The sequence below is a fragment of the Vicugna pacos genome, chromosome 22, assembly GCF_048564905.1.
Source record: "Vicugna pacos chromosome 22, VicPac4, whole genome shotgun sequence".
NCBI lineage: Eukaryota > Metazoa > Chordata > Mammalia > Artiodactyla > Camelidae > Vicugna > Vicugna pacos.
The window spans coordinates 27,948,953-28,090,143 of NC_133008.1; the positions used below are offsets into that span (position 1 = coordinate 27,948,953).

General features: G+C 48.3%; 2 protein-coding genes, 1 long non-coding RNA gene, 1 other non-coding gene and 1 pseudogene across 5 annotated transcripts; 3 read left to right on the forward strand and 2 right to left on the reverse strand.

Moving 5' to 3' along the window:
* The first annotated feature begins 1,262 nt into the window (after positions 1 to 1,262).
* INSR (insulin receptor) lies at positions 1,263 to 113,949 on the forward strand. Of its 2 annotated transcripts, none has more exons than XM_031689832.2 (22): positions 1,263 to 1,834; positions 17,344 to 17,895; positions 69,239 to 69,560; positions 74,989 to 75,137; positions 75,792 to 75,936; positions 77,984 to 78,198; positions 79,174 to 79,300; positions 80,204 to 80,454; positions 81,603 to 81,770; positions 86,165 to 86,366; positions 88,032 to 88,067; positions 92,451 to 92,725; positions 93,622 to 93,761; positions 97,282 to 97,441; positions 100,866 to 100,968; positions 102,123 to 102,190; positions 104,797 to 105,041; positions 106,067 to 106,177; positions 106,266 to 106,425; positions 107,801 to 107,930; positions 108,225 to 108,359; positions 108,993 to 113,949. In XM_031689832.2, exons 1-22 carry the CDS (start codon positions 1,735 to 1,737, stop codon positions 109,345 to 109,347), a joined length of 4,149 nt encoding a protein of 1,382 aa, XP_031545692.1. In that variant the 5' UTR covers positions 1,263 to 1,734; the 3' UTR covers positions 109,348 to 113,949. The 2 variants fall into 2 exon arrangements, with proteins under 2 accessions (XP_031545692.1, XP_031545693.1); XM_031689833.2 differs by having other exon boundaries at positions 100,869 to 100,968.
* A 2,354-nt stretch (positions 113,950 to 116,303) lies between these two features.
* Positions 116,304 to 116,376, reverse strand: TRNAA-CGC (transfer RNA alanine (anticodon CGC)). Its single transcript has one exon. It is a non-coding gene; the product is annotated as a tRNA-Ala (tRNA).
* Positions 116,377 to 121,993: 5,617 nt separating this feature from the next.
* On the reverse strand, positions 121,994 to 125,185 carry LOC140688474 (uncharacterized). The gene is made up of 3 exons (XR_012063205.1): positions 125,110 to 125,185; positions 124,252 to 124,343; positions 121,994 to 122,362 (listed from the first exon to the last, which is right to left on the reverse strand). It is a non-coding gene; the product is annotated as an uncharacterized lncRNA (long non-coding RNA).
* A 1,478-nt stretch (positions 125,186 to 126,663) lies between these two features.
* On the forward strand, positions 126,664 to 129,784 carry LOC102528370 (methyl-CpG-binding domain protein 3-like 2B). Its single transcript, XM_006206524.3, has 2 exons — positions 126,664 to 126,705; positions 129,185 to 129,784. Exons 1-2 carry the CDS (start codon positions 126,664 to 126,666, stop codon positions 129,782 to 129,784), a joined length of 642 nt encoding a protein of 213 aa, XP_006206586.3.
* A 7,174-nt stretch (positions 129,785 to 136,958) lies between these two features.
* On the forward strand, positions 136,959 to 138,277 carry LOC107033714 (heterogeneous nuclear ribonucleoproteins A2/B1 pseudogene; annotated as a pseudogene).
* Positions 138,278 to 141,191: the final 2,914 nt, after the last annotated feature.

The following is a 141,191-nucleotide window of genomic DNA, read 5'->3' on the forward strand; positions in this document are numbered from 1 at the left end:
GACTGACAAGATTTCTGCCTTCCTGGGAAGGGACAAAGACACACACAAAATAACTCCAAATTTCAGATAGAGACACTGGCGTGATGTAGAAACAGGGACTGGCACCAAGGAAGGAGGGGACGGGGAGCATTTGCAAAGGGTGGTCAGGGGTGGCTTATTGGAACAGAGAGGTGGAGCCAGGCGCTGGAAAGATGGCCTGGGGGAACAGCCCAGGGAAAGGCCAGGAGGCAGGGATAGGTTTGGGTCGGAAGAACAGTGGGCCCAGCTCCAGGCCAACAAACCTTTGTTTAATAGAGGAGGAATGAATGCCTTCAGCCAGACTTGTGCTGGGTGCTTTCTCAGGCTTTATTTCCCCTGCAGCTCCCCCAGATCCCGCACGCAGGTGTTATTAGCATCACACGGGTGAGGCCAACCCAGCGACAGTAAAAGTACTCCTTCAAGGTCACCCAGGAAGTGAAGGGTGAAGGAACCAGTTTCCCACTGGGTTCTGGCTTTCCTGTCCTTGAGGCCCCTCGTCCTTCTTCAGCAAGGCCGGTTGACCATTGTCATGTCCTATCCGTGAATGGCATTTGCTGGACACTCTAACACACGTGGACTCTGGGGCTGCGGGTTGAAACCTGGCTGTGCCCACCTGCGCTGTACCCCAGCGTCCCCTGCGCCTGGTGTGCATTCTCCCCAGTGTCGTTTCTCTAACCTGAGCCGAGCGGAGGGGCCCCGGCCACGGAGAACGCCGAGCGCGCGGGGCGCGCGTGCACGTGGCTGTCCCCAGGGGCCTGGCGCTGGGCAGGGCGCGCTCGGGGCCGGACCTCTGGGGCGCCCGCGCGCTCCAGGACGACACTCGCTGGCAGGACTGGGACGAGGGTGAGGCGAGATCAACATTTAAGGGAGTATCAAAAAGCCGAGCAACCAAGATAAGCAGTATTTTAACGCAATATTAAAAAAAATAAAAACGAATCCTCCGAAGTCCTCTAGGAACGAAATAACAAAACGTTAAAGACGGGCTCCGTCTTGCTGGCGCGGGCATCTGGGCCCCCCTCCCCTCCCCCCAGGCTCGGAGACGGGAGGCGCTGGGGCCGGGCAGGGATCTGGGGCGCCGGGGGGCCTCCAGCGCGGGGCCCGGGGTGGGGAGGCCGGCGGGCGGGGCGGGGCGGGGCGGCGCCTCCCCCTCTGCCGGCCCTCCCTCCGCCCCTCTCGGGCCTCTCCCGGGCGCCGAGTCCCTTCCGAGTCGGGATCCGCGCCGCCTTTTCCCGCGGCCCGCACGGGGCCCAGCTGACGGGCCGCGTTGTTTACGGGCCGAGCAGCCCTCGCTCCCGCCGCCCGCCAGGCCAGGTGCCCGCCCGCCTGGCCGCACGTCCGTTTATCCGCGCGTCCGTGTGTTCGCCCGTCCGACGCCCGCGGCCCCCGAGCGCTCGGGGCCGAGAGCCGGGAGACAGGGGCTCAGCGCGGGGCTCCGGGCCCTGCTGAGATCGCGGGACGGGGCCCGGGCCTCAGTGGCTCGGAGTCGGGGCCGCCTCCCCGCGGCCGCGCCGCCCGATCTGTAGCGGCCGAGGCCGCGCGCCCCTCCCGAGGCTGCTCCAAGGGCTCTCCCGGGCGGAGGCTGCGGCCCGCGGGCCGCCGGCGTGGACGAGAAGGACGCGCGGCCCCCAGCGCCTCCCGGGCGGCCGCCGTGGAGCATGTCCCCAGCGGGCCGGCGCCGCGCGCTCTGATCCTCCGGGGCCCCGCGCTCCCGCAGCCATGGGCGCCGGGGGCGGGCGGGGGGCGGCGGCCGTGCCGCTGCTGGTGGCCGTTGCCGCGCTGCTGGTGGGCGCCGCGGGCCACCTGTACCCTGGAGAGGGTGAGTCTGGGGGCGCGGGAGTGGGCGGGGAACAGCGCGGTGGGGAGGGGACCGCTTGCCAAAATGGAACCCCCGCCGTGGACTGAGAACCCTCCTCGGTGGGGGTTGGGGGGCGGGGGGCGGGTGACCGGGACGGTCGCTCCAGCCCCGCGGGGGGGCGGGAAGCCGCTGACCTTGGCCTTTGCCCGCCTGGGCTCGCGGCTCCACGCCCCGCGTGCGGGCCCCGGGCTGGAGGAACCTTGCCCCAGTGCCCGCCTCACGGCGGGCGCCTCTCCCGAGCGCGCCTCGGACCCGTGCCTGGACCTCTCCCAGCCCAGCTGGCTCCGGAGACGCGACACGCGTCCTCTTTGGGTCGTCTCCGAGAAGCGGGGTCACTGGACAGCCTCGGACAGCCAAATGCCTGAGGTGCACACAGTTTGGAGCCAGAGTCGAGGGAGACGGACTGGAGGTCGCCTGGGGGGTCCCAGCTGGTGGGTGTCGCAGCCCGGGGCGGGGAACTGTAGACTCCGCCCCTCCCCTCCTGGTATCTAGCCCCTTGGCTGCTTCTGACTTCAGGTCCGTGTTTACACTTTTGGGTTCTGTTTCCAGATGTCCAGAGGCAAACTCTAGCGCCTTGGCGACAGCACAGTTGTAGCGGTAGTAACTGCGGGCTTTAGGTTGAATCCTCCGAAGTCCACGATGAACAAAATAGCAAAACGTTAAAGACGGGCTTCGTCTTGCTGGCGCGGGCATCTGGGGCTCCCCCCCGCCCCACCCCAGGCTACAGGCTAGTCAGTCTTATTTCTCCGTACCTTTGCAGCGGCGCCTGGAGGCGGATACCGTTGTTCATCCATTTCATAGAGGAGTAAACTGAGGCTCAGGGAGGATACGTAACTCACTTGCCCCAAAGTCAGTGCCGCAGGGAGGACTTGAACCTCTCTGTGTGTGGCGCGGGCTCGAGGCTCTGGACTGCTGCCCACACCCCATGTCTCCTTGATAACCTCCCTGCTCCATTCCGCAGTTTCACCTGTCAGCCCCCAGGGGTCTCCAGCCCGTGGTCAGCCTCTCCCAGCCCCTAGCCCTGGTGGGGCCTCCCTCTTGGGCGTCTCTGCACTGGCAGCAGACCCAGGCAAACCCTAGCATCCTTCTTGGGGTTGACAGCACGTCTTTCTGGCTGTGGGTCAGGGACTGAAGAATCGTTTAAGGGAATGTAGTTGGGGTTTCCCACCATGATGGCTGAGACCCTACTTAAAAAATACCTGTTGGGTGACTTCAGATTTCTCCATAAAAGGAAATCAGTTGTGATGAGGAATGGGTCAGGGAGGGAAAGAAAAGTTCCTGAGTTTGCTGATGGTGATTGAGGTGTGTGAGAAAGTACACAGAGGGTTGTGAGTTGACAAACTGGGTTTGCTGAGCATCTCTGCCAGCTAGGCAATGTCTCCAGGTGCCTGGTATACAATGGGTGCTCCGTGAAGGCAGGGTGGCAGTTGGTTGAGGTTCTTAAGAATACCCCAGACCAGTTGTTAGACCTATGTCATGCTTTGCCTCTGTGTGTGCGCACACCCATGTGTACGTGTGGTTCCCTGCTCATCTGTTCCTTGCAGCTTTGGTAATTAATTGTGGATTTGTGCCTGGGCTTTTGGGGGTCAGTAGATGGATTTACAACTTCATACATGTTTACAGTTTCCACAAGGGTGGAGGCTTATGTTTCTTTCTTTCACTGCTACATTTCCAGAATCTAGAACAGTGACTGACACCTACTAGGTGTTTGATAAATATTTGTTCTTAAGTCAACACCTATCCTTCCTGTTCTCACTAGTTCACCAAGCCACGGATCCTTTATTCTCAAGATAATTCCTAAGTAACCAGAGGGGTATATGGCTCAATGGTAGAGCACTTGCTTAGCATGCATGAGGTCCTAGGTTCAGTCCCCAGCACCTCCACGAAATAAATGTGTAAATAAATAAGTAGACCTAGTCGCCCTGCCCCCAATAAACAAACAAAATAAGAGCGAGCACTCAGCAGGCGCTGTTCTACACACTGTGCGTAGATGACCTCAGTTAATCCTCATCACAGCACTCTGAGGTGAAGTTTATCATCCCTTTCGAAGGTGAGGAAATTCAGCGAGGCAGCAGAGCTGAGATTAGGACCTCAGTTTGGCTGTGGAGCACCGGTTTCTTAATAAAAGGATCTTCTTTTGGACCCGAGCCTCCCCCACCCCAGCCCTGTGGGAAAGGTTAAGAAAATACTACCCAACGAATAACACGTGATGCCTCTGGGGCTCTGGGGAGGGGTGAGAAACTCTACACACCGTTCATCTCCAGTAGCAAGCAGTTCGGCATTTTGCGCTGGGCAGGGGTGGGGGACAGGGGATGGAGGGAAATCAGTGGGAAGTTTTAAGGAATGAGGACTCTCTCGGAGATGTCGTGTGGATGGGCCGCCCGGCTTCATCCTCCCGTGGGGGATCTGTTGCTTTGCTGACCTGGGCAATGGCTTCCTCCTCCGCTCCTGCTCCGGTCGACTGCCTCTGGCCGGAGACTCCCCGGGGCATTGCAGAGAATGAAGGCAAAGTGGGGATTAAGTAAAGTGAAAACTGACCGGGCTTTGGCGGGGGCCATCCAGTGTGTTGGTTAGTTGAGGTGTGAGATGTTCCCAGACCCCCCCTCATTTCTCGAGGTTGGCACGAGAACCGGGACCCTCAGGGCACAGCTTCCGCTCGCTCGGTCACCTCCCTGGGGTTAGTCCAGTCCTTGTCTTTGCTTCTGTACTGGAGACCTGCCTCTCATCCCTGCCCCACTCACTCATAAAGGTCACTGGGGTGAGTCCCCCTGGGGTCCCCTCCTCACCCCACTCCATCAGTGACTTCCATTCTTACTTGGTTAGGGCAGAACCTCTCCGCTTCTGTGTCCTTGCCATTTGGGGTTGGTTAGTTCTTGGTGGCGGGAAGCAGGGGGTGGCGGAGAGCGGTCCTGTGTATTGTGGGATGTTGAGCACCATCCCTGGTCTCTGCTCACTAGATGCCACCTCCCCGTTCCAAATCATCATAACCTAAAGTGTCTTCAGACCTTGCCAACCATCTTGACTTGAGAACCACTGCATTTGGGGAGATAACTATTTCCTTGTCTAGGACACTTACCCACCCGGATCCCCTGCTCTCTCCCCTCTGTTTGTTCAGGGATCTCCATCCACCCAGGAGCCTTATTCTTTTCAGCCCATAAATACTCAATACTCCCCTGAACCTATTATTCACTACCTACCTCTCGCTGTCCCCTGCCAAGCCTGCCCCCGGCCTCCAAGGCCCCCACCACCCTTGCTCTGGCACCTTTTACCCGCTGCTCTGCCCACAGCATCTGGCTTGTGTCTCCATCACTTCCCTGATGGCTCTAGAGAAGCCATCCCTCACCTCCCAGTTGCAGCCTCGCCCCAGTTGACTTCTCTGGGTTTGCCACTCCCCATGGCCTCCCACTGGGAGGGGAGCCTCCCGGTGTGTTGTCCCCTGCGCCTGGCTTTCCCCAGCCTCTCTCTTCTGTTCCTCTGCTCCTTTCCTGGGCTAAGATATTCGCCCCCTCCGCATAGAGGGCCATTCCCTCCTCTGATTCTCTCTCACTTCCTTTTTAATTGATATGCAGCCAACCGTCTTTATCTAGAACAGGGGCCCAGTCCTGCCCGCCCACACCTGTTTTTGTAAATAAAGTTTTGCTGGCACACAGCCATGCCCTACCATTCATGCATCCTCTGTGGCGGCTTTTGTGCCTGATGGCAGAGCTGAAGAGTTGCGATTGTGTGGCTCCCAACAATATTGACACTTGGGCCCTTTCCAGAGAAGGTCTGCCGACTTCTGGTTCAGAACAAACTCCTTGAGGGTCATGATGACGTGCCTAATGGCCCATGTAGTCCTGTACAACTTCGAATGAACCGAGTTGAAGGAACGGCCCAGGGATGCTGTGTCTTCCCCTTACAGAGCGAGCTGCAGCACGTGCCGTGCTGAACATATGGGCTCCGATGGTGAGAAGGTAACAGTGATGCTCCCTCCCTAGGTGTGTGTGCGTGTGTGTATGCGTGTGTGTGTGTGTGATCGTAGTTAAACCATCCTCTTGGCATTGAATGAGGATTCCGTGCTATCGGCTCTGCCTCTGGTACCAAAAGAAAGTGGTGTCTGCTATGAAATGCTCTCCTGAGACCCCTTATGTCAATTTCTGTTGAGAACCTGAGGGTGGCTTGGTTTCTGTTTTGCAGTCGGACTGTGTTTATGGCTTTTAAATTAAAAAAGAAAAAAAAAGGTAATGCACTCTCATTGCAAAAAATTTACAATAGTATAGAGAGGAAAAAAACCAAAAGTCCTCCTTCAACACTTTGTCCCTAAAACCATTACATTTCTGTCCTGGGAGGTGACTATGCTACCAGTTTGGTGTGTGTCTTTAAACTTTTTTTTTTCGAAAATGATCACACAGTAAAGTTGCCTTTTTTTGGGTGCACAGTTTTTGCATTTCAGCCCCCAGCAGAGTTGGGTGGTGGTCCCCACAGCCAGGATGCAGGAGAGTTCCCATCCATCACCACCCAAACTCCTTCCAGCCACCCCCTTATTATGACACCATCCCCACCTCGAACCCCGGCAACGCTGATCCTTGTCCATCCCTGTAGTTTGCTCTAGGCTTCAAGAAGTATCTTAGCATTGGATCAGTATTCTTAAAATTTAAAAAATGTAAATTTCAGTGCTCATACGTTTCTTATTATTCCCGGATTCCATGTTTGTGACTTCGCCTATTCGCTAAAATGTATTTGTAACTCCACCATCAGTATTCAGCGCTTTAGTGGTCATTCCTGGACATGCACCGAGTGGCAAAGACTTAGGATCACCTGACACACATGTTCCAGCTCAGATCAAATAAGGTGACACCCTGCCTTTCTGCTACAAGCAGGATTCATACGGTCTCCAATGTGGATTCATACCATCCCCAAGGATTAAAGCAAGTATCCTCTTTGGCAATGTATTTAGTGCCAGGTTTTGCATATTTTATATGCTTTCTGGTGTTGGTTTTGCCGTTTAGCATGGTCCCCACGCATAGTCAGATTTTCATCTGGGCACAAATACTTGGTTACTTTGTGGCAATTTCATGAGACGGCACAAAGTGCCTGGCCTGGCTTCAAGGAGGCGGTGGGTCTCCTGTGTTCTATTGACCCTGGTGCTGGAAAGTGCCCCATGGCTTTCAGGGCTTTTAGAAGCACATTTTGTTTCCAGTAGAGCAAGCTTTGGTGTTCTGTGTTGCCAAATGCAGACTGGATATGAGTTCCAGTTGGAGTTCAAGGCAGACTGGTGAGGATTAAAATCTGATTTCAAATCTGGGGTTTTCTTCCAATTCCATAAGGGTATGGTGTCACAGCAGGTTTATATGGTAGCTTCTGGTCTGTGTTTAGGAATAGCAGCCTGCTACCAGGAGCTTCTCGCTCCTCTGCTTTGCCTTTGCCGGAACGTGGAAAACATAGATACTTTCCAAAAAGCTGTGTTTGTTAATAGTGCAGAAGAAGGTGGTGGTTGGACACAAAGGCGTAAAGAGGGCAGAGCCCTACCTGTTTTCTGATGGCCTTTCTGTGATTTCTTGTTGTTCGTCTGTTTTCAAAGATGGATCCTGTTTCCTTGCAGAAGATTAGAAAAGGGATGAGTTCTCACGGACGATCCTTCCTCATTATATCCAGTTACATTGTATCAAAGACATTTGCTACTTTTTTTGACCTTGCAAGACCTCTCTTGGTTTTCTTTCCTGTGTCTTCTGTGGCGCTGTTCGTCCTTATCTGTAGCCATGAGGAGGTAGGATTCCTGAAATGGCATGGAAGCCTCTTAGGATCCTGTGGTTGGATGTGTGATATCCTTGGGACATTGACTGGAAGAATTAGCCTAGATGTTCCAGAACTTTTAGACAGGCTTGTAGAAGGTGTCGGTGTCAGGGTAGCTGTGCGTCTTTGGTCTTCTCTCTAGTTCCTTGTCCTGAAATATTGTGCTCTCCAGGCGCCCCCAACCCCTCCCCACCACCTTCCATCCTCTTCTCGTCTCAGTTGCCCTGGCCCCTCCTGGTTATATCACCCGCTGTCTTCACTTCTGTCAGCATCTGCCCCTCTTCCCAAGCTCCAGACCCACATCTTCCCAACGCCCGCTGGACCCACATCGGGAACATCGCAGAGCCTCCACGGACTCAGTGTGCCCCAAATTGAGCCTGTTGTCCTCGCCACCCTACACTGGTCCTACCTCGTCATCTCCAAGTCCGTTAGTGGTGGTCCCTCACTTCTCCCCCTGCTCCTCTACGTCCCTGGGGACCACATCCCGCGGATGCTCATTCCCTAGTATCTCTGTGGTCTCACCTGTTCTCTTGTGCCCACCCCCACGATAGGCCCCTAGACCACGCCGTAGAGGTGGTTCCAGTGGGTCCCATCCAGAACCTTCTCCTCCCTGCTGCCAGAGAGATTTTTCTATTTCCTGCTTCTGTCCTCCCGCAGCTGCCAGCTAAATCCACCCCACCCCCCAGCAGCTGAGCCCGGCCCCAGCGGTGGGGTGCGCATCTCACTTCCCCAAGCTCAGGGCTGCAGTTCCTTGGGCTTTCCTGTTCTTCGCGTGCTTGCTTTGGCTTCCTGTGCCCCAAGCACCCTTCTTCCCCCTTCTCACCCATGGACACCTGCTTCTTCCTCTCAGAACCAGGTCAGAGGCCTCCTTCCTCCCCTCTCTGCTCCATCGCCCATCCCATTCTCCTTCCCTGTCAGCACAGACCGCGAGTATCTGTCTGGGTCCCCGTAGACATCGGCCTGCCCGTTGGAGGTGTGTTCCAGGGAAACATGGATTGTGTGGATCAGCGAAACTGCACTCTAAGTGTGGGTCAGAGAAGGGCTTGACACATGTTTGTCCAAAGCAGGAAGCAAAGTCTAGCCCAGAGGGGCCAAGTCCTGGAGAGGATGGGATGGCTTGAAGTTACGAGCAGAAGGGTTTGGCTGGAAAAGAACTGCTGTGGTCTGAATTGCCACCTCCCTCCTCCCTATTCACGTATTGAAACCTTAACCCTCGTGTGTCACTATGTTTGGAGAGAGAGCTTTTAGGAGGTAGTGAAGGTTAAGCAAGATCATAAGAGGAGGGCCCTAAACTGATAGGACTGGCAGCATTAAAAGAAGAAGGAGAAGGAGAAAGCTCTCTCCCTTCGGCATGCACGCGCCAAGGAAAGGCCACACGAGGACACAGGGAGGTGGCCGCCTGCGAGCCGAGAAGGGAGCTCTCGGTAGAAACTGACCATGCTGCCTACCTTGATCTTGGGCGTCCAGCCTCAGAGCTGTAAGAAATAAACATCTGTTGCTGAAGCCAGCCACGGTATCTTGTTATATAGCGGCCCGAGCTGACCAGGACAAGAACTGAGGGCAGGAGTGGCTCTGAAGACACGGCTGCTGGGGGCTGAGGCAGGTAAAATGGGTGTGAGTCCAGCTTTTTTTGAAATTCGTGGAAGCCAGTCCGCCAGGCTTATGGGGTTCCCTCTAGTAACAATCAATAACCCCAAAGAAGGAATCTGACGACATTGGTCCTGGGGCAAAGAGCTCAGAGGAACAGAGGGGGCAGGAGAATGCGGGCCGGAGAGGTGGCCCAGGTCGGGTAGACCATATGTCTACTACCTGCTTGAGTCCCTTACACAGCCTCGGGGAACCTTGTGTAAAATGCAGATTCCTGGGCCTAGAGCTGGGCCTGGGAATCTGCCAGCCTCCCCACTCCAGGGAATTCTGATGCTGGTGGTCCACGGAGCACACTTTGAGAAATCCTGTGTGGTGACTAAGGGTGCCGGTGCTGGTGTCCTGGGGGCCTGTGTGTGACGGGCTGAGCTGTGTCCCCTCCCAGAATTCATGGGTTGAAGCCCTCACCCGAGCACCTCGGAATGTGACTGCCTTTGGAGAGAGGGTTTGTAGAGAGGTAATCAAGGTAAAATGAGACCTTTAAGGTGGGCCCTAATCCAGTAAGACTCATGCCCTCGTGAGAAGAGGAGATTAAGACTGAGACACGCACAGAGGGAAGCCCACGTGAGGACACAGGGAGAAGACGGCCGTCTGCAAGCCAGAGGGAGTGGCCCCAGCAGGATCCAAGCCTGCCAATCCCTTGATCTTGGACTTTGAGGCTCCAGAATTGGGAGAAAATAAATCTACCTTGCTTCAGCCACCTGGCCTGTGGCCCCTTGTTAGGGTGGCCTCAGGAGACTATTATCCTGGCCTCAAATCTCAGCTCTCTCTCGTCCTTGCTTTGTGACCTTGAGGGGGACGTGTTCCTCTCTCTGCCTTGATGCCTCTCCTCTTCCTAGACAAGCGGACAGCGTTCTGCGTGTCGGCCACAGCCCAGCCGGGCGCTGCCCGCCCCCTGCGCCCTCCCGGCGGTTCCCAGCGGAGCCCGTCCCGCGCCCCGGCTGGCCTTTCTTCCTGCTGTAGCTCTCGGGTGCTGCCCTTTCAAAGCCTGTTTTTCTGAGCTCGTCTCCCACAGCAGACCCACGGTCCATGGAATTTTCAGGTCTCCTCCGGCCTTGTGATGCCCCGGCCTTGTGAATGTCACGACTCGGGCACCTGCCTTTCCCACCCGAGGAGAGGGAACCCTATGGGGACCCCTGGGGTGCTATCTTTCCCCGGAACTTTCTTCCACTTCCACATCCCCCACAGCCCCTTGCTGGCTCTTCGTTTGTTCAAAAGGTGCTGTCGGTACCCAAGACTAGTGGCATCGGGAGAAGTCTGGATGGTGAAGGTCTCATTGTGGCCCTTTTTAATTTCTGGGCCACTGATGACACCATCCCCCCGACCCCTTCTCCATCTTTGATGGTCCATGGTTCTCATCTGCATCCCTCTGTTCCTTGGGGGCTCCCACCCTGCATGACTGGCCTCAGTGGTAGCAGAGGGACCCTCCTTTCTACTCGAGTCACATTCCTCCATCTGGGCTGAAGACCAGCCTCCTGAGATCTTCTCTCTGTGTACTGTTCCTTGCTTTTGCTGGGAATTTTTGTGAAAATACTGGGAAATGCTTCAGCTCCCGTCTTTGACCCATCCATAAATCTCCCTGAAGATGATGTCCCCACGAGTCACGCTGGCTCTTTCCTTTCACAAGATCCCTGGAAAGAATATCCTGCAGCCTCACTTCCTTACCTCTTATTCATTTATATTTCCTTTTAACCCTTTTCTGACTTTTTGGTTATATGATCCAGCTGCAGAGCCAAAATTCACAGGTATGAAGGGCATTGGCAGTGAAATTCTTTTTCCCTTCTTGTCACCTGGCTACTCCCTCCTTTTCCACAATCAGTGTTGCATTTGGGGGGGGAGGGTATGTTTACCATTCTAGAGCACAGTGCATATACAGTAATATGTATAATTATTTCCCTCCCCCCATTTTTCATAAGTGATAGCATATCACTCAGACTAATCATCTTGCCCTTTAGTATTGACAATTTATCCTGGAGATTTTTTTCCCCTAAGGAGCTTCTTTATTCCTTTTAACAGCTGCATAACATTCCATTGCATTGGATGGCAAGGAACTATGGCCCACGGGCCAAGTCTGGCCCATCACCTGCTCCTGAGTTGAGAATTGTTTTCATATTTTTAAGTGATTGAACAAAAATTCCAAGTATTACTTCATGAAACATGAAACTTATGGAATTTGAATTTCAGTATCTCTAGATAAAATTTTACTGGAGCACAACCACACCACGTTGTCATGGTTTAGTGCTACAAATAAGAAGTTAAGTAGTTGCTACCGAGACCACATCACCCACGAAACCGAACGTATTTACTGTCCGGCCCTTCATAGGAAAAGTTTGCTGGTCCCTACATTGTATCATTGCTTTTTTGCACCTGAGTGGGCATCAGAATCACCTAGAGGGCGTGGTGAGTGCAGGTTCCTGGCTCCTCCATCTGAGTTTCTAATCCAGGAGGTCTGGGGTTGAGCCTGAGAATCTGCCTGTCTAACAGGTTCTCCAGTGATGCTGATGCTGCCAGTCCAGGGACCTCACTTTGAGAACCACTGCAGAACGTGGATGGATTATGGTTGATTTAACTGATCCCCTTTTGATGGACAGCTATGTTTTGAGTCTTGGGCCGTTGTGGACAGTGCGGGGTTCAGTGACCTGGCATCAAGGTCATATTGCATGTGTGAACCTACCTGCAGCAGACTTCCAGAACAGGAGTCTCTGGGTGCTGGAAGGCACCTTATCCATCTTGATAGTCCCCATGCCCAGCAGGATGCCTGGCACACCAGGATACCCAGCCAACCTTTGTTTGTTGAATGAATAAAAGAGTGACTTACCTGTTCCAGACCCGGCTTTGGAATCTAGGTCTCCTGATGCTGCCACATGCCGCAGTTCCGCCATGTTCCCTTCTCTGTGGAAGTCTGTTCGGAGAGCCAGTCTTTCAGGCAGATGGACAATCTTAAGGGTATCTGATACCTCAGCATTCTAATTTCTGAAGGGAATAAGTCTGGGAGTTGGTGTCATGTCGCTTGGAGTGGAGAACTAATATGTGGATGTGGCCAGACCCCAGGTCTCACCACTTCTTCATACTTTTTATGATGTGATCACTATCCTTTACAGGTGAGGAAACTGAGGCACACAGACATCTGAGCATGTGGCCAGGATTATGTAGCTGGTAGGTGCCAGCGCTGGAGTGGGAAGCCAGACCCGTTGGGTTTCTAGTGTGACCTGAAACTGGCAGGGTGGTGGCCTGACACCTGAACCCAAGGCTTGCTGGCCAGGACTCCTGAACTTCAGAGGAAGCAATGTTAAGACTGGAAAGACTGCGGCGAGGAATGGGTGGCCCCAGAACTGGTCATCAGGGAGCCTTTAAAGAATGTTGAGACTAAGGAATCAGTCTAAGGAATCACTTTGAAAGCAGAAGGTCTGAAACTCTTAGCATTCTCAAGGAGTTTCAGAATCTTCTAGGTACCGCCTTCCCAGCTCAATACTTCTCCTTTGCTTCCTTCGTGGTGGAGAGAAAACCAGGGGAGAGGGGACACTTTCCAGTCTTATGTCAGTCTTCTCTCCTTCTGGAAAGTTCTCAGATGCCCCCAGCTGAGCGGGAAGTTCTGAACCAGCACTGCTGAAGAGAACATATTGCTTTGATGGAAATGGTCTATCGCTGTGTCATCCACTGTGGTGGCCACTGTCCACGTGGAGCGCTCAAAATTGTGGCCAGAGTGACTAAAACTGTACTTTTACTTAATTTTAATTCATTTAAATGTCAATGTAAAGTGTTATTTCACTTTAGTGGATTGAAATGTTAAAAAAAGAAAGCAAGACTTGATTCTGTTATTGGGAAGCTCTTTAATATGTTTGGAACAACTTGGGGACAGGAAGGACCCACATATTCAGTGATTCATTTTATGAAATCTGCATTTATGGATTGAGTATTTCTGATCAAAGTTTAGCAACTGAAGTGAGACATGGTGTAAGTGTGAAACAGTATTTGGAGGCGAGTCTGAAAATGATCCTGTAGAACATCATTTGAATAATTTTTTAGTATTGCTTTATGTGTTGAAGTGAAATTTTTAGATACATTGGATTAAATTAAGTGTCTTTAATGTCATCTGTCTCTTTTTACCTTTTTAGAGAAAATTTAAAATTTTATATATGGCTGACATTATATTTCTATCAGATTAGGCTCTAGACCCTTCACACCCAGGTGACTCACAGCAACAAGCTGTAGCTTGATTTTAGAATGAAGCAGGTAGAGCTGAATAATTCTTATTGCACTGTTTGTATAGGTTTTAGTCCTGGCATCACCTCCTCTGGGAAGCCCTCCTTGGTTGTCCCAGGCTGTGTCAAAGAGGAGTGATGGAAGGAAATTCTCTTTCACAAGCTTCCTCCAGGTTGCCACTACATGAAAATTATTTCATTGTTTCATTATTTTATTGTTTCCAAGTCACATTCACCTGCTTCTTCCTTAGGGATATTTTTTAGAGAACAAAAACAGTAAAACTGTAACATAGTTACAGCATACACTTTGCACTCGAATGCTTGGTTGAAACCCTAGCCTTACCACTTGAAACAGTCTGAGTGTCCATTTGCTCATCACAAAAATGGGTGTGAAGATGACACCTCCCCTGGGATTATTTTTAATTTTATTTTGGGGATTATTTTTAGAATTAATCCAGAGAACATGTCCTCCAGAACGTGGCCAAGTGCTTTACATAGTATGTGCCTTAGCTGTCACCAGGACCCCCCTCCTCCCCCTGCTCCATGTGGTCCTTCCCTACCTGTGTGTAGAGTGGCGATTAGCCAGGTGCCACTTGCTAAGAACCTGATGCATCTTTCAGTTCCCACCCCGAGGAATTAAAAGCCAGCAGAAGGCCTGACATCTATCGCTGGCACCATTTCTAACATCCTCTGAGTGTTTCCTGTCCCAGGAGTAAATTGCTCTATTGTCTTAGACTCATAGAGACACACATGGCTTAAATGAGTTGTTAAGAGTCATTGGAGATTTAAAAAAAAGCAATTCTTTGTTGTCCCATACAATTATAGTTGTTTAATTTTTTTTATAACAACTTTATTGAGATCTAATTCAGTGCCATACAATTCACTTTACAATTGTAAAGTTTACAGTTTGGCAGCTCTTAGCACACTGGTCCATTCACGGAGCTGTGCAGCCATCACGACAATCAATTTTAGAACCCTTTCATCACCCCCACAGATGTCCCATACTCTCTGGCTGTCACTTCCCATCCCCCCTCCTCCAGCCCCTTGAAACCACTAACCTGCTTTCTGTGTCTATGGGTTTTCTTCTTCTGGACGTTTCATGTAAAAGGAATCATGCCACATGTGGTCTTTTGTGTCTGGCTTCTTTCGCCAAGCGTGACATTTTCAAGGCTCCTCTGTGTCGCAGCCTGTGTCAGTGCTGCCTCCCGTGTTCCTGCCGAGTAGTCTCCCTGTGTATGGACACGCCACATTTTGTTTATTTATTTATCAGTTCCTGGACATCTGAGTTGTTCCCACTTTTTGGCTGCCATGAATAACGCTGCTGTGGAGTTGTATGCATGTTTCTGGGTGGACCTATGTTTTCATTTCTCTTGGGTCTCTACCTTGGAGTGGAGTTGCTGGGTCAGATGGTAACTCTTTGCTTAGCCTTTTGGGGAACTGCCAGATGGTTTTGTGTGGCAGCTGCACCATTTTCCATTCCCACCGGAAAAGTATGGGGGCTCTGATTTCTCCACATCCTTGTCAACACTTGCTATTGTCTGTCGTTTTAATTGTAGCCATCCCGGTGGGAGTGAAGTGGTATCTCATCATGATTTGTTTTTGCATTTCTCTGATGTCCAACAGCTGGTTAATCTTTGAATGCACGCACATTCATATCTGATTTTGGTCCTCCCACAGCTTGGGGAGAACGGTGGGCTTGTGTTCTTTGTATTTGCATCAATTTCACAATTTTGTGTGTTTGTGTGAAATACGGAGTGTGAGGCTCAGGCTTCAGAAGCCCAGACCTATGGCCGAGTTAAGCTGTATGTTGCCAGGTATAATATAGGGCACCAAGTTAATTTTATATAGAAAAATGAATAATTTTTAAGGATAAGTATGGCCCAAATATTGCATGGGATATACTTATCCTAAAAGTACTTGTTGCTTATCTGAAATTCAAATTTAACTGGGTGTCCTGCATTTTTATTTGCTAAATTTGGCAACCTTGACTGTCACTGGGGGGCCATATGTCCTTGAGTGTCCTTGGCTTTGCCTCTCAGAGGTCCAGTTTCCCCATCTGTGGGGTGCAGAGGGGGCCTGTTGGGGGGTGTCTGTGAAACAGTACCTGTCCAGACCTTTGTATGTGGGTGCTGTGGATGTGAGAAGCTGAGAGCCCCAGACCAGGCTTGAGTGGCATGTGTGTGTGGGGCTGGAACTGGCATCTCAGTCCCCTCAAAGCTTGCTCCTAATTTCTGAGTGAGTGAGTGTATGTGTGTGTGTGTTTGCAAGAAGCTGTCTAAAGAATCCAGTTCCATTGAAGGTTAACTCCAGTATTAGGAACACAGGATGAGGGAAAGATCCTAATAGGTATATGGAGGAAAGGAAATCAGAGAAGGCTGCCTGGAGGAGGTGGTGTCTGAACTGGATCTTGGAGGATGATGGTCTGGATTTAGAAATAGGCAGCTAAGGTATAAAGAACTTTGACAGCCCAAGGGAGTAGGGCTACCCTGTTCGGTACAGTAGCCACTAGGCACATGTATCTATTTCTTTCTAAATTAACTAGAGTAAAATCAAATCTCCAGTTCCTCAGTCTTAGCCACATTTCAAGTGCCTGACAGCCACAAATGGCAGCGGCTTCCACGGTGGCCATGCATACGGAGAACATTTCTATCTCTGTAGAAGATCTGTTGGACTGTGTTGGACTAGGGCAAGTGTCACCGAACTACAGTGGCAGGGCGAAACACCAGCCCACAGCCTGCTTTTATAAATAAAGTTTTATTGGAACACAGCCGCAGCCACTCATTGTCTCTGGCAGCTTTTGAGCTTGTAACGGCAGAGTCTGGATGGAGGCTGTCTGACCGCACAATTGAAAATATTTATTGTCTGCACCGTTATAGAAAATGTTTGCCCACCCCTGGTCCAGAGGAATGAAGGCGTATTCCCCTAGAGATGGCTGTGATATGTTCAGGAGAAACAAACAATGGCGAAACAAAACAGCTGACTCTAACAGAGCACCTACTATGTGCCAGCCACTGCGTGATTTCACTCACTCCTCTTCAGAGGTCACGTTACAGGGAGGGCACAGAATTGTGTGAGCGGTGGGCAGGCCTTGTCACATGGTGCAGATGCAGGTGCAGAACCTCCATGGCCCTGGGAGGAAAGTGCAGGGCCGTGGGGAGCCATGGAGGGGCCACCTGCGGGAGAATGAGCATGCAGGGTGTTTGTGCAGGGGAGATCAGACTCTCTGGCAAGCCCTTGCCACATCCAGGTAAAGGTAATTAGGCCTTGGCTGCCTGCCAGGGAGGCAGGTTGAGAAGGAGCGTCATCGAGGTGGGAAAGCTGACAAAACAGTGTCAGTTCTCCTTGTCCCGTTTCTGAGGCGGGCACCTTTACCCCCATAAATCTATTTCCTGAAGATTATCGCCACTGACTCACTGGGGATGGTTCTTCTTTCCCCTTTGGCACCTGCTGCATTACTCAGTCCCTTGTAATCCCAGTGTCTCCATTGCGTCATATTTGATGCAATGACTTTAAGGCTTCTCACAGGCACTGCCAAAGGAATTATTATTATTATTATTTTGCCCTTTGAGAGTAATTACTTAGGCATGGACACTTCACAGAGAAAGCCACCGATCAGGGCTGGCTAGAGAATTCGCAGAGCCCAGCGCAGAATGAAACCCTGGGGCCCCTCGCTCAGAAACGACTAAGGATTTCAAGGTGGAGGGAAGAGCCTTACGCCAAGCACAGGGCTCTTCTGAGCGGGTGCAGGACCCGGGCCCCGTGCCCGTGTAGCCGGCCCTGCCACTGATTCTTACAAACCATCCTTGGGGGCTTTGCTCACCTGTCCCGCTCTCTGCTTGTCTGCACTTGCAGTGTGCCCCGGCATGGACATCCGGAACAACCTCACCCGGCTGCACGAGCTGGCCAACTGCTCCGTCATCGAAGGACATCTGCAGATACTGCTGATGTTCAAAACGAGGCCTGAGGATTTCCGAGACCTCAGTTTCCCCAAACTCATCATGATCACCGATTACTTGCTGCTCTTCCGGGTCTACGGGCTGGAGAGCCTGAAGGACCTGTTCCCCAACCTCACGGTCATCCGGGGCTCCCGCCTCTTCTTCAACTACGCGCTGGTCATCTTCGAGATGGTTCATCTGAAGGAGCTTGGCCTCTACAATTTGATGAACATTACGCGGGGCTCGGTCCGCATCGAGAAGAACAATGAGCTCTGCTACCTGGCCACCATCGACTGGTCGCGCATCCTGGACTCCGTGGAGGATAATTACATCGTGCTGAACAAAGATGACAACGAGGAATGTGGGGACATTTGTCCAGGCACTGCCAAGGGCAAAACCAACTGCCCTGCCACCGTCATCAACGGGCAATTTGTCGAGCGGTGTTGGACGCACAGCCACTGTCAGAAAGGTACACCGGGGTCTGCGGGGGCCTAAGCCGTTTCTCATGGTTTGTTTGTTAGAAAGAAGCTGGAGGCATTCACGAGACCAGGTGGTGGCAAAGTTTCCTGCAAAGCCTCCGAAATTAAATATTTTAAGCCTTGCAGTCTGCACTGGTCTCCATGGCAACCACTCAGCCTCCCACTATTGGCGTGGGAAAGCAGCCACAGGCAACGCATAAGCAAGTGCTCGTGGCTGTGTTTCAATAAAACTTTATTTGCAAAACCAAGCAGGGGGCCGGATGTTGCCAAATCCTGGGCTAGACAGTTGAATGTTCCTCTTGCTTGAGCCAGCAGATGAGCATGGACTTTGTTGTAAAAAAAAAAATCCAAATTTATTTTCTATCTGATTATAGAAGTGAGATTGCAGATTGGAAAAGAGAACTGTGTAAAGCGAAAAAACCAAAACAGCCATCCGTATTCCACAATGATCGGGGGTCCTTCCTGCTAGTGTTTCTGTTCTGTCTTAACTAACTCTCCCTGTTTTGGGGGCATTTGGATGATTGTCAGTTTTCACAAAGAGGGGTGAACATTTGGGGCGGGTCAAAGCTTTATGGGACTCTTTTTCTTTTTCCCTTCACATCTTGCTTTTCCTGAAGTGTAATTTCTGGGTCAAAGTTTTTTGATACAGATTGCCAAATGGCTTTCCGGAAATGTTGTACCAGAGGGCACTCCTCTTCGCATTGGCCGAGAGGGAACACCTTGGCCAGCTTTGAGTGTTGTTTGAAAAGTCTTTCCTAACTTCCCGGAGGGAGGGGCTGAGGTGGTGTCATTGTTCTATTTGCGTTTCTTTGATTCCTATCAGGGTCGAACCTTTTAAAACATGTTTGTTTATCATTTGGGTTTTCTCTTCCTCCTGTTCGTAGCCTTTGTCCATTTATTTTTTAGTGCCTTAGTGGTTTTTGAAATATTAATCGGTGTGTGGTTTTCCTCCACGAAGACTGTTAACTCTTTGCCAATTACGTTTTCAGACGTTTTTGTTCAGTGGTGAAAGTACTCTGGGTGTCAGTTGCTCGAGAAGCTTAAAATGTTTATGGAGGTCAGAGCTGGATTTTCACATGCCTCTCGTATTATTTTATGCTGAGAAAGTTCCCTTCTATCCATAAAAATGAATGCTTTTTTTTCCCTCCAAGTTTTCTATTTTAATTTTAATTATTATCATTTAAAAAAACTGTCCTGGGTATGTGGGATTTGTTTGTGCTCATGATTCAAAAGGGTATCCGTTCCCCTCCCCACCCCAAAAACTAGTCAGAGTCTCAATGCCGTTTATTGAAGAAATTTACGCCTTTGTCATTGATTTGGGGTCTGTTTCTGGGTCTCTGTGAATACGCCTGCCTTTTCTCTCTCCGGGGCTGTTACTGTTCTAATCAGTGTTGTTTTGTAATGTTTTGGTTTCCAGGAAGACTAGTTCCACACACACACACACACACACACACACACTGTGTTACTTGTTGATTGTTTTATTGACTCTTTCACACGTTGCGGAATTCCCGGGGAAGAATTAGCGAATGTGAGACGGGACAAGAGAAAGTGAGTGGATGGTTTAAGGGTTGTATCACAAAAGATAAGGGAAGGGAGAAAGGAGGGGCTTCTTACCTGAGCTCAAATCTATGAGGAAGCCACACAGGGTGAGTCCTAAGTAGCATCCATGGACTCAGTAGGGAGGACTCCATTGACCTCCGGGGAGGGGCCCTTCCAGGTCTGGGATGCTGGACGGGAGGAAACAGGAGGTGAGAGTGGACACCACTCTTTAAGAGGTTGAGCGATGAAGGGAACGACAGCCTGGTGGTTTGTGGATGGGGAAGGAATGATGATCATTATACTGTGGGAAAGTCTTGAGAACGTCGGTAGGTCAGGGACACAGAGAAGCCAAGTGATGCCCAAGAGGAAGGATCGAAGCCGGGGCAAAGTCCTGGCGGAAGTAGAGGACCACCCGTGGACTTGGAATTTTGTATGAGAACAGGGAGACTTCTCAGCCAGGGGTGGGAGTCCGGGGGCGGGTGAATGAACTGGGTGGGAGAGATGATCTTGAAGAATCCGGAGGTGGGGGTGGGGAGGAGAGGCTGCCTAGGACCTCCTGTGTTATGCGGACACACAGCTGCAAGGGGAGCTCTGTTATCCTTGCTTTAGAGACCAGAGGGGTTACTTAATTTGCTAAGGCCACACAGCTAATAAAAGACAGTGAGGGTTTGTACCATGTCTGAGGCACAAACATAGCGTGTGTGTTTTGGAGGGGGAGTGGGGGGCGGTGGGGGCTGCCCCTTCTGTTTAGAGCTGCTTAAGCCACTTCTAGCTGGGGCACCAGGGAAAACAGCGAACGCTTTTTCATCCCAGTGCTCCGTCCTCCAAATTCACATTCTTGTTTGAAATGCTCCAGGCTCACACGTCTTGAGATATAATTTAAGACATTCCTCTGTGGATTTATTTCTGTACCGATTTTAGTCAAAACATCCAGGACGGTATTATCTGCAGAAATGTCCCTAATATTCTGAGCAGTGCTTTTTTTTTTTTTTTTTTAATCTTGTGCTTTTGAGAACAGGGCTTGCTTTTCCAGCACTGGCAGTTTCGCCACCAGGGAAGGTGTGGCTTTGCACGTATTCCTGCGGCTGAGACCTTCCAGGTACCGGATCCTGGCATCTGGCATTGATGTCAGCTGCTCCTGGTTTGTAATCAGTGATGGGGTCCCCTAGGCAAGGCATTGTCCTGTCCTGATAACAGATGTCAAGATATGATTTTTTTTTTTTTGAACAGACACTCTTGTCTATTGAGTACAACTCATCTCTGGCTTTTTTCCCCCTTCCATTTCTTTAATTGTGGTAAAATACACATAACATAAAATTTCCCGTCTTAGCCATCTTTAAGTGTGCAGCTCAGTGGCATTAAGCACATTTACACTGTTGTGCAGCCATCCCCACCATCCATTGCCTGAACTTTCTCATGTTCCCAAACTGAAACTCTGTCCCCATGAAACACTCACTCCCCGTCCCTCCCCCAGCCCCTGGCCCCCACCATCCCACTTTCTGTCTCTGTGGATTTGACTCCTCTAGGGACCTCAAATAAATGGAATCATACAGTATTTTTTTTTAAATCTGGCTTATTTCACTGAGTATAATGTCCTTAAGGTTCATTCATGTGGTAGCAGGTGTCAGAATTTCCTTCCTTTTTAGGGCTGAGTAATATTCCATCCTGTGGATGAACCACATTTTGCTTATCCATTTATCCATCAATAGACACTTGGGTTACCTCCACCTCTTGGCTATTGAATAAGGTTGCTCTGAACATGAGTGTACACCTCCAGCTTTTAAAATATTATTTTGTTACTGTGGCTTTAGAAGGCTTATACAACATGATGTGGGACATTTGAATGCAAAACAGACTGAAATGAGCTTTTGGAGAATACTCCCCTGTCTCAGGCAACAGACACAGACCTGTGAAAACTATCCATCAAGTCTTCCATTCTCCTAGAGGTCTCTTCAAGCCTTTTTCTTGCACAATGGCCAGGCTCTGGAAACATCAAAGGTCCGGTCAGCATTTGGCATGGATGCATTGGGTGGTCCTTGGACCCAGTTTAAGCCTTTTCTACAGTGTCCCCTCTTCCACCTGACCCCAACAATGATGCTTTTGGCAGAGGGAGAAAAAAAATTCACAATGGTTAAAGTAATTACAAGGAAAAAAAAGTCACTGTGTCGTGTGGCTTGAGATGCTCCCTCTCCATCACTGTCTGTGTATTCGGGGTGGAGGTGCCAGTAGAGGTCAAGTGCAAGGAGTCCTGGATGGGCAGGGTAGAGGCGGAGTCCATGTACACTGGGCCACAAAATGTGTTTATTGAGAGATGGCTACGTGCCAGGTACTGGGGTCCTCGGGGCCACAGGAGGGAACAGCCCCTGCCTCCTTGGAGAGGGCCTTCTGGTGACAAATACAGACCTTGAATATGTGGCTGAGCGCATTGTGGGGAAGGTTACAAGAGGGAGGTCTGTGGGCGAAAGCCTGGGGCAAAGCCCTAACTGGTCTCCAGGGTTGGAGAACGCCTCCCTGCCCCCCACCTTGGTGAGTCCTTAGGATCCAGAGGGCCGGCCTCGCTGGCCCCGCTTCCAGGTGGTCACGAGAATTGTTCCGAGTCTTGCTTTGCCATCTGCTGCTCACGAGCTGGACCACGCCTGCGTTTCCCGATCTGAAGAGCCACGATGATGATGGGACCTGCTTGTCAGGGCTGTGGTTTAGGGGTGGAATGAGATTCTACACAGGGTGCACTTAGCCCAGCCCCTGGCACTTTGTGAAGGTTCTGGAAGCTTCTCTCAGGCACTATAAGGCTACTACCCTTTCTGGGCAGACCAGCCGCTGGGGAAGTGTCTGCCAAAGCTTGGCTCCATTTCCGACTTCGGTCTTGGGGGCAGGCAGAGGGAAAGGCCCACCGTGTGACCTGCTGAGGAGGGCTGGGTGCTCGGACTCACGCTTACCTGGTGCTTGGCTCCCGACACTCTGGGGACCCCAAGCTCTGGGCTTTTGGGGAGGGGGGACCAGAAACCACGAGGCTTGCTTGACCAGCTGCTCTGGCCAAACCCACGGGCATTTTTTTCTGGGAGGCCACCCCAGCTGCTCGCTGCCAGTCAGAGGGGTGGGTGAAGCCGAGGCCTGCTGGGCGCCAGGGAACTGGTCAGTGATGCCGTCTCTGGAAATCAGCAAGAAAGCAGGAGCGGGGAGCAGAGGGAGGCCGGTCTCTCCTTCTTGACTTTGCCCTTCCATCCGTGTTTCAGGGCCTCTGGAAGGTGGGATGCGCTATTGCATTAAGGACCGCGTACTGATTGGTTGATTGATTGAAGTGTAGTCAGTTTACAATGTTGTCTCCATCTCTACCGTGAACACCAGGTATTTAAATGCATGCGCAGTCACCCTTGAAGGGTTTGTTCTTAGGCAAAGGTTTGTACTTCCTATTGAAATGTTCTTTTCCTTCTTCCATTTTTTTTTAAACTTTCCCTTTGATATCCTAATCATCAGAATCTTCTTGGCAGCAAACGCTAGTTTCGTGCCCGACGCGGTTCTGAGTGCTCTGCATCTGATGCTGCAACAATTCCTTCTCCCAGACGAGGCCCCGGAGGCCCCGGCAGGCTACGCCGCTGGCCCCGGGTCACGGGGGTAGTAAGCAGTAGAAATGGGATTCGAACCCAAAACCCAGGTGCTCTGGCTTACACTCCGAGCTCTTAAGCATTGTGCTTTCTTCTCCTGCACTCATTGTGGAAAGTTGCGGACTGCAGAGAACAAAGAAATCTGGGGTTGGGGGGGTCCCTTAGGATTTGCCCCCTGCCAGCGTTCTGGCTGCCTTCTCTTGCAGCCCCTCTCATCTCGTCTTCAGTTAGCTGCCTCCTCCTTCAGACTATGTTCTCTCGAATACAGGGACCAGGACGTTTATTGTTGTGTCCCGTAGATAAACAAGGCCATCTTTGACCACTCTTCACTAGCTAAGGCTTACTGAGCCCTTATTATGTGCTAAGTCCTGTGCCAAGAATGGGACAGGCTCTGCCTCCTGGAATCCTCACTGGAGCCTGTGAGAAGATGTTATTCCCATTTTGCAGAAGGGAACGCTGAGGCTCAGATAGTAATTAAGAAACTAGGAGACATTGCTGGGAAATGGTTTGATCTCAGACTTGTCTGGTGTAAAGCCCTTGACCAGAAATCAGCAAACTATGAGCCTCGGGTCATATGCAGCCCTCTGGCAGTTTTTGCATGGGCTGTGAGCTCAGAATGCTTTTTATACTTTAAAAATATTGACGAGGGGAAATATAAAGAATAGTATTTTGTGAGAGGTGAAAGTGATATGAAATGAACACTTCGGTGTCACTAAATGGAGTTCATTGGAGCCATGCTCGGTCATTTGCTCATTTACATCTTGCCTGGGGTTGCTGCAGTACTAAGAACAGTTACAACAGAGCTGATATGGCTCTTTACAGAAAATAAAGTGTGCCAACGTCCGTTCTTGGCTGTGCAGCTTGTGAAGGTGAGAGAGATCTTTAGGGGTAGAGGCTGTTTACGGTGGAAGTTGGGACCATCTCAGTAGCAGTCCAACACGGTCCCTCTGCCCCTTGCTGGCACCAAGGGAAGGGGCTACAAAGTAGGGGATGTCATCCTTGCCCCTCAGGAGCTCTCAGTGTGGCTGGGGAGTTGAAAGGCAGTAATGAATCAGCCACTCAAGGCAGCCCAGCCAGCAGGAGATGTCACAAGGCAAGACAGGAACCCCCCTGCCCCCGCCGCGTTCCCCTGCAAATGAGTCATGGGGCCAGTGGTTCTAGACACGTTTGGTGCCAGGGCACCTGGAAGTCATGATGTTCTCCAGATAACACTGCCGAATATTGATAAATTAAATTCCTTGGTGGCTATGTCACTGTAGTCCGTGCAGAAAGTGGAAAAGTCTTGAATGATACTAACAGCTAGACAAAAGACAGTAGATTGCATAGCACAGGGGGCAATCTGCGTGTTTCGTTCCTATTTATCCTTTGGGTTTTGTCAAAGATCTCTTTTTAAAAAAATCTAGGAGAGAACTGAAAGCAACATACTGAAAACACTTCCATGGTCTCTGTAATTTCTTTATCACTGAGACGATTAGAATTTGTAAAACGAACTTCTGACTCTGGTGATGACTGGATTTTGTGTAGCAGGAAAGAGCAAGAGCCCCAGAGAGTAATTTTCTGAGCCTCTCCTCCCTTCTCCAGGATTGATGACAAGTTGCTACTGGCATTTGGAGAAGGAGAGCGGTTGTTCCGGGTTGGAGTGGTCCGTCAGATGTGGTTTGGTTTGTGTGGCAAAGGATGCTCAGAAAGAGGGTGAGAGGGAAGGGTGTTCCAGATGCGTGGAAAGGTAGCAACCAAAGCACATGGTACCTGCGCGGGCCAGAGTGAGGAGGCTGCCTCATGCTGTGAAGAGAGGCTTGGCCCTCCAGTGCTCTGAATGCCGGAAGCTGTCCTGCAGGTGTGATGGAGAGCTCACGGAGGGTCCATCTGGGGCTCTATGTTCAGCATAGGTTGTTTCCACTGATATTGAACGGGCGGTTGTGCTGAGCCAGGCATGTTGCTGGGACCCCAATGTCCTTGCTGAGTCTGGGAGAAAGTCAAAGAAATAACTATAGGGAAATAAACTTAGGTAGGCAAGGAAGCATTTCCATAGGGAAATAAACTTAGGTAGGCAAGGAAGCATTTCCATAGGATGCACTGAAGACAGGTAGACCGGCTGTCCGCATAGTCACCTGGCATCTTGGGGACAGAACTGGCCGAGAATTTATTAGCGAAGATGCAGACTTATGGTTCTAACAAGTGCCCAGCTCCCCGGAGGGGGCTTTGGGACCCTATCCAGTTACCTTTTCACCTAGAGAAATAAATTGGCCTGATCCTTTGGCAGAAGTTGGGGTAGAGTTAAATACATAATTATGCAAAGGTCTGGTAACTTGGTAACTGGTCTGACGAGTTTTCCTTTTTCTCCCTCCTACTTGATGAAATTCATTGACCAGTCATCTCCCACCATGTCACCAGACCCTTTGTCAGCATTAAAATCTGTTCTTTGTGACTGAACACCTGAAATGCCCCAGGGAGGTCCTGGGGACCTCAGCTCCCGTCAGGCTGGGAGTCAGGTGCTCTCTGTGGTCAGTCCCTGTGTCTCCTTGCACCTGTGCCTGCCAGACCACTCCTTTTCCCAGTAAAAGAGAACTGATGTGGGTAGTGTGTTTCAAAATTGTATCCTTTATCTCCTCTCCTTCCTCTCCCTCCACTTCCCCCCAGTCTAACCTCCCACTTCCCCTTCTCTCTCTGCCTTCTCTTTGTCTTGGGCTTCGAGTCTGTTCTCGGCCTAAATGTCTGTCCACACTTAGAGATAAGTCATGTCAAGAGTAGGAAACAAACAGATGAAAAACTGCTTTCCTTTGGGTCCCCCTTTGTCCGTCATAGGTGGGTCACATGAATAGCAGCAGAGTGGGCTCTTTCTCTCCAATTCCAGGTTTGGGAAGTGGACTGAGCTCTCCCAACCTGGACTGAAGCCACAGGACACAGAGGCACAGAATGGAGTGTGGTCATCAAATTGGCTCTGGGCGGGGGGGGGGGGGGTGGTACCTGGTGGATAAAGTCCATCATTGTCAAGTGCCTGGAGGGTTTGGGAAAGACGATCACTTGACGTTTGTATTATAGGAGGTTTGTTTATTTGTTTGTTTGTTCATTTCGTGTTTTGCTCCATCAAAGAAGGTCTTGAATGAAGGCTGCAGTCCAGAAAGGGAGATTGATTGCCAGGCTTTACCTGTGGGGTGTTTCCAAGCGCTCACCTATGAAGGAAACTGCTCTCTTTGGAAGATCCGATAAGGACAGGGTTTCAGTCGAGCCCAGGCACTTACTCGCATTGGTACCAAGTGTGCCTAGCCCAACATTGTTTATTAACCAACCGCAGTGCTTGTCTGCAGGTGGATGGGACTCCCATCGCAGATACCTCGTTAGTGGTGACAAGTTGAAAGGTTTCCACATTAGCAAAGAAGTTGAGTAGCGTAACAGGAGATAGGCAGAGCATGCTTGAGCTGAAGCATTCAAGATTTCTTTTCTTTAGAAACAATGTTTTTCACTGTAGCAAAATGCACATAAGATTTACCGTTAGTGACGGTTGAGCATGTTCACAGTGCTGGGCAACCATTGTCACTGTCTTGTTCCAGAACTTGTCATCACCTCACAAAGAAACTCTGTGCCTGTTATCAGTCACTCCCCATTTCCTCTCCACCAGCCCCTGGCAACCATCAGTCTGCATCTGTCTCTGTGGACCTCCCTGTTGTAGATGTCCCATATAAATGGAATCACACAAGATGTGGCCTTTTATGTGTTGCTGCTTTCACTACGTGTGGTTTGGAGGTTGATCCCCATTGTCGCACACACCAGGACTTCATTCCTTTTTCTGGCTGAGTAATATTCCTTTGTATAGATACACTGTGTCTTGTTTATCCATTTACCAACTGGTGGGCATTTGAGTTATTTCCGCCTTTTGGTTATTATGAATAGTGCTGCCGCTGATGTTTGTGGGCACGTTTTTGTTTGGATACTTATTTTCAGTTCTCTTGGGGGGCTGTATCCAGGAGCAGAATTGCTGGGTCTGTGTTGCCAGTGCTATATTTGGTGTACACAGTACTAATTTGGTATTACTTTATTTAAGGATGTTCTATGTTTTTGTTTAGAGTCAAGAGTCAAGGGTTTTTGTTTTTGTTTTCTTGTTTTTGCTTTTGGTTTTATTTTTTAGAAGACATTTTATTATCAAAGAAAACACAGGTTCAGAAAAACCGCACAAGACAAATGTACAGCCTAATGCATTACTCTAAGGCAAACAACCTTATAACCTTCTCTCCATCCTCCCTGAGCCTGGTTGATCAATAGCACTTTGCCTGCTCCTGGAACCCTTCCAGGGCCCCCATCCCAGTCACAGCCCCCTTCTTCCTCCACAAATGGTCACTGTTCTCTTTTCTACTGGTCACTTCCTTCTGTATATTTTTATCACTCGAGTGTGAGTCTTTAGACAATATTGTTTAGTCTTGACCATTTAAAAAAAAATGGATATCTCTCTTTGGATCTACAGACGTGATTCTCAACTGGGGGTGATTTCACCTCCCAGTGGACATTTGGCAATGTCCTGAGACATTTTTGGGTGTCACAAGTTGTGGGGTGGGGGTACTCCTGGCATGGCATTGGGGGGAGGCCAGGGGTGCCGCTCAGCACCCTGCAATGCAGAGAAAACCTTTACCACCAAGAAGGATCCAGCCCCACTGTCAGTAGGGCTGAGGGTGAGAACCCCTAGCCTACAGGTTTCCCTCCATCCCTTTCTTTTCCTTATCCTCTCCCTGTCGGGGAACCGGGCTCTTCCACCCTGGGGCATGCCTCCAATCGGAGTGTTGCTGACTGCCCTCTCCCGGCGGAGTTAATCATGGTCCTCTGTCCTATGGACCCAGAGCCAGGGTCAAACATGGGTTCTGTTCCTTCAGTGGACTTTCTTTAACATCCACACCCCCAGCCCCAGCACTGTTTGCAACAGGCTGTGTTGAGAGGTGATCATACTGGCTTCTCTTCCCCTGAAACATGGCCATGGGTAGTGGTGTGCGCTTCCATTATAATTTTTTCTTTCTTTTTCACAAATCTGAAAATTTTTTTATACAGTCGGTACTCATTGGCCTCCCTTTTTTTAGTTTACGATAAACAAGGCACAGACTGAACTTCATAACAAAGCTCTGTGTTCTTTACCAAGGCAAGGTTTGCTAGGAAAATTATTTTTATAAGCGAGTGAGGTATGAGGGTTATTTGCAAAGGAATTTTACAAGGGCAAGAAAAAAAAGAACACAAGCAGTTGATCTTAGGAGTTGTGGTTGTACAGAAGGCAGCACGAATTCAAGACCTTGAGGCTCATGTCAGAGGGAAAACAGTAGGCAAATCAAGGAGGGAAAGATACCCCAAGCGGGGATGAGTTTGATGAGGAAAACGTTGGTGAATTGTCTTGAAGATGCCCATGTAGTTCAGATGAGGCTACACTTCTGCGTAGACGTGCACAGCTTTGAAAGGATGTCTTTGAGACCCACAAGCTTGATGCACTGCCTGGCTTGATCTGAGGACTACTGGCCTTTGAAGCGTTACGTTTACAAGTGTTTCCTGTTGGGGGTTGGAAATAACAGCAGTGGGCCTCTGGTGGAATGAATCACAGGAGTTGGAGGGACATAAGAAAATGAAGGACACATTGGCGTGTTGGCCTTGAGGTCTTGGAAGGAAGGCTGAAGGGAGCTAAAACAGACTCAGGTCAGATGAGTTACAAAGTCAGAATCAAAGAAGTCAGAAAATGACAAATTCTTTCCCCTTTGATGCAAAGTGAAAATGTTGCCTGCACAGCGGCAGTGGATGTCTGAGTTTTTCCCGGCTCCGTGAAGGAGACCTGGGGAGGGAGCTAGCCAGCCAGCTGGGCCAGTGGGAATCGGTTCTGCAGGACCTGTTCTTGTTCACGCCTTGCGTGCAACGTGACGTTGGTTGTCAGTTGGCTTTATTTCGGAGGACATTAGGGTATCTGTAGAGGGGCCTTCGTGGGCTTGGTTGTCACTGGCTTCCCTCAGGCTATTTCCCTCTTAACGTCTCATCCACTTTCAGCTGCCACCTCTCCCAGGTTTGTGGGTGGGATTCAGGGAAGGTAAGTTGGTTGAGGGTCCCAGCTTGAGTGGTGGCATGGAACCAACTTGGTGACATTCTAGAGCAGCGTTGTCCAAAAAGGTAACCCCACTAGCCACATGTAGCTGAGTTAAAATGAAAAAAAATGAAGCCTTGGTCCCCTGGTCGCATTCACCACATTTGGACAACACGGATGGAGGACATTTCCAGCCCCGCGGCGAGTTCTCCTGGGCAGCACTGCTCTAGGGCATTTCATTTGATGGTTAAGGGCAGCTCTGGAGCCACACGGGCCTGGTTTTGAATTGTGCGACCTTGGACAAATTGTCAAGCTCTTCTCAGCCTCTGTCTCCTCATCTGTAATGAGGAATTATAAGGGAACCGGCCTCAAAGTTTTTTTTTTCCTTGACTTTTAACTGATACATCTTCTTTTGATAAAAATAAAAATCTCATTCCTCTTCTCTGACTTTGAGTTTGATATTTTCCCCCTTAAACATAAAATATAACAATGAGTTTTTTTTTTTCAACCTTTGTAAGCCCTTGAGAGTCCCAGGAATAGAGGCAGGAGTGGCTTGAGAAAGTTGAGCACAACAAAGAGGCCATTATAGGTACATCTGTGGGAGAAGAGGAACAAGGAAGGGGAAAGGGTGTCGACCAGGGCTGAGAATGTTGACTGGGGCTGAGGGTGTCATCATGTCTATGGGTGGCCAAGATCGAGGAATGTGTCAGCTCCTTCCTGGCTTCTCCTCGCTCTCTGGGGAACAGAGAACAGAGTGCTTTGCAGCCTAAGCAGAATAGAATGAGTGTGGGCAGAGAGGAAATAGACTCAGGATGGGTAGGACACCGAGGGAGGCCTCAGCCTGAGCTTGTCTTCCTGGCTCGGCACTGAGCATCAAAGTCAACTCATGATTGCTGGTGATGGGAATCTACTCAGATTCACTTAAATCACAAGGGGGTGGTTTACTGGGAGGACATGAGGTCTTCTCTTGGAACTTGTATCAGCTAGCTCTTGCTGTGTAACAGACCTTCCCCCAAATATAATGGCTTTGCACAACTGTCATTTATTTTGCTCATGATTCTGCGAAGTAGGTTTTCTAAGTAGGTTTTCTGGGCTGGACATGCCCTCCCACACAGCTGACCACAGACACAGGCTTGCTTCTTCCCTGCATCTGGAATGAGCTGGTGGGATGGCTGGTAGCTGGATGGCCCAACATGGCCTCACTCATGTGACTGGTAGTTGATGCTGGCTGTCAGCTGGGATACTTTGGTTTTTCTCCACGTGGTCACTCATCCTGCAGGAGCCTAGCTAAGATTTGGATCATATGGTGGTCTCAAGGTTCCAAGATCAGCAAGAGATCAATCCCCAGTGCACAAGCACTTTTCAAATCTCCGTTTGCATGTGTGCTAATATCCCATTGGTCAAAGCCAGTCACATGGCCAAGGCAAGCTTGAAGGAAGAGTGTGGATATAGACACCACCTGTTGGTTGGAGAGGAAGCATTTGTGGCCGTCTTTGTCACCTACACAGAATCCCAGGACAGGAAACACAGTGGGACTCATGAAATATTTTAGCCAGGACTCAGAGCTTGATCAGACACCCAAGACTGTGTATGGTATAACTGAGGATCTAAAATGGTTTTCCACAGTAGCTATTTAATTTCCTGAATTTCAGTTATTGAATAATCAATTCCTTTCCCAAAGACTCTTGATGTTCTCTTTATCGTTTATTAAATTCAACCAAAACCCGAGATCTGCTTCAGGGACACCAATTCTGTTTCATGCATCTGTGTCTGTCCTTCCCCCAGAAACATACTGACTTCATTATTATAGATTTAGAACATGTTTTACTAATGATAGAGCCAGTGTTTTCCTTTACATTTTTTCAAAATGTTTATTCTTCTTATTGAACTTAAGAATCTCCAAATCAACGTCCTTTAGTACACATAAAAGTCATTGAGATTTTGATTAAAAATTGTACTTAATTGATAAATTAACGTAAGAAATTGATGCCTTAATGTTTTTCCTTTTCATGCAGGTATGTGATCAGTTTTTCTGTTTGTTCAAATCTTTTCATGCTGTGCTTTTAAAAATATTTATCCCATATATTTCTTACTATGATGATTCCTGATTCCTGTAATGTGGAGTTTTTGTGGTTAGTTGTTGTTCCTATGAATAAGCATACGTATCCTGAATCCAGAATCCAGATCCTTTAGTGAAATTGCTTAGTAGGTTTTTAATATTTTTATTCATTGTATACAATTTTGTCTGTTACAAATTTTTTTATTTTATTTTTTAATTTTAAGACTTTATTCTTTATATTTTTAAAATTTATTATTGTATTATTTCATTATTTCATTTTGGCAGCGGGGGTAGGTAATTAGGTTGATTTATTTTTAGAGGAGATACTGGGGATTGAACCCAGGACCTCATGCATGCTAAACGTGTGCTCTACCACTGAGCTGTATCCCCTCCTTTTTAAAAATTTTTAATCATGTCTAAATGTTGACCTCTCATTTACTTTAAATCTTATTCTATTGACAAGAACTTCAAGACTAATATTAAATATTTAACAGTGGTATCACCTGACAATCATGTTTAATAGATTTCATAATATAAAATCACCCCTGCTTTCCTGTGTAGTAAACCCTATGTGGTTGTGATGAGTTATTCTTTTAGTATAATGTTGAATTTGATTTGCTAGGTTTATTTTGTTTTTCTGGATTTTTACCATCTGAATTCATGAGTGAAATCATGTTATGTTTTTGGTGTGTTTTATTTTACAATCTCCATCAGGCTTTATTATCTGATATTCTAACCACATAAAGTGAACTAGGCAAGTTTCCATTTTCAATATTTTAGAATTATGACATTAGGACTAACGGTTCCTTGAAATTTGTTGGAAAAATCATATGGTGCAATAACTTTTTAAGGAAGTCATTCTTTAATAACTTAAAAAAATTCATGCTAGTTTATAGAATTCAGCTTAAAATTGTTTTCACCTCTGGTAAGATCTTCTGGAGTCAGCTTTTGTGATTTGTATTTTCTTAGGGATCATTTCATTGAAATTTTCGGATTTAATAGCATGCTGTCATATCTTGTTGATGTCTTCTTCTTTGTGTCTATTTAGATTTGCCAGTTTTGCTCTCTTTTTTTTTTCCTTCAGAAAAGCAGACCTTGGATTTATTATTCAATTATTTTTTCCCATTTTTTTCATTTTTAGATTATTCTGAGCCTTCCCCTTGGTGTGAAGTGTTTGGATAACTCACCAGACACTGAAATCCTTTAAAATCCAATAAATCCAATAAGTTGGGGAACAAATAAATAAATAAGTGAAGAATTTAATACCATAATTTTAATACAATTAAAGCCATGAATTCACCCCTGAACACAGCTTTGGCTGCCCTCACAGGTTTTGACTGAATAACATTCTTGTTTTCGAAAGAGTTTGTGAGTACAGTTTTGATTTGTTATTTTTGATAATTATTATCATGAAAGCTGCGATTGAGTGCCTATCATTTTTTAATCACTTTATATAGATTATCTCAATCAACCTTCATAGCCTCCCTAAGAACTATCCTTGTTTCACCCTGGTTTAATAGCTCCAGAAGAGGTAAAGCGACTGGCCCAAGGTCACACGGATAATGGGGTGGGGGCAGGGTAGGGCTGGAATTTAGTCCATGGTCTGTTTTGATTCTAAACCATGTGCCTTTTTGACTCTGCTACATTGCCTCTCCAGTTGAGTGAGTTTTAATCACTAGTAGTTAGGGTTTAAAAAAAAATTAACTGTTCATTTTAATGGGTTGTCTCAATTTCCGGTTGATGGGGTTTGAAAAAAAATTAACTTGTTGAGTTTCTGCCTTTTATAATTGCTTGTGGCTCCTTTGTAGCTGAGTAACTGTCCAATCTGGCTTCTGTAGATGTGTACAGAAGCTGGAAGAGCCCGTGAATTTAGAATCAGAGCTCAGAATCTACAGTTCCACACAGAAAAATTCCCCTGGGACCCACATATACGTGGACAGTGAAAATAAAGGCTTAATTTCACTGGCAAAGTACCTCTGCCCTCCCGGAGTTAGGAACTGTTTCTGGAGAGGTCGTACTCCATGCTGCCTGCTCTTCCAGCTGCCCTGCCACCCGAGACAGCTGGAACTAGTTTTCCCAAACACACTTTCTTTCTCCTTCCCTCATCACGTGCTTATAGTTTTGTGATGCTGGCTTAAAAGAGCGAGGGCTGGTCCAGGGCTGAACTTGACCTGTGGGCTGACCTGCTGCTTGGCCTTCGTGTCTATTTCTGGGTCTTGCTCTCAGCACGAGGATGCTGAAAGGCAGTGCGGCTTGCTGTGACGTAATGCAGCCAAACCTTTCCTTTAAAACGGCCTGTGATTCATCTTTATTTTTATGGGACTGCATCACGTTCGAAGTATTACAGTAGGAATGTTCATTTGAGATCTAATAAAGGTTTTTAATCTGCCATCTGGAATCTGTGCTCCTGACGCTTTTTTTTTTAATTGCTCATGACTAAGAGTGGTGTTGGGGCGGGCGGGCGGGTTTGGCGACATAGCCTTAACATCCACCCAGAGGCTCAGCTCTATCATCCAAAAAAAATCTCATTTTCTCTGTCTTGGCTGCAGCCAGAAACTGCGGGTGGGTTGCTGATCTTAAAGGAGTGTCCCCTTGTATTTATGTTCTTTTCCTCTTTATTTTCAGGCCAAAATCTCTTTTCACCCCAAATCTTTTATTTTCTAATAGTTCCTAAGACACACAACATGCAGTGTTTTCAGTGTTGTTTTTGCATCATGAATTTTGTCTTATTTAACATAAGATCATAGACAGGTTTAAACTTTAAAAATTAAAAAATTAAATATTGAACACAGCTGTAGTGAATAAAAGTCACCATTTTCCCCTCCACATCTTTCCCCTGAATTAACAATGTCAGACTTTTTAGTTTGGGTCCTAGTGGAGGGTGTGGGAAAGGAATATAGTGACCTTAACATGTGTTTTTGTTTGTTTGTTTGTTTTCATATTCTTTTTCATTAATTTCATTAATGAAATTACAAGGTATTGAACATAGTTCCCTGTGCTACACAGAAGAAACTTTAAACAAAATCTATTTTTATACATAGTGGCAAACATTTGTAGACCTCAAACTCCCAAATTTATCCCTTCCCACCCCCTTTCCCTGGTAACCATCAGATTGTTTACTATGTCTGTGAGTCTGTTTCTGTTTTGTAGATGAGTTCACAGTGTCCTTTTTTTCCTTTTTCTTTTTTAGATTCCACATATGAGTGATATCATATGATATTTTTCTTTCTCTTTCTGGCTTACTTCAGTTAGAATGACAGTCTCTGGGTCCATTCATGTTGCTGCAGATGGCATTATTTTATTCTTTTTTATAGCTAAGTAGTATTCCAGTGTATAAATATATCACAGCTTTATCCAGTTATCTGTGGATGGACATTTAGGTTGTGTCCATGTCTTGGCTATTGTATATAGTGCTGCTGTGAACATTAGGGTGCATTTAACATGTGTTCTCTTGGTCACAAAGTTGGTCCTATTCATATTGTCTCTTGTATTTTGTTTTTAAACTTAATGAGCTTAGGCAGAGTTTTTCAACCTCAACACTACTGCCATTTTGCAGTGTTGTGCGGGGCTGTCCTGTGCATCGTAGGATGGAGACCAGGATCCCTGGCTTCCGCCCACTATATGCTAGTAGCACCCGCCCCCCAAAGTGGTGACAATCAAAAACGTCCCCAGACATCGTTGCCAAATGTCCCTTGGTTGGGAACTACTGCTCTAGGGCAAATACCCTCGTTTCGTTTACCCGGTTCAAGAATTGGCCAGTTCCCATTTAACCCCCTGCATGGGCTATGGTGGGCTTAGGGCCTTTCACTCCTCCCATGGTAGCAGGTGTCCGGACGTAGGATGATCACTGCCTTGCACTTCTGTGTAGTTTTACCAGCCAGAGTGCATCCCTAGATTCTGTGCTTTTATCTTGCCCACTTAAAAGTTTGTATTATGTCTTTTTAGAAACATGTATTCTTTATTCCATAAGTTATCCATGTTTATTTTGGGAAAATATAGCTAAAAGGAAAAGCGTCAGGGCACCCTAACACCCACTGCCCCAGAGCTATGACTTCTTAATTTTGATGCAAAGTCTTCCATAATTGTGTCTGCAAACATCTATGCGTCAATTGGAATCCTACTGTGCATGGAAGGAAATGAGATGATGCAATGCCGTGTGGCACCCGTGTTGCAGGTCCCCGCCCACCTCCCCCGGGAGCTACCGACTCTTTCTGCGTGGATGTGGATCTCCATCCCACTTTAAATCCCGGCATTGGTGCACATCTTGAGGTTGCTTCCAGCTTGTCGTTGGCATGGAAGCCTACCACGCCCCAGATGTTTTTGTTCACTTTTCTGATTGGTTTCAACTTCTACTTTTCTAGCTTTATCGAGATGTAATTTACCAACAATAAAATGCACATATTTGAAGACTATGGCTCAACAAATTAAAAAAAATTCTTTTTATTGAAGTATGTTGATTTACAATGTTGTGTAAGTTTCTGGCGTACATCAAAATGATCCAGTTATACAGACATGCATATATTTAAAAGAAGGGATTAAAAAAACCTTGTTTTCGTGATTCGAAGATATGAAAGTGAGTGTTTTAAAATCTTATCCTTAGGTCCCGACAGTCTGAATTCTCAATTTTCTCACTTTCGTTTCCTTCTGATTCTATTTGTAGTTTGAAACATGCTGACAGGAAAGCGTGTAGAACATTTGTGCAGTTTAGCAAGTGATTATAAAGAACGCCAGGCTCAGGCGAAGTGTCGGAACACCCCAGGGCGCTTTGGAAGTTCCTCTGCACGTCCCTCCAGTCATAATCCCCTTTCTCTTCCCAGAGGTAACTGCGTCTTTAAATGGTTGCCAAGACTGTATTCTTAACAGCTAAATGTTGACCTATGCACAGTGCTGCGTGCATTTTGAGTGGGTCAAATTGCATCCTACTCACTGTGTAAAAAGTTTGCAACCCAACTGGATGAATTTTACTGTGTTTGTTCTTTTCATGTATCAGGGACTTGGGTCTTTACAAGGCTTCCATGTTGACCGTAACATAGTATCACATTTCAAACACAAAGCATGTAGACACATTAAAAAAGTTACCGTTGCTAAGTTCCAAACAAATTCTGAGCAAAGATGTAAAGTAATAAGCCCTGAATATTATATAAGTTTCAGGTGTACAACAGAGTGAGTCACAGGTTTTAAAGCGTATACTCCATTTAGAGTTATCATAAACTACTGGCTGTATTTGTAACGTCTCTTTATACGTAGTAGTCGGTACCTCTTAGTGCCCTATTCCTATCCTGTCCCTACCTCTTCTCTCTCCTCGTTGGTGACTGTTAGATTGTTCTCTATATCTGTGAGTCTGTTTTCTTTTTTGTAACATTTAACAGTTTGTTTTACTTTTTAGATTCCACATGTAAGTGATAGCATACAGTATTTGTCTTTCTCTGTCTGGCTTATTTCACTAAGCACAGTACCCTCCAAGTCCATCCATGTCGTTGCAGTGGCAACATTTCATTTTTTATGGCTGAGTAATATTCCATTTGAGACATATCTCTCTCTCTATCTATATCTATGTCACATCTTTATCCGTTCATCTATTGATGGACACTTACGTTGCTTCCATGTCTTGGCTTTTGCAATAATGCTGCTATGAACATTGGGGTGTATGTATCTTTTTGAATTAGTGTTTTCATTTTTTTTTTCAGATAAATGCCCAGGGGTGGAATTGCTGGATCACATGATAGTTCTATTTTTAGTCTTTTTGAGAAACCTCTGTTCTATTTTCCACAGTGGCTGCACCAGTTTACGTTCCCACCAGCAGTTGTAGGAGGGCTCCCTTTTCTCCACATCCTCGTGATTTGGAATTCTCCATGGTACCTCAGTTTCCTCATCTGTAAAATGGGAACACACCAGACCCCTTATCTGCCATTTCACGACCCATGGTTTCAGTTAATCATGTGGTCAACTGGGGTCGGAAAACAGTAAATGGAAATTTCCAGAAGTAAACAATTCATACATTTAAAATTGAGTGTCGTGCTGAGCTGTGTGATGAACCTTGTGCTGTCCTGCTCTGTCCCACCCACGACATAAATCATCCCTTTTCCCAGAGTACCCATCCTGTATACATGACCCGTTCGAGAGTCACCCAGTAGCCATCTCAGTTATCAGACCGACTGGTGTGGTATCGGGGGGCTCGCGTTCCAGTAACCCTTATTTTACTTAATAATGGCTCCAAAGCACAGGAGTAGGGGTGCTGGCAATCTGGATGTGCTTACGTGCCTAATTAATGGATTAAACATTATCATAGGTGTGTGTGTATAGGGAAAATATAGTATGTATATTCAGGGTTCCATAGTGTCCTTGGTTTCAGGCATCCACTGGGGGTCTTGGGACGTAGACCCAAGGGGCGACTGCTGTGGAAATATATCAAGGGCTGTGAGGATCAGATAAGATATTACAGGAATGATAGACATTGTAGTTACATTGTTACTATTATAATATATTTTAACTATACATTGTATTCATAATGTTGCTGTTGTGTAATTCCTTTTAGTTAGTTTAAATAGTTGCGACACTTCACATACAATAAAATGCACCAGACTTCAGTGTTCAGTGAGTTTTAACAAGCATATACACTCGTGTAACCACTGCCGCAAACAAGCTGCCATCTCCCCAGGAGTCTTCTCATATCCCTTTCCAATTAATTCCTTGTCACTCAGACCTCTCGTACCTCTCATGCAAAAAAAAAAAAAAAAGTGTATGAGACGTGGCCTCAGGAAAGTCTTGTTGGGAAAAGTCTGAGAGTTGTTGGCAGGCTGTAGTCGATGAAATTCACTGCCATGAACCATTAGGATTGGAAGACCCAGAATTTGGTGGTGGTCGGAGCGGGAAGGACATTTGGCAGGTTGCTGGGTGGCAGATAGACACCCGGGCACCCGATGACTTTGAACTTTATCCGGACAACGTGAAGCATCTGAACTCGCACAGGCAAGTTCAGGATCAGGAACTTTTATTTTCCTCTTTGCTGAATGGCCAGAATGTTCCACGGAGATTTTTTTTTTTTCTGTTTCCTCGGAGCAAGCTGTGCAGATTAACTGGGCAATTCTGAGTTTCTGCAATTCAGCAGGCTGGTGGCGCGGCTCGCGGCTCCTGGCTCCGGCTCCGGAGGCCGCCCGAGGGCTCGGGCCAGCCAAGGCCGTGAGTGCCCAAGCCAGGCGGGGAAGCTGGAGGCTTTTAAAGGCCATAGCCCCGGCTGTAGACACGTGTTCCTTTGGCATATGCTTGGTTGAAAACACATTCCCTAGATGGTTTCTCTTCTGCGCAGACCTCTGGGGTTCCTGGGCATGCTGGAGGGCCTCGCAGTGTGAGGAGCAGCCTGACTTCATCTCTCCTAGGGGAGGTTGTGAGCTGACACTGATGGGGAGCACTGTGCCAGACCCTTTGGGCAGCTTATCGCAGCAGCTCTTTGGTGATCCAATGAGGTGGACACCATTATCATCCCCAATTTACAGAGGAAGAAACTGAGGCTCAGAGAAAGATCAGGACCACACTCAGGGGGACCCAGCTGCTTCCAGCTCCCTCCGCACCCCAGGTAGCCTGACCCAGATCTTCTGGTCCAGAACCTTCCTCTTCCTAATCAGTATTGAAGACCGTCTTTGACTTCTAAGTGTCCTTCGAATCCGTCTTCCCAGCCCAAGCTGCTTCTTAGTTGGCCTTCACCTTCAATCCACCTACTAAGGGAGTTGCTGTTTTAGGCTCTGAGGGGGTGGCTGAGAACAACAAAGGTAAGAGTTCTTGCCCTTTTGAGGTTGACATTCCATCGGAGAAATGGTAGATGTTGTCGGTAAGCTGCAGGCCGGTGGGATACCACTGCAATCCACCCCCCCCCCCCAGGAAGGCTCCTATCAAAAAACATAGGAAATAACAAATGTGGGTGAGGACGTGGAGAAACTGGAGCCCTTGTGCGCTGTTGGTGGGTTACCTGGTGCAGCCGTTGTGGAAAACAGTACGGTGGTTCCTCAGAAAAATTAAACGTAGATTTACCAGATGATCCAGCAGTTTCACTTCTGAACATACACCCAAAACACTGGGCAGCAGAGACTCGGAGAGATGACTGGACACTCGTGTTCACAGCAGCATTGTTCACAATTGCCAAACGGTGGAGGCAGCACAGATGCCCATCGATGGATGAATAGTTAGGAGATGTGTGACGTATCCTCATGGTGGAATATTATCCAGCCTTGAAAAGGAAGGAAACTGGGACACAGACTACAACGTGGATGAAGTTTGAGGACTCCATTGCAATAAAGGACACAAATACTGTGTGATTCCACTTGTGGGAGGTTCCTTGAATTGTCACATTCATAGAGACAGAAAGTAGAATGGTAGGGGCCAGGGGCTTTGGGGAGGGGAGAATGGGGAGTTACTATTTGATGGGGGCAGATTTCAGTTTGGAAAGATGAGAAGGTTCTGGAGATGGACATGGTGATGTTTGTATGACATCGTACACGTACTTCATGCCACCAGACTGTGTGCTTAAAATGGGTAAAGATGGTAAATGTTATATTATTTATGTTTTAAGTCACAATTTAAAAAATAAACTAAAAAAGGAAGAAAGAAAAAAAAAAGCCATGGGCCACGGGGGAAAGCTGGGATGTTATTCCAGGTACCGCGAAGCCCCCGGCAGGCTAGGAAGCGTCTTGTCTCACTTGGAGGGCTGTGTGCCCTTTTCATCTTTGGTGGCTCCAGTATTTGCTTGGTGGCTGCAGTGTGGCAAGGAGCAGTGTCGCTCAGTGGACGGAGGCGTGAGGACTTTGGGCCCATCGGGGGAAAGAAGTGGGCATTAAGTGTGCCCGGGGGCGGGGGCGCTGTCAGACAGGAGAGCGGAGACTGGAGAGGCAGGTGCTTGGGTTCCGTTGCCGGTGGGCTTGCTGTGGTCCAGAAGTGGCGTGGGCCACATCTTGGGACCCCAGCCACCCCAGTGGGCTCTGTTATGGGTTGGATCGTGTGCCCCACAAGGAAGAAATGTTGGCGTCCCAGCCCCTAGGACATCAGAATGTGACCTTATTTGGAAATAGGTTCATTAGAGAGGCAGTCAAGTCAAAGTGAGGTCACCAGGGTGGCTCCAATCCAATGTGACTGGTGTCCTGATGAGAAGAGGAAATTTGGGCACAGAAACAAACATGCACAGGAAGGTGATGCGACAAGAGACAGAGGGAAGGCGGTCATCTCTAAGGGACCGACAGAGGTCAGAACAGGTCCTTTCCTCAAAGGGAACCAACCCTGCCGACACCTTGACTTCGGACTTCTGGCCTCCAGAGCTTTGAGGAGGACAAATTTCTAACGTCCTAGCTGCTCCTTCTGGGGCGCTTTGAAGGAGCAGGCTTAGCAAGCCGACCCAGGCTCCGTCTCTGAAAAGAAGTGGGTTGGAAGCCGCAATAGGGTTCATGTGGCCGGGGCCTGGAGTTTACACTCCTCTCTGCCTTTTTTTGTCCTTTTTCTTTTTCTTTTTTTTAAATGGAGGTACCGGGGATTGAACTCAGGTCCTGGGCATGCTAAGCACATGGTCTACCACTGAGCTCTACCCTACCTGCCCCTCCCACCCCATCTCTTGAGTCTCCTAAGTTTGGACCTGGGCTCCCGCCAGCCCTCAGATTTGTGATTCTACCATTGCTTCCATTCTGAGAAGTTCTGCTTGTACCGTGTGTGTGAAACATCTGGAGTTTACTACACCGTGGCACAGACTGAGACTGTGACGATCAAATTTGTACAGCAATGGTCCTTCTCATGGGCAGGCAAGCGGGTCACATTGGTTCTATTTATTTATTTGCTTTTTAGGGGCAGTGTACTTCCAGAGCAGAAATCTGCTTTTAGAGCCACATACTCTAAACCATCAATCTTCCCATTCCTCTTTGGCCTTCACATCACAATAAAAATGATCGTAAAAGGATCCTATAGGTAGCTTCCAGGTCATTCTTCCTTCCCATTTTTGAAATGCACCCTCACTTTGTTTATTCTTCTCAAAATGTAGAAAATGTAACCCAGTTCCAAGAAAGAAAAAGGAGAGAAAGCACAAGACAAAAAAAAAAAAAAAAAAAAAAAAGCAGACCCAGAGGCCCTTTGAGAGTTTTATTGTGGGATGTCAAGGCTGTAGGTTGATTTGGAGAGAAGTGACATCTGGACAATATTTTCTTGTACCTGTCTGTCTTCCCAAGGGTTCTTTTCTAGTCTTAGAAATGATTTATGATTTTTCTTCAGGCAGAATCTAATTCTTACGAGCATTTTTTGTAGGTTGGCTGGCTTTCTATCCATCCATCTGTCTGTCTACCCAGCTACTCATCCACATCCGTTCTTTCATCTAGCCGTCCATCTACCTACCTCTTTATCTATCTGTCTGTCTATCTACCTACCTACCTACCTACCTACCTATCTAATCTATTATCTATCTAATGTGAGAGAGATTTTTAAAAAGCATTGAATGAAACAATGCCATTTGCAGCAACATGGATAGACCTAGAGATTTTCATACTAAGTGAAACAAGTCAGGCAGAGAAAGACAAATATTGTATGATATCACCTGCGTGGACTCTAAAAAAAAAAAAGATACAAATGAACATATTTACAGAACAGAAACACTCGCAGGCATGTAAAACAAACCTATGATTACCAAAGGGGAAGTGGGGGCGTGGATAAATTGGGTGTTTGGGATGGACAGACACACACTACTATATATAAAACAGATAAACAGGAAGGAACTACTGTAGAGCACAGGGAACTATGTTCAATATCTTGTAATGGCCTGTAATGGAAAAGAGTCTGAAAAAGAATCTATGTGTATATATGTAACTGAATCACTTTGCTGTACATCTGAAACTAACGCAACATTGTAAATCAACTACACCTCAAAAAAATAAAAGCATTCAAAGTGGCAATTTTTCAGAATATGGGACAGGGATTGTGTATTCTCTGCTCTCTGCTACTTTATTAAGCGCTCACTAATTCTAAAAGCCGGGGAGTCGGTTCCCTTCAATTTTCCGTAATCCCAGCACATGCCGGTGACGATGATCTGCCGCCTTTTACCAGCGATTATGCCGTCATTGCTCTTAGCCGTGGCAGAGCGGGAGCTTTCAGAACCGTGTTAAATGGCAGAGTCAGCCGTGCTCAGCCCAGGCTCGCTTCTGACTGGGGTGGAATGCTGCGATTGTTTCACTGCGGAGGATAATTATATAATTGTTAAGGCTCTTGACCTTCCTGTTTTTAGCCTCGCTTAGTCAATGGGATGCAATCATGAACTCTTGACTGTCTCATATATCCAAGAGGTACAAATGGCATTTGTCCACTTTTAAGGACAGCAGATTTAATGCGTTAAGCTGTTAAGCTGTGAAAACAGCTTTTAAACCCCCCCACCCCAGTTCGTGAGCAGAGCGGAGTGTCGCTTTGTCGCCTCCTGCCGAGAAGCCACATCCATTCCGGAGCAGCTTTCTATGGTGGGGGTTGGAGGGCGTCTGGTGGGCTCCAGGCCTGGGAAATCTTGCAGCCCCATGTCCTCTGTAATGTGAGGATAGGTTTCAGGACTGCCCTGCATGGTGGTGGCCAGAGAAAAGCTGCCGTTGTGAGCAGGACCTACTGGGGCCCTTCAGGGCTGTTTCCTGTGCCCTGAGAGAGGCCCCGGGTTTGGGACAGTCTGGTCCAGTGTGCCAGCAGTTTTTCTAGGTGATGCCACCCTAATTCCTGGGTTGAAATAGGATCTTCGTGTGAAGGTACAGATCTCAGACTACCTTGTTCCAGGTATGTTAAGAAACAGGAAAGACACCTTTCAGAATGTTACGTTAAGTGTTGGTGATCCATGTTGGTTTTCAGGAAAAAAAACTGAACGAAACCAAAGCGATTAGGCTTCTGTTGTGGTTTTCATGGAGGCGGCTGCTTTTCTCATCCATAGCCCTGTGTGGCTCCGTGGAGAGATTGTTGTGCAACGTGCGAGAGAATGTGCAAGAACTGCCGGTCCTCTTGGTGAAAGGGGAGACCGGCGTCAGGAACTGTTCTGAGCTGGCTGGAATCGATACGCAGCTCTAATACGCTTTTGGAAACACAAGTGCCCCTTAGACCAGAATGCAAGTTTTCGCCCGATTCTGAAATGGTTATTGAACACGCAGCTCGCCTCGTCCCTGAGGGGCTGTCTAGCGGCCAACAGTGATTACAATCACTTTCTAATCTTCTCCATTGCTTGTTTCCTGGTCGTCTCATCTTTCACACTCAAGCCTCTTAAAAATAAAATGAAAAATACAGATGATGCAGAGCAAACTCATGCCATGTCTAGAAACATCTGTGTTTAGCACCTCAAGCGCAAAAGTCACGGAATGTCTGATGCTTAGCGTTGAGAGGAAAGGGTTCTGCCTGGCCCCGTGGCTGGCTCTCCTTGTTTCATGGGTTTCCAAGGTAAGATCTGAACTGTTTACTGAAGGAAATCAGCGTAATAAGTCTCCTCTGGCATATTTTTTCAGTGTCCAAGTGGAATTGCTCAAGAGCAGCAGGGGGTGCGGGGTGTGTGTGGATCACATCAGATTTAGGGGATTTTTTTTTAATCAGTGTTTTTGAAATTTGGAAACCTGTTTGGAGTAGGGGTAAAATTGGGCTGGTTTCTAGGATTTATTTCCTCTCTCAGGCATTTTTTTAAAAAAAAGTTTTGCAGCCAGCTGTTTGAAAGACATTTCTCCCCCTCAGCTTGTTTTGGTGTTGCAAATGATGAGATCTTGGCTGTGGTACCATTGAGACGGGGTCTTCTCACTCGGGGACAGGATTTCTCTACCTCGGCACTTAGGATAGTCAAGGTGGGATAGTCCTTCATGATGGAGACCGTCCTGTGCACTGTGAGGTGTTCAGAAGCATCTCTGGACCCCATTCTCTGATGCCAGGAGCATATACAAAATGAAGTTTCTTTGGGGAGCATCAGTGAAACCTTTTTCAAATTTAATGTACATGTGTATATAAGGTAGTATTCAGTGAATGCTGAAAAATGTACAAATTGTTCATCCTTCCCTGTGCAAGAGTTCTATTCTTCACAGCAGCACAGCTCAGTTAAATGCATCTGCAAGTAGGTTACTGTAAGGTGTCTAAGATAAAATTTCTTCTGGTCAGTCTTTCTCTTAGTATGAGTGCCTGTTTGACTTTACTTGTTACTTTTGTTAGATAAAGTTGTTATGTTGTATTTTAAAAAAAAACCCTCCCCCCAGTTGTAACAACCACAAATATCTCCAGACATCACCAGCGTCCCTTTGGAGGGCAGGCTCGCCCTGTTTGAGGACCACTGGACAAGGATGATGGAATCTGGGGCGGGGAGGGCCCTCTGCAGATGTTTTCTGCTGCTTTTCACGGCAAAATGGAAACCAGGAGCCAGTTGTCAGCCACGTGTGTGTAGAATCAGTGGTTTGGCATCACGATGCCACCTGCTGACAAAAACCACATCTCCACCCTTGGGAGACCGAGGAATCTGAGGAAATGCGGTTGCAGGCCAAGGCCAGTGGGTTTATGCGTTTCCCCGTGCCGCGCTGGGAGGCGGGGGCGCAGCAGCAGGGAGCGGAACAGGCAGGTAGGTCCCTGTGCTCTTGGAAGCCGTCCGCTCGCCACCCGGTCACTGACGCTGTAGACCGGGAGAGCCCAGGGGGCAGGTCCGGGTCGTTTGGTTCAGGGTGGGTGCTGGGAACTCGAGGAGTTTCTGGATCTGGAGGAAGAGTCAGGCAAAGGGACTTCCAGCATTTCCCCGTGAGTGCCTCACACACAGTAGGGTGGAATCGAAAGGACTCATCTTACACCCACGACAGCAGCTGGCTCAGGGCAACACGGATTGTGTGACTGTGGCTGGACCACTCACCAGCTGTGGGACCATGGGCAGTGACGGCACCTCTCTGGGCCTCTGTTTTCTCATCTGTAAGATGGAGAAGCGGTGCCTAAGGTTGTTGGGAGGAATAAATGGCTAACCGCTGGGGCAGGGCTGGGCCCACAGGCGTCCCTGAGCACAGGCAGCACGCGGACACGGGCTCCCCTTTCCCCTGCTGTCTTGATGGCGCTGACTTCTCCTTCCGCTGTCCTCTTCTGTCTCCTCTGTCAGCTGTGACCTCCCCACCCCCACTCCTGCCCCCTAACCTTGCCGTTTCTCCTCCTTTCCCCCCATCTCTGATGTAGTTTGGCTGCAGGCTTTTCTCAGCCAGCCAGCTGAGAGATAAGTGTCACCTAGACGTGTAACAGAGCTTAGAGTCTTCTGCACCATGCGCATGTCTCTGTGAAAAAGTGCCTGGTTTGTTTGCTCAAAAGCCCACCCACTGTTGGCCAGCCTGGACCATCTCCGCTTTCAAACACGAACTTCATCAAAACACTTGCAGCTCTATTTAACCACAGTGAGTCTGCCCGGGACGGCACGTCTCTCTGTCCCTCGCAGGGTGCTGCCTGAGACCTCCGTCCTCTGGCCATGACAGTGTCTTTCTTTGTGCATTCTGGCTCCTCTGGTCCAGATGTGGCTTGGTCGCCCGGAGTGGGGCCGTCGGCAAGTCTCCTCGGCTTCACGGAGGCTCCTTGTCCCCACGGCTGAAGACTCGGCTGCACCCCTGCGCTGCCCGACACCTTTGAGCTGCCCGTGAATGGTTTTTCAGAGCTTCTCTTGTTTACCTCGCTGCACGCCTCTCTGTGGGCTCTTGTGAAATCACTGGGAGAGGAAAAGCCAAGTGAAAAACAGCCCTGCTTGGTGTCAGGGCTCGAGGGCGATGGAGAAAGACTGAAATGGAGATTTGCATTAACTGGTTTGCACATGTGACAGGATTTTATCTTTTTTTTAATTGTGTGCTAGTCTGTTTGAGTTGTTCAGGGAAGGGAAGATGGGAACTCTGGGTCTAATGAAGGACAAGGACAGGTAGATACAGCAGATTAGGGACTCCGGAGCACCTGGGAACATCCACAAGCCAGTATTTATTAAGCACCATCCATCTACCAGGTACATGGCCCTCATGATGATCTTTCCATGTGCCTGGGATTTGAATCTAGAATCTGGCTCCAGATCCTCAGCTTTTCCTGCTGTACTCTGCCTTGTAGAGGAAGGGGACTTTTGCACTGGGTTTTGAAGGGTGAATAGGAGTTTGGTGAAGAAGCCATGCATCCTGTAATGACTTTGGACTCCTGCTCCTCCTTAAACTGACCAGAGGCCAATACCTAGAAACCAGAATTAGGTCACTAGGGTGACTGACTTGTCTTGGTTTGCCTAGAATTGTCTTAGTTTTAGTACTAAGAGCTCTGCTTCTTGGGAAACCAGTCAGTCCCTGGGAAACCAGAACAGGTGGTCATCCTAGGTCTCACTCAGCGGCAGACTCTTACACTGGAGCCTGGAGACGCGTTGGATTCTCTTTGCCTCACCCCGAACTCCGGTCATCCCAAACACCTCCTTGTAGCATTGTGCTTGACTTCTTTCTCTAGTCTGTTCCATGTCTTGGTTTGGGTGAGAATTAAATGAGGTATTTAGTGCTTTGATGGGTGAAGCAAAGCAAAGCATCTGGCACCTGGCAACCGGGGGCTTTAGTCGCTCTTGTCTGTCGACTTCCCTCCGTGCCCTGCGTGGGAGCCGGCACCCTTGTCCCTGGAGCAGGTGGGCCCCCTTGCAGCCTCTGCCAACAAAGCCTGACTCCTCCAGCCTGGCCCTCCTCGAGGACAGAGCTGTCTCCCCTCAAGAGCAAGGAGTGAGCAGAATCACCATCAGTGAGGGAAGCCGCCTGTGTTAAGTGTCAGGTCTTAGCAGAGTAAATAGGAAACAGGTTGAGGTTAGGATTCAGGGCCAAGACAGCTCAAGGTCATCAGAGGCCAGGGATCTGAGTGTGGCTGCAGCCCAAAGGGTCAAGCGGGGTCAGGGGCTGGTCAAGAACCCCCCTCCTCCCCAGCGCCGCTCAGCCGCGCTGCTGCTCTACCGAGGGTGTGCGCTCCGCGCGTCCTCCAGCCTTAACCCGCCTGGACTCTGATGCAGCCTCTCCCCATTGTGCAGAAGAGCTCTGGCCGTCCCCCTGACTGCTGCGCTTGCCGTGTGCTGGGCACACGGCTGTGTTTTCTTCCTCACCACTTTCCCCTCAAACGAGGCTGTGTGCCCCAAGAAATTGTTTCACTTTTCATCCAAATTCCCGAAGGAGCTGTGCCTCCTGGTGTGAACATGTCTTAGAAGGAAGATGGGGAAACAGAAGGGGGAGCCTCCTTGGCAAAGGAGGCTCGGGTTTTGTCCCGTTGCTCACTGACTGTTCCTGCAAAGCATCCCGCCTGAGAGTCTTTCTCTGCCTTTTGAGACACAGCAAAGTGGAACGGGGCCCCTTGGGTCTTGGTTGGAAGCTCCTGACATTCCGGGAGAAGCCTGGGCGTGCTCAGGCTGGCCGGTGCTCACGTTAACCTGCGTGGACAGGGGCCCTCGTCCTGGGCTCAAATCTAGGTTCCGCCACTTCTTTGCTGTGTGACCTCAGGACTGACTTAATGTCTCTGTTTCCTTTTCTACAAAATTGGGATAATAGTCACATCCACTGCAGATGTTTGTTGAGTGGATTTCATGAGCCGGCGTTTGAAAATCTCTAGCGGTGGTAGGTTTCAGCCCCCCCACCGTTTGCCCACCCGCAGAGAAAGTCGGGGTGGGGGGTGCATTTCCAACCTGGGTAAGCCCGGCAGAGAGGAACAAAGACCTCAGGCCAGGTTAGAGACCTGGCTCCGTGACCTTGGGGAGGTTTTTAACTTTTAACTTGAGTGCTAACGACTGGTTTCCTCCGGTCAGGCGGCTGGGCGACCCACCGTCTTGAGGTTTCTGCTGCTTCCAACCCATTGGTTTATTTGTCCAGGAAACATTTATGGAGGGAGGGCACAGGTGGAAATATGACCCAGGCCTGCTTTCTCAGGCACTGCCCGGACGTAAAGGAAAGGGCATTGGAAGAAATGAATTCAGGGGCCGGGAGGCAGGAGGTCACTGCTCCCTCCGGGGAGAAATGTTTCTGGTTCGCTTTATAGACTGAATTTCCCTCTTTGGATGAGTTTGTAGTTTAATGACAAAAAGAAAAGACTTTCCCCTGGTAGCCGTCCTGAAGAGGACTTGTTAATAGCCCACCTGCCTGGGTCTCAGGAAGTTCAAGTGCCTCTGTCCTGCACATCAGCCAATGTTTCCTCCAAAAACCTGTATTTACATGGCTCTCTTCTAGGATGACTTCTCAGACTCAGAGAATTCTGTCTCTTTACTCTGGGTCCTATTTGAGCTCGTAGGTTTTCTCCTGCGCATCCAGCTCCGTGTAAAATGTGAGGCTTGGAACAGATACTGAGGATGCCTCAAAGCATTAGAGGGCCCTGCAAGAACCCGCCCTCGATGGAGCGTGCAGGGGACTATTATTAAGCTTCCATTTTCCTTTTGCGCCTCTCACCGGGGATGCTCGGGGTGAATTCTCCTTTACGGCTTCTTCATTCATCAAGACAAGGAGCAGCTTGGAGAGGATGGTTTCAGAAGCAAAGGTTGCGAATCATCCGCCCACCTTTACGGTCGGATAATCCTTAGCCCGGTGCATGGGCTGTACAAATGACTCACGAAGAAAAAGGCCACCACTAACAACCCAGACCCGGGGGGAAGGCTTCCGAACAAAAAGGCAGTCCGAAGGGCTCTGTGCAAGACGAAGGAAGCAGGCGCTTTGAGGTCCGTGTTTGTTGGACGTTTCCGAACAATTTCACATGTCTTGTTTCGTCCCATTTCCCGAGGCCATTTTGCGAAATGGGTTGGGGTTTCTCGTCTCTCCCAGACAGACTTGACTGAGGCACACACAGCCAGAGGGTGGGAAGGCAGGGCTGTGTTCTGTACCTGCATGCGGTGGGAAACCCACTAGCTGCCCACTGCCTGTGCACACGTGTGCGGGATGTCAGTGCAAAGCTGGGCTTTAAAACCCAAGGGGCACCATCGACAGATGACTGGATAAACACGGTGTGGTCCATCCATACAATGGAATATTATTCAGCCTTAAAAAGGAAGGAGAAACTTCTCTCTGCCTCTGCCTGCCTGTGAGGCTGGAGCATCAGGAGGGCAGTGGTAAGAGGACACCCATGGCCTTGCACGTGGCCAGCTCGCTGCAAAATTCGGACAGGTGGATGGTGCCGTGGCTTCCATGCACGTGGGTAAGGTGGGAGCCGAGCTGGCATCGCAAGACTTGGGCTGTGGGGACGACTGGAAACTGTGGTGTGACTGCAGAGAAGCCTGGGGGAGGAGTGCTGGTGACTCCGAAGCTGGTACTCAGGGCTGGGTGGACAGACAGACGAGCTCAGCCAATTCAGCCCCATCCGCTTTGAGGATTTCCCTCCGTCTTTGCCACGGATCATGTGTGAAGGCAGTGGTTCTCACCCGAGGGTGATTCTGGCACATCTGGGGACATCTGTGGTTGTCACAACTGGGCGAGGGGGAGGGTCTGCTCTTGGCCTTGAGTGGGTGGGGCCAGGGAGGCTGCTCCACGCCCTACAGTGCCCGGGACGCCCCCCCACCCCCACCCCGAGAATGTTGAGAAGCTGTGCTCTAGGGCCACAGCCATGGAACTGACAGTCCTGGATCCTCCCCGGCCCGAGTCTGTGCCTTGGGAAAGTTCCCCGTGGTTGCCAGGTGTGGAACTGGCCAGGATACAGGACTGGGAGCCGGCAGGGGTCCCGTCCTGCCTCGCAGCCCGGGATCCCCTCCAGAGCCCTGTTTGGCAGATGTGTTTGTTGCCTCTTGTCCCCAGTCCCTGATAAGCTTTGTGGATTGTTCCAGTTCTGCGTCGACAGGGACAGCTTCCTTCCCCGCGGCCACCCACCCCGAAGCTGCCCGGCCTGTGGGAGAGGAGGCAGCTGCTCAGCGGTTAACACTCGGCCCCGAGTACATGTGCGTGGGCACGTTTTGGCTCAGAGGGTCGCTGGGTTGAGTGCTCTGCTTCTGTTGTTAGCTAATTTAATTTGTTACTAGTAATAAAACCCGGAACTTACCTGGCCCCGAAGCCTCCGGTCATCAAGAAAGCTGGGTGGCAGGCAGGTCCTTGCTTTGGGAAAAGCGGAGGATGGAGTAAAACCCTTCCCTGGAACAGGAGGGCTGGCCCCTCGATGGCAGGGTCGGCTCCTGAAATGCAATTAGCTTATTTGCTAAGGAAACCAACAACATGACCCCCAGGGGGCGATTTTTTCTTAAATTACCTGATTGTATCAAGGACAGTTTGACTGAGGTCTCTGGAGAGGGACCCCAGGGCATAAAATATTTGGTGGCATCAGAACAAACAAACCCTCAGTATTTCAGTGCATTGTTTTTACTGACAGTGAAATATCAGAAAAAGAGCGTCAAGAAACAATCCTTTTTAAGGTCATATCCAAAACAATAAAATACTTAGGAATAAGTCTGACCAAGGACGTGAAAGACATACAGGGAGAACTGCAAAACGCTGATGAAGGAAATTAAAGAAATGGGAGGATACCCCATGCTCTTGGGTTGGAGGAATCAATGTTGTTAAAATGGCCATCCTGCCCGAGGCAACCTTCACATTTAATGCCATCGCTATGAAATTGCCTAGGACATTTTTCACAGAACTGGAATAAATAACCCTAAAGTTTACATGGAATCACAAAAGACCTAGAGTTGCCAAAGCAATACTGATGAAAAAGAACGAAGCTGGAGGAATAACCCTCCCAGACTTCAGACACTGCTATAGAGCTACAGTCGTCAATGCAGTGTTTCAAAAAAATTTATTGAAGTATTGTTAATGTGCAGGATTATGTAAGTTACAGGTGTGCAATATCGTGAGTCACAATTTTAAAGGTAGTACTGCATTTATAGTTATGATAAAATATTGGCTACATTCCCCGGGTTGTGCAGTATATCCTTGGAGCTTATTTGATACACATTTCTTTGTACCTTTTAATCCCCTCCCCCATGTATTGCCCCTCCCTCTCCCTCCATTCAACTGCTTTCTTTTTTTCTCCCCTAATGGAAGTACCGGGGAGTGAACCCAGGATCTCTTGCATGCTAAGCATGCACTCTACTACTGAGCTATTTCCCTCCCCCCCAAATCCAACTGATTTTTAAAAAGAGTACTGTGCATGCAATGGTCAGAACCATTTTCAGGAGATTTACAAGGAAAAACAAGGCCTTTCCACGTCCGCCCTCTTCCTGGAGGCAAACACCCCTCTGAGTTCCCGGTTCACCACGGAGAGGAATTTTATGTGTACGTGTGTGGATGCCACACACGTCTGCCTGCCCCCCTTTTGCACAAATGCTCTTTGCTAGTTGCTCTGCGCCTCGACTTTCTCTCATAATAACATTTCTTGGAAATCGTTTAAATCTTTTTCTTTTGTGGCCATGTTCATTTGTAATGCATTTATCTAACCCACAATCAATGGACATTTCCAACCCTTTGTTATTGTAAGTGGGGAAGGAGCCGAGTGTCCTCACACTTGAAATGCACTGGAGTTTTGTTTGGGGAGGGGGGTGTAGGGGGGCGGGGATGCTGAAGACATCCTAGACCTTGCTCTGGGGCTGGAGGAGCGTGGCTGAATTAGTATGCAAAGATGCGGGCTGATGTAGAACGTCCTGTATTTTAACCTGCTAAGTTACTCACACATTATCTTTATGCTCAAACCCACACGAATCTGACAGAGTAAAACACATGACTTTATAGAGCTGATTTCCACCTTTGCATACATTTAAGAGCAGAAGCTGGAAATTCTAAAAAACATTTGGCCTCTGCAGGCTGCCGGCGCTGAGGTGTGTTACACATTCATTGCTCTGTGCAAGGCGTGTGCGGAAGAATTGGCCCTAATTGTTAAGGTGATGCCAGGCTCGTGTTGAGACCCACACCAGCCTCAGGTGGCTCATGCCTCCAAGCTCCAGGTGTGGGTCATTACCATCAACGCTCCCTCTGGCCTGAGTTGTTCCCAAGGTGGTACAGTCAGCCCTGCTGTCATGTTCCTTTTGAAGACTTGAATTTGTTCCAGCACCATGGTGACACGAGGGAAGAATCTGAGCATGGTGCAGATTTTGAGTTCGCTTTTGCACAACCCCATCTCTGAGAAACGCTGGGGGCACTGAACTCTGAAAGCTGCACTCAGCCAAGCCAAGCCACGTGGGCGTCCACAGAACATGGGCTCACATCTCAAACATCTCCTGGCCCCTCAGCGCCCCTCGTGGCTAACAAGCTGCCACCATCCACGTCGGAGGTTCCGACTTTGCATCTGATTTCAGAAAACCCTCCCTCTGTCTCTTCACAGCCCTCTGACACCCACTTCCGCACAAGCAAACTTCAGGCCCTTTCAAGGTCAAGTGTCAATGTTTTGTTGTAGTTGTGTATTTCTTAACCATGGAACACATGTAAAACTGTTACTCTTTAAAAAAAAATTAGATTCCCATTTAATTTTATTATGTGTCACCGATGATTTGTTTGACCTCGGTGGCCTTAACCTCGTTTTCCCCATAAATGTGATTTTTATATAAAAATGCTTACGTCACCCCGTCGCAGAATGAGCTGTACTTCATTGCTCAGATGGTAACAGGGAGGTTGAGACCTGGCCTGGGGTCCAGCTCATCCCCTGCGAGGCCTCAGTTTCGTCACCTCCAGGTCTGTGACTGGCCCCCGTGTTTACTGTGGGCCGGCAGACCTCTTACCCGCATGAGGATGTCATTAAAACAACGGCTACTGTGGGCAGCTCTCACTCTGTGGTGGTCTCTAGGGTCTGGTAGTGAATTAAAAACACAAGGGGCCTCGTCTCTGGCAGCCGATGCTTCCGTGGGCTTGGGGCCAGTAAACATGTCCAGAGACATGTGGACAAGATAATTCCAGATTGCTTTATGTCCTGAAAGGAAGTATGTCAGGGCGACAAGTCAGGCGAGGTGAGAGGGGTCTCCTTTAGATGAAAAGAGGCTGGGGAGTCCCTCTGAGGCTCATGCTTGAGCTGAGACCAGAGGATGCAGCGGAAGCTGCGGTGGGAGGCACAGGGGCAGCAGAGTGAGTTCTGGGTGGTCAGAACTGCATGTACAAAGGCCCTGAGGTCACCTGGTGGTTTTTTTTTTGGGGGGGGAGGCAATTCGGTTTGTTTATTTTAATGGAGGTACTGGGGATTGAATCCAGGACCTCATGCATGCTAAGCATGTGCTCTACCACTGAGCTATACCCTCTCCTGTGCCTGGTGATCCTGAAGGAAAAGATTTTTATTATTTGGTTATTCGGTGCCATGACCGAGGCACAGAATGAACGTCATAGCAACTCTACAAAGTGGGTGGCCTAGTGATCTTCCTTATACAACAGGGGAAATTGAGGCTGGAGGAGCTAAGACATTTGCCCAAGGGCCCAGAGTCAGGGAGTGGCAAGGTCCTCTTTGGCTCTTATTCCTCGGCTTTTGTTTCTAACCACTGGCACATCCTACCCTAAATCGAGTACTAAGTGGGGTGTAAAGACAGCACTGCTTCACATTTCTCCCCCCATTAGACTCCCCTCCCTCAGCTTCGCAGCTGCCTGCTCCCCCCATCCCCCCCAGGGCTGGCCGGCTGGCTCGGCACCGCTGGGTCTTGCCCCACCCCCGTTTCCATGGCTCTGACCATTGGTTTCTCACATACGTGAGAACTGTCCTCTGAAGCTGGTCAGTATGTGTGTGTGTGTGTGTGTGACCCCAATGCAATGCAAAGTTTCTATTTGGATACCTGCTGTTTAACTTTCCAAGAGGCTTTTCCCTTTTCCTTTCTTTTCAGCCCGTTTTCCCGCTAAGGAAAGGCACGGAACAGTTTACCTTTGCGCCCCGCGGAACTCCTCGTGAATAACGGGCAGCGGGGGGGCGAGGGCTGCCGAGGAAGCAGACAGGAAGGAAACTGGGGGGAGGGGGCTCTGCTCCTGCACGGAGATGCACCTTTGATCGGCTCGTTTCAAAGCGAGGAGCACTAGGTGCGGTGGGAGCCGGGGACTGGGCGTGCAGGAGTAACCCCCGGCCAAACACGCTCGGCTCCGCCTGGCGGCCACGCGAGCTCTGCGTGGCACGGGGTCAGCGGGTGTCTCCAGAGCGGGTGTTGTCTTTGCCTCACACCCGTTCCAAGGAGCAGAAGTTTGTGAGCCAAGCATGAGGTGGTTTTCTGGGGGACGCAAGAGCAGGAAGGGGGAGGGGGGCAGGTCTTCATCATAAATCCCTTCCCACGAAGGCCAAGGCCAAACTCCGTGCGATGATCCTTCCTTTAGCCGGGGTGGGGACACGTGTTTTAGCTGAAGTTGGAACTTGGTTTCTCTGAGTGAGAATTTCTCCCCCCCACCACCCCACCAACCTCCTTGCGCTCCGTCCGGCTTCCTCTCAGTGCCTGTGGGTGTGTGAAGAGACGTAGCGACCCCTCTTACTTTGGGTCAGATTCAGTTTAGTTTGAGCCCAAAGCTGCTCGTGGCCCAAATTCCCAGCCTTTCCCCGCGCTCCGTAATCACAGGCCTCGGGGAGGAGTGCGCCCGATCGCCCTCCAATTATGGTTTCCTTGGGAGGCTGTTAAATCCTGATTTCTGAGGGGAAAATTGGGCATCTTGTGTTTTCCATCTCAGTCCCCAGTGTTCTGCTGCTGCGGGTGAGCCCTTCTAGAAAATTCCAAGTGATTCCAGAGGCCATTTAGATATGGTCGGGAAGCTTGGTTATCTTACAACGGAGCTGGGCTTTGGAAAGAACACTCTGAGTGTTTTATTGAGAGCCCTGGACAATTCTTTGAGGCTATTTCCTTTGGAGGAAGAGGTCATCATGAGGTTGATGGAATGTGGATTCGGATCTGGATGGACATGCAGAAGTGTCTAGCCGGGACCTGTCTGTGCTCAGTTGTGGGGATCCTGGTGGGCAGGGACAGGTCAGTTGTTGCTGCCTCCTGTACCTGGCCTGGGGCTGCACTGACCAGAGGAACTATATATTTGCATCTGCTGAATTGGATGGAGCACAGTGATGGCCTGGATTTGCAGGAGCAGCCGTCAGCCCAGGGTCACCAGCGATGCCAAGTCTCCATCTGCCCTTCCTCCCATACCTGGCAGATTTGAGGAGCATCACGCAAAAGCAGTTCCTCTAAGAACGCCTCCGGGGGAAGGAAATGAGTGTTTGCAGGGGGGGCACTTTAAATTTGGTCATCTAACCTCCATAAGATGTTGGGAATTGTTGTCGCCATTTGGTGGAGGAGCTGAGAGGTGAGGTACCTGAAATTGTCGCTGGTGCTGATGACACCCTTGAAAACCCTTTCTTGGGCTCTGCAAGGGGCTGGTTGCTGTGGTGAGCATGTTTCGTGCATCATCCCATCCGATGCTCAGGACAGCCCCGAGTACCATTACTGTTCCCATGTACACATGGGCAAACCGAGGCACAAAAAGTGGAGTCACGTGACCAGGAAGTGGCTGCGTCCACTGGAAACCCAGGTGTGCCTGGCTCCATAATTCCTTGTGCTCCACACCTGGGTGATGTGAAGTTTGTAGACCTCAGATCTGATGGGAGAGCCTCGAAAGAGCAGATTTGGACAACGCAGAATTTCTCTGAGCCCATCACACCTTCCTCATCACAGGCTGGGCGTCTGAGGGACTGGGATGCGTGGCTGACTGTCAGCTTAATCATATGGCAAAGACAGAGAGGGAAACGGGGGGGGGGGGCTAAGGCAAGGCAGAGGGTTCAGCCAGAAGATGGCATTGGACTCTCTGGCTGTTCAATGCGAGAAAGAAACACTGTAGCTTTTACAGGATAACCTTCTGAGGAAATTAACATGCTGGGCGAGTTCCGGCCCCACTGCGAACTTGCTCAGAGTATCAGCACGATTTGTAACTAAATGTCCTTGTGCTGCTGCACTGATTTCTTTTCTTTTCTTGGGGGGGGTTTGGCAACATTTATTTATTTTTTATTAAAAATGTTTAAACCACTTTACTGTGATATAATTTCTGTACAGTAAACTACACATATGACTTTTGATAGATGTATATACACCTAAGAAACTACCACCACAATCAAGATACCTAACATTTCCATCCCTCCCCAAGAGGCGGTGCACTGACGTCCGTCTGTCTCCCCAGCCAGTGGAATTATGTCTGCTCTGTTCAGCAGCTTGTGTTCAGAGCTTAGGATGGTGCCGGCCACTCAGTTGGGAGCTCAGGGCCGTTGACTGAGGGACCTAGAAGGAAGATGATGATGGGACTGGTGAGAGGAGATGTTTTGTTGCCTAGTCAACTTTTTAACTAAGAAACTAAAGAGTTCATAGTCAAAGAGCCTGTCTGTAAACGTCAAAGGGGTTTCTAGGGCATCTCCATGGTGCAGAACACAATCCACCTGCGAATAAATACTGGCTGGAGAGCAGGGTGTGGAGGTTGTTGATGCTGGTGGGGAAACAAAATTCCTCCGTAGACGCAGTCTGCATGTAAAAAAACCTTTTTACCAACGACCTTTCTTTCCATCAGGTGCCTTAGTTTGGGAAGTTGAAACGTTATCCACCTTTCTTAGAACTTTCTTAGATGATACCTTGCGTACTGTCTGATGGGAAGGCATTGGAGCAGCTTTAGCTTCCTTCGTGCGCTTTCCCCTAAGTGTGCACCAGGGCTTGGAATCGTCAAGGCAGCTGCAGCCAGGGGGTTTCAGGTGGGCAGGTTTTTCACTCAGGTAGACGGAGGGCTGCCAAGTGGACCCAAAGAGCCAGCAGAGTCTGAGGATCCAGTGGCAAAGAGGGAAAACTCATTCTCTTCTCTAGTGGAAACACACATGGGCAGGAGATAGGCGCGCCCCATCAGAGAATGCCGTCTTTTTCTGACAGAACAGCGGTGTCTGACATGAGCACAGGGGAGTGTCCCAGGAACAGCCCCCGGGCTCCCTGGGGTGGGGATGCCACGCAGCTTCTCGTTTCTTCTAGATGGAAAGTAAAGCAGCCAGACTGGCTTTAGTTTTTGTTTTTGTTTTTAATTAATTAATTTTTTACTTTTTAGTTGACGTATGGTCCGTTTACAATGTTGTCTCAGTTTCTGGTGTACAGCATCATGTTTCAGTCATACGTATACGCTTTTCTTTTTCATATTCTTTTTCACTACAGGTTCAGACTGGATTTAGGGACCAACTTAAAAAGGAAATAAGCCGAAAAGCTGTCTCTCTTTGGTCGCAATGGAATTTGAAATAGGTGTTTTGTTCTTTTTTTTCTTTCATTCTGATGAATGATTCTATTTCACAGTGTCTCTGCAGAAATGCAGTACACCTACTATTTACTTTTGTCCTTTAGGAACCGAGGACATTTTCTCCATCCTCTGTCCCTGTGCCTAAACTCTGCCAACTCGTGGGCATAGCAGCTCCCGGGAAACTGGCTTCTGCCAACCTGTACACATTCAAGACCACCGTTTGCTTGTCATTGAAAAGCCATCGGTCATGTGAGCGAACCTTTTTTATGGTCGAGATTGTCGCCAGGGAAATCCTCCTTGAATTCAGACCTTCCACAGCGACAGATCTCAGACCCCGACATTTCCCATTCCCACTTCCTTGTTCCCAAAGAGGCTGCATTTCTCTCTCTCTCTCTTTCTCACCTCTCCCCACTAGAAAATGATTCTACCTAATTCCAAAAAATGGCACAGAAAACTTAAACATGTGGGCAAATGTGAATGAGAAGAGCATGCAAAGGATTAGAGGCAGACAGCATTATCGGAGAGAAAAGGAGAGAGATTTTGTCACTGGGTAAAGGGAAGGTCGTTGGTAAGAGTCAAATACCCAGAGAACCAGCCTTAGAGAGCACATTGTAGGAAATACAAGGGGAATTGCAAAACTTCAGGGGAGACACAAACAACACCTTGATCATGTAGATAAACCTCAATTAGGCAACAAGGAGTTTGAATAATACAGCTAATAAAATTGTGGTAACAGATATGGGCGGAACTTTGTATTCTGCAAACAGTACACATTTTAAAGTGCTCTTGGAGTATTTATACAAACTAATCATCTGTTAAATCTCAAAACAAAACACCCAACCCCAAAACCCAATATATTCCCAAAAGCAGACATTGAACAGCTTAATCTCTGGCTGTGAGAAAACGTAACTGGAAATTAAGTTTTAAAAGCTTAACCAAACAAGCATGCAAGACAAATTCCCACCTTGTGATAATTAAAAACACAACTCTTAACTTTGGTCAAAGGAGGATCTCAACACTGCAAGGACAGTCTCTTTAGAAGACGGGGAGAATGTGGATGCAGACGTAAAAGGCAAAGCCTTAAATAATTATATAGAGAAATCACAAAAATGAGATAACAAATCATGAGACTAATCTATGCAGGACGAGGGAAACAAATGAGCAGGGACTAAGTGACTAGAAAACAGACAGAAGTGACAAATTCAACAGCTAGACCTTTTGAAGCTGCGATGCAGAAGAGGGCAGCCACTAGACACAGGAAAGTTAATTCAGTTTCTCAGTCACATTAGCCAGATTTTCAACACTCAGTGGCTACATGTAGCTAGTGACTATCAAATTGGACAGCACAGATACAGAACTTTGACAGTTTATTGGACAGTGCTGTTTTAGCAGGAAGACTCCACATAGTGTAACTGAGGGGGGAAAAAAGGATGTGGGAAGAACAAATATATAAAATTAAGAATGGAAATGGAAATGTAACTTAAAATCCATGAAAAAGTTATAAAGACAGCTCTGGTAAAAAATAATGTGGGGAATATTATTAAGATAGCTTCATTTACTGGTTTAAGTGCTTATTTCATTTAGGTTAATTGTTTCCTTTTGCAAGACATTAAGGCTCTGAATTTGCCCCTGAGAACAGCTATGCCAGCATCTCATAAGTTGCATTCTTTCACCATTATTAATTTCTAAATAGCCTGTAAAATCTACATTGGCTTAAGAATCAGAAAACGTGAGTAGGCGAAAACTCAACTTTGTAAAAGTTATTGCTCTAATTAATTGCCTAAAATGTGTATGTACTGTATACGTAAATGAGGGAAAACTTCAAAACTGTCCACAGCAAACAAGGGCCCATGCACCTTAGTAAGAATGATTTTCAGGAGCAGGCTGGGGTGGTTTGAGACATGACTTAGCAACCGCAAACACAGTCATTCATGTGCAGAAGCCCTGATGTCCTGGACTCCACATCTCAAATCCAGGTCGTCCAGGTCTAAGTATCTAGCTTCTTGCAGTTCTTCTTGTGAGCTCGTACACCTGCCCAAGGTGGAAACTTGGGAGTCATCCACGTGGTAAGTCCTGACGGCCCCACCTCCCTGATGGCTTGAGGAGCCAGACTCTTCCTCCCTGTTCCCTCTGCCCTTGCCTTCTTCAGCCATCCACCAAAAGCCAGAAAATTGGCTCCAAATGTGGATCTGGTGTTGTCTTTTCTGGTTAAAGCCCTTCTTTGTCTCATCCTGCGATGCAAAGTCCAAGCCCCTTGGTGCCCTAACCTTCTTGTCTGGCCTGGTGTCCCACACTGCTTCCTCTGTACTTTGCCCTTCATCAACTCTGAACTGTTTATAGTTAAAGACAGATCTGATGATTCACACATTTGCATGTACTGTTCCTGTCCTTCTGGGGTAAAGCCAGTCACCTGATTCCCCTCACTTTTTTTTTTCCTACGAGCTTTATCGTGCACCTACTGTGTGCATGGCACTGGGATGCAGTAATAAGACAGATATAGTATCACGTCTCCCCTAAATGTGGCTTAACTTTTTCGTGCCTCCTGGGAGAGTAGAGACAGTGTCTCCATCCATTTCTGCATCCTAATGCCAGGAAGGGGCCAAAGGCAGGTGGGCCAGGATGGGAAATCCTATGAGTCAAACCCACAGGGTAAGTCCATGATGCCACACCCAGTCCTCGTCTACCTGGGAGATCAGGGTTCCAGTTTTGGCCCTGCTGTTTGCCATCTGAGCTGGCATTAGCAACAGCCCTTCTGTGCTTCAGTTTCTCCATCCGTAATGGAGATGGCTGTCTGAATAGTAGGGTTAATAAGAGAGTATTAACCGATATGGGTTGAATGTTGTGTCCTGGAAACGGAATATACATTTTAGTGTATTCCCTCCCCCCGGGGTGGGCGTTGGAGAATGCCCATTTGATGTCTTGGTCAACTGGTATTGCAGACTTATGTGGAGCACAAGTTTGACGTTTTCAAATGCAGGGGTAACACTCGCTGGAGGGCACCCCAAAAAGAAACCTTGTAAGTTTTCTTAATGTAATTTTGGAGCGAGTATTCCGGACGAGAGGTGGGTGGAAACACGGACGGCAGGGTCTGAAAGAGCACGGCCCCCGGCGTGCTGCGGACTCTGCCCCTGCCACACCCCCTCGCCCCTACTCGGGAGGTTTTGCTGTGCGACCCCGGCGAGCCGCCGCCCCTCGCCGGGCCCCTCCCGAGGGCAGCCGGGGCCAGGGCGCCCCTCGGCCGTGCCGGGCGCTGCCTGCCACGCGGTGACCCGATCTCCTCCCGGGCACACGCCCAGCGCCGCGCGCGGCCCAAGACGCCCAGCGGCTGCTTCAGGCGGCCAGCACGCTCGGCTTCTACTTCTCTTTAACTTTTTCCGAAGCGCCATCCTTCGCCGGCCCGCCCGGCAAGGTCTGCACCCTCGAGAGGCCCTCCCGGGGCCCCCCGGCGCGGACCGCCCGGCGGCGGTCACGGCCCGAGCGCCAGTCGGGCGAGCCGAGCCCCGTGCGCTCGGGGGCGGGGCCAGCGCCCCGGCAGCACGCCCGCCCATTGGCTGAACGCGAGGGCGGCGCTGCGGCCGCCGCCACCGCCCGGCCTGGATTCCACGGAGCGGAGCGCGCCGCAGGCTTTGTGCTTCGCAGGCGCCGCTGGCTCGCGGGGGTGGGGCATCGCCCGCCCTGGGCCCTCCCCTTATGAACACACAGAGATGCCTGGAACCGACCAATCCTGAGGCGGCTTTGCGAGGAAGCCCCCCCCTCCCCGGCCCATCCCTTTGGGGCTCCACCTCCTTTCTGGCCTGCGCGCGCCGTATTTCCCCGAAGAGCTCCGCAACTAAAGTCCAAACGCGTCTGGGAATCGAATCTATTCTCGCGCGTAGGGGCGGCATTGTCGGGGAAGGAAAACGGGAGCTTCCCTGCTTCAAGGACACGCACTTCTGCGGTCGCCGCTTCTCCGGGAGCGCAGACTCGAAGGGCAGTCTGTTGACCACCCAGCTGTCAAAAGTTCACCCAGCTCCCCACCCCACCATTAAATCAACAGATTCCAAGGGGAAGAATTTCCTAACAACAGGGCTCCGGGGACTCGAACCTCTGCTCTCAGGGTCTGGGGCCAGCGCCAGAGAGAAAGTCTTTGAATGGAAACAAAGTAAATTACTTTAAGGAGTTTATAAAATTCACACTTTCAGGGAGAGCCACAAGGCTCTGGTGAATGTATCTGCAGGCCCATGACGCAACTGTTCCGTTTGGAAATTTCTGGAAAGCAGTAATTTTTGAAATAATAAATCTTGAGGTTTTTTTTTTGTTTTGTTTTTTTAACTACAGGTTTCGGAAAGGAATGTAGCAAAGTGTTGTTAACATGTGCTGTGCTATGGAGACTTTTAATAGTGGGTTTTTCTTTAAATTTTTGTTTTGTTTTTACCGTATAGCTTCTTAATTGAGAAAAACCAAACTGATCTGAACTTAAAAAAGCCAAGGGAAAAAAAAAAGTGGCTGTATTTTTGTAGGCATGTCGTTTACCACACGGTACAGCCTTTGTTTCTCCCCCTATTCTAGCTTTTAACCTTGCTTGGATATAAATTGGTAACTTTTAACTTTGATGTAGTTTGCAAGTTTATAGAAAATCTGCAAGACTTGTACCTAGATTCATCAGTTACTTAGATTGTATCCTGCTGTTTTATTGTCTATTTATGTACACACGTTAAATACATATTATTTTTTCCCCTGATCATGGGAGAGTCGTTTGCAGGCATTTTGTCCCTACCTTTAATTCTTCAGTGGGGCATTTTCTAAGAACAAGAAAATGCTCTTAGGCAACCGCAGTACGATTAAAATCAGGACATTAACACTGAAGCAATGTTTTAATCCCCAGTCCCTTACATCAGTCTCATCCATTGTCCCAAATGTTGTTCACCGTCAATAATATTTCTTCTTGGTCCAGATTTCAATCTAGGATCACACGTGGTATTTAGTTGCTTTGACTGTTGATTTTGTACTGAGGCAACAGAGATCTTAACCTTTGTGAAGTCTCTCTGTCAGCTATTCTTACACAGGCACTATTGGAATATTTGCAGGTAGGGTGATATAATTGATTAATAACATTTATTAATCATCTGTCAGAGGTTTTTAGAAAATGTTTTCAAAAATGTGCTTTCAAATAGATGTAAATTTTAGAAGGGCAGTACACATGCACAGGAAAAAAAAAATCAAGTTGTGCTGATATGTAAGGACGCTGCTACCACCCTCCCCTCCATCTGTGTCCCCCTCCCTGCAGGCAGTCATCCGGCACATATCTTGTGGTCCTTCCAGAGGAACATATGCCCCATTTGTCTTTTTCTTTCCCCCTCTATTTAAGATATAACTTATATACAGCAAAATTCACCCATTTTGGTGTAATGTTCTGTGAGTTTTGACTGATATATACAGTCATGTAACCACCACCACAGTCAAGATAGGGGATGGTTCCATCATCCCTCAGATTTCTTTGTGCCCCTTGCAGTCAGTCCCTGCTCCTCCCAGTTCCAGCCCCTGATGACCACTGATGTGTCCACTGTCCCTCTAGCTTTGCCTTTAACAGGATGTCATATAAATGGAATCATACAGTGTGTAGCTTCTGAGACCTGCTTCTCACAGTTAATACGATGCATTTGAAATTCATCCATGTGTTGTGGGAGTCAGCACTTCATTATTTTTTGACTGCTCAGTAGAATTCATTGTATGGAGGTACAATGTTTATCCATTCCCCAGCTGAGAGACGTTTCAGTTTTGGGGTGGTTACAAATGTAGCCACTATAAACATTCAGGTAACAGGTCTTTTTGTGAAAAAAAAATATTTTTTTCCACTTGACCTGGGTAAATCCCTAGATGGTGTGGTAAGGATCAGAAGTATATGTTTAACCTTATAAGAAACAACCAAACTGTTTTCCAGACTAGCTGTCCATTTTGTATTTGCACTATGGGTATCTCTTTACTTTTTCCACTAACAAGTTTCGTTCTTTAGACACTGTTTTTTGGTTTTTTTGTTTCACTTAATGCTATCTTGAAAGTGACTCCAACATCAGAATGCATAGGAGCCACCTGCGTTTTTATAGCTACGTACTATTCCACCTCCTTCATCCACAGTCATTTATTTACACCCGTCTTCTGGCCTTTTGTTGTTATGAACTGGAATGTTTAATTTCCTGTGGGGTAAAGAATATCCTTGCCCAGGTGTCTAAGTGCACATGTTCTCTCTTGTCTGCAGGATAGTTCCTAGCAGTAGAAATACTGGGGTCAAATTGTACCTGCCTCCTTTGCTTTGAATCACCTCTCTCTTTTTAAAAATTGAAGTGTAGTTGATGTGCAGTGTTTCAGGAGTCCAGCGAAGTGACTCAGTTATACATATATGTGTACATATGTGTGTGTGGTGTGTGTGTGTGTATAGATAGATAGATACATATATATTCTTTTTCAGATTCTTTTCCATTATAGGTTATTACAAGATATTGACTATAGTTCCCTGTTACTCTACAGTAGGTCCTTGGTTATCTATTTTATATGTAGTAGTTTGTATCTGTTAATGTCAAACTCCTAAATTTATCCCTCTCCTCCCCTTTCCCCCCTGGTAACCATAAATTTGTTTTCAATGTCTGTGAGTCTGTTTCCATTTCGTAAATAAGTTCACTTGTGCCATTTTTTTCCCCTAGATTCCATATAAGTGATATCATGTGATATTTGTCTCTGTCTGACTTACTTCGTTTAGTATGATCATCTCCAGGGCCATCCGTGTTGCTGCAAATGGCAGTATTCCATTCTTTCCGTGGCTGAGTAACATTCCATTGTATAGATCTCCCATTTTTCCTTGTCTGGTCACCTGTCGGTGGAGACTTCAGTTGCTTCCATGTCATGGCTGTTGCAAGTGGTGCCGCTGTGAACGTGGGGGGTACTTGTAATCTTTTTAAATTAGAGTTTTCATCTTTTCTAGCTATATGCCCAGGAGTGAAACCACCTCTCAAGCAGGTTGGCACATCTGTAGAGCTCTCCCTAGGGGAGCCATCATTTGGTGAGGCACATTCTGCTTGCTTTAGAGGGTCCAACTGGCAGGCTTTGCACCTGCTGCCTCCGTCCCACTCCAATGGCTTATTTAAAGTTCAGTTTTCAATCTTCTCAGTGAGTCTAGTGAAAAAGCTACTTGAGTTGAAAGTTTGAGGAAGGTAGTGGCTGCTTTGGCTAGTGTTTAACTAGAAGCCAGGGGCTTTTAGAAACTTTAGGGAGAATTTGAAAGAAATTGGGGCCAGCAGCCCAAGGCAGCTTGGGTAGGAGCTGGGGACAAGGAATCCGTGTGTTTGGAGGGGGAGGGCTGGTGCTTGCTGTCCCTGAGAAGTGGCAGATGTTTCCTACGTGTACAACGGTCACCTGTCCTGGAAGGTCGGCAGCTCTCGGACTGCTCAGTGTTGTCTTGAAAAAATTGCCATTCTCTGCGGCAAGAACAGCCTGGGGGTGGTGGCCCTCTGAGCCTGGCTGCTGGGACTGTGGCTAGGGCTCATCTGGTGTCTGTAAAAGGGGGCACAGGTCACAGGGAGAGGAGAGCCAGCCCCCTTCTCCATCGGGGCCCCTTTTCATCTTGCAAAATACATGGTTTTCATAATTCAAACTTGGTGGGGGGCACCCTCAGTGACATTTCTATTAAACAAGATAAACTACTTGGAAACCGAGTGGCACACACCAGGGTTGGCTTACCGTTATCAAAGTACAGTCTTTGAAAGGTAAAAAAAACATGACTCTCAGGCACAAAAAAAAAAAAAAAAAAAAGGCACAGAGGAACACCTGCAACACTTCTAACCCTCCAGCGAGGGCGCCGACAGGGCGGTAAAAGCGCGGCGTTCATGGTTACCAAAGCGGGACTGCGAGGGTCCGCGTGGGGACGCTCAGTGTCATAGGGCAATAAACCTGCCATCTTCGGAGCCGACTTCTTCCACGGGATAAAAACGACTTACACTGTATCCGTCTACACGAGGACATCTGGCTCCCTGGAGCTGAGGCCTTAACGGAAATGGTAGAACGTCAGTCGCAGGTGCGTTTCCCTGGCTGCGGGGTTGGCAAGCTACCCGGCCCATCGTCTGCTTTTGTAAATAAAGTTGTATCGGGCACAATGTGCTTTTGGCCACAGGCCTCCCCGCCCAGCAGCTGAGCGGCCTGGGGCGCGTGGCAGGAGGGTCTGCTCGCCGACCCTCTGCAGAGAAAGTGACCCGCCCCCCTGTGCTGGGGCGTGAGGTGCAGCGCCCAGGGGTGCGTCTTACCCACAGGGCTCCAGAGGAAAACTGAATGGCCCTGCAGTCAGCCTCTGGCCTCCTATGCGAGTGCTGGATAATTTTTCTTACCATTGTCTCGGCCGGAAGGCTTATGTGTTCGGGAAGTTTTTGTTAGGTCTTTGCTGACACCTCCTTTGAACTTGAGGACTGACCCTCGGACGCAGCCCCAGCCCAGGAAGCAGGCCCCTTCCTGCCCTCACGAAGGCCTTCCCCGAGGGCGGGGTCCTCGCGGGTCCGAGATAATTGTCTGCCTTCCATATTGCTTCCTGCCATTGAATTCCAGCCCTTGGGCCCCTGCAGACAGATGATTAATAATGGTAATAATAGTAATGATAGCGTCCACAGTGGCTGCCTGATATCAAGCCTGCAGCGGGCCTCTGCAAGGGTCCAGTGTTTTACCCACAGCTTCTCTTTCAGGTGTGAGAAGGAGTTAAGGGACTCATTTTACAGACAGGAAAACTGAGGCTCCCAGTAGTTCTTTAGAGAAACCCTCATGGCGTGCCTGGGGGGTGGGAAGCGTTATGCATGTCACCTCTCCCCTCCGACTGGGTGGACCCTGTCATTCTTTTGACCCAGGAACATAGCGTTCAGAGCCATGAGCCTGAGGTTCTGGTCTTGGCCCTGATGCTTCTCGGCTGAGCAAGTCTTGTCTCCGCTGTGAGGTGGAGGTAATGCTGCCTGCCCCCCTCCCTGCCAGGGTCCTTGTTAGAATGAAGTAAGACTCTAATGAGGGGAGGTATGTAAGCCCTAAAACACCTGCACAGACGTTATTGGTTTGGCCTTATCCTGCTCCTGTTCTCTCTGGATCCAAGCAGAAAATCAGCATATGCACCCATGCGAAGATGCTCTGGATTTTCCGTGTAATTTTTTGTGGTGTCTGTGGAGCTCTTGCAACTGGGGGATCTTGGATGAATTCCTGAGCCACTGGCTAAAAACTGGGGACTTACAAGTACCCCAAAGGTCCTCCTTTGGCCTCCTCTTTGTCTGTTTGGACATGTGTCTACGGAGCTCCTGCTGGTCCAAGGCTCTGTCCTCGGACTGGGTGTCCTGAGAGCCAGTGCAGCAAATGGAGCCGACACGGCCCTGCCCCCCCAGCTCCCCTCGAGACAGTCACAAGCATCCAAGATAATTTTCGAGACTGGTAAGTGCTGTAAGAAAAATGTCATAAGATCATGTGTTAGAACGTGCTTTGAGAAGGAGAGGGAGTGGGGACGTCAGGGAAGTTCGGGGTTGAGACCTGAAGGTCAAGAAAGAGCCAGTTACAGGAGAAAAAGGGGCAGGTTCCGCAGCCAGAGCAGCAGACACTGAGGTCCTGCCGTGGGGCTGAGCCTGGGTGCGTGAGGGGCAGCGGGGCTCCGGGGCAGGGGGGTCCCTGCTCCCGGGGCCGGGAGCATGTGAGACCTGTAGGCTTTGGCAAGGAGTTTATTTGTATTCTCTAAGCCTCTGTTGTCCAATGCCAGAGCTAGTAGTCACCTGTGGTTATTAAAATTAAAACTGAAACACAGTTAAAAGCTTGATTCCACAGTAGAAATTAGAACCCTTGTGTCTTCTTGGTGAGAAAGTCCAATGGTACAGATGCTGTGGAAGACAGCACATTGGTTCCTCAAAAAACTAAAAATAGAAGTACCCTCTGATTCAACAATTTAGCTTCTGGGTATATACATAAAAAAGTTGAAAATATCGTCTCAAAGAGATGGTCGATCAGCCATGATCGCAGGCATGTTAATCACAATAGGCAAAAGGTGGAAGCAATCCAAGTGTCCACTGACGGATGGATGGATAAACAGAACGTGGTGTATACATGCGATGAAATAGTACTCAGCCTTCAAAAAGAGGGACCTGCTGACACTGGTTATAGCATGGAGGGGCCTTGAGAACGTGACGCTCAGTGAAATAAGCCAGACGCAAAAGGACAGATATTGTGTGATTCCACTCACAGGAGGTCCCTTGAGGAGTTAAATCCACAGAGACAGGAAGTAGACGGTGGGGCAGGGGCTGGGGGAGGGGGTGGGGAGTCCGTGTTTCATGGGGACAGAGTTTCAGTTTGAGAAGATGAGAAAGTTCTAGAGATGGATGGATGCACAGCAATGTGAATATACTTCATGCCAGTGGACTGTACACTTGAAAACGGTTAAAATGGTCAATTTTATGCTGTGCATATTTTGCCACAATTAAAAAAATACTTGGTTCCGCGTTGCACTAACCACATACAACAGCCACGGGGCAGAGATGGCTACCGTGTTGCACAGCGCCAAGCCAGACCATTTCCGTCATCACAGAAAGTTCCATCAGACAGTGCTTGCTCCACATATGGGAATGTGGCTTCTGAAGCCACTTCGGTTCCCTGGGTCCGGTGGGTGGGGTCCACTTGGGCTGTGATGTTCCCTGCAACAATCAAAGGGCCTGAGGATTTGGGGTGAATCACACTCCCCAGCTTCCAAACCATGTTTCAAGCTGTCTAGGCAGTGAGCCAAGAAGGCACCCTGAAAAAAGACTCTACCGTGGCCCAGGTCTTCAGCCTCAGGGAAGCCGTCTGTCCATGGACAAGTCTGCGGGCAGTCTGGGAAGGGAGGGCTGGTCCTTGAGGTCCAGGCCAGATGCTGAGGGACCAAAGTCAAGGGTAAGCAGGAAGGGATGAGTAGTGAGACGTCGGGAGAGAGGGGATGTGCCACACACCTCTGGAGAAAGCCAGCGCGGAGTCCAGCCTTCAGTGGACAAGCGCAGTCGCATCACACAAGATACACTTCTGCCACGAAATCCATGCCCCCTCCTTCTTTCCTATTCATGAGCTCCTTCAGGTCACAGCAGAATGGCTACCCCCTCTTACCTTCAGCACTTGCAGTGTATACAGGTAAACTTTAAAGTAACTAAAATGCCTCCTCCCTTAGACCATGTGGTCTGGAGGGCAGGGTCTTCGAACACTGTTCCCACAGTGCCTGCAAAATCTAGATCAGATCAGTGCAAGCAAACGTCTGTTGAAGCAGTAAATGACCTTTGGGCCATTTGTCTAACCAGCTTGTGCCTTGGTTTCCCCATTTGTAAAGCGGAGAAAACGGAGATGGTAACTTCTCTGTTTATGCCGGTCCTGCAGCTGCATGTTAGAGCCAACTGGGTAATTTTCAGGAAACTTGCAGACTATTTCTTAAACCAGCTGTTGTTAAAATTTAACTGATAGGAACTTACAACTAAATGATGTTCAAAGCAAAGGTAATAAATAGTCAAAATTCACCACTTCCTAATCATCTCGCTGCATTTTTCTTCTTTTTTCCCCCCATTATTTATGCCTTTGAGGTCGTTTGCTACTATTGTAGCCCTGCGTTGGGGACTATTTAATACTGCGCTGCTATGTATCTCCTACTGGCTCCACATCCAGGAGCTGTAGGTGGGTGGCTTGACAGGGACCGTGGGGGGCAGTATTTACAGCATGGAAATTAGCAAATGCTATAAAGCAGAGCCTCTCTGCCCTCCCCCCCGCCCCATCCCCTCCCTCTCCCCCTCCCTGAAGAGGCTGTTAAACATTTACGAGCCCATCACTGGTTTGGGGGCTGAAGTGAGTGAATAGCTGTGCCTGGCGGGTAGCAAATGCTGTAGAAGCGAGCTGTTACTGTTACTGCTTTCTTGGCTTGCTCTCCCTCATCCAGGACTGCTGCCGTGCAGACAGGATTTGGGCAAAGCCGTTGACCAGCTGTCTTCTTTTTCTCTCCAGTTTGTCCGACCATCTGCAAGTCGCACGGCTGCACCGCGGAGGGCCTCTGCTGCCACAGCGAGTGCTTGGGTAACTGCTCCGAGCCCGACGACCCCGCCAAGTGCGTGGCCTGCCGCAACTTCTACCTGGACGGCCGCTGCGTGGAGACCTGCCCGCCCCCCTACTACCACTTCCAAGACTGGCGCTGCGTGAACTTCAGCTTCTGCCAGGATCTGCACAACAAATGCAAGAACTCTCGGAGGCAGGGCTGCCACCAGTACGTCATTCACAACAACAAGTGCATCCCCGAGTGTCCCTCTGGGTACACGATGAATTCCAGCAAGTGAGTCCTGGGTGTGGGTTCTGGGCGGGCAGCAAAGAGGGAAGAAAAGCTTGGAGTTGGAATTGGAGTTGGTTGTGCCGCCTGTTAAAACTGTGAAAACCTAGAGTTCATCGGCCGTGAGCGAGGGAGCCACTGATGGCGAGGGATCTGCTCGAGCCTCTTAGACACCATGTATGCCTCCTGGTTGGTTTTTTGTTTGCTTATTTGTTTTGCTTTATTTATTTTTTGCGGGGAATAAATTAGCTTCATTTATTTATTTAACGGACGTACTGGGAATTGAACCCAGGACCTCATGCATGCTAAGCATGTGCTCTACCAACTGAGCTAGACCCTCCCCCTGTGCCTCCTGTTTTTGTGCTAGCCTTTGGAGCAGGACTCTACCAACGTTTTCTTGCAAGGGGCCAGAGAGTAAATATTTTTGGCGTCTTGCGTACCTATTTAAAGTTTTTTGTTTTAAATTGAAGTTTAGTTGATTTATAATGTGTTAATTTCTAGTGGTACAGCATAAGGATTCAGTTCTATATATATATATATTCTTTTCATAATCCTTTTCATATTCTTTTTCCTTAGAGGTTATTACAAGATACTGAATATAATTCCCTGTGCTGTACAGTAGGACATTGTTGTTTATCTACTTTATATATAGTAGTTTGTATCTGCTAATCCCAAACTCCGGCTTTATCCCTGCGCTCTTCTGTCCCATTTGGTAACCATAAATTTATTTTCTATGTTCATGAGTCTGTTTCTGTTTTGCAAATAAGTTCATTTGTATCTCTTTTTTTAGATTCCACATGTAAGTGATAATGATATTTGTCTTTCTCTGACTTACTTTTCTTAGTATGATCATCTCAAGATCCACCCATGTTGCTGTAAATGGCATTATTTCATTCTTTTTCATGGCTGAGTAGTATTCCATGGTATATATCTCCCACATCATCTGTATCCAGTCATCTGCTGCATACTATTTTTAAAGCTCTCTGTGCTTAACACTGGGACTAGAACTCCTTGGCTTCATATATAGTCCTTTACACAGACGGGCATGTCCCCACTCGTGTAGCTGCCTGACTCTCACAGCAAGATCAGAGCTCAGATTTTTTAAAATGTTTTCTCTAAGCTGGAGCTGGATGGTGTGCGGAGGTTAGCCTGGAGTACGAGCAGGAACAGACTCACTTCTAGATTATTCTCAAGGCTTTATCGTATTTTGAAGGACAGTACCGTCAAACCATTTCCTACTATTTGGGTAAGAAATAGCAGGGTTTTCTCTCCCCTGGGGGTGAGTCAGATTTCCTACGCATGTCTGAGACTTTTTGTTCAGGCTGTTAGCTTCTCAGATGAGCTATTTCGGTGTCTTGGGGCTGTAACCAAGTTTAAAAAATCTGTTTCCTGGTTTTTGTGCTGAGGGTTTGAAAAACACCCCCCCGACACACACACATACAACACAAAAACAAATCAGAAACAGACGCACGTTGAGGGGCCTTGAGCTGACCTGCTTACGTAAAAAATCTTCCTCTTCAGACTTGAAAATTAGCCAAATGAGAGTGTTCTGGTGGGAAATTTTATTTCCCTGGGTGGGGAGGGTAGGAAGGAAAACAATATTTCGGTTCTTATGAGCCTCTTTGGAGTGTTTGTGAAACCTGCAAGTACAATATGTTTTGTTTTATACGTTTTTGATAAAACCTATCGAGTGGCTTTGTTGACCAAAAATAGGCTTCTATAAATCACCTGTGTGCCAGACAGAGCTGTTTTTTCTTTTTTGGGTCAGTTTATCAGTAAGGTTGGGAAAATGACCATATTCCTTTTGATTTATTTCTGTTTTTTTCCCCATTGAAATAAAGCATGGGTATTAACATCCGGCGAGATGTTTGTCTAAAAGACATTGGCTTTAAATGAACGTTGTTCTATTTTTTTTTTTTTCTGATCATCACTAAGACCTGAAAAATAAAGTGACCTCCTTTGATGCTCTTGCTGATGGCAGGGGCCCCGGGATTGAAGCCCCAGGAAACTGACAGCTCATCCTGTAATGCTTCGGACCTTTACTGAGTGAATGAGGGGAAAGTGAGGGATATTAATTATGAGCCATCATGGCAATATTTTCCTTTGTAGGTTAAAAAAAATTCTTTTTCTCCTTTGGAAGCTTTTTGTGTGTGTGTGAAAGACTTTAGTACTGTCGTGTTTTCTAATGTGGTTTGATATCAAATAGGGCCAGATATGTTTTCCTCCATTCTTGTGGCTTATCTGGGAAATAGTTCTTGGTGTTTTTAGACCAGAGGTCTGGGAAACCACGTGGGTTCATGAAGAGACCTTGCCAACTATGGTCGCTCTGAGGTTCCTGGTGGGGTGCTCTGTAGTGAGATGAGGACGACTTGATATTTGGGGTGCATGTTAAGTATGCGGTAGGTGTGGGGCATCCCTGTTCCCTCTCCCTAGAATGCTCTGTCCCTTGATCTTTGCATGGCTTCTTCTTGTCATCCAGGTCACAGCTTTAAAAAGTCACTTTGTTTGAGAATCCTTCCTTGTGTGACCACACTGTCTGTATTAGCCATCCAACTACTCTTTGCCATACCACTCCACTTTAACTCTTTTCATGGCATCTACCACTAGCTGATCTTTTAATTGTCAATTTATTAATTTTCTCCAACTAGACCACACACTTCTCAAGTGTATCAGCTTGCTCTTGCTGTGTAACAAACCACATCAATGCTTGGTGACTTAAGATGATGCTCACTTATGATTTCTAATGACTTTATGGGTTGACTGGCAGTTTGTCTGGCTTGGGGTGGATCAGCTCTGATTAGCTAGTACAGGCTAGCCTCTCATAGCATGGATGGGCAGCTGGGGCCTCTCTCCATGTGTAGCCCAGAAGGGCATGCATGCTTCAAGGTGCAAGTCCTTTTTAAGCCTCTGCTGTATCACATTTGCTCATGTACCATTGGCCAAAGCAATTCATGTGGCCAAGTCCAAGTTCAGTGGATGAGGAAGCGGACTCCACCTGTCAGTGGGAAGGGCTGAAAAGAAGCCGTTTCCCACAGGGAAAGCAGGTTGTTTGTCCACTCCTGTGTGCCTGCAGTTTAGAATGGGCACTGGCAAAGGGCCGGATAGTAAATATTTCCAGCTCTGAGGGCCATATGGTCTCTGTTGCAGCTCCTCTACTCTGGCTGAATAGCATGAGAGCAGCCATAGATGATACACAAACCAGGGGGTGTGGCTGTGTTCCAATATAATGCTGTTTAGAACAACAGGTGGCCAGCTGGCGGTGGCCCGCGGGCCATAGTTTGCTTATCCCTGGCTTAGAGTGTCACCTATCCCATGATAAGGGCTCAGGGAATATTTGCAGAACCAACAAAAGAACCCAAACATTTGGTCAGTCTTCCGCTTCCACCCCAGCTGTTCTGACACCAGCTGGGTGTACTACAGTAGACTTCGACATCGGCCACCTGGAGTGAGCGTCAGCGCCACGAGGGAAAGGCCTGGTCCTCCACCAGGCTGGCTTTATGTCAGATACCAGCCACGCTTTGTTGGGGGGGGGCGGTTCCCAGGCCACCCACACTTCTGATCAGCTGGCTACAACTTTGGGGGCTCCCACAAACCCTCTGGGTTCAGTAACTTGTTAGAACAACACTCAGAGCTTAAAAGGGGTGGGGGGGCTATACTTTCTTTTGGTCCTGAGCACAGAGAAACACCTCTGGGTCTGCTTCTGTTAGAGTCCAAGGGTGGAATGTCGAGGGCTGTATGGGTTCACTTGATGGTCAATTTAAAGCTTAAGGGCAGGAGCTGGGCACAGGGAAGGAGAAGCTTGGTCATTATCTAGGTTGCCCAGGGTTTCTGAAGAAGGATGGGGGCAACCTCGTTCCTTATCTGGTTGTTTTGCTAGTGGCTGTGTCACAGAGCTGGCGAGACATTTATTCAAGACAGATGTCTTTTGAAATAAGACGGCCTCAGCAGTCAAAGAGAGGCATATGAGGCTCTCATACCTTTATTATTAAGGATGCTCGTAGGTGAGGGCTGGGAGAATTCCAGAGACAGGGCTTCCATGCCCTCGTGGGATCAGAAACATCGCCCTTCCAGTACGTCAGTGTATTCACTGGCCAGAAAACTGAACTCGGCTGGTGTCCAGAGTTTTCACTGGGGTCTTACTACGTTGGTGTGATTGACTAAATCACTGGCCACAGGTTTGGACTCCATTCCCAGCCCCTCTTCTCTCTCTGGAGGTCAAGTATTTGGTCTTTCTGGTAACCAACCCCCATCCTGAAGTGAGTAGGGACCGCCACTCCTCATTAGCACAACAAAGATGCTCCTATTACTCAGGAAATTCCAAGGGCTCTTTGAAGCTCTGTGCCAGGACCCAGGACAAAGACCAGATGTGTTCTTTACTATACCAGCATCACAAAGCTAAGAATATGCAGGAGCGTGGACACAACAGTAGTGACAGTTCCAAGGTAAAAAGTGATGTCCTCGCAAGGGACTAATGGTGTTTGTTTTCTATGTGCCAAGTGCTTTAGGGGGTATGTGTTACCTCGACCTCATCACCCGCCTGTGAGGCAGGCTCTGTTATTGGCTCCATTTCACCGATGAGGCCACAGACCTGGAGGATGTAACAGCTGGGAATCTTGAGGTTTCATGCAACAAAAGCCCAACTCAAACTGGCTTAAGCAAGATTAAATGAGTCTATTGGTGACTGAAACCAAAACGTTCAGGGAATGGCTTCAGGTTCAGCTGTATCCAGGAGCTCAAGGGATGTATCTGATCAATTGCATTCCGCTCTTGGCTCTATTTCTCTCCCTGCTGGTTTTATTCTCAGACAGCCTCTTCCTCACCCCTTGCCCCATGCTACAATATAGCAATACCCTCTTAAATACTCCAGAAGGAAGACAGTTTCTCCTTCCGGGAAGTTCCTGTCAAACCCCACACAGCACAGCCAATGTCCCATCATCCTGCAGGAGCAGCCTGAGTTCAGCTAGATGGGTGACGGCATCAGCTTTGCCACGTCCACATAGCGGCAAAGCTCTGTGTAGTTCCCATCACCATGATAACGCCACGAGTCCCGCTGGCTTTGTCGTAAAAGCATGAGTCCTTCGACTTCAGAGTAGGACTTGCCGGCACAGAGAGATGCCTGGGGCGGCTTGCCCCTCCTTCCCCAGGGGCTACGTTTGGTGACAGTTTTGGCTGTCGTGCCGTGGTCGGGGTGCTGCTGGCTTGGAGTGGATGGAGCCCAGGGATGCTACGTAACACCCTTAAATGCTCAGGACAGTCCCCCGCGGTGGAGACTTCTCCTGCCCCAAATATCAACAGTGCTATCGATGGTCAAAGCACCCTGCCTGAGGGTGACAGTGGAGGTCCCGTCACCTGGGACCGTGTGCAGCCTGCCGTGCGTGTGTGTGTGTGTGTGTTCCTGTGTACCCTGACCTCTCTCTCCCCACTCTTTCCGCAGCTTGATGTGCACTCCGTGCCTGGGCCCCTGTCCCAAGGTCTGCCACCTCCTGGAAGGCGAGAAGACCATCGACTCGGTGACGTCCGCCCAGGAGCTCCGAGGCTGCACCATTGTCAACGGGAGCTTAATCATCAACATTCGAGGGGGCAGTGAGTGCCCTGGGGGGGGGTGGCAGGGGCGCTGGCTGCGGGGACCCACTCTCCCTGAGAGCACAGAAAGCAAACAGCCCAGATGCCCCTCAGCGGAGGCGTGCAAGGAGTTCCAAGTCTGAAGTTCACAGCTCAGTCCTGCCCTCCCCCCCGAGATTCTGAATTTCCAAGCTGCATGTTGGGATGGCAGGAATTTATATTTTTAACAAGCAAGCAACATGCAGGTCTGGGGACTGTGTTTCCAGAAACTCTGTCACAGGCAGAAAGGCACTCCTTTGCTTGTTCATCCAGCTAACATATACTGAATACTCACCGTGAACGAGGCGAAGTCCGCACGTGGTGGGTCTTGCAAATAAACAAACGCACGTATAATGTAAACCCAGGTGGTGGTCCACGCTACGAAGGGCGCCAGAGTGGGCTGACGGAGGGGTGAGGGTCGGCCGCCTTTTCTTATGAAGGGACTATAACAGATACCTTCAGCTTTGTGGGCAGCACGGTCTTTGCTGTAACTGCTCACCTGTGCCTTGCAGGTGTGCTTCGAGCAGGGTGCGTCAGAGTCATCCTCAGCCTGTGGGTTAAGTCTTCACCACGGGCAATTACGGGAAGGTTAATGTATCTCAGCAGAAACCCACGGATATCCTCTCCTTTCCTTAGACAATCTGGCAGCTGAGCTGGAGGCCAACCTTGGACTCATTGAAGAAATTTCAGGGTACCTGAAAATCCGCCGGTCCTACGCCCTCGTGTCACTTTCCTTCTTCCGGAAGTTACGTCTGATTCGAGGAGAGACCTTGGAGATTGGGTACGTGAGCCTGACTTTGTGCCTGTGGCCCAGTCGCTCACCAGGAAGTTCATGAGTTAGAAAAAACGTAGGGGTTTCTGCCAAGACATGGAAACAACCTAAGTGTCCATTGATGGATGAATGGATGAAGAAGGTGTGGTCTATATATACACTGGAATATTATTTAGCCATAAAAAAGAAGGACATCTTGCTATTTGCAGTGCCATGGGCAGACCTTGAGGGCATGAGACTAAGTGAAACAAGTCAGACAGAACAGATTGGTGGCACCAGGGGCTGACGGGTGGGGGAAATGGTTGAAGGGGGTCCAGAGGTACAAACTTCCACTGGTGAGATGAGTAAGTTCTGGGGCTGGAATGTACAGCATGGTGACTGTAGTTAACAATACTGTGTTATATGTTTGAAAGTTGTTAAGAGAATAAATCTTAAAAGTTCTCATCACAAGAAACAATTTTTTAAAAACTATATGAGACAGTGGAGGTTAACTCAACTTATTAAGGTAATCATTTCACAATATATGTATATTGACAAATACAACGTTATATGTCAATAATATCTCAGTAAAATTGGAGGAAAAAGAAAACCCGAGTTTTTTTTTTAATGAGATAATCGACATATAACATTATATTAGTTTCAGGTGAACAGCTTCATGATTCACTATTTTGTCTATATTGCAGGATGATCACCACAATAAGTCTAGTTCACATCCGTCACCACACATAGTCACATTTTTATTTTCCCTTGTGATGACAGCTTTTATGATCTACTCTCTCAGCAATTTTCAAATATGCAGTATGGTATTATTAACTATAGTCACTACACGTAACTTAGGGGGTTTTAAAACCAAAACAAACAGACAAACAAACAGAACATCCACTAGGAGAAAGTGTCTGGAGCAGTTCTGAGAGGAAGGAATGGGGGTAAGAACACGTCTAAAGATCCAGCCAAGGAAATGGTACCCATTTCATAGTCTCTCTTGGGGAGCCACCGGGGGTGTGGCCCAGACTTTGCGCCCTAGCTGCAAGGGAGGCTGGGAGAGCGGCTGTTTACCTCTTCCAGTCTGTGCAGTGGCGGAAAGCAAGGGAAGAGGGGCTGTGAACGGCTTTTGAGAAGCCAACCCACTGAACTATTCAGACTCCATTCTTGAATCACTGGCTCATGTTGATTCTTGAAGCTCAGACCTTTCATTTGGTTGTTCCCATGATCTCCTGGCCGGTCCTAGCACGAGACCTGTGCCATCCGACAGGAATATGATGCAAGTCACACATGAGACTGTGTCCTGGCAGCCACGTGGCAAAAACTTTAAAAGAAATAGGTGAAATGAACTCTAATAATGCATTTTACTCAACCCATTACATCTAAAATGTTATTTGGATGTGGACTCAATATAAAGAAAATATATAAAGAAGATCTTTTACATTCTGTTTTTGCATGCGAAGCCTTAGATCTGTGTTTTTCACTTCCAGTGCAGTTCAGAAGGGCTGCATTTCAGGTGCTCAGTAGCCAGGTGTGGCTTCTGTGTCTTCTGTCCCCCATGTGCTGGTGGCCCACTAATAGTTCTAAGGCACAGGTCTGATTGAGTTACTGAGTTGTTATAAAACCTTCAGTGGTCCCCTTCTGCCTGCCGAGGAAGGGCGTGTGTTCTGGATCTCGGTCTGGCGTGCAGCACCCTAGAGGGCTTGGCCCACTGCAGCTCTCCAGTTTTGCCTGTCACCTGTCGGCCGGAGCAGGCGCCTTTGCTCTCCCCTGGTCCCAGCTCGGATGCCTCTGTGTCTTTAATCTTTCCGCTTTGCAAAGCCCATGTCTCAATCCATCACAGTCGTACCCTCCTCCCCGACAAGACTTAGCTCAGACACCTTCCCGGCCACGAAGACCTCCCCAGCTTCCCCCGTACCCCCGCCTTCCATTCACCATGGGAGCGAGTAGGTGTCAGGCGCGTGGTCAGGACTGAGGACGCAGCCCTGAGTGAGGTCAGCTCCAGCCGCGGCCCCGCCGACTGGAGTTGGAGACGCCAAGCTGGCTGACGAGGCGCGTCTGTGTGTCCCCGCAGGAACTACTCCTTCTACGCCTTGGACAACCAGAACCTAAGGCAGCTGTGGGACTGGAGCAAACACAACCTCAGCATCACGCAGGGGAAGCTGTTCTTCCACTATAACCCCAAGCTCTGCTTGTCGGAAATTCACAAGATGGAGGAAGTTTCAGGAACCAAGGGGCGCCAGGAGAGAAACGACATTGCCCTGAAGACCAATGGGGACCAGGCGTCCTGTAAGTGGTGATGCTGTGCTCTTTCCAGCGCATGGACTAGATGATGTGGCTGCCCCCACCCCCCACCACACTGGTCCCCAGGGGAAGTGCACTTCCGCACAACGAACGAGTACAACTGTGTGTGTGACAGGCTCTCTGACACTGAGGACAGGTGCTGTACATCTTACCTCTTTGCCAAAAACCAAAACCCAGTGCCTGATACTGGAAGGTGCCACATAAGCACTGAATGAATGAATGAATGACACCTCCCTTAAATGTGGCCTTGGCTCAAATGTGACAGCACATTCTGCAGTTGCCACAGCCAGGCACCGTCAGCTGACTGTGGTCCTCTCATGCAGGATGCTCACAGGTTTTCTCCTGAGGGGGTATCTGGGGGCTGAAGTGCCAGGGCTTCCATGCTGAGTCAGTTCCCTATGGCAGAATGTGGTCCAAGGGAATTCGGGGGGCGGAGAGAGAGACAGCAATTAGGGTGGAACTCAAGAGAGGGCTTGCCTTCGGGCAGAGGGAACTACTCTCTCCGAGGCATCATCTTTCCAAAGAACTTTCTCTCCAAAGTATAATGACCTGCACAGTCTCTAAACCCACTTGGCGTGTGTCCATCTGCCCTGCAGTTACGACTTCTCAAACGTCAGGCATGGAAGTCGCATATGCAAGACAAATCGTGTCAGGACAAACATTATTCCCAAAGCCCCCTTTCCCAGTAACTGCTGGCCCTTGGTCTTCATGCTGGCGCTGACCGCTGCTACTCCCCTGAGCCTCTGGCCAAGTGACTGTCTTGCAGCCGGGACCACCGTGCACGTCCCAGTCTTACTTCTGAACCCGGGGGAGGCACGTGGGGATGAGACCTGTCAAGGGAACATCAGACTGACAGCCTCCTTCTCACGGACGCTCTTGGAAGTATAGGGTCCCCAACTTCGGGCTGAAACAAATTATTTAATTCTGATACTGAGTCTTTTTTTTTTTTAACCTTCCCAGGTGAAAACGAATTACTTAAATTCTCTTACATTCGGACATCTCATGACAAGATCTTGCTGAAATGGGAGCCCTATTGGCCCCCTGACTTCCGTGATCTCTTGGGGTTCATGCTTTTCTACAAAGAGGCGTAAGTAGAAGGTGAAAGAGGCGTGCTGGTTGCTTCTGGGCTCAGATGGCCCCGCCGGAGGCTCCTCTCTGTCGCCTTCGCACTCGGGGAGTAAATACCACAGGCTCCTCCGTCGGGTCTCACCGGCGGATGGGGTGTGCCACCAGGAACGCTGCCCTTTGCCCAGAGCCCAGAGCCAGAACACTGAAGCGGACGGGTTTCTTTTGGAAGTCCAGATTGGGCAGTTTCCTATAGCGAGATTCCATTTAGTTTCTTAGATGCGCCTCTCACCAGACGCCTTCCACAAAAAGTTGCTCTGTCTGCTTAGCAGATTTTTTTTAAAGTTTATTTTTTTCAACATTCAAAAAAATCGGGGTGAAACATACGCAACGTAAAACTGAGCGTGTTAACTAGGCTTAAGGGTAGAGCTCGCGGCGTTAAGTACGTCCACGGTGTTGAGCGGCCATCACGGCCGTCCACCTCCAGAATTTATTCGTCACCCCACGCAGAAACTCTGCCCCCACTCAGTTACACCCCGTCGTTTTGAGTTTTGACTGTGCTGAAATTTTAAAGGAAGATAATGGAAGTGGTGAGAGTGTGAAGAGGAATGATTGTTCCATCTCTCAAGATTGACCAGGTGCCAGGCTGTGTGCCGAGAAGTCACACGAGTCCTCTGGTGTCATCTTACCTATAAGTCAGGCAGTTGGTATCACCATCGTCATTCTTCTTATTGGGAAACTGAGACACGAGGAAAGTGGTCCCTTTCTCTTTGGCCGTTCCTATGTGCTCTTCCCTCGTGGCACAAGACCGTTGGCGAACAGGAACACACCCCTACACGATGTAACTTCCCTGGCCACGTCTCTTTGGTCTTCAGGGCTGTAATTGAGAAATGGTAACCGCCTTTTCCTGTTCTTGTCTTGAAAGCCCTTATCAGAACGTGACGGAGTTCGATGGACAGGATGCGTGCGGCTCCAACAGCTGGACGGTGGTGGACATTGACCCGCCGATGAGGTCCAATGACCCCAAGTCACAGAACCACCCCGGGTGGCTGATGCGGGGTCTCAAGCCCTGGACCCAGTACGCCATCTTTGTCAAGACCTTGGTCACCTTTTCTGACGAACGCCGCACGTACGGGGCCAAGAGTGACATCATCTATGTCCAGACAGATGCCACTAGTAAGCGTTTCTTGTGGATGTGAATCTGTGCATGAGTCACACGTTTCGCCTTTAACAGGCTGACACAGTGACGTCATCTAAAATGCTCTTTCGCGTGGTTATTGGCTTCTGAAAGAGCCGGGCACTGAGGTTTATAATTTCATAAGATGTGGCGGTGGCAATAAGACACCAGAGGGGAACATGTATTTCTTCTTCCCATTATGGAAAATTTTCAAGTATTTACAAAAGAAGAAAATGACACCCCTCCTCCCACGTAATAACCATCTCTCAGCTCCAACAATTCTCCATATATTGCCATTTTGGTTTCACCTCTGTGCCCCTCCCCCATCTCCAATTTTTGAGGTGGGGGTGGCGCACTGGAGGATTTTATAGCAATTCAGTTATATTTCCATCAAGCGTTAAGTCCTCTCCGGCCACTGTGATAGGAGGCATTTGGCGATGTCTGGAGACATTTTTGGTTGTCATGACTGCGGAGGTGGGGCTGCTGGCATCTAGTGAGTGGAGGCCAGGGATGCTGCTCAACACCCCACAATGCACAGGATGGCCCCCATGAGAATGACCTAGTCCTGCACATCAGTAGTGCCAGGGGTGAGAAATCCTGTCCCGTAGGATAGAGTCCAAACTTTATGCACCAGCCCCAGCTTTTTTGGTTACTGCCCTCTTATCCTGTACCCTCCAGCGACACCAAAGGATGAATAGTTTCCAGGAACTGCCAGCTCCCAGGCGTTTGGATACACTGTGTCCTCTGCTTTGAGACCACACCCCCGCCCTGGCCCCATCCCTCACTGACTCCTTCCACCACCCAAAGGTGGTGCATTTTAAGGGGATGTTAAATGGGCTGCCAGCTCAGGGACACGCTTGAGTGACATCTTAGTGCTGGAATTTGCCCTGTCATGACTGGGTTCCATTTGGGGCTAATCATAACCAGAAAATGTGAGTTTGTCTATTTCTACCATCCCCAGCACCTTGCCAGGGCCCAGAACAGAGAAAGCTTGGCATAGAGTTGGAGCGCGATGAATGTTGGTTGCATCAGTGGTTGAACACGAATGGCTATGTCATCTACAAAAGCTGTGGTTTGAATGGACTGAAATTTTGTAACCCATGCGCCCTCCTCCTCACCGTGGACCTGTTTCCTTTCCCCTGCGCAGATCCTTCCGTCCCGCTGGATCCCATCTCGGTTTCTAATTCCTCGTCCCAGATTATTCTGAAGTGGAAGCCTCCCTCTGACCCCAACGGCAACATCACACACTACCTGGTTTTCTGGGAGAGGCAGGCGGAAGACAGCGAGCTGTATGAATTGGATTATTGCCTCAAAGGTGAGTGCAGGCAGAGGCGCGGGAGGGGCTGGTTTTACACACTGGACCTGCTTTGTTCTCTCCCCTCCTCCCATTTCCCAGTGTGCGTACAAGTGCATGTGGGTGCACACATTCCCTTTGGTCTCCTGCGAAAACACACATACAGGCAGACCTCAGAGACATCGTGTGTTCCGTTCCAGACCCCTGCAATAAAGTGAGTCGTGTGATTTGTTTGTTTGTTTGTTTCCCAGTGCCTATAAAAATTATGTTTACACTATACTGAAGTGTATTAAATATGCAATAGCATTAGATATAAAAAAAGGGTACATACCTTAATTAAGAATACTTTATTGCTAAAAAAAAGAGTACTTTATTGCTAAAAAAATTGCCAAAACAATTACAATAGTAACATCAAAGATGACTGATCCCTGATCACCAAAGCAAATATAATCACAATGAAAAAGTTGGAAACATCGCCAGAATTGCCAGAACATAACGTGGAGACATGAAGGGAAAAAATGCAGTTGGAAAAATGGTGCCTATAGACTTGCTCAAGGCAGGGTTGCCACAGATCTCCGGTTTGTGGAAAAACGCCGTATCTGCGCAGCTCAGTAAGAGGAGTTCTGCACACATTTCTAAACATCACAGCCCGAGAACATGCTCTGAAGACTCGGGTCGGAATCAGACACTCCCTACGTCTTGGCACCACTTCCCTGTGGAACTTTCTCCCCCACCCCGTCCGCCTCCCCCAGTCGGGGTGTAGCTGTGTTAACCCAAGCAGGGCTCCCCTGCTAAGGTGCAGGCCCGCCGATGTGTGCGGCGGTGACAGACAAAGTCAGGGCGGAAGTCTGGCCCCGCATCGTAGACCCTTAAGCTTTAAGGATCGGAGACAGCAGAGAGTGATAACCGGTTCCCTCCTGTGCGTCCCATTAAACATGTACCCTCATGACAGGTTTTTTCCAGTCTTTAATCTTGTTTATTTAATGGGCTTCCATCCATCTACAGAAAAATGGAAAACTATTTGAAGCCCCAAATGAGTTTGTGTAAATTAGTTTATTTTAAAACTGGGTTTTTAAAAAGCCCATCAAATCGGAGAAACAGAAGTCATTTTTTTTTCTCTTTAGTGGGTTTTGTTTGTTTGTATATATTTTCCTTTAGATTTTTTGAGTTAGCGGTATCCTCAGGCCTCGGGGCCGCGGGCGAGGTGTGGGTGAGGTCGGGAACCTGAGGTCTGCTCCTGGCTCGACGACCTTTGACCCGCTGCAGGGCTTCGGGCGGTCACCCGGCTTGCCATCGGCTGCCTCCTTTTGGGGAGAAGGGGCGGGAGGCCAGATGATCTCTGGGAGCGGTCCCAGCTGTCAGAGCATGTGCTATGTGTGTGCCTGTGACCTCATCTCCCGCCTGAGCAGAGGGTTGCAAACGTGATTTATCTCCTTGGATGCTTTATATAACTCGAGAGCAAGCAAAGTCATGGTCTCAGCTGTGAGCCGTTGGCCCTGCCTTCGAGTAACCGAAACCGCCACCAGCAGCCGGGCAGGCAAAGCATTTTTTTTTTTTCAAGAGCAACAGCTTTCATTCTGGAAGTTGAAATCTATCATTACAACATGACTATTTCAACATGGCTTTATTCGTAATGATGCCAAAGTTTATGTCATTAAAAATAAACTTAGGTACCAAGGACAGATATTGTATTATATCAGGTCCCTAGAGGAGTCGCTTCCATGGAGACAGGAAGGAGCCGGCGGGGCCAGGGCTGGGGGAGGGGATGAGAGTTTCATGGGGACAGAGTTTCAGTTTGGGAAGATGAGAAAGTTCTGGAGGTAGAGGGTGGGGATGGCTGCCCGGTAACGTCAGTGTGCTCAATGCCACTGAATCGTACACTTAAAAATGATTAAGATGGTAAATTTGATGTGATGTGTATTTTGCCACGGCTAAAAAAAACCAAATACACACACAAAGAAATAACCTTCCTAACACACACGAGACAAATCACTTACTAACCGCGACCAGCAGTAGCTTCCTTTCGTATCACAAGTGATTTCCCCCCCCAACTTTATGGAGTTATGATTGACAGGTAAAATGGCAAGATGTTTAATGTGTAAACTGTGATGAGTTTTATACACATATGCATTGTGAAGGGATTCCTCCCGTCCAGTGAATTCATGTATCCACCACATCATGTATTTACCGTTTGCTTGTTTGTTGGTGAGAACTTCTAGGTTCCACTCCCTCAGCATATGCCAACTATACAATGGTCTTACCAACTCTGTGTTGGTTATTGTAAAGCACACATAACATAAAACTTACCACTTTAACCATTTTTAAAATTTATTGAGTCTTTTATTGTTGTTTTGGGGGGGGCAGGTAATTAGGTTTATTTATTTGTTTGTTTATTTAAAAAAATTTTTAATGGAGGTACTAGGGATTGAACCCAGGACCTCGCGCATGCTAAGCACACACTCCACCACTGAGCTACACCCTCCCCACTCCCTGTTTTAACCAGTTTTTAGTGCCCAGCTCGGTGACATTAAGCACATTCACATCGTTGTGCAACCATCCCCACCATCAACTCCAGAACTTTCTCATCTTCCCAAACTTAAACTCTGTCCCCAGTCACCACGGACTCCCCCTCCCCCTCCCGCGCCCCCCAGCGCTCACCTTTCTGCTTTGTCTCTATGGGTGTGACTGTCTTAGACGCTTCATTATATTTCATAGTCACAGGGAATCCGTAGGGGCCGCAAGCGTCGTGCAGTGGGTGCTGGGAAGAGTGACACGTGTCAGACGCTAGGCCTGTGCCTCCTCAAAAGACCCCTCCTCCCCAGAAAAAAATGTCAGGAGCCCCCTTTACTGAGGAAATTAAGGTTTTTTTCCCATCCATAGTGCCATCAATAGCCCTTCTAACAGCTAAACCAGACGGGTTATTCCATGCCTATTAATAAACGTAAGAAGTATTTTTAAGTATTTCCAAAACTGTATAAATACTTGGGCTTCCGAGTGGGTACTCACCATTCTCAGGGAGCTACTTAGAGCTCACTGTCTGCCGGAGCCATTAAAGGAGAGAGGAAGGAATGGAATTCCCCTCGCTGAGTAGCCTCCCACCACTGAGGGCACTGTTTTTGCCCTTAAGGAGTAGCCTGCATCCTTGAGGCTGAACCAACCGCGTGGCTGTGCTCACTCAACAGGCGGCAAGCATTCCCCGGACCCGACCTCAGGGGTCAAGACATACCAGCTGTGGTCCTTAAAAAAGCAGTGTGGTATTTTTAAGAGCACTACCTTGAGAAGTTGTTCTTTTTTTTTTTTTTCTCTCTTTCTTTTTAAAATTCCCTTTTCTGTGCCTCTTTGAAAAATTTCTTCCCCCAATTTTCTCTCATGTCCTGAGCCCACAGTTTCTCTGTCTCACCACTGTTGACATTTGGGGCAGGATAATTCTTTGTGGTGGAGGCTGTCCTGTGTAAGGTAGGATGCTGAATATTGCTGGCCGACACCCATCGGATGCCTTTCGTCCCCTTGTCTCCCCAGACAGCCCTGACAGCAAAAAATGTTCCCAGACCTTGCCCAGTGGTAGGGGGTGGGGTGTAGCGCAGAATCACTCCCCCCTCCTGCCCGCCCCCTGAGAACCACTGCCCTAATCTGACTTCTGTTTTCCTGAATGACTGTAGAGTCTTTCATTTGTGCTGCACAGTTTGACTGCTCAGTCTAACCACTGGGTCTGTAAGTCGGACCATGTGGAATTCTGCTCTGCCCTCTCCACGCTTTACGTGGTTGATTGATGATTGTGTCATTCATCCATTTAACTGTGACTTGGGCCCCCTATCCTTTTCTAATCCCATCCCTCAGCATTCTCTCCCTCATCCCCTTCTAGCTACACTGGGTCCTTGGTGTCTTCTGATATGCCAAGGCAACTCCTACCTCAGGGCCTTTGCACTTGCTCTTTGCTGTCTGAATTGCTTTACACCAAGGTATGTGCATGGCTCATTCTTGTACTTAATTGGAGACTGCTTAGTGGTCACTTTCTCTGAACTATTCCCCCAGCCACCCTGTGTCCTTTCACCGTGCCCTCTGACCCACAGCATATGTCTCTATTATATTTACTTTTTATTTTTGTATTCCTCCCCCGCTGCCCTGATGCAGCTCACCCATTAGAATGTAAGTTCCATGAAGGCAGGGACATGCCTGGTTTCCTTAAGCCTCTAGCCCTGTGGGGTTATGGTGTCTGACAGCTTCCTGCTGTACGTTGACAGGAACCTTCTCAGTTGACAGTGTCAGGACCCTCCAGTGAGTGATCTGATTTTCCCCAGTCGAACGTGGGAGAGCTCTGGCCCGTGTGCCCAGCCACTCTGAGAAAGCCCCCTTCGCTCAGGGTAGGGGTGTGTGTCAGGCGGAGACCTGAACTCACCTGCCCTGCGCTCCTCTAGGGCTGAAGCTGCCGTCCCGGACCTGGTCTCCGCCGTTTGAGTCTGAGGGCTCCCAGAAGCACAATCAGACCGAGTACGAGGAGGCTGCCGGGGAGTGCTGCTCCTGCCCGAAGACTGACTCTCAGATCCTGAAGGAGCTGGAGGAATCCTCGTTCCGGAAGACTTTTGAGGATTACCTGCACAATGTGGTTTTCATCCCCAGGTCAGGGTTTGCCATTGGCTTGGGGTTGGGGAACCTTATTTAGGGACCAAGATGAAGTGGGGACACAGAGGGCGGGCAGAGTCCTTGCTGAGCCGCTTCCCGGGGCGAAGGACGAGATCTTGTGATTTCCGTAGGCTCCTGACCAGGAAGAGCACGTGACCATCAGAACAGGGGAAAAAGCTGAAAAGACTCCACACTTGCTTTCCGATGTCTCATGAACGCTTCAGCCCAGCCTCCGGCCTCAGTCTGAGTTCTGGAACCAACTCCATTAGATTACCGGTGGTTAATTATTATCTGATAGATTCTTATAGACAGTAATTAATAATCGACAGATTCAATTATTAGGTTAGATTACCGAGGAATGCCTGCCTGGCCCCGTGCTTGACTTGTTACTGTCTCAAGCACAGTGCATTCTCTTTTTAAAATCTGGTGACCTTCTCATCCTTCCAGAACTTTCCATGGCCTCTTCAAAACCCCAGAGGCTGCTCCTATTTAAATATTTCCCTTAGTGAGTGAAGGGGCTTGCATGCTGATGTACACCTGATCTATGGAGCGAGGGTTTGTGATAAAAATGACTCCCAGTTTTCCATACGTCCTTGCCTTTCGTGCAGACACTTAGGTAGAAGGCCGTGTTGGTTTCAGGTTACCCCGCCCCTCTCGGTGCCCCAGTTGACCCACCTGTAAAGTGGAGAGCAGACGAGTCCCTGCTGTCAGGGTTATGAGTCTGCACGAGTCCTACAGGGATTCTCAGCCTCGGCACTCCTGGTATTTGGAGCCAGTTCATACTTTGTGGCGGGGACCATGCTGTGCGTTGCAGGATGTTGGGTAGCACCCCTGGCCTCTCCCCACGAGACGCCGGTAGCACCGTCTGCGTCAGATGGTTTCAAGAACCTTCCTAGTAACCCACTGAAGCAGCAGCCATCTCCCTGTTTTGGGTCTGAAACCTGTTTTTGTTTTTATTTTTATTATTTTTTTTAGCTGATGAGTGACTGCCCAGGTTTTCACAGTAAATGTGTGATGTGGACTCTGATCCGCCCCCTCCCTCTCCACCCTTGACCTCTTCCCTTTACAGACTTCACCAGACAGCTACCCAGAAAAGTCCGGTCCAATTGGCTGTTTCCAAAGTGGACTGAAACCCCCAGAGGTTTACACTGGGATAGAACAAGATTCTAGACTGGGTCTCTTCAGATACCTCCCTCTGCGCTTGGTAGATGCTTCCCCGGCACCATCAATACGTAACACTTCTCCTTTTCCCTCTTTCTTGCATTCTCATCCCTCATCCTGAGGCCAGAAGAGCACTGAGTGTCCCAGCCCGGGCGTTGAGGCGGTTACTGTTTCACACGTTAAAAAGCTGCCAGACTTAAGGAAGAGGCTGGGTCAGTGGTGGTGTTTAAAGGTAGTCGAGTCTGACATCCAGAGGCAACCCCAGATGGCCAGGTCTCTGGAAGGGGGGTGCGTTTTCTCTGACTGCCCCCACCCCTCCTTGCTGTGTTCTCTGCACCTGCTGGGAAGACGTGATTCAGGTGATGGGAAACAGTGGTCCGTAGGCAAGGGCAGGGCGCCCTTGGGCTGCTGGTACAGAATGTGGCTACCGGGCCGTCAGAAGCCGAGGTCTGTCTGAAGAACTTCTGTCTGTCCTCAAAGCAGTTGGTTTTGTTTTCACAGAAAATCCTCCTCAGGCCCTGGCGCGGAGGACACCAGGTACGCCTCACCTGTGGGACGTGCGCGCGGGGCGCGCGGGGCGGGAAGCATGTGGTGCGCCCTGGGGCCCGCAGGGGGCTTCTGTGGCTTGATGCATGCGACGCGCCGCTGCGCCGAGGCCTGGCGCTGCACAAACTCGCCTTCACGTTAAACGCCTTCACCCGGAAATGGGACCTGGGCACGAATGTGGGGGTCGGGGGTGGGGAATCTTAACTAACACACTCTGAACCAAAACGCAGAACCCAGGGAGTACTTTCTGGGCACCTGCCAGATGCCACACGTGTCTCTCCATGCAGCCACTCACTAGACATTCATTTTATCAACGCCGAGCGTGTGTGCAGACCCGTCCCCGGGAGCCAGAGCCTCAGCCACGTGCGGCAGGGAGTGGGCAAGGCTGATCGGGAGCGGGACGGGTTTATGCCGCGTGACAAGTGCCGGATGACAGACGTGAGCCCCTAAATTCCGCTGAGGACAAGGGCGCTCCTCTTTGACTTGCGTCTTCAAGAATTAAGGAGGGCTGTCCTGGAGGAGAGGCCAGGCAGAGAGAACTGGGGGAGAGCCAAGTCGGTGGGCCCAGTCCGGGACTCCTAGGGGGAAAAACAGGCAGGGGGACCGGAAAGGCAGGCTGGGGCCAGGCGGCCGGATTCTACTCTTACAGCGGAGGGTTTATTTAGTCACTTTCAGCCCTGCCTGCGGCCCCGATCTGCCCTCTAGTGGCCGTTTGGAATATAATCTGTAGGAAAGAAAGGTCTAGAAATTTGAGGCGTTGATCCAGACAAGGGTTTCTCAACTCGGACCTCTTGACATTCGGGGCGAGATGTCCCCTCGGTGGTGGGACCAGAGGGCAGAATCACTCCTGGGGTGACTGTCGGGTAAGAAAAAGCTGTGTAGGTAGCCAGTGGGAAAATCAGTTGATGCTGTCCCGTGGGTGGCGGCGGGGTCTTTCGTGACCACGTGGTGGTCTTTTTGGATATAAACCTCTTGGCATATGCATATTTGGCCTATTTGCGGAGAGCACGGATGTTTCCACTTGTTGAGATACCAGTTTCTCATTAGTTACTCAGGAAGTACCAGCCTCAGTCAATTTTGGAAGGCCCATCTGTGCTTGTTTGGAAATGTTCTGAGTCTTGCTAATATGGGTATATCTTTGGTTTCACAGCTTTGGTTTCCAGTCCATTGGTCTTTTCATATAAAAAGACCACAAAGAAAATCTTAGTGTGGACCCTCCTGCCAAAGTAGGGTTTGATTTCTGACCACAGAGCAATGAAAACGAAAAGTAAACTTCAAAATTTGAATTGAAAGTTCTCCTTCCTGGTAATTAGCAGTGGATCACTTAGACATCTATTGGGTGAAAGTAAAAATGGAAACTTTCGTTAAAGTTTGGAAAATAATGGAAATGTGAATCTCACATACTTTCACTTGTAAGCATATTGCCGAAGCTGGACTTTGATGCAAATTAGTAGGCTTGAATGGTTTCATAAATTAAGAAAAAACTTCAAAATGTAAAGTGTAATGTGTCAGGGAGGGAGTGGAAAATCGATATAGCAAAACTTGTGGTAAATATAATCAAAGGGAAATGTGCACAATAACTAGAAGTAAAGGAGGTGACATAAAATTAAGGTCTGGGGGAGATTTTAATATGTTGAATTCTCTGGATAACCATGAGCCATTCAATTTGAAATGTCCAGAGAGGTGAGAAATTTTGACTTGTCTAAGCGAATTCAAGAAGAAGCAGAATGATTAAATATCCTAATAACCTTAGGAAAAGACTTAAAAAAAAGTGTCAATTAACCCCCGCCCCCGCAGAAAGGCCCCAGGCTCAAAGAGTTGTACATTCTTCCACACTCTCTAAGAGCAACTCTTTTCTGTAATATAGAAACTTCCAGAGCATAGAAATCTATGAAACTCTTCCCAGTTTTATAAAACTGACACAGCACCCCTTAGCAGAACCTGACAAAGATGCTACATTGGAAGAAAACCCCAGGACCAGCTAATGTGGGACTTTAAATCCAAATGTCCTAAGTAAAACTCTGTGCTGGCAACATTGTTTATCTCAGAAGTGCAAGGATGGTTCAAGATCAGGAGTTCTGATGATATAATGTAATTCATCAAGAGGCCCAGCAAGGAAAATCATAATCACCTCATTCAATAACATTGATTAAAAATTCCTCAGCTAGAGAAAGGGGAGTGAGTGGCAAAGAGGCCTTTTATAAAACTAGGAAGAGAGAACTTCTGCAGCAAGATAAACACTACCTAAATGAGACCAACAGCCAAGCTGATGTCTTTCTTAAAACTATTTCTGTTGGAGTCGGAAGGAAAAGCCAATCTTATCATCACTAATTAACACTTCTCTTTCATTTAGCCAGTGCAGTAAAGATGTAAAGTAGAATTGTAAAGAATGGATTTTGGAAAATAAAATAAGTGATATTTGCAAATGCTGTAGCGGGAAGGTAGGCAGACCGCGGCTGCCGGTTTTTCTGAAGGAAGTTTTAGTGGACTGTGGCCACACCCGTCTGTTGACATCGTGTCTGTGGCTGCTCGATCTGCAATGGCTTGAAAGCCATTGGAAGTTGAGTAGTTGTGACAAAAACCACATATCCCACAAACCCCCAAATATTTACTACCTAGCACTTACGGGGAAAGGTTGCTGACCCTTTTTCTAGCGTGTTCCTTGAAAACCCAAGAAAATCAATCATAAAAACTCTTAGAAGGAGAGTCTGGATAAGTAGGTACAGTGTAAATAAGCCAGTAGATACACTAGCAATAATTATAATATCAATCAGGGGGAAACATCCCTTTTTATAATTGCCCTAAAACCTTAGTAACCCCATCTAGAATTACCTGGGGAGAAAAATCAATTCTAAATTGCTGAGATACAAACTTTTACAGATAAATGAGAAAGATTGTTTCAGATCATTTCAAGAAAACTCACTGGCACACAGCAAATCAGGGTAGATCGATAAAAGGTTGATGTCCTTTGCTGAGGGATCATTGCAGGAACAGGAAGGCGGAAGGTCCTAGAACTTCATGGAAAAACAGAGGACCAGGGCGGGCTATTCCTTAGAGAAACACAAAAGAATCAATAAAGGAAAAAAAGAGTTTACACTCAGCAGTACAGAGAGGAGCCAATAAAGCAGCAGAGTGGTGCTTCCAAAAAAAAAAAAAAAAAGCGTCAGGTTGCAAATCTGAAAAAGGGAAAAAAGAAACAAAACAAAAACTCCTGTTAACCTTCAGCACGGCTGAGATTAGCCCGGGGCGCGGTTTCCTGGGCTGCCGCTGAGACCGCAGGTCCCCGCGAAGCGTCTGGAGGGCGCCCGCGGGCCAGGAGGCACAATCAACTCATTTCTCTTCTTAGAATCGACTTCAGGGACTAATAAGACAATTGGACAGTGATCAAAGCAATATTTATAAGAGAAAGAAAAAATTAGGGCTACGCTTATATTAAAAAAGGAAGAGGATGACTAAGTAAGCTTGTGGCTCATGCATTAAATGGAATATTCTACCGTTTTCCAAGTTTTCTGCAACACGCCTGCGGTACTTTCCTAACAAAGAGGGGAAACCCTCACACTGAAAAAAAAAACAAACAAAGCATAAATTCTGTCCTACTTAAGACATTAGGTTTTAAGGAATCTATTTCAGAAAGCTTCCAATACAGCAAGTGAGCAAAGTGGATTATAAAACTGGCTTGGTCCCCATTACACTCATACAGAATATTTATAGAAAAAGTAACACTAGGACACAGTGGGCCATGGAATAATGAGTAATTTACATTTTATTTAGACCTTTTTTTGTATTTATTATTTTTTAGGCTATCACATTTTTCTTCATATATCTATGTAAGGGGGGCAGAATAGGCCAATGGCATAAGCGGGTTTTGTTTCAGTTACCCCTAGCAACCTGTGTGATACGAGTCTTTTACCAAGAATTGAGGTTTAATCACTCAAGTTAGGCAGATGTCCCGAGTGGTCATAAGGGTCAGTAGGTGCACTTCTCCTGTTTAAACTGGTGATGGCAATAGCTGGGACCGTTCGGCAGGGCGTCCTGAAATGCCAGGCTCTTGCACGCTTTTGGCATTTTGTTTTTAACACTGACCCTGGGTGGACTATTAACCTGCAAAGTGAAAATCTGAAATCAAGCATGTGGAGGGGACTACTGGGATGTCTATGATGGATGGTCCTGGGTACCCTCTCCCCCCATCTTGGGATGAACCTCCCTGTCCTTCTCTGAAAGCTGCTCTGGGTTGTAATTCCTGGAAATCTGCATTTTAATCTATGGGCCCCTTTGAATATTGCTGCACCACGGTCCTTGGTTTTAAGCCTTTATTCCCCAGCAGCATGTAGAGATGGTGACTGAGGGACCACGTGTGTCCTACTGTTGTGACAGGCCGTCGCGGAGACGCAGGGCCCTGGCTGACATGGGGAATGGCACAGCGGCCGTGCCCACGCTCCCGGGGTTCCCCAACGCCTCCTCCACCAGCACACCCACCAGCTCGGAGGAGCACAGACCCTTCGAGAAAGTGGTGAGCAAAGAGTCACTGGTCATCTCGGGGCTGCGTCACTTTACCGGCTACCGCATCGAGCTGCAGGCTTGCAACCAAGATGCCCCCGAGGAGAGGTGCAGCGTGGCCGCCTACGTCAGCGCCAGGACCATGCCCGAAGGTGGGTTGGCTCATCGGGGGGCCAAAAGCAGCCCTCCACCCTCTCGTCAGCAGACATGCGACTTTAACCCATTTGCCTTAATCATTTAAAATTTCCCCCAGCTTTATCGAGATACAGTGGACATATTCCATTGCATAAGTTTAAGATGTACCGTGTGTCAGTTGGATACACTGACATATCGCAACATGATGACCGTGGTAGCTTTAGCTCACAGCTCTGTCACATCACATAATTATCATTTCTCTTTTGTGGTGAGAACATTTCAGTTCTCTCTTAGCAGCATTTACGTACACAGTACAGTATTATTAACTCCAAACACCATGCTGTACATCAGATCCTCAGAACTTACTCATAATACGAGTGGAATTTTGTCCCCTTTGACCAGCATCGCCCGGTTTCCCGCCCCACCTCCTCGCCTCACCCCGCCCGGCAACCACCATTCCATTCTCTGTTTCTACGAGTTCAGCCTTTTCAGACTCCACGTATAAGTGAGGTGGTACAGCATTTGTCTTTCTCTGGCTGATTTCACTTGACATAATGCCCTGAAGGTGCAAGCATGTTTGCTTTTATTAGTTTTTAATGACATGAGTCCTGCATAGCCATTACATAAACTTCAGAAGTACACACAAATCATGAGAAAAATAAAGCGCAATTAAGAAATACACATGTGTAGTGTATTAGGGTTCTCCAGAGAAAATGAACCAACTGGATGTGAGACAGACAGACAGACATAGAGATGCAGGTAATCCCGTGGGGTGAGTTTTATGTCTGTTTCCCGACAAGGGGAATGGAACACGGGACAGTCGCGTGACCCGCTCGAGGCGGCTCAGCTGGTTGGTGGAGGTGGGATTTAAGCCGGGGCGCGGGTCTCAACCTCTAACCATCGCTCCCCGCAGCCAAGGCCGATGATATTGTGGGCCCCGTGACCCACGAAATCTTCGAGAACAACGTCGTCCACCTGATGTGGCAGGAGCCCAAGGAACCCAACGGCCTGATCGTGCTCTATGAAGTGAGTTACCGCCGGTACGGCGATGAGGTAAGGCCCTGGTGCTTGGCCGTGTGCCTTCAGGGCGGATCGGCACCTCCTCCCTCTTCCTAAATTCTGGTCCTCATGCTCCTCTCACTAGATGCTCTGTCGTTAGGACTCAAAGCCCCGACTTTCCAGGGAGATGGGTCAGAAATGCCAACCTACAAATCTGATTTCCTGCCTCAGTTTCACACGTTGAATTCTAGCCCTCCTCCGCACGCTGACTGACGGCTGTCTGCATGTGCGGCCCTTCCAACCTGACAGGAGACTCATTTCACTTAAGAGACAGCCGTCTGAGTCTGGAATGAGTCACTGAAAACGATAAAGGGCTTTTTGTTGGATGCCTCTCTTTACTCCCAGACACAAGGTGTCTGCAAGGTGATGGGCCAACGCAGAGGTGCACAAGGTGCGGCCTCTAAGGAGAAGCTAAGGTGTCCTGCCGGCTCACTGCGTGCCCTGCCCGAGCGCGTTAAGCGCTTTACATGCAGCATCTCATTTTCCCTATTTTACCACATGTGAGACGTTGACAGGAGGCCCCGTTACCCCTCTGGACCGCTAAGAAAGGAAAAGCTGCTGCCAGTTGTAATCGTAAGGTGGCGTTGCCAACTGTAAGATGCGCTCCAATTGCAGAAATGTCAAGCACTCCCGGGGCTTGGACCTGATAGAGGACAGCTCCCCCCTTTACTGGGTGACTTCAGGTAGATAAGTCAGGTCACCTCCCTGGGCCTGACCCAGAGGCAACACCTGGCCCTCAGTTGAGCCGTTTGCAATGATCCATTTACACCTCACAATGACCCCAGGAAATGAAACCTGCCAGTGTCTCCATTTATGGCTGAGAGGATGGAAAGTCGGGGAGCTGAATGGACTTGCTCAGGGTCACACACACTCAGCCCTCAAACCCAGACCTTTGGGCTCTGGCGCCTGCCGTCTGCAATGAGGGCGATCATGTGGGTCAGAGGTCATTTCATAAAGGGCCAAAGAGCCAGTATTTTCAGCCTGGGGAGCCACACGGTCTCTGGATCAACTGGTCAGCTCCGAAGCAGACACAAGACAGTGCGGAGAATGAACGGGAGTGGCTGTGCCGATAGAACTTTATTTACAAAAGCAAGCAGTGGGCTGGATTTAGCCTGCGGGTCATAGTTTGCCAACCCCTAACAGAGGTTGTAACAAAACTGCCTGATTTCCTGGACGTCAGGGGAGAGTCATTCTGTAACCAGGTGGGCTCAGCATGGCTTCCCCTAGTCAGAGAGGGCGGCTGAACTCCCTCTGTTTTCCCTCCTCGACCACGTCTGCTGTTGATGTGCAAATACTCAGCTCTGATGATGATTTAGAACTGAAACCAGCAAACGGTGACCCCTCGGCTAGTTTTTGTATGTCCTGCAGAGAGTAATCCAGAGGAACAAGGAAGAATGTACATCCGCACGAGTCCAGGGGCCAAGCCCAGAATCAGGATGGCAGGGGAGCCCTCAGGGGTGCGTAACGGGAGGCATGATTCTTAGGGGGCCATGATCGCAGAGCTTATTAATACATTAGCCCCTATATACAAACCCCATATGTCCCAAGGAAATAATTCAAAGTTGGGGGTGGTGGCAAAGCTTTATGCATAAGATATCGCCACTAGCAAAAATCACAGGCCACTAGACGTCTACCCACTGGAGGATGGAAACGTAGAGGCGGTATAGCCCTGAAACTAGTGGATGTACGCCCTTCGGAAACCACGTCTGGGAAGCTCTTTGTCCAGTGTAATGTAGAGGCTGAGGTTACAGGCTCTGGACTTCAGATCCTCCAAGCCGTTCTCCTTCCTTTGGCACCAGCATCTAAGAACCACCCCCCAAACTAGCTTATGACCAAAGGGGAGCTGCTTAGCTCCCGTAATTGAGCAGCGGAAGGAGTTCAGGCGCAGCTGCCTTCCCTCACACCTCGCATTAGGACCCTCGCCCCTTCCCCTCCCTGCCCTGGGAGAGCCTGGTCCCAGAGACCACTCCCTCCCTGCAAAGAGCATCGATCGATTTTCAGTCTTTTCGTGTGTGCACTTATATCCTTCGCTTCAGTATGTTTTTGCAGGTTTGAGCTTTTTTATCTTGTTTGCACAGACTTTTCTGTAACTGGCTCCTTCACTCTTGATCAGATTTGCTTCTTGTTTTGCTGTTTTTTTTCTCTGGGTTTTTTGGTGCCTATGGAGAGAGGTTCTGGCTTTTTCTGTTCCCGCCCCTTGAGGTGTCCGGGATACACGGGCAGCTTTGGAGGATGCATTTCCCCTTTATCCCGGATAGCAGCTACCTTTGGTTTCTATATTTGCTTCTTTGTCCCTTTCCACTTGGTGACTCATCCTACTTGGAAGAACCTTTGGACTGGAGTCCCCACCCCTGCCGCCAGCTCAGTCTGTTTTCTTGCTGTTATTGTCACATGATAAGCATGGGGAGTTTTACGTCTCTCTCCCTGCCCCCACGCCCCCCTGACATGTTCCAGGCCAGTTCTCTGCATGCACTATTAGCTTGGAGCTGTTTTGGAAATGTTTCATGATCAAGATGGGAGGGGAGCCCTCAGGGGCCGATGTGCGCAGGTTTCATGGTCCTGTTGCCCAGCGAGCCTCACGCCTCTTGTCATCAGCCCTGGGTTCCTGTTTTACATGTTTGCTGCTGGGCTGTAGCTGCTTACTTACCTCCTCTCTTCTTACCAGACATTTAGGTAGATCCTAACTCTTTCAACGATGGCAAAATAAATAAAATCAGATCGAAAGGTTGCACCAGGAGAAGGAAGGCGTTTTAACATTAAGCCTGTGTATCCATTTGGTTTTTAGGTGATTTAAGCAACGAAGGTCCCTTCTTTCCCCTGCTTCTGGAGACTTCATGGTGGCTTCAAGGAGAACTTTAGGAGCCAGAAAGTTCAAGGGCTGCCCTGCCACTCACCAGCCGTGAGGTCAGGGACAGACCATTCGGCTCCCCGGCCAGGGGAGGGCAAACTACTTATGGAAGCCTGTTTTTGTACAGCTCGTGAGCTGAGAATCACTTACACATCTTAAAATGGTTGGAAAAAAAAATCAAAGGCAGAACAGTATCTTGTGATACATGTAAATTTTGATGAGGGTCCGCTTTCAGCATCCACAGTGTCTCACTGGGCATCCAGTGCGCCTAGCTGTTTACAAATCATGGATTCAGGATTCCTCTCTGGCTGCTTCTGAGCCGGGATGGCAGGGTGGAGTTGGTGACAGGGATCCTGTGGCCCCTTGAAGCTGAAGATATTCACTATCTGGCCCTTTACAGCAAAAGTTCACCGACCCCTGCCCTGAGCCTCAGTTTCCTCGTCTCTAACCTGAGGCTAAGCACAAGGCTGTTGTCAGGATTAAATGCCTGGATGCGGCCACGTGCTTGGCTGTGGTTTGGGCAGATGGGCTGCTACCGTCATGACCTCTACATCTGTGCCTTATCCGTAGAGCCAAGGCTCGGGGACTCCTTGAGTTGCTTTCCTGTGACACTGGCTGTGCCTTTCTCCCTCCGTGCCACCGCTGAGAGGCGTCCTTGTGTTTCAGGAGCTGCACCTCTGCGTCTCTCGAAGGCATTTCGCCCTGGAGCGGGGCTGCAGGCTGCGCGGGCTGCCGCCCGGGAATTACAGCGTGCGAGTTCGGGCCACCTCCCTGGCGGGCAACGGCTCCTGGACAGAAGCCACTTATTTCTATGTGACAGATTATTGTAAGTCTGCGCGGCCGCTTCGACCGGTAGGGTCTGTGCTTGGCTCTGGGCACAGCAGAGCATTTCAGAGGATGCGTGGGGAAGCGTGGAGGCTGTGGGCACTGGCCCTGACTTGAGCCTTGGCTCCACCGGCTGCCGCTGTGTGACTGGGGCAAGGTCCTTGCCTTCTCTGAGCCTGCACTCCCTCATTTGGCTGTGGGTGTAATAATAGGACCACCTCTGGAGAAGAAGGGAGGTTTCCATGACGTGACTGTCAAGTGGCTGGCCCAGGGCACATCTGATAAACACACTCCCGTTCCTGGTGTCTGAACCTTTTTTTCAGATGGGCCGTGCCCTCCGAGGGAGGCTGTGGGAGCTCACCTCCTCAGCCTTGGGTGTGCTGTCAACATGCTGGCCATGAGTGCTGCTGTTGGACAAGCTGGACCCACCGCAGACAGCAGGGCGGGGAGAGGTGGGCAAGGCTGAGCCGGTCAGGGAGTGCCTCCCGGAGGTGGTGACATCTTGGTGGAAACCTGGAAGAATGTCTGAGTCGGGGCAAAAGAGCATGTTCAGCCCGACTCATGGTAGGAACTTGGATGAGTGAGCAAACACATGACTTGGAAGGAGGGAAGACTCTAGACCAGGAGGAACGGGGACTTGGGTGGGAGGGGGGAGACGGAGCCTCTGCTTGGCTGGCGGAATTTTCAGGTTCTAGGCCTGGGGGGAGGGCGGAAAGTGGGAAGTGATTTCTTGCTGCCGTGGTTCTGGCCAAGGTCAGGGAGAGAGTGGGTGCTGTGACACCGGCCGGACACACTGTGCTGTGAGTCGGGTGCTGTCTGCCGGAGGTGGCGCAGACTCTGCAAGTTAAGGAGCCCAGTTCCCAACAAGACCGCCCTCCCGTCAGACGCCAGGTCCAAGTCTGGGGCCTCCAGGCCGCCAGCGCTTCCGACTGGCTACAAACTCGTGGGCTATCACGACCCCTTCAGATTTGGCCGTGTGCTAGAATGGCTCACAAGACCAAGGAAAACGCGGTTTCCAGTGACAGTTTTATTATAAGGGATGTAAGTCAGGACCTCCCAGCTGAAGAGCCCTGTAGGGTGGGAGCCAGGAGGGTCTGGGACCCAGCTCCCTTGTCCTCGTCCCACGGAATCAGGACACATCACGTCACCCTCCTGGCGCGGTGATGTTCGTCAGCCCGGAAGCTCCTCTGAACTTTGGTGAACAGAGTTTTTATTGGGGTTTCATTATACGGGTGTGACTGATCGGATCGTTGGCCACGTGACTGGATTCCACCTCCAGCCGCCTCCTCCGTGTGAAGGTCAGGCTGAAAGCCCCACGCCTCTAACGGCGTGCTTGGTCTTCCGGCGGTCAGCCCCCATCCCGGTGGTCAGCCCCCATCCCGGGCCCTCTCCTCTCTCGGCACAGATTCAGGTGTGTTCCCGGGGGCTCATCGGTAACAGAGACACTTCTAATACTCAGGGTATTTCAAGGATTTGGAGTCCCTGTCTTAAGAACCAGGGACACCATGAATAAAATTCAAAGGCACATGTCAAGGTGGGAAAAATATTTGTAATATCACTGACAAAGAGTTAACATCCTTAATATAAAATAACTATATATATGTATATATATGTATCTCGTATGAGTAAGAAAGATATGTCCTAACATAAAAATAAGCAAAGAATATAAATAACCGATTTAAGATGATTTGAAAAATAAGAAACACAAGCGAAAAATGTCCGGCCTCACTCAAAACCATAACAAGAGATAAAAAAGCAAATTAAAACAAGGTGTAATTTCTAACTTACCAAATTGGCAAGATTTCTGTTTGTTTCTGTCTTTTAATGACCTACGTAGTGTCATCCGAGAGTGCCAGCGCATGGCCCTTCTTTGTCATGGTAGGTGACTGCTAAAATGTAGTACTTTAATAATACGTATCAAAAAAATCTTACGAAGGCTCTTACTGTTTCAGCCAGTGGTGCTGGGTTCTAGAAATTTATCCTAAGGAAATGATCGTAGATGTCCAAGAAAGATAAATGTTCAAGGAAATCCAGCACAGCTTACTAACAAGAGCAAAACATCTGGAGAATTAAATGTTCAACTCATTAGATTACTTAAAAGAAAAACTCTGTTAAATAACAGGGAAGCCAGCAAGACACCCGGGGTGCAGAATTTAGAGAGGCGCTCACCGTCATGGCCCAGAGCAAGGGTTCCTCTCAAATTCTGCACCCTGGGTGCCTCCCTTCCCTCAGTCTAGTTCTGGCAGCCCCTGGAACCTGGGGAGTAAGCGGGACAGCGGGGTTTGGGGAGGCAGAGATGGGGAGAAGGGGACGGCATGGCTCTCATATTCTGCCCTGAGATGTGCTGGGTCCTGAGCACTTGGTAGCTTCCAGCTTTCCCCCCCTCCTAAGGGGCGGGGAGGAGGGACACCCCGTCGACAACTGCACATGACCAGATGGTTTCCATTTCTCAAGTCACATTCAATCATCAAATATTTACGGAGGCTTTCTGAATGCCAGGAGCCACCGGAGATGGGAGGAGGCAGTTGGCTGTCAATACAGGGAGGTCCGGGAGGACGAGATATCTCAGGATAGAGCTGGCCACCAAAGACAGCTCAGGGCAGTGGTCAAGAACTCACTCAGATTGCCCGGGTTCAAATCCCTGCTCCCCTGTGGATCAGCTCTGGGACTTTGGGCAAGACCCGTCACCTCTCTGAGCCTCTGTTAACTGGTGTTGGTCGCAGCATCTCACACGCTGGCGTATGGGATGATTAATTAAGATCACCTGTCAAAGCGTCTAAACGCCGCCGGGTGTGGTGGCAGGCATTCAGCAAGCTGCTCTTGTGGAAGACCCGAAGGACCCGGTTTCTCCTCTGACTTTTCAGAACTCGTTTTCCTCCTGGGCTTGGAAGCGTCTGAATACATGTTTATAATTTCAGACAACTTGGCCTTGCATGTGAATTAAAAAAAAAAATTAAGGCTGCGTAACATTTCCTCAACTGGTTTAGTTTTTGGTGGGAGGAGCCCCTAGCATACCCAGGGCACTTCCTGGTGAATTTTTCATCTACCATGGGTGCTGCTGGGATTAAAATATGCTATTTAATTCACAGGGTCCAGTGTGAAATGCAGGGCCCCTGGCTTAAAAATTGTTAAGACTTTCAAGGTTGTGACAGCCAAGCGTGAAACCTGGGGATGTGGCTGATGGAAACTGACCGTCGGTGGCAAAGGGAGAAAGCTGGTAGTGGGCAGGGGTCTGGGGTCAGGGACTTGCTTCCAGAATACGGGCCTCTGAGCCTGCTGCCCAGCCCCGTGGACACCAGCAGGAGAGGCTCAGGGACAGGGAGGTCGGGTGGCCCACTGTTAAAACACGCAGATGTGAGTTCTGATGTGAACTTTGATGGGAACGCATTTTGATGTGAAACATGTATTTTCTTATTCTATTTCAGTAGACGTCCCATCAAATATTGCGAAGATTATCATCGGCCCCCTCATCTTTGTATTTCTCTTCAGTGTTGTGATTGGGAGTATTTATCTGTTCCTGAGAAAGAGGTGAGTGTAAAAGGTTAACAACCAGCTCGCGCTGCATCTAAACTTACTATACATTTTACTGGTACAAAGGATGCATAGCATGTAATTTACAGATAATGATCATAATGCAACATACACTACTCTTTATCATAAACTCTCTCTGGCCAGCTGAGTCTCACCAAATGTTTTTGCCAATTGTTTTCCGCCCAAACCTTTGTAGCCAACGTATGGTTGCAGTTCACGAATGAGTGTAGTTCCAGGATAAGTGTCGACTGATACTTCGCATTAAAGAGCGAGACAAAAACGAAGATGTACATACATGCTTATCGGTAATAGGAGTGACTCTGCAGAATCAGAGAATAATTCTGAGATTATTTTCTGAGAGCACATTTTCTCAACCTTTTTGTGCCTTTTGCGATGTCATGGCTCCGGAGACGACACATTTTTAAGCTTCGTCTGCATTATTCACATTTTTGCCGTCACTTTCTCAAGCCTGGACATACAACAGAACGATAAATCAGTCTCGGTTTGTAGCGTTTGCCTACTTCTGTGGTGTGGCTGTTCCCACCGGGGCCAGTTTCCAGCTACAGACGTGATGTCACTGAGCGCAGAGTCGGGAGGAGATGAGCAGCCGCTCACTGTCACACAGTGTTTCTGCCACGCCGATGCAATAATGTAAACACGTGTGGTAACTAGGCGGGCTCAAGAGCATGGGTCCTAGTAAAGTGTATTATGATTATCAGGAAGTGGTGGCTCTTGAATAACCATCACCTTTGCTTCGTATGCAATTTACTTAATTACCAGCCCATGCGATTCAGTGTTAATAACGGCTGCATTTAACAACTGGCTTGCAAATCTCCTGAAAATTGAAAATTGTTTCTCATAAGCTGGAAAGAGATGGCTTCAGAACAGCGGTGGGTGAGCGGTTTTTAGGTGTCACGTGGAACCACCGTAAGTTACAGTTTAAGGGTGAGCACTTCCGTGGTGGCACACTTAAGTAGGCATCTGATGGGTTCCACTAAAAAAAAAAAAAGGGTCCCGCATCCTCACTCCAGAGTGTATCCAGGGTTACGTGGATGCTGCTGACAAGGGTGGCGTGTGCCCCGGGGAGGCTGGTAACCTCCCACTAGTGACCCACAGAGTCCTGTGAGGATGCCTCTGTTTTTCTCATCCAGGCAGCCGGATGGGCCACTGGGACCACTGTATGCTTCTTCAAACCCCGAGTACCTCAGTGCCAGCGATGGTGAGTGTTAGCCCCCTCCTCATGGGTGACCAGAACCCTGCTGTGCAGTTCCCTTTGCCACCATGTCGAGTGACACTCAGGGGTTGACACCCGGGACGCTGAGAAGAGGCCTCTTGTTCACTTGAGCTTGCAGACCTGCCCTTGCTTCAGAAACCCTGTTACTGGGAGCAGACAGACACCTGCTGTCTGTCTGGCACCTGTTTAGATGGGCTGATCTAGCTGGTTTGGGATCTGTGGGCTGGGCTGGGAGGCCAAGAACCTCGTCCCCCAGCCGTGGGGCTGTGCAGTCTGGGGCTTGTGCCAGAGAGTGCCAAGGGTCAGAGCCAGAGAGCAGTGACCAAATTGGCTGTCCCATCAGGGAGGTGAGAGTCGGAAGCCTAGATGGGGGCCAGGGGGTTGGGGAGGGGGGAGATAAGGAGCAGGAACGAGAGGGGGCAGACGGGAGGCTGGGTGGGTACCAGGGACGCATCTGTGGAACATGGATGGGATGCTCATGTTGGTGGTAGGAGTGCAGGACGGATGGCCATATTCCCTTGACTGAACCAAAGGCCAGTGAGTGACCCCTGTGGATAAGGCCTGGCTGTTCCTTCAGACGTGAAGGCAGCTGTTGCTTTACAAGCTTCTAAAATGCTTCATGCAGCAAAAACTCAAAAAGTGATTTTCAAAGCACGAACAGCGCTGCCCAGCGAGAGGCTGCCTCGGGATGCGGGGCAGTGCGTTTGAGGGCGCCTGGGGTTTGTTTCACACAAGTCTGGTAAGACTTGCGGTCACCGAGGTGCCTGCCATGAGGAAGAAGTTTATACTCACGGATTCCTAGGAACGAGATCAGGGCCACCGGGGAAGCACCGGGGCCCGGCAGGAGGCAAGAGCGCAAGGGAGCCTGTGGGCGAGAGCCTTTGCTGTGGCTCCCACGGGAAGGGCGAGGCAGGGCAGGGCGAGACGGGGGAGGGACTAGTTTGAACCATTTTGACAGAGTCCCGGGCACAAGGGCTGTCCCTGGATGTCCGCTCCTTGGCCCTGGGGTGATCAGGGCAGGGGCACAGCGGCCCAGATCAGGGAGGGGTTGGGGTGTGGGCTCTGAACTGGCTGGTGCAGGTATGAAAGGCGGACTCCCAGGTGAGCCATTTACTACCTGTGGGAACTGGCTGCCCCGGGACAGGCAGTGCTTCCAGAGTCAGCGGGCCCTGAAAGTGTCAGAGCAGAGACACTGGACGAGGCGGCTACCCCGGGGGGAATGTGCACAGAGCCCAGGAGCAGGAGGGCATGAATGTGGATCCAGGGCCCCCTCGCCTGCTTGGGAATGGTGTTAATGACATCAGAAACGGGGGAGCTGGCCCTCAAGGCTGCCGCTGGCCTCACAGTCAGGCTAGGCCAGGCTGTCTGCTCGCGGCTGCCTCTGCCCCCCACTGGCCCGCCTCCTTCTGGGGATGCAGCGACGGCTGAGGGCAGAAAGGTGCTCGCTGAAAGCCAGAAACTGGGGCTCATGAGTCTTTTAGGCCAGGAAGATCTGGGCAGAGGAACCACACGGAATGGTCCAAGCTCAGGGTCCCAGGGGGCAGAGTGCCCCCACCCCCACCCCAGCGACCATCTATGAGTTCATTTGGGTGCAGAGCTCCTGTCTGACCCAGTGTCCTTGCAGGAGGCACTGGTCACTGTATTGTGTTTGCTCGGGCCGCAGTAGCAAAGCCTCACAGACTGGGAGGCTTAGAAACTTAATTTGATTTCCTTGCGGTCCTGGAGGCTGGACGTCTGAGAGCGAGGTGTCGGCAGGGCCGCTCTCCTTGGCTTGGAGACAGCTGCCTTCTCCGTGTGTCCCCACGTGGTCTTCCCTGTGTGTGTGGGTCTGTCCTAATCGCCTCTTCAAGGACCCTGGTCAGATTGGATTAGGGCCTCCTCAAATGACCTCATTTTACCTCGATCCCCTCTATAAAGACCCTGTCTCCAAATGCAGCCACATTCTGAGATGCCAGGGTTAGGACTTCAACATGTGAATCTGCAGGGGACACAGCTCAGCCCACAACTGGTGCAGAGGAAGGCAGGCGCATCTTGGCTTTTCTCATGAGGACTTTGTGCATTTGTCTGAGAATCATATGCTGTGTAACAAACCACCCCAAACTTAGTGGCTTAAAACCACCACCATCTCTTAGCTCACAATTTGGTGGCTTTGCCCTGGGCAGTGCTGGTTCTCCCGGTCTCACCCAGTTGGCTGCGGCTGGTCTGCAGATCCACTGGCACTGGGTGGTCCTGGATGGGCTCACTCACATGTCTGTGGGTTGGCAGGTTGGGTGCTCCCCTGCCCCCTTGGCACTTTGCAGAAAACAGGCTTGGGTGGAGAGTAGTGTCATTTGGTGGCGGGGCTCTGCACTCAGACAGGAAGGATTGGGATGCAGGCCCATCCCGTCACTTCCTGGCCAGAACCCTGGACCAGTTGTGGCTCCTTCCCGAGCCTCCACCTGTCCTATTCTTGGCTGTGTGCCCACTGCCCAGCACAGATACTGCATCACACGTCACTTAGTGATGAACGTTTGTGAGGCAGGGCTTGGGCGGGAGGTGGCCGGGGCCCCCGCGGGAGCCACTGAGGCCACTGTGTAGATAATGAGGAGCAGTGTTCCCGTGTTCTGTGTACGTGCCGGACGAGTGGGAGGTGCCCCGGGAGAAGATCGCGCTGCTGCGAGAGCTCGGGCAGGGCTCCTTCGGCATGGTGTACGAGGGCAACGCCAGGGACATCGTCAAGGGCGAGGCGGAGACCCGCGTGGCGGTGAAGACGGTCAACGAGTCGGCCAGCCTGCGAGAGCGGATCGAGTTTCTCAACGAGGCCTCGGTCATGAAGGGCTTCACCTGCCACCACGTGGTGAGTCCCACACTGCCCCTGGGAGTGGACCAAGGCTTCCTTTTATGCCTGTTCCCTCATCCCGCCGCCTCCTTCCTTCCTCCTAGGGCACAAAGCATGAGGACACTGGGTGTGGACCCCCCTGCCTGGCCCCCCCTCTGCTGAGCATCCTAAGCTGGGGAGAGGGTCCCTCCCTTCTCGTTTCTCCGGTCCCATCCTCTCCCGTCTCACCCAGAGCCAGACCCTTTCCTGTTCCATCACTCTCCAGGATCCTCCATCTCTTCTATCTTTCTGGCTCCTCTGTAACCTTTAAACACAGTGTGGTCCACCCACCCCTATCTCCCTCCCCCCACCCGCCAAGTCAGCACAGATTTCGTCTTCCTGCTCCCACAGTGGTCCCTTAATGTCTCCTTGCCCCACACATATTAACGAAGCGCCTGTTCTGTACTGAGCCCTGTTCCCCTCTCTGGGATGCAGCACACATCTGCCCTCTCGGAGTTCCCAATCCAGCAGGTGGAGACAGAATCTAAACACAATAGGTTAATTATGTCATACGTTAGGAGGTGATGCTATGGCAAAATGGGAAAGGAGGGCAGAGCTGGGGAACTGGGAATGCAGCAGCAGCGAAGGCATGTCTGAGCAGAGACTTAAAGATGTAGGGACTGAGCTGCAAATAGGGAACAGAGGGTCAAGCAGAGGGAGCAGCTGGTGCAAAGGCCCAGAGGTGAGAATGTGCCTTGAGTGCTCAGAGGCATCGAGGAGATATCCAGGGCTTTGCCCCGCTGTGTTGCTGTGGGTGGGCAGGTCTGTCTGCTCCCCTCACCTACCAGACTGTGAGTCCTGAAATCTTCCTCCCCCCCAAGCCCCCACCCAGCAAGATGTTGACCCTGGCATTTCAGCCAGACAGACCAGGGCTTCCCACAGTCCACTCAGCAGCAGGATGCTGTGTGTGATGGAGGTACCAGACAAGGAGACCTGGCTGCGTTGGAATCTTCCCACAGACCCTCATTCAAGAAGCCCCCTTCCCACCCATGCTTGCTTTGCAGGTCCGCCTCCTGGGGGTGGTGTCCAAAGGCCAACCGACACTGGTGGTCATGGAGTTGATGGCTCATGGAGACTTAAAGAGCTACCTCCGTTCCCTGCGGCCGGAGGCCGAGGTGAGCTGCCGCGAGGTACCGGGCAGGGCACCCGCTCCTGGCTGCGGGCACCAGTGTTGCTGAACACGACTCCGTGTTTTGACTTTAGAATAACCCTGGTCGCCCTCCCCCTACGCTGCAAGAGATGATTCAGATGGCGGCGGAGATTGCCGACGGGATGGCATACCTGAACGCCAAGAAGTTCGTGCACCGGGACCTTGCAGCTCGAAACTGCATGGTTGCTCATGATTTTACCGTCAAAATCGGAGGTGCGTCTGGCTTTCTGCTTTGAAATGTAGATCCCAGGACTTCTGATTTCAAGAAGGAATTGTCTGTGATGAGCACTTGAATCTTTTCTAATAGCGCAGAGGGGCAGGGTTTTGGACGGGGGCCCCATCCTGACACTGTAATTTAATTGCACTTGCTCATTGATTCACTTGTTCACTTCGTTAAGTAGCGTTTGGGCGGCCGCCGTGGTAGACGCGCCAGGTGCAAGGCTGAATACGCTGCCGTGACGTCACTGCCCCCGTGCCCGCTGCAGCCTTTACCTGCGCTGTCCAGCTCAGTAGCCACTGGCCACACGTGGCCATTTACAGTTACATAAATTTAAATTCAGTAAAATAAAATATTCAGTCCATCAGTTGCACTGGCCACCCTTCCCGGTGTTCAGTAGCCACCTGGAGCCATATTGGACAGTGCGGAGATAGGCCATGCTCATCATTGCGGAAAGTTCTCCTGGCCAGAGCTGTTCTAGACGAATGGTAAAATAGTTAACGCTTAGAGGAAAGGCCTCTCTCTGTAAGGAGGTAACATTTTAGGCAAGACTTGCAGGACTGGATGTTGACCTGGGGGAGTTACAACACATGCAAAGGCCCTGAGGTTGCAAGGATGGCTGATGTGGTGTGAATAAAATGAACGTAGAGGGGAGCAGAGAGCAGCATGAGACGTGAGGTTAAGGGGAGAGGCGGGAGCCAGACCGGGGAGGACCTTGTCCCGGTGAGTTGTGCAGACGTCACCCTACATCCCACATCACCAGTGCGAAGCAGCAAGCGGCACGTGGCTCATGTAGCTTCTCTTGGGCAGTGGGCTGTCAGGGTCAGGGCGGAGGGAGGGTCCTGCAGGTGAGAAATGGTGGTGGGCCTGCGTGCGTCCAGGGCAATGGAGAGGAGCAGACTAGGTTAGAGAGGGATGTGGAGGGAGAGCGGGCAGAACTCACCACTGTCTCCGCTGGGGGATGTGAGAAAAGGAGGTGGGCAAAGGAGGACCCAAGCCTGGGTTTCTGGCTGGGCAGCTGGGTGGCTGGTGGGGCTGTATCCAATGGAGAACAGTAGGTTGGCTGCAGAGAGTGAGAAGTTCTGTCTGAGATGCCTGTGAGGTCATGGGTGGGAAGGAAGCGTTGCTGAGCATGGGATTGCCAAGCTGCAGGCCAGAACGTCATTTCTTTGCCACTTGGTGGCTCCTTTTCCTTCCCTTTAATGGCGGACCATTCTCTCCCCCTCAACATCCTCATGAGTGCCCTCAGAATCCATTCTCAGTGGATTTGACCGTGCCCCAGGTGCGCACACGCCGGGGTGGAGCGGTAAAGATGGCAGACAGCGGGGCCACGGGCTGAAGGTTAAGAGCATGTGAACTGTTTGTTGGCAGACTTTGGAATGACCAGAGACATCTACGAAACGGACTACTACCGGAAAGGCGGCAAGGGCCTGCTCCCCGTGCGGTGGATGGCACCCGAATCCCTGAAGGACGGGGTCTTCACCACTTCTTCCGACATGTGGTGAGTCGCGGGTGGGCTGACAGCCACAACGCTGGGCTTCAATTCCAGGTTGCTCTACTAGAATGACCAGCAAGACGGTCAGGCAAAAACTGCCCTCCTCGCGGAAGGCGATGTCAGGGCTGGGGACCCTTCTGCAGCCTCTGTGACGTTTCTGTGGAACTAATCTCACAGGCATTTCTGAACCGCAGCATGGATTGTTTAAAGAACTGGCCAGCCAGGTTCTCGTACACCAAGAAGGTGTGTGTGTGTGTTTTAATGGCTTCCTTGGTACTACTTCCCAGCTGTCCTTGGCAGGTCCTTCGGCGTGGTCCTCTGGGAAATTACCAGCTTGGCAGAACAGCCTTACCAAGGCCTATCGAATGAACAGGTGTTGAAATTCGTCATGGATGGAGGGTATCTGGATCAACCCGACAACTGTCCAGACAGAGTGTAAGTGCGGAAAAGGGTGCAGTGTGTGGGCCGCTCGTTCAGAAGCCTTTGCCCTTTGCGTGGCTACTTGGGTTTGCGTGTCCTGTGTCTACATGTGCTTGTGTTAGCCCGTTGTATCTCTGCACGCACACTTGTGTTTGCACATTGTGTCACTGTACATATTTGTGTGTGTGTGTTGCATCTTTGCATGCGATGCTTTACTGCACATCGTGTCTTTGGGAGCTTGTATAGGAAACCCCGCAGTGGTGGTTGCCTTGGGAGAAGGGAGCCGGGGAGCAGGACGGTGCCTGTCCTGAGCGAAGTCAAGGTCCCCTGCGGAGTGAGGGCTGGGCGTGCAGGGCGGACCCCTAGGGTCAGTCAACGCAGCTGCACGCACCCATCGCGGGCAGGGACACGTCCAGTGATGAGCTGCAGTCCTCACCGAGGGGCAGCACCAGGACGGGCCTTTCTGGATCTGGTTTTGGGATGAGGCGGGGCCCGTGGCTCTCTTGCCAAATCACCTTTCAGCCGCCGTAGAAGTGCGGCTTCTGCCTGCTGCCGTCGGCCGTCGCGGTGGGTGTGGACCGCGCGGCGGGGCCTCTTGGCGGTGGGGGGACCCGGGGCTCACCCTCCACGTGCCCCTCCGTCCCACAGCACCAACCTGATGCGCATGTGCTGGCAGTTCAACCCCAAGATGCGGCCGACCTTCCTGGAGATCGTCGACCTGCTCAAGGACGACCTGCACCCCAGCTTTCCCGAAGTTTCCTTCTTCCACAGCGAGGAGAACAAGGCGCCGGAGAGCGAGGAGCTGGACATGGAGTTTGAGGACATGGAGAGCGTCCCGCTGGACCGGTCGGCACACTCGCAGCGGGAGGAGGCCGGGGGCCGGGACGCGGGGTCGGCGCTGGGGCTGAAGCGGGGCTACGAGGAGCACATCCCCTACACCCACATGAACGGGGGCAAGAGGAACGGCCGCATTCTGACCCTGCCGCGGTCCGACCCTTCCTAACGGCCCCTGCGGGGCGCAGGGTTCCCGGCTTCACCTCCTTCCGGTTTGAAGGCCTGCAGAAAACTCAGGACTTGCACACGACTCTGCCACAGTGTCAAACGGAGCTCGGAGATCATGGCGATCCATTTCTGTTCATCTGATGACTTCAAAACACATCGGTTCCATTGCCAACTTGACTCGTCTGAGAAGTTAACTGTGAACATAGAGGGGAAAGGTTTCCACCGCTGCTGTCCCTTCGGGCCACTGCGGTTTCAAGCCAAGATGCTACTTTTTCGGTAGATTGAAAGAAAGCACCCGTTTTTACTTTTTTTTTTTTTTTTTTTTTTTTTTTGCTGGTGTCTGAGCTACAGTATAAAACATAACACTTGTTTGTGGAACAAAAGTTTGAAAGAAAGAAAGAAAACCCTGTCCAAGTAGAATTCCAAGCTTTGTCGAGTGGGCTTCGAGAAAGTTGTTCTCATCCAGGCTGAAGGATTTTTTTTTCCTTCACAAAAATCAGTTCCTCAAATTGACCAATAGCTGCTGCTTTTGTACTTTCGATAAGGACCTGCAGTCCGGGTGTGTGGCGCACGTGTGTGCTTGGGCGTGTGTGTGCGGGTGTGTCCAGGTTAGGCGCAGCTGGCGTGTGTGTGTGGAGTGTGTGCGCACGCCAATCATTTGGGCTGAGTTGTTGCTTTGGGGATCAGCTCATGAAGGTTCTGCTTTTCAAGTACGTGAGCCCTTGGTCCCCCGCCTCCTTCCTCCTTCTTTACTGGGAGACTGTGCCCTCAACAGGTTCTTCTTTTGTCCCAAGTCTAGCCTCAGGAGTCTTCTCTCCCTTAACTTTGGTGAAAAACGTTTTCCGGGAGCCGAGGGAGTCCTTTGGAGTGATAATGGATCTTTACAAGACCAAAACAAAGCCAGGACATTTAAAAAAAAAACTGAGATGATAAGAGTTTTGAGAATATATTTGTAACATATTTAATTTTTGAAAGAAATCTCCAGCATCAGCCTCCTAAGTTATTGCCCCTTTCCCGGGGTGGGGGTAGGGCTTGTGGGTTGGTCTGCCTGTGTGGGGAGGGGGAACGAGGCACCAGTGGCCTCTCGGTGTGGTCTTAAAGGCATCTGTTTTTCTGGGAATAAAGCCACGTTAGCTGCTAACCCTTCTGGACGTCGTGGTGAGGCCACGCGGAGGGTGTGGGCGACTGGGTTTGATGGATGCTTTGGTTTCTGCTCGGGTAAGCTGAGCCCTGCCTTCGAACGCGCGTGTGGCTCTCGGATCCTCTGGTCCCCTGTGTGTACCTCTTGGGCTTCCTCAACTGGGTGGGCACGTCCTACAGTTACTGTGCAAACACAACAGAATCGGACCCCAAAGTGGGACAGCACGGATGGCCTCTGAGAACACTAGCAATATGAAGCAAGATGTGCCTGCGGTCCCCTCCGCCCTCAGGGCATCCGACTGTCCTCAAAACTGACCTCCCAGAAGCTGCTCTGTGCCCAGTGACCTCAGCTGGGCCAGGTGTGGGGCCTGAGCCGAACCCTCAGGTGCTTACGATGTCGCAGTCCCTAAGAGAGTGGAGTCTGCAGGAGAAACCAAGGACCTTCAGCGCTACCGAGAACTTCCGAGTGGGCGTGAGTCCACAGCTTCCTCCCTCAGGGGAGAGGATGACAGCTGCTCAAAGAGAGAACACGGTGAACTCCTCACTCTGGTTCATCGAAATCGTCACCCACGGGTCATCCCTTGAGTGCATTTTCTCACAAGGTTTTGCTTGCTTCCTTCTCTTAAGAGCTGTGGGCTGAAGAACAGGATAGAGACGCAATGGCGACCTCTGAACCTTCTCAGTTCTTGATTAAGGACACAGGTAGACACACATCCCAATTGCCTATTGTTATTTATATGATTTGAGAAATCTCAGCATGTAAAATACTTCTGGGGAGTCTCAGCGATTGGGTACAAGGAGCTAGAGTACAGAAATTATTTTCACCAAATTTATTTTGTACATATAAGAGGGTCTGTACGTAAATTAAAAAAACACATACCCGTAGATCTAGGTATTTTGTTCTTTCTGTAGTAAATTTGTAGTGGCCATATACTACACTAGCAGCAATTTTCACATTTTTCTAATTCAGAAAGGTTTTCTTATATTAGGGGAAAAATTATTTATTTTAATATATAAAAATCACTGTAAAAATCACTTTCGTAAAAAATGGAGTGCATGTAAATTTTTTTTCAAAGAAAAAATAAACAGGTGAATGTGGGCTAATGATTTTTTTTTCCAGCACAGTCTACCTCAGTGTGCTGTTAGGATGTGGTTCAATCATCGACATCTTTGAGACTTCAGAATTCTGCCTGGATCCGATCTGAATCAGGGAAAATTGCATCAGCTGATTCCGAATGCCAGGGACCAGCAAGAATTTTGAGGGAGGGAGTTGGGCTGAAGTGTGGCTTTCATATGAGCATAGATCCTTTTTTTTCTGGCTGATAATGTTCTTCTCTGGATTTAATCTTCCCCCCATTGACACTGTGCTCTCCAAACACGAACCAAGTTCCAGGCCATCATGATGTATCTGATGTGTGGGGGACGCCCTGGCCTGAGTGCCATCCTCTGGTGAGGGACGCTCCCCGGCTGGGGCAAAGACAGGCTGTGATGCAGGGCCAGCACCCCCCCCGTCCCACAGCATCCTTCTGGTGTGACCACCAAGGTGCCCTGGGCTCTGCATGGCTTATTTCCATTCCTTTCAGGCTGAGTTTTTTTTTTTTTGGAGAGGGGCGTGTAACAAATTACACTCATGGGCACCTTGCACACAGACACCCAACGTGGTGTCTCTTTTATTCTCTGAGTGAAAAGGGGGCATGTTGGGAAATCTCAAACCAAAACCCACCATGCTGAACGCATTTTTTAGCAACAAAACCTCGGACCCCTGTATTGTGGTTTGGTTGACCACAAGCTGATATTATTTGACCCTGTGGGGCTTTGAGAGCCCATGTGCTAAGTCTGGGCAGGGCCAGCAGGGATGCCGTCATCCTCAGCAGACGTCACTGCCCTGACCATACCTCCCCACCTGTCCTGGAGAGGTACCTCAGAGCACTGGGCCTGCCCTGTGTGAACGGGATGTCCCCGCCTTCGTTTAGCTGTCTCTCTTGCTGCAGTGAAAGAGCAAGCAGCCTGGAATAACTGCCTCCTTTTTACATCAGATAATGTTGACTCACTCTGTAACAACAGAATTTTGGTCCTAGGAAGTCATGGATGTCCTGGAGGGTTGTAGTGATGGGTTACAGAAAAAAAGCAACAAAGCCAGCTTTGGTTGACGCTTTTTGTTGTTTGTGTTTTTAAAGATGTCTTGCTGTTTCTAAAACTCTTTTTTATTTGTGTGGCAAAATCCACATAGTGGTTTCTCCCTGGACCAGTGATGTCAAACACACATCTGGAAATGTTTGTATCCTGGGAGCTGTCCAGGGTGTTTTTCTGTCATTTTAAGCTGGTAAGAAAGGGGTGAAATGCTGCTGGTTCTCTGGATAGACAGTGAGCACAACTGAAAGAAAACTGATGCAAAGGTCTGCACATACAATTCCATGGTGGTTGGGGACTGCCACCAACTGATGGACAGATCTTCCACTTCCTCCAGCCAGAGCAGACGGTCTGCCGTGAAACGTGCTTGTTGGGTTGGGAGATGTTCCTTGGCAGCAGCGATAACGTTGGCCAGTGGGCAGGAACACTGTCAGGGCTTGGCCCGTGCTAGCCACCTGCATAAGTGATCTGTGTGCTGTGCCCTCAATGACAATCTTTTTTCTACTTCGTGGTGGGTGGAAGTTGGGGGTTAAATGTCTCTCAGATGCCACTTGGTGAGTCATTGACACCTCAGACTATTTAGAAATTATGGTTTTGTTGGGAGTGGGGGATAGGAAAATGCTGATTGTTTAGAAATGATGCACGTAGGATGGTGTACCTTCAGAAAACCTTCCAGAATGTTCTTCAGAGTATTGTTGGGAATGCAAAGAACAGATTGGCGTTTGTTCTTTCAAACACATGAAAGAATGCAATGGATGTTCAGAGGCTGCAACTGGAGGTGAATGTTTCCTTATGAGGTCCCCCAGAAAGGGAGGGAAATAATGACTTTTTGAGTTCACTGTCACCTCATAGCAGTCAAGGTTCAGAACCAGCCTCCAGCCACATTTTTATTTGGGTGTGGCCCCTAAAAATCCTTGTTGAAACTCAGATCATGACTCTGGGGCTCCTGGTCCCATCTGAGAAGGAAGGCAACACCCACCCATCTCCCCGCCAAGAATGTACGTCCACACACACGTTCAGGAATGGCTTGTTTACTCTGCTGACCTTGTGTGCCTGGTGGGGGGGTCCAGGCCCTGCGTGTCAGCAGCAGACACCCATCCGCCGTCAGCCACGCAGGATCAAATGTGCCTCGGCTTAGGCGGAAAACGACTCGGAGACACAAAACCCACCAAAAGCTCAATTCTAATTTTTTTCAATGTTTTCCTAAAAGAGCCAAGTAGCACCATGTATAGAATATGCCTTTTTGTTTTTTGGATATTGAAATTGCTCTGCATGTAAAATATGGGATAATTACCTGTTTATATGAAAATTCTGAATAAATTATCTGAGAATACTCTTGCTTCTGTGTGGTGTCCAAGCAAGGACCTGTAACTATGGGATGGGCTGTTACTGGACACCTTCTGGCTGGTTGTGGGTGTCTGTCTGGAGAGGGGACAAACCCCGCCGGTTCATCAAAACACTGAAGCAGGAAGTTAAATATTGTTACCAGCCGGGCTGTTGCTCCATTGGTACATACCTGTACAGTTGAACCAACCATTTAAATACTGAACTATTTCTATGCTAGTTGGTAAGTAACTGCTCCCTCAAGGACTCCAACCTTCCAAGAATCCAAACACTTAAGTGGTTCACTAGAAGAATGCCAGGGGGACCACCCCCCTCCCCAGGACCTTGCTCCATTCCACCATGCTGGAGACTTAGATGCTAAATTTTTTTTATATACATATATTTAATTGAAGTATAGTCAGTTTACAATGTTGTGTCAATTTCTCATGTACAGCATAATGCTTCAGTCATACATGAACATACATATATTCATTTTCTTAATCTTTTTCACTACAAGTTACAAGATACTGAATACAGTTCCCTGTGCTATACAGTATAAACTTGTTTATATACATTAGTTAGTATCTGCAAATCTCAAACTCCCAATTTATCCCTTCCCACCCTCTTCCCCACCCTGAAAACCAAAAGTTTGTTTTCTATGTCTGGGAGTCTGTTTCTGTTTTGTAAATAAATGTCTTTTTTTTTTTTTTTTTAGATTTCACATATAAATGATATACAGTATTTTTCTTTCTTTTTCTGGCTTACTTCACTTAGAATGACGATCTCCAGGTCCATCCATGTTGCTACAAATGGCATTATTTTATTCTTTTTTATGGCTGAGTAGATGCTAAACATTTTTAATGTTATTCTAAGTGGATGGCCAGGATGGTGTTTGCTTTGTCCTGTTGCCCAAAGTGGAGTCTGCAGCACGGTGGGAGGGGAGGGCTGCCAGAGGGTTTGGATACAGGGAGGTGTGAACCAGCTGAGAGTCAACAACAGCCCACACGTCTCACTTTACCCTTCAATGATTGAAGATGATAGACCTTCCTTCATCTGACCGTAGTGAGGATCAAATAAGGTAACGTTTATCCTTCACGCTCCCTCCAGGATGTCCTTCCCACACCTTCATACCCCTCCAGGATCCCCGTCCTCCAAGAAGTTGATGCCCCTGCTAGGTGGTAGCCTGAATTGTGCCTCTCTGGGTTTGTGAAATTCAGTAGAAGCCTCTTGGACAATGGAGGCTGGAAAGAGTCTCCCCAGGAAAGAGTCCCAGGGATGCTTCAGTCTCAGGGTGAGCAGGTGGGTGGTGGGCTCTCGGCCCAGAGGGGCCACTTGGACTCCTCAAACTCCTGGCTAAGTGATGTCAGTGCAACTTAGCAGGGGCCCTGGCTCTGCCCCAAATGTGAACAGCACAACAGGTGGGACAGCGGTCATCAGCTTGGTGCACAAGCAAGAGGAAGCACATGAGAACACTGGTCTCTCCAAAGCACTCCATAGAAGAGGGAAGTGATACTCTGGAAGGGATGACAGGGTTGTGGGGTGGTCCAGACTGTGTGTGATGAGATCTAAAGGTTCTAGCCATTGATCTCCAACCTCCCTGGATGCTGCCAACCCTTCCCCTGGGGCCCCTTCTCCCCATGGAGCTGACGGCGCTGCCTGGAATTGGGTCCTTAAGGTGACTCATCCAGAATCGCAAACCCCAGGCACCTCTAGAAGCCCTCGTTATAATCAGAGCCTTGCAGGATGCCACCACGGTGACCCACCGTAGCTGATGCCGTGGTACACCACACAGACCACGTCTTCAGAACCCAGGTGCTCACACTTCCAGCTGCCAGGAAGGCTGTCTGCTGGGGACTCACACCTGAGTCCCTTTGCCAGCACTCTCCTGGGCTCAAGGGAGCTGCTTTGTCCAAGGTCATGTCCCTTCCCTAGGGGCAGCCACATCTGGCAATGGTCCAGGGTACAAATGCCTGACCCCTGTGCCTAAATGCATGTTATGGGTCCAACTGCAACCCCTCTCCCCTCCAAAAGATACATTCAAGTCCTACTCTCTGGACAAGGGGTTGTTGAGCAAGTGAGTACAATTTTTCATCCCTTGGGGTGATCAGTGATCACAGTGTCATGGCTACCACGGCTGTGACTCTGAAGAGACCTCCCCTTCTTCAGAGTGAATACTTGTATAATTGGATTCTAGAAGATCAATTTATGGTTCTGAGTGGGAGGATAAAAGAAGTCAGGTGCTAATTGGCTTAAATGTCTAACTGGTGATGATTGGTTTCAGAAGATGGACATATGTTAGCCATCAGGGGGGTCTTTTTTTGGGGGGAAGGTGAGGAAATTAGGTTATTTATTTAATTTTTAAAATGGAGGTATTGGGGATTGAACCCAGGATCTTGTGCATGCGAAGCACGCACTCTACCACTGAGCTATACCTTCCCCCTGTCCCAGGGGAGCCATTTGGATAAGAGCTTGAAGTCACGAGGAGATGAACAGACGACCCTGCTGGCCAGCGCCAACATACAGTTCACTGTGGTCATTAACTGTTCTTGCTTCGTTATCTGGGTTGCGAGCAATGAAATGAACCCGAACTGCAGATGCTTCCCATACGCTATGACCAGTTTTCAGGGCTCACTGACACCACATCCTAGGATCCCAGATTCTTTTTCAGCCTCCCCGTGTCCATTAGGACCACCTGTTACCAAAATGGGACTTCACCTCCCTCACACTGATGCCTGTATGGAGCATTTCCATCTCCTGCTCCTGCTCTGCTGCCGCTGTTCTGTAGAAGTCAGTGCGTGTTCCAGCGCACGGAGTGACGCGGGGTTGGGGGGTGGGAATTTTATTTGGTGCTTTGTAGCTCTGGGTTTGGGTCCTCTGATTAGTTGCTACATATGTTGAAACTCCTCTGTGGGCTAGTTAACCAACGTGTACACTACGTGGAATCAAGATCTGCAGGTTATGAAACAACGTACTGCCTCGCTGGTTGTGATCCTTGGTTCTAGGAACAGCTCGGTTTGTTGATGAAACACTGCCATCTTCAGGGACTATTCTGGAATTAAAAAGGACACTCCAGAGATGTTTTTGTTGTCAGCCTTTGGAAAAATGGATCAAAGTAGCAGAAAATCATAATTCAGATGGGCCAGCGGGGTTACAAAATCAAGATGAGGAGGAATATTTCAGATGGTGTTTGGGTTCTCTCTCTCTCACAGTGGAATGGTTAAGAGTACAGATTCTGGAGTGAGACTGTCAGCTTTTTAATCTCTTAGGAGCTGTGTGACCTTGAGTAAGTCACTTAACCTCTCTGTGCCTTCATGTCAGTTTTCTCATCTGAAAAATAGCGCCGTAACTCAGGTTCTTTGAAAAGCAGACACTAAAACAGAATCAGATGTGTGGATAAAAGGGGAAGGAGCAGGAGTAGCTCTCAGGACAGTTCTGAGAAAGTCTCCATAAAGCCGACAGGAGCGCCCCAGAGCACAGAATGCTTGTGAGAGGAGCCCTGCCTTGGTGAGAAATGACCTGGCTCTGGTACTCCCGTCCCTCAAGCTCAGGCATTGGTTGGGAGCAGCCCAGGGACAACGTGGCTTTGGTGTGAACCTCCAGCAGGTCTGAAGATGCGGCAGCTGGCGGTGGTCAGTTTGCGGTACCCTCCCCTCACCCCATCAGGTGAGATCTGAGCAGTGCACTTCCGTGATGAGCATAAATGGAGATAACAGTATCTTCTTCATAGAGATGCTGTGAAGGGTGAGTGAGTTAACACCTGACAGCCCTTCGCACAGCGCCTGGCTACGAAGTGGGAGTTTATAGGTTTTCTATCGCACTGGGGAAGCAGTGCACATTCCTAGTTTATTCACTCTTTTTCAGAAGGGAGTTTGCATTTTGATCAAATGCCGAGCCGATGGCTTCTGTCTGTCCCTCCCCATGCTGCTTCACCCTGTTCTCTGCCCCCAAGAGGCTGATCTACGGTGGATGCAACAGGGACCCTTGCCCTCTGGCTTTGGTGGGTTCTGACAATGACATTCCTCCTCATCAGCAGGGTGGAGACCTGGCGGGGGGTGGGGGAGGGAGGAGAACGAGGGGCAAGATGGTCATTTTCCCGGCTCACTTCTGGCCCCAGGCTTGGCCTCAGCAGCTTACAACAACACTCCTTCTTCCCAAGCTGCGCGGAATTTGCAGGCTGCCTCCAGCTCCACTCCGCGTCCTGTGCAGTCCAGGGTCCAGGCTCGTGGAGAAGTCGGGGAATGAGCAGACAGAGGGGCTGTATATTTAAAGAGCATGTTCCATTTTGGAATGTCTACCTCTGGACTTCCTTCACATTCTCTTAGAAAGACAGATTGCAGGGTGCTCTTCTTTTATATGAACCCCCTCAGTTTTTTTTAATGCATGTTTAACTCAGGTCTGTTAGCTTGACTCTTGAAGGAATGGTTACTGTAGGGGCAGCTGGAACAAGCGACAGGGGTAAGGCCCAGAGGCTCTGAAGAGATGTATTTAGGGTCTGCACGTACTGAGCACGTTTTAAAATTTTCCTGTACTTTAGGATGCGTTGATATCTTGCTGATCTAGAAGAGGCGGCCCTCCCAGGGCTGGCCAATTCGTAGACGCCGGACAAACCTTCCTGGGAGTGCGCCTCTCATATACAAACCCACCAATCCAGGGTCCATACCCCCACCCACCTCTTTTGACTCTCACATGAGTTAACATTCTCCCTGCTCTCAATCACCCCAGGGCCGGTATCAGAGAGCAAGGGACCATCCCTACAGCCCAGAGCTCCCAGAAATTATTCAAACTAGCCAGTCCTAATATTGCTTACCCTGCCTTGCCTTTCCCATGGAGACCACAATAAAGGCTCATTGCCCATGCTTCCTGCCACTCCTCCTGCCGCCTGACCCCCCCAGGTACCTCCCTGTGCTGCCCTGTGTGGCACGGACTGCCCCATCCTCTTGGGCACTGTGAGTAACACACTCGTCTCTCAAAGGCAGTTGTCTCCACCTTACCAGACCTGCTGAAAATGAGACAGGCTGGGACCTGGGGCCTTTTGCTGCAATGCTTGCACCTGGACAAACGTCTCCTCGAGCAACAGAATACAAAGAAACTACAAGGGACTAAAAACAACTGTGTGCAGCTGGAGCAAGTTATGAACAACAAGATACAAAAAGATCAAAAACCCAACTGTCACTTCAGAGGTGTCAGGAGCAAAAGCAAGGTCCTGCACGTGATCCCTGCACACAGCACCACCAAGGGGGTGGGCAGATCATCTAAGCCGCCCCTCCAGCCTCACCCACCGATCTGCTCCCATCCTCACCTCATTTCAGGGACCAGCTCACTACCCACCCCCAGGGAGCAAGCAAGGGAGCCTGTAACTTGTTTTCGCTCCCTTGCGCTGAGTCCCAACAAAGCCTTGCCTGAATTTCTCGTCTGACCTCTCTCAACAATTTCCATTGATTAAGGAGACCAAGAACCCTGGTCAGTAACAAAAACAAATACCTGGGCATCACCCAGGTACAGTCATTGGTCTCCCTCCAAAAATGCCATCCATCAGTTCTGTGAGGAACTGGAGATTCCCTTCCTGTCTGCCGACCATTTAGCGTATCAGTGCCACATCCCAGTTTGTCCTCAAACTGAGAGCATCCTCAGATGCCCCACCGAACTGCTGGAAATGGCTGCAGATGCTTAGTATTCTCCCTTGTGATTCGGCGTCAGAGATCCCAGCCTGGGGTCTCTGAGGCCAGGATTGTGCCAGTAAGAGAAGAAAAACTGGAGACTTGCCCAGCCTTCTGCTCAGATTTCACTGGCTAGAGTAAGTCACGTGGCCACATCCATTGCAGGGGGTGGGGGTGGCTGGGTCGGATCATCTTTTACAGGCACAGGAAGGACTCGTGACTGGTGACACTCCCAATGCCTAGCACGGAGGCCCTCAGTGTAGCCCTGGACATCTAAGGGCATGTCTGACCTATCACTGGTCACTCGCAGGTGGCTAAATGCCGTTTGTCATTCCAACAAGGGTGGGTACTGACCTCAAGGGCTGGGCTTGTGAAGCTAGTGCGATTTCAGAATCTTTCTTTTGTAATTAAAGCTAGCCAGAGGATGGCTTGGCTGCCTGCTGGCCCCTACTGATTCCAGACAGGGCCTCCAACCCATCAGTCAGTTTCCTACAAGGGACAGCTCAGGTCCCCTGCAAGTCCTATCCCTTCTAACTGTTCTTTTCCTTTCAGTGCCAATGTCACAACCATTCTCTCAACGTCCAGGAGCCAGAGACCTATTTCCTGGAAGCCACCGAGTGGTTCATGGGACAATTCTCCACTTGAGAATTAGGGTGGATCTGAGCATCTTTGCACCCACAACCTTCCTGCTTGAAGAGTAAAACCTGCCCTAGCAAATGTGTATTTTTCTGGTCCATTTATCTCCTTCATTTCTTTAAAATTTTCAAATAACTTTAAGAGATATAATTCAAATGTCATACTGTAATAGAAAAGAAAAATCTGACTCCATATTAGATCTGTTCCTTCGGCCCATTCTCAAGGCTCTACCTTTAAGGGTATTAAGATTTTTCCATTCACACAAAGATAACAAGTTGCAGAATAAAAAATAACACGTTTTGTTGGAAGTTTACAGGGACACCATGACCTGACCCACATGAACAGCTGTAAGAACAAAGGATTCCAACACCAAGAAGCTTGCAACAACCACAGTGTCTCCCCTCTTTAGTATAAAAAGAGCCTGAATTCTGACTTGGGGAAGATGGTACTCCAGGACCTTAGTCTGCCATCTTTTTAGTCGGCCTGCTTTCCAAATAAAGTCATTATCCCTTGCCCCAACACCTCATCTCCCAATTTATTGGCCTGTCACGCGGTGAGCAGAGCGAGTCTGGATTTGGTAACACGACCACATAAATTCACCCATTTAAAGTGCACAATTCAGTGGCTTTCAGCAGATTCACAGAAATGCACAGCGATCACCATGGTTCACTGGGGAATATTTGTATCACGACAGATAAGCCCACTGATGCAGTCCATCAACCGCCCCAGGCTCAGGGCCAGTTGGTTTCCATCCCACGTTCCTTACGCAGTGTGACTTCTCACACAGGGCTTAAGGGGTGAGCGTGCTCTCAAGGGTTTTCCATTCTGATGGCAGTTGCAGGGTTTTCTCTTGGTGTGAACTGTTCTGATTCACCAGAGATATCACAGAACTGCTTTCCTCCTGTTTCTCCCCAGTAGGCAAGTTTTTGCCTGTGTGCACAAAAACATTCTGAGTTGAGTTGAAGGTTTCACCACATAGACTGCATTTGTAAGGTTTCTCTCCAGAGTAAGTTAACATGTGGGTTACAGAATGCCACCCCACACTGATTAAATTGGGAGGGTGAAGGTCTGAAGATAGCTTTTCTTCACTGAGTCATGACCAGCCTCCAAGATGGTTCCCAGTGATCTCTGCCTACTAGTATTCATACCTTGTGTGGGCCCCTCCCACACTGAGTCAGGATCTTTCTGGGTGGCCAACACCGTACAGATGAAGAAAGAATATATCCTTCTGAGGTTAGGTCATAAAAGACATCACGGCTTCTGCATCACCTCTTCTGGATCATTTACCTGCCGCCATACTGTAAAGACCCTCGGCACTGTGGAGAGGCCTGCGTGGTGATGAACTGCAGGCCCCACGCCAACCACTGGCTCTAGGTGGCCAGGCATGTGAGGTAAGCTGTCTTCAAAGGGGACCCTTCAGTCCTAAAGACTTCTGACGAGCACAGTTCTAGGTGGCACCTTGACTGCAACCTCATGAGAGCCTGAGCTAGAACTACGTAGCCAAAATGCTTCTGAACTCCTGACATAATAAATAAATGCCTGCTGTTTTTAAACCACTAAGTGTTGAGGCCAATTTGTTACACAACAGACAATTTACACATCCAGTGAGAGTTCCCAAGGTGTCTGAGGGATGAGAAGTCAGCAAACGCTCCCCTAGAGTTACTGCAGGCGTATCTACCTATTATGGATTTCCTTGCGCACAGACAGGTAAGAGTCACTACTGAAAGCCCTTCCACAACGATTACACTCACAGGGCTTTGCTCCAGTGGGAGCTCTCACGTGTTTCTTCCCAGATGACAGACTATTAAAGGTTTTCCCACAGTTACTACGTCCATAGAGTTTCTTGCACTGTGTATTCTCTCGTGCACTGTAAGAGGAAAGCTACTGCTGAAGGGTTTCCCACAATTGTTACACTCACAGGTTTCTCTCCAGTATGAGTTCTCATGTGTTGTGTCAGATGCGAGCTCTTCCGAAAGGTTTTCCCACAAGCACTGCACTCGTAAGGCTTCTCCCCTGTATGAATTCTGTTGTGCACAGTGAGGGAGGAGCTCATGCCGAAGGCCTGGCCACACTGATCTCATTCATAATGACTCTCCCCAGTCTGAACTCTTGTGCCTTTTGAGGATACATCTAGTGCAGAAGACATGAAAACACTGGTTACCTTCTTAAGGTTTTTCTCCAGGGTGCCAGAACCTTCTAGCTAAGCTGCTCCTGAATTTCTGAACTACACAAACTGTGAGCGATGATATGTGATTTTTGTTGTTTTGAGGGACGAAGGTTTGGGATAATTTTTTATGCAGTGATTAAATAATGAATAAATCAGGGGGGTAGGGGTATAGCTCAGTGGCGGAACGCGTGCTTAGCAAGCATGAGGTCCTGGGCCAGGCTCTGCAGCTCTGCTCTGTGTTCCATCCCGCCCACATTTAGGAGCTGTACACTATCAGTTATGTCTAGTCCCCCCTCTCTTCAAGCTCTCCCACTCCACCAGACCTCCTCACACCATTTAAACCCAATGTAGTATTTTCAGCAGTGAAATAAATCTACCCCAAGAGCACAGCTTTCTTCCCATTTATCACCCAGTCTCCCTCCCTCATCACAGCCAGTTTTTTCACTCTGTCTCATTTTCTCCCCTCCCGCTCACTCTACACGGCACATTCTGGTTTCTACCACTAACATTTCAAGGACAATGCCTTTGGTGGAATCACTGAGATCTTATTCACAGAAACAAGAGATGCACATTGCAACCACACTGATGCTATTTCTTATCTACCAGATCAAGAAATGCGGAGAGGATAAAACAAATGAATGTAAATGGTAACCAATAAGGGCAGAAGAATAACTGAGGTGACGGGAGTTGAATTTAGATTCCCCTGAACATGACTTTTTATAGAGTTTTGACTTTGGAACCATATTTTAAAAACACAACTGCAATCCTTCACACTGAAAACAAATAACCAAATGAGCCTAACTGCACATCAACTTGGAAACATGATCACAACACAGTTCGGAAAAAAATGCTTTCGTATGACGTTAAAACAAAGTATATTGCCAATTCTGCCAGTTTCCTATTGATGGACATTTGAGTTGTTTCTCATCTTTTGCTGTTGGAAATAATCCTCCCATGCATAACCTCGCGTGTATATGTTGTTTCGTATTTTGGGAGGTTTACATTCAGAGCATATTTCCAGAAGCGAGACTGCAAGGAAAGAACAGCAAAGCTTCGGAGAGTCGCTTGTTACATACACTGATGGAGAACACCATCAAGTAAACAGATCAGTGTTATCAGGAACCAACATTTTTAATATAACACATAAGAGATTAATATGAAATCAAAGAAGGTAAGGAAAAAAGCCACTGTAAAGTTAAATTTGAATAAGAAATACACTAAACTTATGGTTTAAAAAATGTGTATTTCCTAGCTATATCCAGTGAAAGGTCCTAAAAGCCATGATACTCCAGATGCACTTAGCACACCCAGTGTCTAGATTTTGGTTTCTAACACTATTCACAGTTAAAAAGAGCAAAGTACTCTATGCACTAACAATGGAAAAATCTTCAGTATATGTTAAGCCAAAAAAAAAAAAAAAAAAAAAGAAAGGCAAGGCAAGGAAAAATGCATACAGTTCCACAATGTTTTGTGTAAGTAAAGCGGAAATGATAATATATTTGCTTGCCTGTGTTTACTTAAAGAAAACCTGTAATAGGTTAAAAATGCATGGTAAGCCAATAAAAGTAATTACCCAGAGGTGGCTAAGAACAGAATGCACGAACAGGTGAGGGCAAGACTTTGTAAGGTAAACCTTTTATATCATCTTAGTTTTGAACCAACTGCAAAGAAAAGTTTTAATCAAAATTTTAAACATTTGAATATTTTATAAGGACATTGAGTAATTTAATTTTTAGCCCCAGACTCTTAGCGACTCCTTGTGTTTTCAACCTGAGCACGGTAAGGCCCCTGAACAGTTCCGCACAGCTGAAGCTGCTGGAATCTGATCTTACAAGTTCCATACACTACTCACCTGGTCACACAGAAATCCACAGATCACCCAAGACATGTGGACCTTGAGGCCGTTTACAACGGAAACTTGAGCTCCAGAGATGCTTTTCTTGTCTGTGGGGGGAAAAAAGTACAAATATTGCTACTGAGGCTTTCAATAGGATGTAATACAGTTACTGGATAGAAAAAACACCCCATTCACCTTTCGTGTGTGTGTGTTTACTGATTTAACTGTTGGCCGTGGCTAGCTTTTGCTGAATCCTATCCAGCCATCTGCTCCCCAAATGGGACAAAAAGCTTCACACTGTGTGCATTTGATTAGCTCAGCTCATTTGGCTGGACAGAGATTTTACCGCGACTCGAGACACTTTAAAAACAACTTGTCACTTACGGGCCCTACAAGTGACAGCTGAATTGTAGACGATTTCCACAGTTCATTCAAAACTTTAGAGATTTTAAGGCCCTTGAGCAGGGTTTCCCAACCGGAGCACTGCTGACATTCGAGGCTGGAAAGTTCCTTGTCATGCGGGCCGTCCTGTACATTACAGGAGGTTGAACAGCGTCCCTGGCCACCACCCCCAGGTGCCAGCACACCTCTCTCCCTCCCAGGTGGTGACAACCTAGAGCATCTTCGGACGTGGCCAAAAGCACCCTGGGGTTGCGGGAAGGGTGGCCCCCAGGTGAGAGTGATGCGGGGGACTCTGAGGAGGGGGCAGCGTGAAAACAGCAGCTTCCCAGGCCGAGGAAGCGATGCGAAGCCCCTGGGGAGGAAAAGGGGCTCCCGAGAGGGACGATGGGACGCGGGAGCGCGTGACTAGGGACTGCCCGCCGTCCACGCCCGCCCCGGACTCCCCCGAGCCCCTGCCCTCCCGCCGCTCACCGAGTCTCGCGTCACGCGAGCTTCCGCCCTGGCGTGCTGACCGGCCTGGACTCCCCGCCGTAGGCAAGACTCCGCCCCACCCCGCCCCCGCCCCACGCACTTCCGCTTCCGGTCTCGGGCTGCCGGGCGGAGATGGGGGCCTTCGGGCTGTCCCACCTGAGTCTGCCGGCGGGGGCAGCGGCCGCGCACCCCAGCCTCCGGCCGAGGGCTTTTCGTTTGCTTACTTTGTGCAAACTTGGGCGGGGGCCGGATCTGCCTGGGAATGGGGACCAGCATCTGCCTGGGAAGCGGGGGTCGTGGGCGGGGACCGGCCCGGGGGCGGCCCCTGGAGCGGGGGGCGTGGCTCTCCGGGGGCGGGGCTGTGAGCGGGTAGCGAGTTTGCTGGGCGAACACGTGGTAAGGATAAGGCTAGACTGGCATGTGCGACGGGCTGGGGCTCAGTTCTACACAGAACGTCGGAGGGAAGCTTACACAGTGCAAACATTAATTAAAAAAAAGCCAAATGCCTATACTGTTGTAAGATAAAGTGAATTTCAGCTCAAAGAAAATTACAAGTGACAAAGTGGGATGTTATATCATGGAAAAATGGGTCAATCCACCAAGAAGACAGTAATTACAACAGAGCATCAATATATATGTATTAAAAACTGATATTACTGAAAGGAGAAATTGACAAATCCAAAATTATAGTTGGGAACTTCCACGCCCCTCTCAACATCTCCCTCAGCAGTTGATAGTACTATTAGACAGTGTGAAAACAGGTAAGTAGTGAACAGTCCATCAAACAACAGTATCAACTGTGTTTATAAGACACAGTTGACGTATTGGATACTCCACCCAACAACACCAGAATACACATTCAAATCAAGCACCATGGAATATTCACTAAGATAGACCATGTTCTGGGTCATGAAATAAACGTCAACAAATTTAAAAGAATTGAAATCAAACAGAGTATGTTCTCTGACCATCCTTCAAGTCAATTTTGTTTAGAAAATCACCAAACAATTGGAAATGTACACGTTTTAAAAAAACCCATGGTTCTGATAGGAACTCTCAAAGGAAATAAAAATAAATAGAGCTAAGTGAAAATGAAAATACAACATCAAAATTTGTGAGATGCATAACTTTTATAACTTTTTGTGGAAGGCATCCATACTGAGTGAAAAAGGAAACATTAATATAAGCATGATTGGGACATTGTGCTGTACACCAGAAATTGACACATTGTTACTGTACATCAATAAAAAAGGAAACAGTAAAGTGTTGATAGAAAGTGCAAATAGCACCTCTATTCACAAATGGATTACATTTTTTCATCTAGGACAGCTTGCCACAGTGTAAACAGCCCCATATTTTTGTGCTTGTGTATAAGGATTTAGGAGCCTCTCCAAACCCTTTGATCTGAGATAGGGTGTCTCCTCTGGATTATCCACCGATTGGATTATCTACCCTCTTCCTCTATAAAAGGGGAATAAGAGGCTGAAGTCAATGCACTTTCCAGCAAACCACAGACTGCATCTCAGGAGTGGGTCAGAAGACAACTCTTGGAAGATGGGGGAACCTGCATCGACCTTTCCAAGCCAGCCTCTTCTGGTGAGTGTGGAATCCAAACTGATGACAAGAGTGTCCAGTTGTATGCTTTTTTCCTTCTGTAAAATCTCTTTAAGTTAGTGGACTTTGGCTCTTAAAACAAGAAGTAACCTTATTGCACGTTATTTCCTAGGTGTTAATATTTGTTAAGAAATAATTCAAGATTTTGTGTATTTTTATATATGCTGCTTTCTTGGGATAGTAGATAAAAATTTTTTAAACCCAAGTCACTGTGTAGTGGGAGTAGTATTTGGTCCTAGGGTGTTTAAATTATTTTCCTTTACAGAAAATTCTTTACCCACAATGTGCTTGGTCTTTTTTTTTTTCTTCTTTTATAAAAATTCTGTTTTCTGCTTCAAATATGTCACCAGTTAGGCTTTCCCCAATCTCGTCATCATTAATAATTGTAGTTAATTTCTTTCTCCCTTCTTCCTTCTCTTCCTCCATATCTCCCTCTGTCACTGTCTCTGTGTTGACCTTACTGTTTATCATAGCACTTAACTATACCCAACACTATTAGACATTCCTTAGTCTATAACCCTTTTCTCTCATCAAGAGTAAAGTAGTCTGGGGCAATGACTTTGTTAAGTTAAATTCTGAGTGGGGAGTTTTAGTGCACTACTTGGCATATATGATAGGTGATCTATAAATGGGAGGATCAAGTGATTTCCCCTCCAAACTAGAACATCTTGAGTAATAAAAGGGGTAGCATTAATAACAGCAGGACAACAGTAATAAAATGAGATTTTTGCTTTTCTATTTTATAAAATATCTTCTGTAGACAGAAATGTGCGATTTAAAAGGAAGGCGCACTGATTAGGTTTACATTTTAAATAGATTATTGTGAAGAGTCTTAGAGTGGATTACAGAGAGGAAGGATTTGAAATCTTAGGAATAATTTCTTGCAGTCTACCAGAAAAGAGATGAAAGCATTTAATATTGGTAGTTCTGTGTATTTATTTGAAAAATTTGGAAAGTATTTTTTGGAGTTTGAATAACTTCTCTCAGAAAAGATATCTGAGCTCGTTCAGCCATGAAAGTGATGTGACTGCATCAGTGTAAACATTCAGTTCCTCATGCGTCCTCTCTTCTCAAGTACCCGACTTAGTCAGGAAGACGTAGAAAATAAATAGATAATATTACAAATCAAATTAAAAATTGAAAAAGTTAACACAGAGAAAATGTAATGTTAATTCAATGCTGGATCAGGAAAGGTCATTCTGTGGAAATGGCATTTTTTTAGGTCAAATGAAAGGTGTGCAAGAATTATTCAAAATTTGAGGAACTTCAGGTGGATTCAGGAAGGCAAATGGATGATTAATTGGAAAAAGAGTGTGGGGAGGTAGGGTGTCCAGAATGCCATTCAGGGGCAGGTGGGGTATTAGTACCAAAAAATGAGTTTAGGGGACACTGAGACAAGCATGATTGATTTGGGGAACCACCCAGTTCAACATGGGACTTGGTTACTGATTGGTGAGTTGAGTCATTGATTTTATCAACGATATGGTGAGTGGGCAGAGGGATACTTGGATTTTATGATTAAACCAGGTCGGTGCTGATTCTGTGTGCGTTTCTAGTTCATTGATGATATTTGGAGCCAGGGAGATGGATGGGACTGTCTAGAGGAAGGTGTAGATCTGGAACAGATGTGTGAGCAGGACCGACTTCTAAGGAGCATTGGTTGTTGTGTTAAGCGAGATGGTAGAGCCCAGACTGACAGAGGAGGAGGAGGAGCAGGGAAGGAAGGGAGTCAGAGGAGTAAAAATGACTGTTTACAGAGGATTTCTTTGTGCTTAAATGGAACTGTGTGATGGAATATGGATTTTCTAAGTTGCTTTAGGAGCAGAAGAATATTTGAGTGAAGGTGGGACTTGGGTGTGAAAGTGAGTCTAAGGGCTGAGAGGTACATGATTTTGCTGGAGATGAGGCACTAAAGGACGATGAAAACTAAATGATCATGTGTCTTAAAGCAAAGTGAAAGGGAGATACTGAAAAGTTTAATATCTTGGGATACAAATGATACTGTGATCCCTCTGTCCAAATGATGGTGGGTAAGGGATACCAGCATGTGTGTGGTTGACAGTGACAGAGATGGGAAGAGGAAAACATCCTCAGAGGAGGCTGGTGGAGGGGCAAGAGTCTGGAATTGGTGCTGGGGAGTGACCTTGAGCTTTCTGTCCTTGGTGCATATCTGCTCGATGCCCCAGTTCTCAATGTGTGATGCCTGTACCAGCAGTGTCACCATCAGCTGGGAACACAGAAATGCAAATTGTTGTCCCCACCTGGACTCAGTTGGGTTGAGATCCAGAAATCTGAGTTTTAAGAGCCCTCCAGATGACTGTGATGCACAGATCAGTTCAAGACCCATTTCTCCAGGGAGAGAGAAGGGTGGTTATCCAATGAGCTGAGAACATTCTCCTTGACTGGCAGTCATTCCACCCCCAATTTTATTCAAATTTTACATTTCACTTTGTTTTCAAAGGGGAAGCTCAGAAGAAGTCTGATGCCCCAGTTGTTGGAGAAGAAAAGAAAGGTCCATTTAGCCAGGGCCAAGCAGAGACAACGGGACAGAGCTGCGTTTCCAATGAGGCTGACCAGCTGCATTTTCAAGAGCCCGGTCACAAGGGTTACCTCCCATCCTGGCAATGTGGTCAAGTGCAGGAAGTGGGAGGAGACCTTGGAGAAACCCCAGCAAGTCTGTGCATACAGGAGACTGCAGGGACTCCAGGCCTGCAACCCTGAAGGAGAACCTTTCAGCACTTTGGAGAGCTCCTCAAGTATCTTACAAATGATCGCAGCGGGTGTGGCAGGTGAATCCCTGGGCAATGCTGGCGCAGGGTCTCAGCCCACCAGCCCTGAGCCCATCACTGTCCAGTCTTCAGACGGGTCAGAGACGGCCCCAGGATTGGATCTTTTCCTCCCGCAGCCCCTGTGTCGACATCCAGTCACATATGCAGATATTCGCCGACAGTCTCGGAAAGTGAAGAAAGCAAGGGAGAGACTGGCTGTGGCCTTGAGGGCAGACAGGCTTGCCAGGGAGATGGAGAGAGCCAGGAGCCCAAAAGAATGTCTTGAGAACTAGGTGAAAAGTAGAAGGTCGTCCTGAAGAAGCCGAGTGGTGTGGCCCCTGGGAAGGGGTTCACTGTGGGACAGCCCTCCCTTCTACTTGCCTCTTTGGATGTCAACCCTGCTTCCTGCTCTGGACCAAGATGCTCTGTGATATTAACACTGTGCTCTGTTGAACTCTTGTGTTTGACAAATATGGGAAGAGTAAAGGGTTTTGTGTTAAGAGATTGGGTTTCATGAGACAAGAAAAAGATTTTTGCTGTCCTTGTGCACCTCAGTTTCTGTTTATCATGACTTCTTTATTGAAGCCTATGGAGGTAACCTAGTCTGAGGGGTTATTTAGTGTTTTTAGTATAATATTTGCTTACATTAATTACACTCAAGGAGGAAATGATACTTACTCTAAAGAGATTATTTTTTAATATTAAATTAATTTGAGAAAAATCTTATTTTATTAAGCTTGCTTTTGCTTCTCATTCTGACATGAGTTACAGCCTTTTTTTTTGATCATTGTTGTGCCAAATGCTAAATCAGGCATAAGACATTTTAATGTAATTCAATTAGCACTTAATCTATGTGTTACATCCTTATCTGTTACCTAAAAACTTCCTGGTTGACTTTTAAAAAGAGATTTAACCTTCAATTCTTAAGAAGGAACATATTCTTGGGAAATATTTTATGCTGCAAATGACTTGCCAGCAAACTTGTTGCCTTTGCCTGAAGTAGGTCCTGAGTCACCAAAACTTGTCCACCTCACAGTGTGGGGTACATCATAATTTGTAATTATTCAATAAACACAACATTGCTTGTAAATAAACAGTTCATTTTATTTGTAAACCATTTGTTCAATAAATGTCTTAATTAATCATTTATGCCAAACACATAAATGGTGGAATAAAGGTGTCGTGTTACAGAAGCCAGAGGGGAAGACTGTTTCACTAGATCAGGAAGGAAAGAGTATGATGTAGGTTAGGAAAAATCTGGCATTTTTTTGGATTTCCTTGAACACTTTTGATGGAGCAGTTTTATCAGTGGTGGAGAAGGAAGGCTGATTACAGAGGGCCAAAGAGTGACTGAGAACAGAAGGGCAGAACGTGAGTTGAGTCCTCAGCTGTACCTTGGGGCCCCTAACCACAGACTCTGGGTTTAACTGAGTGACAGGTCCCTCCCAGAGACTACAGCGATGGTGTGAGGCCGACTCCATCCCAGGACCAGGGCAGGTTTCAGCTCTTCAGTGTGAGATAATCTGCATATTCCAACCCCCAGTGTCCTGGAACAGGGGATGTCACATGTCCCTGTCTGGTCCCACAGGGACCAGGCACATGGTTCTTTATGGAACAGGAGGTGGAGCCGGGTATATGCTTGGCTCTCATCTGCCAGACCTGGAGTTCTGGGGAGTGGAGCTGTGTGAGATCACAGCATAGGAGGGGCGGCCTGGGTTTGAGGCCACGTGGGAGGAGAGCAAGGTGGGTGTGGGCGGGGGGGGGGCAGGCCAAGACCTGCCCCCTCTGTGCACTGCGTGTATCTGTGCCTGGACACAGTCTACTCCCCAAGTCCAGTTAACAGGAGCTGATTTCTTCCCTCACTGAGTCCTCTCTTCTCTCCTCTCATGTTCCACTAAGTCATTTTATCCTATGTTAATTTTAGTTGGATTTTCTGTTCCCATGCATTAGAATGATTGCTGAGCGCCTCCCAGAAGTGAACTATGATTTCCGGGAGTTAGTGGAAAAATGCAGGTGTTCAGGTGTGATCACTGCGGACCTGAGGAATTTAAATGATGGCATCTGTCCTGTCAGCGATGTCAGGCTATCCATAAGATGGGCCCCCTGGTCATTAGGATTTTATAGACGAAGTCCTATCAGGTTTTGATGGTTTGAGTGAGAATAAATGGGCAGTCCCACGTCTGATTCACAGTTTTTCAACAGCAGAGAACCCTCCCACGCTTCTTCCAGCTCCTGGAGGTGCCTGCATTCCTTGGCTTGTGACAGCGTAGCTACAACCTCCGCCTCCATCTCCACAGTCTTCTTCCCTCCACGTCTCCATGTCCTCTTCTTAGAGGGACACCAGTCATTCAGTTTAGTCCCCACCCTCAACCCAGGATAACTTCATCTTCACTTCTTTAATCAGATCAGCAAAGACTATTTCTCCCTGTGTTTTCAGGCAGTTTTTCTTGCCTCCTGTTTCCCTCTGCCTGCCTGACAATCCCCATCTGCCCCCAGGACCACACAGTCAGGCCCTCCCGTGCTTTTTTCACTTCCCACGTGGCTTCTGATCTCCGTTGCCTGCAGTAGTTACTCGTTGCCTGTAGAGGGGCTGTAAGAGACCCAGAGCAATTTCTGCACTCATCTCTGCCCAACACGGACACTGCCCAGTGGAGTCAGGGCTGGTGCGCAGACCCCCATCCACCCGCAGCTTGGTCCAGGGATTCGCCTGGACCACCCAGTGCAGATGCTTTTAAGGTACTTGTGAAATTCAAGGGACTTTCAAGTTCTCCTTCACCGCTGCAAGCCTGGAGGCCCTGCCAACTGCTGTTCCCACGGACCTGCCGGGGCTCCCCCAGCTCTCCTCCCACTGACTCTCCCTGACCTACTGTCAGAATGGAAAATTATTCTAGCGACCGAACTGTGAAATAGGCAGCTGGTCAGCCTTACAGGGTGTGGAGAGTTTAAACCAGTTTTCTGCTTGGCCTCAGTTTCATGGTCTCCTCTCTAAAGCTGGGGTATATTTTCTGAGCTTTCCCTTTAAAAGCAAAAGAAGTGTGAAATTTGAATAAAATATGGGACTGCCGCCCACAGAGAACGTTCTCAGCTCATCTGGATAGTCTACCCTCCTCTCCCTGGAGAAATGTGTCTCAAATTATAGAGTGCATCGCAATCATCTGAAGGGTTTTTTTCCTTTTTATTGAAGTATAGTTGGTTGATGATGTTGTGTTAGTTTCTGGTGTACGGCATAGTGGTTCAGTTACATGTATATTTTGTTTTATATTCTTTTTCATTGTAGGTGATTGTAAGGTATTTGATAGAGTTCACTGTGCTATACAGTAGGATCTTGTTTATCTATTTTATATATAGTGGAGGGTTTCAAAAACTCAGATTGTAGACCTCAGCCCAAGTAGGTCTGGGGTGGGGATGGAGAACTTTCATTTCTAAGTGGTTCCCAGGTGATCCTGACGCAGCGGCAGGTACCGGCATCACACGTGGAGAATGGGATTCTGGGATGTCAAGCTGATGTGTGACAAGGACAGAAAAGTGAAGGTCATTACCCGGTGCCAAATCCAGACCCGTTTATGTAATAAACTATTCAAACACTTAACCTTTACTTCCTGAGATATTTAAAATCCATCTACTTAACTACACTTATGCAAAGATAATCATTTTTGAGTGATAGACTGCAGTAAGTAGCAATGACAGTTTAGATCCCAAATCCTTTCTGCTTGTAATCCAATCATGAGATTCTAATCACAGTGATCTGTTTAAAATGAATACCTGATGGTTCACTGTAACTTTTCAGTCCTTCATTTTTGTCTTCGGCAGATATTTATCCTGTTTTCCTGTTCTAATGATTAACACTATCTTCTTTGCTCCCCATTGTGTCCCAATTTGGAGAGAAAAATCATTTGGTCACTCTATTTATAAAGCACCTACTATGTGCAAAGCTCTGGTATAAAACTTTTGATCCAGAAATCAACTGCCCTCTAATTTAATCTTCATAAGAGGAAAGAGACAATAAATAGAGCAAAAAGTTTATAACCTGTTGTATAGAAATCTCTGCTGTGATCAATGGTAAGGCAGAGAGAGAGAGTCAGAGTTAGTTTGAGCATGAGTGTCTATTCATTTTTGTGTGTTTTTCATGTTCATGTGCACCAGCTGCCACGGTAGGATGGATCGCCTCCTTCAAGGGTGTGGGGGAGACGCCTATGCCTTGGAAAATTTCCTCCAGATGCACTTTTCTTACTTTAATAATGTGTATCAGTCAGGGTTCTCCAGAGAAACAGAGCCAACACGATGTAAAGCATACAGAAGAGGAGACTTATTTAGGAATTCACTCACGTGGTTAGGAGGCTGAGAAGTCCCACAATCTGCCACCTGCCAGCCGGAGAAGCAGAAAAGCCAGTGGTGTAATTCAGTCTGAGTCCAAAGGCCTGAGAGCCAGGAGCTCTGAGTCCAAGGGCAGGAAAAGATGGACATCCTAGCTCAGGAAGAGAGGATGGATTCACTCTTCCTTGACCTTTTTTCTTTTTTTTTTCCATTTGGGCCCTCAGCAGATTGGATAACAACCACCCACACTGGTGAGGGTGGATCTCTTAACTCAGTCTAAAGAATCAAATGCTAATTTATTCCAGAAACACCCTGAAGAACACACCCAGAAATAATACTGAACCGGCTATCTGGGTATCCCTTAGCCCAGTGACACTGTCACATATAATTAAATATCACACAAAGTATAATTTTATTTCAAACATTCTATAACCAGCATCAACATTGCCCCAAATAAAGATGTCTTAGAAATACTTAAAATGAAACATTTCATTGTTAGCAGCCTTGAATAAGATAACATACTGGAGAGAATTATTAAGTTCCAAAGGAAAATAATTTCAGATTGAAAACCAGGAACACAGGAAGGGATAAAGAATAAAGGGAAAAGATAATTTAGACATAAATATAAATGACTTTTTTGGAAAAAGGCAATTCTAGAAATAATCTCTTGAAGATAAAAATACATGTATTTTATATATTATATATTTATGTGTACAAATATATGTGAAATAAATGTGAAACTAGAATGCACGAAACGGGAGGGAAATAGCTCTGTGGTAAAGCATGGTCCTGGGTTCAATCCCCAGTACCTCCATTAAAAAAAAAAGTAGAAAAGTCAGGAACATTAAAATGGAATTGAAAGTGTTCTAAGGTATTAGCCTTCGGGAAAGGTAGTAAGAATGATTATCTGTTTTCAACTACATCGAATCAAGGCTTTACAAGCGAATCACCATCCCTAATGTAACTACACCAAGATCTGTATATAATTGCAAATAAGATGACAGAGGGAAAATGGAAGAATGAAAGAATTAAATCATAATGAGGTGAAGAGAGTTAATAGACTATTTAGGTCAAAGGGCAAAGAAAGAATAAGATGGGTGAGATCATCTCAAATTTACCGGTGATTTGGTGTCACGTAAATGCACAAAACACTAATTTCTTTTGAACAGCTGTGTGTGATACACACGTTGCAGATTTGTTAATAAAAGTTTGGGCATTCTGTTACTGATAAACATTTAAACGGTCTCCATTTTATTCTGTTAAAACATAAGTTGTATGGATATTTTTGTATATAGAAACTTCCATTCTTATTTTTGTAGAATGTATCCACACTGAGTGAAGGAAAACATTAAAATATTGGCAGACACTGCAAATACCACTCCCATACACAAATGTATTAAATTTTTTCATCTACGTCAGTATCTGACCACGTTGGTAGCCTCAAGTTCTTGTGTTTGTGTATAAAGACTTAGGGACCTCTCCAATCCCATCAATCTGAGACAGGGTGTGTCCTTCGGATTATCCATCGATTGGGTTATCCACCCTTTTCCGCTATAAAGGGGGAACAGAGGCAGAAGTCACTTCATTTTCTAGCAAGCTCAGGCTCTCTGCATCTCAGGAGTGGGTCAGAGGACAGCCCTTTGAACGTAGGGGAAGCTGCATCCGCCTGTTTTCCAAGCCAAACTCTTCTGGTGAGTGTGGAATCCATACTGATGGCAAGAGTGTCCATTTGTATCCTTTTTTTTCTTCTTGGGGTGGGGTGTAAAAATCTCTTTGAGCTAGCTTTTAAAACAAGAAGCTATCTTATTGAAAGCTATTTACGTGGTGTTAGTATTAAGAAATATTCAAGGGTTTGTATATTTTTGTGTATGATGCTTTTTGGGATAATAGGCCAGAGTTTTAAAAAATTATTTAACAAAATCACTATTTGTGGAAGTAGTAATTGGCTGTGCTGTTTAAATAATTCTCTCTGAAAAACTCTTTACCCACAATGTGCTTGGTCTTTTTTTCTTTTTTTCGAGATTCCGTTTTCTGCTTCAAATATGTCATCAGTTAAGACATTCCCCAATTTCTTCATCAATAATTGTAGTTTATTTCTTTCTCCCTTCTTCCTTCTCTTCCTTCTTATCTCCCTCTTTCTGTCTCTGTGTTGGTCTTACTGGTTATCACAGCACTTAATTATACCTAACACGAGATTAGACATTCTTTAGTCTGTAACCCCTTCCTCTCATCAAAATTGAAATAACGTGGGGCACTGTTTTCGTTAAATTAAATTCAGAATCCTGGGTTTCATTTCACAACTTGGGCATATAGTAGGTGCCCTGTAAATGGGAGAATCAAGTAATTTTCCTCCCAAGCTGAGACGTCTTGAGTAACGAAAGAGGTAGTATTAATAATTGTGGCCGGACAACAGGAATAAAATAAGATTTTTAGTTTCTTCCTTTAAAAATAGCTTCTAAAGACAGAAACGAGAGATTTAAAAGAAAGGGTGCACTGATTTGATTCACATTTTAACCAGATCATTGCGAACAGGGTCTTAGAATGGATTACAGAGAGAAAGGATTTGAAATTACAGTGACAACTGCAGTCTACCACAAAAGAGATTCTATCACTATATAACTCTAGTTGAGCGAATTTATCAGAAAAATTCAGAAAGTATTTATTTTTTGGAGTTTGACTAGTTTCAAAAAACATATCTGAGCACCTTCTAAGGGCAAAGTGAATAAATGAGTGTCAGTGTAAAGCACTGAAGTCCACGTTAGTCTTCCCTTCACTGAGTATCCAACTTAGTGAGAAAACTAATATAAACAAATCATAATAGACATACAATGAACAACTGGAAAAATTAACAGAAAATGTAATACTGATTTTGATGACTGGATCAGGAAGGTCACTCTGTGGAACGGTGTTTTGCAGGAAAACTGAAAGGAGCGCGAGACTGATTCAAGGGCGGCCGCGGCGGCAGAGGCAGGAGCAGCAGCGCCGGGTCCCCCCCCCCCCCCCGCAGGCGCTTCCCGCACGCGCCGCTCCCGGACCAGCCGAGGGCCTCGCCGCAGGGCGGGCACCCGTCCGTCTGCCTTCATCTCGCGAGATCTCCCTTGTCCGCCCCAGCGGCGAGGAATCGGAAATCTCGCGGAAGCCACAGGGTCCGCGATGGAGCCGACCTTGAGGTCTGCTGCCGTGAAGGGGGACACGAGAGAAAAGGAGCAGCTCCGGAAACTCTTTATTGGTCGCTTGAGCTCCGAAACCACAGAGGAAAGTCTGAGGAACTACTACCAGCAGTGGGGGAACCTTGCAGACTGCGTGGTAATGAGGGATCCTGCAAGCAAACGATCCAGAGGATTTGGTTTCGTGACCTTCTCCTCCACGGCCGAGGTCGATGCCGCCATGGCTGCCAGACCCCATTCAATTGATGGGAGGGTGGTGGACCCCAAACGTGCTATTGCAAGAGGGGAGTCTGGAAAGCCGGGGGCTCATGCAGCGGTCAAGAAGCTGTTTGTTGGTGGAATTAAGGAAGACACCGAGGAACATCATCTTAGGGATTACTTTGAGAAATACGGAAAAATTGATAGCATTGAGATAATTACTGATAGGCGGTCTAGAAAGAAAAGAGGCTTTGGGTTTGTTACTTTTGAGGACCATGACCCCGTGGATAAGATTGTGTTGCAGAAACACCACATCATCAATGGTCATCATGTAGAAGTAGGCAAGGCTTTGTCTAGACAAGAAATGCAGGAAATCCAAAGTTCTAAAAGCGGAAGAGGAGGTAATTTTGGTTTTGGAGATTCTCCTAGTGGTGATGGAAATTTTGGACCAGGACAAGGAAGGAATTTTAGAGGAAGGTTTGATGGACATGGAAATGGTCCTGGATTTAGGGATGGTTATCATGGTTATGGAGGAGGGCCTGGAGGTGGGAGTTTTGGAGGTATCCCCGGCAGTGGAGGAGGAGGAGGAGGAGGATATGGTGGTGGAGGACGAGGATATGGTGGTGGAGGACCTGGATATGACAACCAGGTTGGGGGCTCTGGAGGTGGTTCTGACAGCTATGGAGGAGAAATTTATGGAAGTGGGAATTACAGTGATTTTGGGAATTATAACCAGCAACCTTCTAATTACGGTCCAATGAAGAATGGATACTTTGGTGTTGGCAGGAACATGAGGGGACCATATGGTGGAGGAAGTGAGGGTTATGGAGGGAGAAGTGCATATTGAGCTTCTTCCTATTTGCTATGGGCTTCAGTGTATTAATAGGAGAGGATGAGAGCCCAGAGGTCACAGAACGGCTTCAGGTTATGGAAACAACCATGTTAAGGCAACACATCTCAGTCATGCATAATTATGCGGTGATGTAGCAGAAGACACAAAAGCAGATGCAGAGAGGCATTTTGTGAATGGTTTGGATTGTTTAGTAACATTACCTGACCGTGGAGGAAAGATTGTTAGAAAAAAATGCCATTGTGACAGTTTCTTAGGCTCTTAATTGTTTCTTTATAGGAGTCTCTGTAAGAAGGCAGAAGCATTCTTTTGATAATGTTAAATGTATGCATTTTGGGTGACATGTAAAACCTTTTTAAAGGGTTTTCTCAAAGTTTTGAAAAACTATTAACCAGGAATATGGTGTAATAAGACATAATGTATTCCTTTAAAAAGTTCAACTGTATATGTAAAGAAGCAGTTGTACATTTATGTTTAATAAAGTAATTCTAAAAGAAAAACAGTGTAACTTGTCCTTCATTTATAATTTTGCACTTTTTATCTTCAATTTTTTTCTGGTTTTATGGGATATCATTGACATACAACACTATTTAGAGCATACAGTGTAATTACATGACATATATATCATGAAATGATTACCCCAATAACTTTAAGATCCATCATTTCGTATACTAAAAAAAAAAAGATATAAGAAAATGTTTTGTTCCTGAGGTGAGAATTAGAGTTTACCTTCTTAACACTTTCATAGATATCATTCAGCAGCGTTAACCGGAGACATCACATTGTACATTACATCCCTGGTAATTATTCTTCTTATAACTGGAAGTTTGTGCCTTTGACAGCCTTCATCCTATTTCTCCTCCCACCAATTCTCCACCTCTGGTAACCACACATGATACCTTTTTCTATGAGATTTTAAAAATACAAAACAATTTTTTAGGTTCCGCATATTAATGAGATCCTACAGTATTTGTCTTTCTCTGGCTTATTTCACTTAGTGTAATGCCCTCAACAAGCCATCCACGTTGTTGCAGACGGCAAGATTTTCTAATTTTTTTATGGCTAAATAAAGAGTATGTACATGTGTGTGTGTGTGTATGGATATGAGCATGTGTACACATACATATATATAAAATATAGAATTGCATTTTCTTTATCCATTCATCTTTTGATATTTAGGTCATTTCCATGTCTTGACTATTGTAAATAATGCTGCAGTGAAGATGGAGGTGTAGATGACTATTCAGAATAGTGACTTTTGTCTTGCTCAGATATTTACCCAGAAGTGGGACTGCTGGTTCACATGGCAGTGCTATTTTTAATTTTTTGAGAACCTCCATACTGTTTTCCTTAATGACTGCACCAATTTACATTCCCACCAACAGTGCACAGAGCTTCCCTTTCCCCACATCCTTTTCCCTACTAAAGTTTTAAATCAATTTTATTCTAGCATTTTCTAGCATCATTGTGATAATTAAAACATGAAAGAATATAAATATCCCCCAGTGTCCGAGCTCCAAAGGAAAGTAAAAATATACATAGAAATTAATAAAAGTGAACATACAATATATCACAATTTGTGAGATGCAGCTAAAGCAGTGCTAAGAGTGCAATTTATAACAGTAAAGGCACACACTGGAAAGTAGAAAAGGTCTCAAATCCATAATGAAAGTTTCCTCTTGAGAAATTAGAAAAAGAAGAGCAAAATAAAGCAAGTAGAGGGAAGGGGAAAATAAAAATCAGTGCATTTAAAGCAAACACATAGGGAAAATAAAACAAAAAGGATAATACATTATGAAAGGAAATAAGAATTCTGGTTTTTAATAGGAAAATGCCAAATTTATCAGTGCTTACCACATTGTAACTTTCACCCTAACTATGTGATTCATTGTAATAAAGTTAGAACCAAGATGTAGGTTTGAAAAGATGGAAATATTGATTCTCAAATTCACATAGAATAGAAAATTTAAAAGGAGAAGTAAGAACATTTAAGAAAAACAAAGAACTGTGGTGGGGAATATGGAAAAAGTGATACACCAAAACATTCGGTAAGGTTTGTTACTGGAGGAAAGAGAATCATCAAATGCAAACGATTGAGGGAGTGATTCAGAGGGTCTAGACACCGTGTTTTGTGTATATTGAAGATCAGTATATGATGAAGTTAGCATTTCAGTAAGTTGGAAAATGATGATTTAATACACAGCGTAAGGACATCTTTACACTCTTTACTCCTCGCACCTCACAGACAGACTCCGGGCTTTGCGAGGCTCCTAATATGTTACTCTTAATTTTTACCTTTCTGCTCCTGTAGCTTCCTCTCTGCGTGCAGACTGGCTGATCCCAACTGCTCTCTGAGAATGAAATGCAGTGTATACACAGATGGAGATGTGGTGATCAGTGACTTTTCCCCCTTTATACGTTTTTCCCAGATAGCAGCAACCAGAGACCTAGGAAAGGTGTCATTGTCCAGCAGTAAGTGCATTTTAACTTCTTTATTTTCTGCTTGATGGTTGTGATGAGTGGTGCCTCGGGGACTGGTGGAGATGGACCAAAGCTCTCTGCATCACCTGTCCTGTGCTTTCTCCCCCCCCCCCCACCAAACCATCCATCGTTTATTTCTTCGCTTCTCGCTGACTTTGCTATTTCCAACGGAGGAGGTGGGGAAGAGAGTTTTTAATATTTTGCTGTTTTTTTCTTTTTAGTTTTCCCTTTTCAAGGCTGGAAGCTCAGTGAGACAGACCTGTCCATCCCTGCCTGCTGTCTGGGCAGCGGTGGGGAGGCAAGGGGAGTCCTTTTTGAAACAAAATGTTATTCGGTTCTTAACCAAGTTACAGATTTTTGATTTCAACAGCAGCTGCGTTTCTGATGAGTCCTGAACAAATGTATAAACTTTTCTGTGCCAGACCTTTGACTGTGTTTTCAAGTGCTATGATGCGGGATGGATGCTGGTAACACTCACATATTGGGGTTTCTGTTTAACCCTTTCAGGACAGAACCATAGAGGAGGTGCACAAGACAGTGTAAAGAGGAAACTGTGGGGCGGGGTAGGGGAGGAATATACGGGAAATCTTTGTACTTTCAATTCAACTTTTCTGTAAATCTAGAACTGCTCTGAAAAGATACGTTTTAACGATTTTTTTCCCCAAATCTGGTAGCCACTGGCTACATGTC

Bases quoted from the DNA above. Each gene is read 5' to 3' on its own strand.
- LOC102528370 (XM_006206524.3), top strand. From the start codon at position 126,664: ATGGGGGAACCTGCATCGACCTTTCCAAGCCAGCCTCTTCTG. The intron at 126,706-129,184 runs GTGAGTGTGGAA...TTGTTTTCAAAG, and splicing joins TTCCAAGCCAGCCTCTTCTG to GGGAAGCTCAGAAGAAGTCT.
- INSR (XM_031689832.2), top strand. From the start codon at position 1,735: ATGGGCGCCGGGGGCGGGCGGGGGGCGGCGGCCGTGCCGCTGCTGGTG. The intron at 17,896-69,238 runs GTACACCGGGGT...TTTTCTCTCCAG, and splicing joins GCACAGCCACTGTCAGAAAG to TTTGTCCGACCATCTGCAAG. The intron at 86,367-88,031 runs GTCAGGGTTTGC...TTGTTTTCACAG, and splicing joins AATGTGGTTTTCATCCCCAG to AAAATCCTCCTCAGGCCCTG.